Genomic DNA, 144179 nt, shown 5'->3' with positions numbered 1-144179 from the left:
TCAAATTTGTCTCTCACAATCCTCCGTCCATCTGAAATTTCCTGCTCTTTCCGTAAGAGTCGCTGGGGAGGCTATCTGGAGAAGTCCTCTACAAACTTTCAGTAATATCCTGCTAATCCCGAAGCTCCCGATTTACCGGCATTCTTAGGCCTCTTCCAGTTACTTACGCTTCTATCTTGCTGGGATCTACCATAATACCATCCTTTGAGATGATGTGACCCGGGAAGGACACCTGATCTAGCCAAAATTCACATTTCGTGAACTTGGCGTATAGTTGGTTCTGCTGAAGGGTCTGCAATACTAGTTTCAGTGCTCGAGTGTTCTTCCTGAGTTCCTAAGTAGATAAGAATGTCATCGATAAACACAATAACAAACTTATCTAAATACTCCCTGAATACTCTGTTCATGAGATCCATGAATGTAGCTGGAGCATTGGTCACGCCAAAGGGCATGACTACAAACTCGTAGTGTCCGTATCTGGTTCTGAATGCTGTCTTGGGTATATCCCCTTCTTTAACCTTCACCTGATGATAACCTGATCTGAGATCTATCTTAGAGAACACTGCTGCTCCCTTCATTGGTCGAGCAGTCATCGATTCTGGGAAGGGATACTGTTCTTGATCGTGACTTGTTCTGGGCACGTAGTCTATGCATGACGCATGCTTCCATCCTTCTTCTTCACGAACAATACAGGCGCTCCCCATGGTGAGTGACTCGGGCGTATGAAACCCTTGTCAAGCAGCTCCTGTAGTTGCTCTTGAAGTTCCTTGAGTTTTGCTGGAGTCATGCGATAAGGTGCTTTGGAGATAGGATTTGTACTGGGAATGAGCTCTATCTCAAAGTCAATCTCCCTGTCTGGTGCTAAGCCTGGTAACTCTTCAGGGAAGACTGCTGGGTAGTCACGTACGACTCGAACCTCTGCTAGCTGTCGGTTCTTGTCCTGACTGGTGTTGACTACGTGTGCTAGGAATCCTGTACATCCTGAATCCAGTAGCTTCTGTGCTTTCATAGCTGAGAGAAACTTCTTGGCCTTTCTCTTTGGTTCTCCGCTGTATTCAAATTGCACTGCCGCTTCAGGTTGGAAGATGACTTTCTATTTACGGCACTCTATGGTAGCACCGTATCTGATCAGAAAGTCCATTCCAAAGATAACGTCATAGTCGGTCATCTCTAGCACTATCAGATCACAAAAGAGCTCTCTGTCTGCTATAATGACCGGCACTGCTCTGAGCCAGTGCGTGGATGCCATGATCTCTCCTGAAGGTAGTGCCATCAAAAACTGACCACTGAGTACCTCTGAGGGTATTTCTAATTTTTCGGAGAACATCCTGGCTATATATGAATGGGTTGCCCCAGTATCAAATAGAACAGTAGCACTATACTGTAAAATGCTAATTTGACCTGTGACAACTGTCGAGGCATTGGCTACGTCCTCTCTGGTGAGTGAGTAGATCCTCGCATTCGCCATAGCTGGAGGGGCTTCTAATCTGCCCTGGCTGATAAGTGGACCTTCTAGAGCGGCCTGCATCTGATATAACTGAGCTGGCTGGCCTGCATACTGAATCTGCTGTGGCTGAGGAAGACCGGTCTTGTTCGGGCACTGCTTGGCCATGTGCCCTTCTTGTCCACATTCAAAGCATCCTCGTGTGCCCTTGCGACAAACCCCTGGGTGGAATTTCCCACAAGTATCACACTTTGGATAACTGGGTCGCTTGCTAGATGGTCCTCCTTTTGGGTCACTCCCTGATTTGCGCTTGCTGTTGGAGTTCCCTTTCCAGTTAGAGCTGTGGCCTTGCTGTTTTTGAGTGTGAGAGTTTCCTTGGCCTTTGGACTCTGAGGAGACTTGCTTCTGCTGCTTTATGCTGTTCTGGTAATGCTCTGTGGTCAAGGCACTGCTCACTAACTCCTCTGTGGTTTGTGGCCTATGTATGCCACCAACCACGTTCACTGCTACCTCTGGCCTCAGTATCTTGAGCATCAACCGGATTCGTTCCTTCTCTGTGCTGACGAGCTCTGGGCATAGACGAGCCGACCTGTTGAATTCACGGCTTCCTCAACTGAAAGGTTGCCCTGACGAAACTCAGTGAACTCGTCGTAGTGGCGGTTTGTAACCCGTATGTGAAAGAACTCGAAGAATTCTTTCTCGAAGTCAGCCCATGACATCTGGTTAACTGGGCGCTTCGTTCTGATTCTTTCCCACCACATGTGTGCGTCTCCTGTCAGGCAGAAGGAGGCACACTTCACCTTCTCGTGTTCTGGCCAGTCCAGAAGCTCCATCGTGCTCTCCAGTGTTTTGAACCAGGCTTGTGCATCCCATGGTTCACTAGTGCCTGAGAAGTTCTCTGGCTTGACTCGCTGCCACTGGATCAGATAGGCTTCCTTTCTTGGCTCAGCTGCTGGGACTGCTGGTGCTGGTACTGGTGCTGGCGTTGGCACTGTAGGCTGGGCTGGTGTAACCTCTAAGACTTCTGGAGTCGTCAGGTTCGGTTCCGGGGTGACTGTGGGGGTACTCTGCTGATTAGCCTTTAAGGTGGCTATTTCCTGTGGCTGTTTAGCTAGCTGCTGCTGTAACTGAGCCACTAATGCTGTAAGGTCGGGAGGAGGCACTGAACTACCTGCCTCTTGCTGGGGCTCAGTAGCTAGTGCCCTTCTAGCTGGGCGTCCTCGTGCCATTTCTAAAGACATGGAGGAGAGGACATGCATAACTATTACAATCATAATTGTATAACTATCGTTATCATGTTATATACTATCACATACTATCATGCAGCAATTTATCTATAAACATGAACTATAACAAGGAAACAGAAAGCATAAATAAAGTAGAGGTATTCTTACTTGGAAGCTATAGGTTCAATGCTGATGTGTGTGTAGGAAGTATGGAACACTGCTCTGATACCACTCTGTAACGACCCGCCTCCTACTAGCTAGGCTGCGAAGCCGATCGCTACATTATGCTGTGCTGGACTATTAATGCGGAATGAAAACTGGCTAATTTAAAATTTTACTGAACTAAATGCTGTAAAGTTTAACTTAGTGTTCTGGGTGTACCTAGGAGTTGTACACATGCTAGGGGAGGTGTTTACAACTGATAATAAACTTCGGATCGATCCACAGACCGATCTACTGATACTGGCACGGTAGGAAACTCCGGATCGTTCAACCGACCGATCCATAAACTACACTGCAATCCTGTACGCTGCTGGATCGGTCTGCCGACCGATCCAGCTGGTCCCTGATCGGTCAATGAGACCGATCAGTGGCTTACTGATCGGTCTGCTGACCGATCAGTGAGCCATTTTTTTTTTCGCGACCCAGCTCCTGATCGATCCACGGATCGATCAGGGAACGAACAGAAAGCTTCTGTTCGCAGAAACCAGGTCCCTGATCGGTCTACCGACCGATCAGAGACTCCCTGATCGGTCTGCTGACCGATCAGGGGTTTCTGATTTCGTATCAGGCCCCTGATATCAGCACTGATGCGTGCCAAAGTCATTACACAACACTATAAAAGCTAAGAGAAATATTCTACTAGGTAATGGCTAACATACTAAACATGATTAAGGCATAGAATACTAATTCATGGCATGTAAACATATGGAAACCAAAACTAACAAGGTTTTAAACTGTTCTCTTGCTAACTAACAGAAACATAAGATAACGCTTGCTATAAGTACTAATGCATACTGAACACGTTCTAATGCATAATAAAATAAAACTAGATCCCTAGGATCTTTATTCCAGTTCCTTCCACACACATCTTGATCTGCATTGACCTCCAGCCTCCACTGCTAGTCCATTTTCCTTTTACCTGTATCTGCAGTATAAGGAAAATAGTATCTGTAAGCTAAAAAGCTTAGTAAGAAACCATCTACCTCACTAAAACATGCATACGATGCAAATATGATTTTAGATCATGCTGTTTGAAAGGATATGCTAAGTATACTGAATAAACTAAACATGGCATGGCATATAAGCGTACAATCATGGCATATCTAAAGCTGAACATGATATCAATCACCTGGTATCAATGAAGAACTAAGCTGATACTAAGAACTGAGCTAAGCTAATACTGAGCTACTGCTAGGACTGTACTGAATTCACGAACTAATTTGTGAAAGGTTGAAAACCATATACATATAGTAAGTGAAAATACTAAACATGCTGCTGATGGGCCCTGGCAACTGTACTTGCTGTGCGTGCATCCTTAACTAGACCCGGGATTGCAAGTTCTGAATCTAGTAGGGTTTACTAGGTTAGCTAAACCTAGGGACGACTATGGGAGCCCAACCCAATGGATATCTAATCCAGTACAGTGCCACTGAAAAGTAAAATACTGAAATAGCTAATACTATTTTGCTGAATATAGGTTATCTGAACCTAGAACTAGGTTGTCTAAACCTAGAGGCGACTGTGGGATCCCACCCATTTGGACATCTAGTCTCATAAAAGCTGAAATAAAAACTGACCATGCTAATTAACATGTTCTATGGCATTTAACTAAATGCCCACTATATCATAAGGTTGTGCTAGGCATTTTGTCGAGCATTTGGTGCTCTCTAACTCTCCTCTCGATCAGGGAGACCACCTCTAGGCACCCAGCAGCGTCTAAACCCCTATCTACAGAGGATACACGTGCTCGGCCCATCTAGAGATGCTCACTAATCCCTAAATCTGTGAGAAGAGTTAAAATACACACTATATGCTGACAAAACGCAATAAAACTAATCTAATGCATAAAAGAAAACACGCGAGAGCTACTTATACTGCAGGTGAGGGGTTTCTTACCTTGTGTGCTAGATTTCTTACAAATCTAATCGCTAGAAATTCCGGTGGAGACGACTTCTCGACAATTCGCTCGCGTCCACGTGCTCTACTCGCGGAGGGGAATGTCCTTGGGCTGAAATCGTCGTCGGAAAGTGACCTTGGGACCCTAGGGATGGAACCCTAGTTCTTCCCTTGTTGTGGAGCCGAGAGAAGGAGAGGGGAGAGGCGGCGGTGGTGTTGGGTCTCGGTGGAAAGATTTTGCCGAAACAAAAAAAATAAAACCCAAACTTAACATTCACTTAATTAATTCCTATTTCTATTAAAGAATTAATTTAGCTAAAACAATTATAAATATAATTGTTTCTCTTTCCTTTCAGCACACCCCTGCTAGGGCCTCCTGGCTAGCCGGATTCACTTAAGTCCTGGTTCGGTCCAAGGTCGCGGGTTCGATCCCCCGCGTACGCTATTTACGCGTCTAATTGTTTTTGCTACTTCCGCTACTCGGAAAATTCCGTAAAAATATTCTAAAATTACAGAAAAATAATAAAATATTTCCAAAAATAATTTGAGAATTTTTGGATGTTACACTTATACAAGGAAAGATTTAAAATTTTAAACTCTCTTTTAAATCATGTTATCCACATAAGAAAAATTTTAAAAAATAAAAATCCTTTTATTTTAATTTGGGCCGGCCACACCAAGCTTGAACCCAAGCTAGGGCCGACCACCTTGAAGCACCCATGAACCAAACTTTGGCCGGCCCTAGCTTGGTCTCCAAGCTAGCTTGGCCGGCCCCTATGGGATGGGTAAGAAGGTGGGTATAGTACTCTATAATTAAGAGGCTACGATAGGGACCGAGAGGAGGAATTGGTTTTGGTCTCCCGATAAAATTAAGCATCCCGTGTTCGCCCCGAACACACAACTTAATTTTATCAATAATAATTCATTCCACTAGTGAACTATTATTGAACTACCGCACCAATCCCAAATTACATTTTGGGCTCCTTCTTATTATGAATGTGTTAGTCTCCCTGTGTTTAAGATGTCGAATGCCCACTAATTAAGTGAGTTACTGACAACTCATTTAATTAATATCTTAGTCCAAGAGTAGTACCACTCAACCTCATCGTCATGTCGGACTAAGTCCACCTGCAGGGTTTAACATGACAATCCTTATGAGCTCCTCTTGGGGACATTCTCAACCTAGATTACTAGGACACAGTTTCCTTCTATAATCAACAACACACACTATAAGTGATATCATTTCCCAACTTATCGGGCTTATTGATTTATCGAACTAAATCTCACCCATTGATAAATTAAAGAAATAAATATCAAATATATGCGCTTGTTATTATATTAGGATTAAGATCACACACTTCCATAATAACTGAGGTCTTTGTTCCTTTATAAAGTCAGTATAAAAGAAACGACCTCTAATGGTCCTACTCAATACACTCTAAGTGTACTAGTGTAATTATATAGTTAAGATAAACTAATATCTAATTACACTACAACCTTCCAATGGTTTGTTCCTTTCCATCTTGGTCGTGTTTATAATTTATAAGGTACTGATAACATGATCCTCTGTGTGTGACACCACACACCATGTTATCTACAATATAAATTAATTGAACAACTACATTTATCATAAATGTAGACATTTGACCAATGTGATTCTTATTTCTAGATAAATGTTTATACCAAAAGCTAGGCTTTTAGTATACATCCTAACAGTTAGGATGTATACTAAAAGCCTAGCTTTTTGTATGAACATTTATTTTGAAATGGGAATCATATTGGTCAAATGTCTGTATTTAGTAAAATACAGTTGTCCATTTAATTTATATTGTAGATAACATGGTGTGTGGTGTCACACAGAAGATCATGTTATCAATTCTTTATAAATTATAAATAGTAGCTCACAACCAAGATGGATTGGGACAAACCATTGGAATGCTTGTAGTGTAATTTGGTACTAGTTTATCTTGACTATAAAATTACACTAGTACACTATGTGTGTATTGAGTAGGACCATTTGAGGTTGTTCCTTTTATACTGACTACATAAAAGAACATAACCTCTGTTATTATGGATGTGCGTACTTTTAATCCCGATATAATAACAAGCACATATACTTAGTATTTATTTCTTTAATTTATCAATGGGTGAGATTTATTCGTTAAATCAATAGGCCCGATAAGTTGGGAAATAATATTATTTATATGGTGTGTTGTTGATTATAGAAGGAAACTGTGTCCTAGTTATCTAGGTTGATGATGTCCCCTTGAGGAGCTCATAAGGATTGTCATGTAAACCCTACAGGTGGACTTAGTCTGACATGATAATGAAGTTGAGTAGTACTACTCTTGGAACTAGATATTAATTAAGTGAGTTGTTAGTAACTCATTTAATTAATGGACATTCGATATCTTAAACACAGGGAGACTAATACACTCATGATAAGAAGGAATCCATAATGTAATATGGGATTGGTGTGGTAGTTCAATAATAACTCTTTAGTGGTATGGGTTATTATTGATGAACTTGAGTTGGGTGTTCGGGTCGAACACAGGAAGCTCAAGTCCATCAGGAGGCCAAAACTAATTCCTCCTCTAGGTCCCTGTTGTAGCTTCTTATTAAAAGCTTTTTTATCCACCCAAAGCCCAACTTCTTACCCAAGCTAGGGGACGACCACATCCCTGCTTGGTGTCCAAGCAAGGGGCCGGCCAAGCCCATCTTGGTGTCCAAGATGTGGTCGGCCAAGGCTTGCTTGGTGACCAAGCAAGGGGCCGACCACCAAAGTATTAAAAAGAGATATTTTAATTTTTGTTAAAATCTTTCCTTTTATAGCAATCTACAAAGGTTAAAAGAGAGATTTTATTTTTAAAATCTTTCCTTTTTTGAAGCCATCCACATGGTTTTAAAAGAGAGTTTTAAAATTTAAAATCTTCCCTTTTTGTTGCCATCTATATTAGTTTAAAAAGAGAGATTTTAATTTTGATAAAACTTTTCTTTTTTGTAATCATGATTTAAAAGAGAAGTTTAATTTTAAACTTTCCTTTTGTAGCCATCACAATAGGAAATTTAAAAGAGAGAGATTTATTTATTATTAAAACTTCCTTTTTTGCAATGATTGGAATTAAAAGAAAATTTTAATTATGTTTAAAACTTTCCTTTTTTGCACTCCCATGATGCAACAAATGGAAATTAATAACATATCTTCTAATTCTAATAAGAGAAAGCAACCTTCGGAAATGAACCAAACATATCTTTGGCATCTAAGACTAGGTCATATTAACTTAAGTAGGATTTAAAGGTTAATAGCTGATGGACCTTTGGGTTCATTGGTGGTAGAAAATTTTTCAACCTGCGAATCTTTCTTGGAAGGAAAAATGACCAAGAGACCTTTTAAGGCCAAGGGGTATAGAGCCAAAGATGTGTTGGAATTGGTTCATTCTGATTTGTGTGGACCTATAACTATCCAAGCAAGAGGCGATTTCGAATATTTTGTCTCTTTTATAGACGACTATTCGAGATACGGGTACATTTACTTGATGCGCCACAAGTCTGAGTGCTTTGATAAGTTTAAAGAGTAAAAGGCTGATGTGGAGAAATGTCATGGTAAAAGTATCAAGACACTACGGTCTGATCGTGGTGGCGAGTACCTCTTAGGAGAGTTTAGGAGTTACTTATCAGAGGCCGGGATTCAATCTCAATTGTCTGCACCTGGTACACCCCAACAGAATGGTGTGGCAGAACGAAGGAATATGACTCTTATGGAAATGGTTAGATCAATGATGAGTTATTCAGAATTACCAAATTCGTTTTGGGGATATGCTTTGGAAACGGTACATTCTGAACTTAGTACCTTCTAAGTCAGTACCCTCTACTCTCACAGAATTGTGGAATGAGCATAAACCTAGTTTGAAGCATATTCGAATTTGGGATAGTCCAACACATGTGCTGAAGGGAGACACTGATAAGTTGGAATCACGTATAGAAGTTCACTTGTTTGTGGGTTATCCTAAAGGAACGAAAGGTGATTTATTTTATAGTCCTAAAGATCAGAAGGTCATTATTAGCACCAATGCCCAATTTTTAGAAGAGGACTATGTAATGAACCACAAGCCCATGAGTAAAATTGTTCTTGAAGAAATAAGAGAAGACACGTCTACTTTAGTACCAACGGTACAAGATGAGATACCACGAGAAACTGCAACACGTGTCACAAATGATGCACAATTACAAGCAGTGTCATGTCGTAGTGGGAGGGTTGTTCGGAAACCTGATAGATTCATGTTTTTGGGAGAGTCTTCGAACTTGATCCCTGGTAAACATGAACCTGATCCCTGCACATATGATGAAGCACTCCAAGATAAAGATACAGCATCTTGTCAAAGTGCAATGAACTCTGAAATAGAATCTATGTATTCTAATCAGGTATGGGAGCTTGTAGAACCACCAAATGGTGTAAAAGCCATTGGGTGTAAATGGATCTACAAAAGAAAAAGAGGGACAGACAGGAAGGTGGATACCTTCAAAGCAAGGCTTGTTGCAAAAGGGTATCCTCAGAAAGAGGGAATTGATTATGAGGAAACCTTTTCATCGGTAGCCATGCTTAAGTCTATCTAGATTCTTTTATCTATTGCCGCTCATATGGATTATGAGATTTGGTGAATGGATGTCAAGACATATTTCCTTAATGGAAGTCTTGAAGAAAATATCCATATGAAACAACCAGAGGGATTCATTGCGAAGGGCAAAGAGCATCTTGTATATAAGCTTAATCGATCTATTTATGGACTGAAGCAAGCTTCAAGATCTTGGAACATCTAGTTTAATGAAGTGATCCAGTCTTATGGATTCATTCAGTGTCCGGATGAGTCATGTGTATACAAGAAGAGTGACGGAAACGTGGTGGTATTTCTTGTACTATACGTAGATGATATTTTACTTATTGGCAACAATATCAAAATGTCGTCAGACATAAGGATATGGTTGTCCAAATAGTTTGATATGAAGGAATTGGGAGAATGTGGACATATTCTTAGGATCAAAGTAATAAGAGATCGTAAGAAAAGAATGTTGTGCTTATCCCAAGCTTCATACATCGATACTATTCTAGCTCATTTTAGCATGCAAAACTCCAAGAAAGGTTTTCTACCTTTTCGGCATGAAGTACCTTTATCTAAAGAGATGTGTTCTAAAACATCAAAGGAGATAGAGGACATGAAGGCAGTTCCTTATGCTTTGGCTGTAGGAAGCCTAATGTATGCAATGCTATGTACGAGACCGGATATCTGTTTTGCCGTGGACATGGTTAGCAGATATCAAAGTAATCCAGGACAGGGACATTGGACTACCGTAAAGCATATATTAAAGTACCTGAGAAGGACTAGAGATTATATGCTGGTTTACCAGGTAGATGATTTGCTCCCTGTGGGTTACACAGATTCAGACTTCCAATCAGATAGGGACAATAGTAAGTCAACCTCAGAGTACGTGTTTACTTTGGGAGGTGGAGCCATAACATGGAGTATTAAGTATAAATGTGTTTCAGACTCCGTCATGGAAGTTGAGTATGTGGCAGCCTTTGAGGTAGCCAAAGAAGCTATATGACTCAGAAACTTTTTGATGGACTTAGATGTGATTCCTGGTTTGCCCAAAATTATCACAATTTATTGTGATAATAGTGGTGCAGTAGTAAACTCGAAGGAACCACGAGCCTATAAGGCAAGTAAACACATTGAGCGTAAGTACCACCTGATAAAAGACATCGTAAAGCGAGGATAAGTTATTGTCGCCAAAATTGCATCAGAAGATAACCTGGCAGATCCTTTCACTAAGCCCCTTCAGGCGAGAGCTTTTGATGGGCATGCTGAGGGGATGAGAATAAGATGTATGACATCATATATGGCAGCATAGTCTTTTAGTATAAGTGGGAGATTGTTAGGATGCATACTAAAAACCTAACTTTTTGTATGAACATTTATTTTGAAAATGAGAATCACATTGGTCAAATGTCTGCATTTAGTAAAATATAGTTATCCATTCAATTTATATTATAGATAACATGGTGTGTGGGGTCACACAGAAGATCATGTTATCAGTTCCTTATAAATTATAAATAGTAGCTCACAACCAAGATGGATTGGGACAAACCATTAGAATGGTTGTAGTATAATTTGGTACTAGTTTATCTTGACTATAAAATTACACTAGTACACTATGTGTGTATTGAGCAGGACCATTTGAGATTGTTCCTTTTATACTGATTACATAAAAGAACATAACCTCTGTTATTATGGATGCGCATACCCTTAATCCCGATATAATAACAAGCACATATACTTAATATTTATTTCTTTAATTTATCAATGGGTGAGATTTATTCGTTAAATCAATAGGCCTGATAAGTTGGGAAATAATATTATTTATATGATGTGTTGTTGATTATAGAAGGAAACTGTGTCCTAGTTATTTAAGTTGATGATGTCCCCTTGAGGAGCTCATAAGGATTGTCATGTAAATCCTGCAGGTGGACTTAGTCCGACATGACAATGAAGTTGAGTGATACTACTCTTGGAGCTAGATATTAATTAAGTGAGTTGTTAGTAACTCATTTAATTAATGGACATTCAATATCTTAAACACAGGGGGACTAATGCACTCATGATAAGGAACCCATACTGTAATATCGGATTGGTGCGGTAGTTCAATAATAACTCTTTAGTGGTATGAGTTATTGTTGATGAACTTGAGTTGAGTGTTCGGGTTGAACACAGGAAACTCAAGTCCATCAGGAGGCCAAATCTAATTCCTCCTCTAGGTCCCTATTGTAACCTCTTATTAAAATCTTTTTATCCACCTAAAGCCCAGCTTCTTACCCAAGCTAGGGGCCGACCACATCCCTGCTTGGTACCCAAGCAAGGGGCTGGCCAAGCCCATATTGGTGTCCAAGATATGGCCGGCCAAGCCCATCTTGGTGTCTAAGATGTGGTCGGCCAAGGCTTGCTTGGTGACCAAGCAAGGGGCCGACCACTAAAGTAATAAAAAGAGAGATGTTAATTTTTGTTAAAATCTTTCCTTTTATAGTAATCTACAAAGGATTAAAAGAGAGATTTTATTTTTAAAATCTTTCCTTTTTTGAAGCCATCCATATGGTTTTAAAAGAGAGTTTTAAATTTTAAAATCTTTCCTTTTTTGTTGTCATCTATATTGGTTTAAAAAGAGAGATTTTAATTTTGATAAAACATTCCTTTTTTATAACCATGATTTAAAAGAGAAGTTTAATTTTAAACTTTTCTTTTGTAGCCATCACAATAGGAAATTTAAAAGAGAGAGATTTTAATTATTATTAAAATTTCCTTTTTTGCCATGATTGGAATTAAAAGGAAGTTTTAATTATGTTTAAAACTTTCCTTTTTTGCATTCACCAAGGATTATAAAAGAGAGGTAGATCGTGCCTTATGGAACAACAACACAACCTAAAGTTCCCTCTTCTCTTTTCCTTGGTGGTCGGCCCTTCTCTTTCTCTTCTCCCTTTATTTTCTTCTCTTGAGGCCGGCATCACATCAAGCTTCATCTTCTTGTGGCCGGTTTTCTTGGAGGGGAAGAAGAAGAGAAGGAAGTTTCCTATTTTGGCATTCCTTGGGTGGCTGAAACTTGTAGGCAAAGAAAAAAGGCTCAGGTGGATTTCATCTTGGTAGATCGTCGCCCACACGATATCTAAGAGGAGGAGAGGAATACAACAGAAGATCAAGAGGCCTTTAAGATACAAAGAAAGGTATAACTAATTATTTGTTTCCGCTGAATAATTAGTTTGTGTTCTTTGTATGGATCCTGAAATACCAACACAAGAGGCTATCGATTTTGTGTTTCGATTTTGTGTTTTGATTTTGTGTTTCTATTGTGGTCTCTATAGTTAAACCTAAGGTTATTGTAAGAAGTTTAAATATTCAATTTCTTTGAAAGGCTTTGTCTAGGAAGTGGTGGATGATCCCATACCCAAGAAGGCCGAGTGCCTCGCCATGTTTAACCTGGAAGTCAATCTTTAAAATAGATATTTAATCAACTTCTGTAATATAGTTTAACTTCTGAAGAACACATGGGTTGAACTTGGAGTAAAAATGTTAAGTTTCGTTTCCAATCCAAGTTTAACTTCTGAAGAACAACTTGGATTAATAATGTTAAGTTTCATTTGCAATCCAAGTTTAACTTCTATAGAGCACATGGGCTGCTAGGAAAAGTTTCGTTCTTGTACAAATTTTTGTACAAGGGAAACAGAACAGAAATCAGAGTAGCACCCAACAACGGCAACCGGTTGTATTTAATTATTATAATAATGCACACAAAACAACCTCGACATGCCTGAGGGTTCAAATCACACACAAACACAAAAGTCATAATAGTTAGACTTAGGACGGCTGCAACCACAGAGTTAATCTTTCTTGCACATCCTTCTATTATCCGACCTAAACTTATGTATGAGCAGTGCATAATTTAATCGAAAACCAATCACACAGAACCAGAAAACTTGCTCTGATACCACTTGAAGGCGCTGGAATTCCATTCTATTTAAATTTCCCTGTACAAAAATTGTACAAGTATAGAACTTTTCCTAGCAACTCGCATGTTCGATCAAACATGTGTTTGATCAATCAAACAAGTTCTTGGCGGATCAAAGCACACCTTGATCAAAGTACAAGATCACTGGCCTCTTGTGTTGGTATTCAAAATCAATACGAAGAAAACTAAACTAATTACGCAGCGGAATTAAGAACTAGTTGTACCTTTCTTCGTAGCTAAAGAGCTCTTGATCTTCTGCCGTATTCCTCTCCTCTTCTTAGATGTCATGTGAGCGATGATCTACCAAGAAAAAATCATCCTCCTTCTCTTCTCGATTTCTAAACCGTTGGCTACAAAAGGAGGCTCTAGGATGGGGCACCTTCTTCTCTTCTTCCTCTTCTCCACTTCTTCCTCTTCTTCTCACTACAAGAAAAACGATCATAGACAGCGGTTTTCCACCGCTGTCTATTATAAAATCGACCGATGTCTATGAAGGCGCTGTAAAAGGTCTGCCATTTTAGACATCGGGTTATAACCGGTGTAGTATCACTTAACGACACCGATTTTTGAATTGGTTATGAATCGGTGTAGTATCACTTAATGACACTGTTTCAGTAACGGTGTAAAACCGATGTAATATATGTTAATAACACCAATTTTGGCAGCGATTTATGACCAATGTAACATTAACAACACCAATTCCATCAATGGTGTAAAACTGATGTAATATCAGTTAATGACACCAGTTTTGGCAGCGGTGGAAAACCGATGTAATATCTGTATTGTTTAATGACACCGATTCGATTTCTGAAATAGTGAAAAACTGATTTTATACAACATTTTAATAGTACAAAATTTAGTTAATATTATTATACATCGATGTATCTAAACACACCAAGTCAATATCCATGTAACCAACACATAAATATTATTCTTAAAACATAAAATGATAATAAATATTGTACACATCAAGTCCGTATCCACAAATTGCACAAATATTATTCTTACAACATCAAAAGGTAATAGATATTGTACACATCAAGTCAGTATCCATAAAATACACAAATATTCTTTTTCCAACATCAAAAGGTAATAGATATTGTACACATCAAGGTAGTATCCGCAATTTACATTCCATGCAAATGCATGGATCATCCAAAGTTTTCAAAAATCAAATACCTTTCCTACTCAAATGTAATCTAGCATGCATTCAACCCACTCGAACCACACTTCATCAATCTCAACTCTGGAGTACTTGAGATTTGTAAACTGTAAAAACACATAAATAATATATTAGTAAACCAAGATAAAAAATCATAGTTGAAAAAGCAGTAAGAGCACCAGGTAACAAGATGACTAATTAGAATGCTTAAAAAGAGAAACGTTCATCAATTATCTCAACCACATCATATAGTGATAGATCTATCATTCTTGGGAACTTAATATAATCCAAACCAGAAATTATTGCAACGAAGTTTTCTCATAGTTGCAATTTAATTAATCAGTACTTATCTACGACTTACAGTATGTACAAGTAGAAACATACAAACAAAACAAATTTCATCGAGTCTGAATATCTAAAACACTATAAAAAAAAGTTATTTGTTGAAATATATGCAATTTATAACCTTAGTATTAAACACCAGTTCTTCACAAGTTGAATACTGAACTGTAAGCCTTTTTTCACTAGAATTATTGTTGATATGGATATTCTTACAAGATTTATAGTTTTGGTCATCAGCTAGAGGGGCTATATGTATTGTTCGAGTATAAACTTAGTTGTATTCCAAGATAATTAACTATGATGCCTAAACCACATTAGTTGATGACAAATCACCGACAGAGGCTAAATCACCTTGATTAAAAATTTAAAAGAATCAAACTACATAAATAGCAATTTTAATCTTTCAAATTCAATTCATTAGTAGTCAACCTAAATGACATAACTGTTTATCACTAAGAGTACATGGAAAGTAAATAAATTCACTTTTAGTTTGTAAATATTAAATTCACTTTTATCACTAAGAGTACATGGAAAGTAAATAAATTCCTCAGCAGTAATAAAGATGAGTAACATCAATTCATTTATATGATTTCCAATGATACAATAACATCAAAACAAGTTTTTATTTCAAGGGGAAAATAGCTAAAATGCAAACTAGTCAACACGAATTTCAAACTTTATCCTCTTCAAGCTAGGCTTATGAAATCATTTCTAAGAACAAACTCGACAAATTCAAGACTGTTCTTTCAACCAGACATAAACTTTGTAGAACTAGAGGAAATCAAATGAAAGATCATATCATAAACCCCAAGCGCAACAACTGGAGCAACGAATATCTAAAAGGGATCTATCTACAGATAATTAGGCTCCCAACGAAAAATACTGAATTTTGGAGAGGGAGGAAGATCCATCTGCCAACCGATTAGCCATTGAAAGGGAGAGTCCGGTCGAACAAAGAAATAGCAGGATTTCCAATCCTTATTAGAAGAAGACATTTTTTCAAAAAAATACTACCTTCGGTCAGACTTGGAAAATAAAAATCTCTTGTTACTACTTTTTTAGGATAATAAAAATAATGGAAGATGTGAGGAGACAAGGGGACTTGGAACAACTTGAACATAATAATGACCTCACATAGTAATCAAATCTAGTTTGGGATCACCTATTGAAGGGGGATATGTCAAGGACTGAAAAATAATGTCACCTATGAATTGATCCCTAAAAAATGTGACATAACCTGAAAGGGGGGAGATGGGGACGGTCGAGGGTGTTGGGAATAATGATATTAAAGTTCGTTGAAATGTTGTAGATTAGCTTCATCTGATCCACCTCCCCGTCATTAATATATGAGAGCATGACGGTGTACCATAGGGAGGGGATGTGTAGTGGAATTCTAAGGGCCATGGAATCGAAACAAGGAGAGAGAGAGAATCACTAAGAACTTATGGGAGAAAGCGAGAAGGAAACGAAGAACGAGGGCGAAGCAAATAATTGTTGACGAAAGATAGCGAGAGAAATTGAAGAACATGAACGCGTGGACATTTACTCTGAGCCGCCATGACTTATAAACTCTTAAGGTGTGTTTGGTTCAATTTATATTATATAACATTAGTTATGTGATTACCAGGTAATCACATAACTAAGGTTATGAGAAATAAAACATAACCTGTTTAATTCAACCTAGGTAATGTCATAAAAACTTGTTTGTTTGAAGGTTTTAATAAATAACCTAGTAATTTTACTATATTATCCTCACAAAACTAACCATATTTATATTTTTTTACTTTTACTTTTTCACATTTTTTTACATTTTTTTAATTTTTTTTTCCTTTTTTATAATTTTTTTTATTTTTTATTACTTTTTTTACATTTTCCTTTTTTTCTTTTTATGCTTTTTTACATTTTATTTATTTTATTTATGTTTTTTAAAAAATTTTATGTCTGTTTTTTTAAAGATTTTTTTTATATATTTTTCACGTTTTCCTTTTTCTTTTTCCTTTTTCTTTTTCACATTTTTCTATTATCGGAGAATATTTTTGGTAAAAAAAATTCATTAACCTCGAAATCAAGAAAAACCTCAGTTTTTCGAGGTTTTTTTATTCTGGATTGCATGCCCCTTTTGCTGACGTGTCAGGCATGAAACACTACTCGAGAATCATCGATTATCTAAACCAAACAAGATTTTCTTTGATAACCTTGGATGGATAACTAAAATTATCAAGGATAACCCTCAATCAAATGCACCCTTAGAGTTTTCTAAACTCTTCATGTGATTGCGTGGACAAAAAGTGGACTTCGCCACCATTCGATGAAAGAGACAGCAGAATTCAAACATCTCGTTAGCAAACCTATGATTTCGAGTGACATGGGTAAGCCACGTGGCAACACTAGAGGAATTGACATTTATGATGGATGAGACAGATGAATCATGATCATGATACACCCTCACACATATTGTCGCACCTTACCGTGCATTTATGGCGCCTGCAAAGCATGTCATTTCCTATTATCTAAGCATTTATAGGGTATATAATCCCATTTTTCGAGGAAGATAATGGCAAAAGCAGCTTGATGGTAAGGCATTGGATTTCCAATTTACTCTCATTAATAAGAATCTGAGAGGCATAATTCACTCGGCAATGTTGCTCGATAATTTCATGAAAATGGTAAAAGTCAAAGCAAATGAGAAAATATCTATTGGCAGTCTAGTCATACACCAAGAATATGCTAACCTGCCCTACAATTCAAAACGAATGCACAAGGGTAAAGGACAAAGGTGAAATGCCAATCGGCTCCAATTAACAAAAATCCTATCAATCTCATGAACAAATTTTGAGTTTACAATTGGGTGCAATTCAAATTTACGATAGATTTGGTCTAGTCAGTTGGACTCGTACCTCCTTCGACTAGATTTAAAGAGGAGGTTTATGATATGATGAATAAGGAAAGGGTCGGCCTGTTGGAAAAGGGATCAATAAGCTTGTGCAGGTGGCGGTCAAAGTCCACAATGGGACAAAAAGCCGAACAACTAGCCTATTGATGTGCGTAGATTATATATACTTATTTAGCATATTTTGATGCACATTCATATATTTTACGCATACTTTGTCTATGTACCTTCATACTCTTAGTCTTAGTTTCAGCATAATTACTCTTCTTTGTTTGGAGATCTGCTCTTGTGTATTTTCTACTTACAGGAGTCGAATGTGGAGAGGAAATAATGCTCGTGGTTAATCCTGTCAACAAAGGAAGGAGGACAACACTGGTCGTGTGAGCCACATGGCCATGCCAAAGGATCAAGGAGGAAAATGACCTAGGCCATGTGTTGCAGATAGGCCATGTAGCTTCACCAGAGGAGGAGGATGACATGGTCGTGTGGGTCCACACTGCCATGCTATCCCAGCAGCTTTTCTAGCACATGACCGTGTAGATCTACACGGTCGTGCAGTGACTCCAGAGTACAAGCAAGCTAAGGCCGTGTGTGCCACACAGCCATGCAAGATTTCCAGAAGCCAAGAATGGCCTGGCCGTGTGAGCCACACAACCGTGTATGCCATCCAGAGTTACAGTAGCACACGACCGTGTAGATCTACATGGCCATATCACTTTGGCCGAGAGAGGACTTGTGAGGCTGTGTGAGAGCCACATGGTCGTGGCATGGGCCGTGTGGTGCCCGTGCCCTGCTCTATATAAGGAGGTTTCTTCCCCTTTCAAAGGGAGGAGGCTCTACGTTTTGGGGAGAATCAACTTGGGGTTATTCTTCATCCTCTTCAGCTTTGTTCCAACGATCCTAAGCCATCTTCCCCTCCGCATCGACTCCAGAAGATAAGGATTGGTTCCGAAGATCACTCATCGTCTCTAGATAAGCATTTCTATTCTCTCTTCTCGTTAAGGATTGGAATGTTTGTAATCTATTTATCTTCAGATCTCTATCTTTATATTATGGAGTAGATTCATTGTTCTAGGATTAATGGAGTAATTGTAATGTGATTTGATGTATGAATCTCATGGATATGCTAATTTCCTATTTAGATGATGTTGATGTATTTTGTATCTATTTGATCTTATGTGGATGTTTGTGTTTGGATCTCATTACCATATTTGATTGAATGTTTGTGAGGCTTTTAGATCTCGTTGAGAGGTACCCTAGATCGTATGACCGAGGGGCATTTGTGACATACTATCCCGCTAACGGATGTCTCGAGGATCACCGTGAGAGGTGAAGCTAGTCTCTATAAGGAGGTGGGATAGTTGAATGCATTTAGTTCCTACACTTTTATGTGAATTGAATGGTGTTGTGTTTCTATGTCGTATGACCGAGGGGCGTTGGTGACATGCTTCCCCGCTAACGAACTTCATAGGGATCATAACCATTTAACCGCTAGAAGTGTAGATCGAAGTCCCTTGCCAGTTTTCTTCTGCAGGAGAAAACCAGCAAATTCCTACAAATGCATGTCAATTGAGGATATGAATTGGAGAACCATGCTACATCAATGAATATCACAACGAAACCGAATTCCTAGAACACTCACCAAACCATATACTTCATTTACTTTCCTAGTTTCATTTCTAGTTGCTACTTAGTTCATTCCTTGCCTTATTGATTATTTAGCTAATTCTACGTGAGACATCTCTTGTGCATATAACCAATCCCTGTGGGATCAATATCTTTTTATTACTGACGATGAAACCGTGCACTTGCAGTTGCGTAACAAGTTTTTGGCGCAATTGCCGGGAACTGTATCTATAATATTAGAGATAATCATTTGAGTTAGATTAAACTTTTCTTTTCGTTTCTATTACATAGTTGTAACTAGTCTTGGAAATTTAGTTTTCACAATCATATCTTTTATTTTTGATTACTTATTCTGCAATTTGTCTTGTTGCAATTCAAATTCTGCATTTCATATTTTTAGAATTTCAATATAGTTGTTCTTTGCCTTTCAAGTAAAGAGAAAATTTTATGATTTGTGATCTTGTTCTTTGTATGCGGAGATCTAACCTTGTAAGAGATTTGTTGCCTTTTGATCCTGATATTGATAAAACTCTTCATAAAAGAAAAACCTCCCAAAAACTTCTAGAGGAACAAGAACACTCAAATATGGAAAACAAACCACTGAAAGATTATGCAGCACTATATGCAAGAGGACTTCGTTCTAGCATCACAAGGCCAGCTGTTGAAGCCAATAATTTTGAAATCAAGCCTGCGATAATCACTACAATACAACATAATCAGTTTCAAGACGGACCACACGAAGATCCTAATCAAGCTCTTAAAGTTTTCTATGAAATCTGTGGTACAATGAAAATGAATGACGTTCTAGCAGAAGCAGTGCGATTATTATTATTTGGGTTTGTTTTGAGAGACAGAGTTAAAGAGTGGCTAAATTATTTGCCTACAAATAGTATATCTACTTGGGAATAATGTGAGCAACAATTTCTAGACAAATTCTATCCTCTAAGAAAAACTGCTAATATGCGAAATTTAATAGCAAGCTTCAGACAGTCAGACTTTGAATCATTATTTGAAGCATGAGATAGATACAACAATATGCTCAGACAATGCCCATATCATGGATTGGTAAAATGGCTAGTTCTACATATGTTTTATAATGGCATCAACTATCATATAAAGGTATCTCTAGATTCTGCAACTAGAGGGGCACTTATGAACAAAAGCCTAAATGAAGTCGAGAGTATTATTGAAAGTATAGCATAAAACCATCATCAATGGGCAACAGAAAGAAGTGGAGGCTATTTTTATCCAAACCCAGTTAAAGCATCAGGAAAATTTGATATAGATGCAATTACTTTGATGTCTTCAAAACTAGATGATCTTACTAAAAAGTTGAAAAATATGGGAACAAATTCTAGCACGGTCAACGCCATAGTGTGTGTTTGTGAAACATGTGGAAGCACAGATCATGCTCAAGACTCATGCCCATTGGGAACCATCCCTGCATATATCAATCAACTTGAGCAGTGTGATGCAATCATGAGTTACAATCAGAAACAGAACAATTCATACTCCAACACATACAACCCTAGTTGGAAAAATCATTCAAACTTCTCTTATCGTAATAATCAAGATCAAGGACCATCCACGGGGGCTAGATCGAGCTATCAGCCTGGGCAACAACACTTTCAACAACAACAACCTTCTCAATGTTATCAATTTTCTAAATTGGAGAAAATGCTTGAAGAAATAATTTATGGTCAAAATGAATTGAAGTAAGAAATCGAGTTGTTAAATCAGAGAGTGGATAATTCAGAGAAACACCAGAAAATGCAAGATAGCCAAATCACCCAGATAGCTTCTTCATCTTCAAGAGCATCAGGACAATTTCCTGGAAAACCTGATGTAGATCCAATGGAACACTACAACAGAGTTGAGCTTAGGAGCGAACAGATCTTGGGGGATCCTCAAATGACTACTCCAAAAGGGATGAAAATTCAAGAAGAGCTCTCTCCTCCAACACTTGAACCAGTTCAGATTCAAGATGATGAGGAGAATACCAAGAAGATTGAAGAGACTCTTCCACGCTACCCTCAAAGCCAAGTATCCCTTTTCCTCAAAGATTAGTCATGTTGAAGAAGGATAAAGAATTTGGTAGATTTCTTGATAAGGTTAAAGATATTTGTGTTGAGGTCCCTCTATTAGATGTCATTCAACAAATGCCGAAGTTTGTCAAATTTCTGAAGGATATTATGTCCAACAAAAGACAAAAAGGAGAGATCGAGATCGTAGCTCTTACTGAAGAATGTAGCACTTTATTTGAGAAGAACACTTCCCCGAAGCTCCAAGACCAAGGAAGCTTTTATATTCCTTGAACTATAGGATCAGAATTTATAGAAAAAACTTTTTGTGATTTGGGGGTAAGTGTTAACCTCATTCCATACTCAATTTGTAATAAGCTAGGTCTCAAAAACTTTAAACTTACTACTATGACATTGCAATTAGCTAATCATACTTGCAGGTACCCTATAGGTATTGCTGAAGATGTGCCAGTAGAAGTAGGTGGGAGCATTATTCCCACATATTTTATCATACTTGACATGAAAGAAGACCCGAAGATTCCAATAATACTGAGAAGACCTTTTCTTGCAATAGCTGGAGCTATAATCAACGTGAAAAACCATAAACTTTCATTGGTAATCGGTAAGGAAAGGTTAAAATATGATCTATCTAATTCTTCTAACCATGCCTCTTCTTTCTTAGTGAGCATTTGCAGCGGGGCAGATGCTTACGAATTGGAGGATTGGAATTTCCATCCTCATGGGAGGCCGCAGGATGAGGAACATGATCTGGCAATCGTTGGGAGATGGCCTCAAATAAAAACTGAGAAGTACATCTACCCTCCGAGGGAAAGAAAGAGGGAAGAAGAAGCACACTCAACCCTAGGGAAATTCGTGTCCCCTGGGCTATGGACGTGAAAACGGAAGTGGGGTCGAGCTAATGACCTTAAACAAACTCTTCTTGGGAGGCAACCCAAGGGTTCCTTTAGTTAATTTCAATTTTAGCATTCTTTTTCATTAGTTAATGTTTTTGAATTGTTGTTATTTTGTTTCCAGGTTGTACATTTCTTCCATGAGCTGACCATGATTATTTCATGGTCATGGAGGCATTAAAGAAGTCAGAAGGAAGGAAATTCAACAATCCTGTACCAAACAGAGCTCGGCCTTGTACCATACACGACCGTGTGACATACACGGTCGTGTGACACTTACAGAGGTGGAGGAGCACAAGGCCGTATGACTCAACACTGGCCGTGTGAACTCACCTAAGAAAAAGAAAGATAAGGTCGTGTGAAAATTCCAAAGGAGGAGAAGGAGGCTGTGTGACACACAACGACCGTGTGAGCCCAGCTAAGGAGGAGATGACACTGCCCATGACATTTGTCATGGTCTTGTGAATCTAATAGAAAGGAGGACTACTTGGGCCATGTAGATCTACACGGCCGTGTGGAACATCTCTACCTGGTCGTGTCTATAAGACATTGTCGTTCCAAGGCCGTGTCGGCCACACCCCCAAGCCAAATTTTCTCTCCAACCCTTTCTCATCCTCAACCTTCCTTCTTAACCTCTTAGATCTAGATCTCTCAATCATTCATCCCCATAAACCACACCCAGATCTAGATCTAAACAACAATTCTCCTCTCATACCCTCAAGATCTACAACTTCCTTCTTTATGATCCTATTTTTCAAGATCTATTCTCTCAAGATCTCACTTCTCCAATTAAACAACACTTTTCCCTCTTAGAACTTGACATCATGTCCAACCTTTTGAAGAAGCTTCAAAAAGGAAGTGGTGATTCAAGTCGAGAAAAGGATCCATCAAAGGAAAAGGTCAAAGAGAAAGTCATAAAGGGGAAAGGCAAATAAAGGGCACGCAATGAAGGTAACGATAATGAATTCAATATCATTTTTAGAAATGAGGATCATAAAGCTAGATTTGATATTCTTATCACAAGGAAGGCTCTGTGTACACGATACATAGACTCAACTATTTTGAACATTTTAGGAATTAGAGATGATGTAGATTGGATGATTAGTTCTCTAGATTAGGACGATATTATGTACACACATCTTCCTACATACCCCCAAATTATACTTGAATTCTTGAGCTCATTAGATGTCCACTATTCAAATGAAGATGATTACATTGGCAAAATTACTTTTAGATTAATGAATCAAGAAATTCAGTGGGCATTTAGTGATTTCAACAGTTGTTTTAGTTTGTCTACTGGTGGCTCTCACAAGTTTGACCCTAGATTTAATTGGAATAGTTTTTGGAATTCAATCACTGGATTGGATCAACCTTACGAGCCTTATAGAGCTAAAGATTCTCATATGCAAAACCCCATCTTTAGATACTTACACCGAGTTATGAGTAAAAACTATTTTTGGTAGAGGGGAAAGCGATAGAGTCATTAGGAAAGTGAAACTTTATGCTCTATGGGTTATGTTACATAAGGTTGACTTTAATTTCGGTTCCCATTTTTTGCAAAACCTAGTGAGAGTCAGGAAAGAATCCTCGAGATTGATTATCTTTAGTGGATTGATTACCAAAATATCTATAAATCTGGGTTGTGATCTGGAGGAGTTAGAAGTCATTCATGGCAATGACATGATCGATATCGATGCATGTCTTACCATGAAGTTAATTTTCTGAGATGAGAATGATTTTGCCTTTCCTAAGAAGGATGGGTTTCCTTTACCCCTTCCTTATCCCGATCGGACATCTGTTCACAACCCCGCTAATTGGGTAATCATTGATTTAGATCCTGAGAATGTCCCTTCCTTGTGCGGAGACACCGAGCCTCACCTTGAGCCCTCGTCATCTGGACACCTGCAGCAGTCTGGACATCCAGAACCTGCTAGGCACTCTTTTACCTATGGTACGGGTCACTCTAGATTTGATTTTTCAAATTTCAGTGCCTCTCTAGACTCGCTTCACGAGAAGCAAGAGGCCCAACGAGTAATGTTGGAGGTCCACTTCACCTTGTCTGATGACCAGTATAGAGAGGTGCAAGATCATTTTTAGTTCAAGAGAAACTTTCAGGGTTAGGTGGCTAAATTTGTCCAAGATTATGACATAGATCAAGCTAGAATGAGAGAGTTCATAGAGGGCATGACCGTTATGCGTCAACAAGTTGACACCCTCTATGAATATCATAGGATCCTAAGCGAGACTCCTGGTTTTCCTAGTTTTCTTGCTGGACGACCGCGTAGACCTCCATTTCCCCACCCTCCTCCACCACCACGATATTGATTTCATCGGGACGATGAAAAGTTGAAGTCTGGGGGATGCTTTGTTGGGACTTTCGAACCACAAAAACCACTTTTTGCAATGCGGAAACCTTGAAACTTTGCCACGGATCCGTGTGAAGATAAATAAAATTCATGTACATGTTTGTTTATCCTAGATCTACCTTAGATCTACATGATAAGAGTGTTACCCTTGTCGTGATGCCCTTCGCTTATCCCGCTCGTCTAAATGGTTGCCGAATCCCGTAGAGTGTCAAGTGTACACTCCTCTATACGTATCCACACGGACAAAAGGTGGAGAAAACCACTTAGAGTGTGCTAGCACCCTTGAATGGCTCGGCAATGGAGGAGAGGGAGAAGGAAGAAGAGAGGAGGAAGAAGAAGATGTTGGGGCAATTTCCCTAGGTCAAATTTGACCAGTTTGACTAAGCTTGAGTTGAGTCAAGCTTGAGTCAGGATTTGAGTTTTGATGTTTGACAATATAAGGAGCTTAACAATATATGAAGATTGCTGGAGCAATCATCCGAGTACGGAGATGGTCAAGGGATTGACCAGGTTGATGAGATGACAAGTCAAGTGGGTCAGTGTTGACCGGAGACTTGACCAGGTAAAGTCCTAACTGGAGTTTAGGCATCTGGGAAAGTCCTAAATGAAGGTTAGGCAAGAGAGAAGTCAAGTAGGTCAAGGTTGACAGGAGACTTGACTGGGAAAGTCCTAATATAGCTAGGCAAAGGTGAAAGTCCTGATAAGTGAGATCAGGCAAATGGAAAGTCCTAGTATAGCTAGACAAAGGTGAAAGTCCTGATAAGTAAGATCAGGCAATTGGAAAGTCCTAGTATAGCTAGGCAAAGGTGAAAGTCCTGATAAGTGAGATCAGGCAATTGGAAAGTCCTAGTATAGCTAGGCAAAGGAGAAAGTCCTGGTGAGGAGCCAGGCAATTGGAAAGTCCAAGTGTGATCTTGGCAACGGTGGTAAGTCCAAGCATATGGTCTTGGCAAGGTAAGTCCTAGTGTGATTTGGCAAGGAGAACTCGATAACTAGGATGGGGCTGAAGGAAGCTCCTGAAGGCAAGGCGTGAAGGATGGGTAGATATATGAGGGACGTAAGGCTGATGGAGGAGGCTAGAAGGCTAGTTCAAGGTTGATCGAGTGTGGTGTATAATCCGACAACTAGAATGAGGCCGAAGGAAGCTCCTGAAGGTAAGTCGTGAAGGATGGGAGATATCCGAGGGACGTAAGGCTGATGGAGGAGGCTAGAAGGCTAGTTCGAGGTCGGTCGGATGTGGCCAAATGCTAGGCATGGAGACCTAACAGGTCACGGTTGACCGGGAGTTGGGTTGGAGTCTTTGGACTTGATTTTGAGTCAAGTCCAGGTTGTTCAATCGATCGGGCGATCAATTGAACCAGACTCCAATCGATCGGTCGATCGATTGGAGTGTGCTGCGAGTTGGGATGGCTCCAATCGATCGGTCGATCGATTGGGAGCATCACTCGCGAGCACAGAAGGCATCCTAATCGATCGGGCGATCGATTGGGAGCCCCAATCGATCGGTGGATCGATTGGGACTTGGAGTTCTCGCGCGAGGAGTCGCAAGAACAGCTGGATCGATCGGCCGATCGATCTAGCCATTTCCAGAGAGCACAGCATGGGTCTGAATGGATCGACTGATTGATTCGGATGGTCCCAATCGATCGGTCGATCGATTGGGAATTCGAGCGTTGTGCAGGTTGCAGGCGATGAACGGCTAGGATTGTGCAGAGCTGACGTGACAATCGATTGGAGCTGTTTTGGATCGATTGGAGGCACTGTATATAGTCGTTGCAGAGCGTTTTCTCCCCAGATCTCTTGCGATCTTTTGCGCCGTTCTTCAGTGATTCACAGCGAGCTTCTCTGATCTACTCACGCCAGTTCTTGAAGGCACTTGGGGAGTTTCTCCAAGGTTCAAGAGGCAACGACAAGCAAAAGTAAGCAAGAAGAGGAGTGTGTTGCATTGTATTTTTGTTTCCTCTTGTTGTATTTGTGTTGTGTTGTGTTGTGTGTGAGTGTTGTACGAGGTTTCTCCGCCTCCGGCTGCGACCGAGAAGGAGGTTTTCATAGTGGAGTGAGCGTGTCGTGTGGATCCTTGGATTAGTCACCTCATCTTGAGGTGGATACCAAGTAAACCCTAGGTGTTAGCATTGGTTATTTTGTCTTTGTATTCCGCTGCATATCATCAAGACGCAACCGACGAAGATGCGATGAGACGCTATTCACCCCCCCTCTAGCGGGCACAAAGGTCCCAACAATTGGTATCAGAGCGAGGTCGCTCTTCTACGGACTAACCTCCAAGAGAGCAAGAAGCTAGAGGAAGAAGATGGACTTGGGAGGTCCACTTGGATGGGATATCCGGATTCCACCTCTGTACGACAAAGAAGTATTTAGTTTTTGGAGGAATCGGTTGGAGACTTGGTTCCAAATGGATTGGAACCAATGGGTGGTCTTGGAAGTCCCATTTGAAGCTCCAACGAACAAGAAGGGTAAACGCCTTCGACCTCGACATTGGACCGAGGAACAAAAGGAGCTAGTGGAGGCGGATAAGGAGGTAAAGAAAATATTACTTAATTTATTACCTTCTAATATTATTTTGAGTGTAGGTGAATACACTAGTGCAAGTGATCTTTGGAAAAAGATCATTGCCTATTATGAAGACTCTACACATGTCCAAAGAGTGGAAGAGACCAAGGAGAAGGGCTCATTGGTCCAAGAAGAGAAGGACCAATCCGATGTTGACACGAGATCAACATTCGAAGAAGAGGAGGAAGAGAAAATCCAATCCGATGCTGACGAGAGGTCAACATTCGAGGAGGAAAAGGAAGAGAAGGAAGAGGTGGAAGAGGAGAGATCTTCTACATCCTCAAGAGAGGAAGAGATGGAAGCATCCATATCCTCGAGGGAAGAAGAAGATGATGCAACCTCCATAATTCAATTTACTTCAAATGGAGAATCAAGCATCAACCCTACAAGAAAAGGTATAAAGATGTCAATTATTAAAGATAAAAATCATATCATTTGTTTTGAGTGTAGGGAGCATGGGCACTACAAGAGTAAGTGTCCCAAATTGGCCAAGAAGAAGGGCCAAGTAGTACCCAAGGGCAAGGAGAAGCCCAAGGAGATTGGTCCCACGAAACGCAAGAGCAAGGAGCACATTGCGTGCTTCTCATGCAATCAAAATGGGCATTACCGGAGTCAATGCCCTAAAGGGAAGAAGCCAATCAAAGTTAAAGGGGGAGCTTCTAAAAGCAAACCCAAGGTAACCTTTAATAGTGCAATTCCTTTTAGTCACGATGAAATGCATGATAGAAATAACACTCATCATTTTAATGCAAATTATCATGAAAATAGAAAGCATGATAGCTTTAAGAGAAAATACATTCCTCCTCATACTAGAACTACCACACCTAAGTTTAGGAAGGTAGATAGTAACTTAGGCAATAACTCTAAGGACTTTAGATATATGCCTAAAAATAGAAATGCTCATAGGGGTCAAGAAAAATCCAAATCTATGGATTTAATGACGGAGAACCAAGTCTTGAGGTCAAGACTTAATAACTTAGAAAGGACCCTAGAAAGAATGGAAAATATTCTTAAGGGTCAAAATGAGCAAACTCTAGGGAGAACTAGGCAAGAGCCATCCAATGGCTATAGAGGTTTGGGATACAAACCTAAAGTCAAGAAGGATGTGACTTCCTTTCATAGAGTTCCATACAGCTATGGGACCAACCCTAGGTTTAGAGGTCAAGTCAAAGATACTAGGGAAGGAAGCCCTAAAGGTTCTTTTGGCAAGATCAATGTGACCAAGACTTTTAAGAAGACTAACAAAGTCACAAAGAAGGTCACAAGGGAGGCCATCCCTAAAGTTGATCTAGTAAAGGTGACTAAGGCTCCAAAAAGGCCAAACAAAGTCACAAAGAAGGTTACAAGGGAAGTTATTCGTAGGAGTGACCTAGTAGAAGTGACCAAGGCTTCTAAGAAGCCTAGAAAGGTCCTTAGGAAGGTATCTAGGGAAGTCATCCCTAGTGAGTACCTAGAGGATCTAAGAAGCACCAATAGGTTTTGGGTTCCTAAGAGCATATTCTCTACACCCTAGATGAGTTTAGAGAGTGTCAACTTCAATTGGAAGGGTGGTTAACCCAACCTTGATAAAACTTGACACTTGAGAGCATTTTCAAGGTTATTATTAACCTTTGAAAATGAAAAGGATTATAGTGTTACTTCTTGAAAGAGTAAAATGTGTCACAATTTGAGGAGTTGAATCTAATTTAAATTGACACACTTGAGAGAAGCAAAAAATGCCAAATTGGGAATTTGACATTTTCTTATGGAATTAAGGGAAATGTAAACCTTAATCCAAATTGTTACCCTTGGAAAGAGTTACATGTGACAAAACCTAAGAAAATTGGATTTAGTTTAAATTGGCGCAGATGCAAAAAGAAATACCAAGTTGGGAATTTGGTATTCTATTGAGAGGTTAAGGGAAAATTTAAACTTTAATCAAAATATTTACTCTTTGGAAGAGTAAAATGTGTCAAACTTTGAGGTTTTGAACTTAAGTTAAATTGACACATTTAGAAAAGGATAAGAAATGTCAATTTGGGGTTTTGGCATTTTCTTAGAAGGTTAAAGGCAAATCTAAGCCGTAATTTGATTTTATTTACTCTTGGAAAGAGTAAAATGTGACATACTTTGAGGAATTTATTTAATTTAAAATGACACAAATTTAGAAAGGGAAAAAGGAATGTCATAATTGGATTTGACACTTTCTTGATGAAATTGGGCAATCTAGGATTTAATTTTAAGGTATAGCTAAGAATTAAGGATACTTAGATAGATTATCTAGATATACTTTGTTTATGCTAAAATGTCATGATTGTTTGCCCATCATATGTCATGACATCATATTTATTTTTGCATTCATGATTATTATGAAAAATATAAAAATACCATGTCATGCCATACATACATCATGTAGCTATAGCATGCTTTTTTTTTGAAAATTGCTTATTTTGATGTATGCCATTGATCATCATGCATTATGTTAATTTCTTTGTAATTAAGGACAAAAGACATTTATTAAGAATGGTAAATATCCCAACAAGTGGGATTATACCAAATGACATCCTAGGTGGATGATCATAAGTCTCTTAATGCCTAGATAGATATGCATGATCCCTTAGTTTAGTGCAAAATCAAATATACATCTCACAAAGAATCATAAGGTGACTTGTATGTGTTTTAGTACACATTAGATACAAGTGAGATGTTAGGATGGTGAACAAAACTCAAGATGTTAATTTAGTGCATCTTGTTGAGTTTTAGGTTCATCAAAACACATAGTTATGTGTCTTCCAATCATTGGGAAAGCTAATGTACAAGTCATGTGCATTGAGCCCAAAGAACATGGTTGGATATTGGTTTTGAAAATCTTTTAAAATGCTTTTGGAAAATCTTGGTGAAGACTATCTTTTGATAGTAATCATCATTGAATAGTTGAGCACAAACTTGAAAGAAAACACTAGAATTTTTACAAGTTTCAAAGTTTGTATCAATATTTGAAAATAGGAATTATTTTCATAGAAAACTATTTTTCCTTGATAGTATATACTCAAAGTAGTGTTTACATGAATTTTCATAATTTTTAGATTTTTGTAGAATTTTTGGGGAGTTTCTGAAGTTCGCTGAAATTGAATTTCAGGAAATCAGAAACCCAATCGATCAGCCGATCGATTGGATCAGATTCAATTGATCAGCCGATCGATTGGGAAGCCAATTCCCGCGAACAAAAGGGTAGTGAATCGATCAGCCGATCGATTGACCCAGTATGCATCGATCAGTCGATCGATTCAGAGGGAATTTCTACGAGCAGTAGCTTGCGGAATCCATCAATGGATCGATTGAAGTGATTCCAATCGATTAAGTCCCAACTTCAATCGATTGGGAAGTCTGATTTTGGCTGGAAAAGCCTGATTTTAGCACTTTAAGTCACTTCGAGTCCCGTTAACCATTCTAAACCCCTTGGAATACATTTGTATACATTTAGGGGGAGTTTTCATGTGAAAATAAGTATGAATTGGTTAAGAAATACCAAAGTGAAGTTTAGGATAAGGTTTGGTTTTAATTCTGAATTTTGGAACCTTAAAACTTCAAGTTTTGGTTTTCAAGGGTCATTAACCATTCCTAACCCTTTGGAATACATTTGTATACACTTAGGGGGAGCTTTCATGATGAAAACAGACATGGTTTGGTTAATGTCGACTTAGGTGAAGTTTAGGTTGAGCTTAGTTTCATTATTGAATTTTGAACCTCAAAACTTTGAGTTTTGATTTTCCTAATTATTTAGGAACCCCAAGTCATTGTTGGTGCAATGATAGAAGTTTGACCATGTTTTTTTTAGGGGGAGTTACTCTTTGAAAACATAAAAATATTTTAAAAGACCTTGGAAGGTGGGTTAAACCTTCATGATGAATTAATACTCAGGGTCGAGTATTGGAGAGCAATGGAAGGTTGGTTATCTTCATTGCTAGGATGTTAAATGCTCTTGGATGAGCATTTTGGAATAGATGTTTGCTCAAGGGGGAGCATTGGGTTCAATGAGGGGATCAGACCTTCATTGTTAAGTGAAAAATGCTCTTGGATGAGCATTAAAAAGAAGATTACTGCTCAAGGGGGAGCATTGCATACAATGAATGGGAGTTTCATTGGGAAGTTGATGCATGCTCTAGGATGAGCATGGTAAAGTGAAGTACAGCTCAAGGGGGAGCTTTGGAGACAATGGAGGCTATGTGATCTTCATTGTGGGGTTGTTAACAACATGTGATGTTGTAAACAATGAAGAGTTAACTCTTATGGAGAAGAGTTTATTTTTCAGTTTTTGATGTATGACAAAGGGGGAGAATGGAAGGTTAAGTTAGGCCTTCATCCCAAGAAGGGGGAGTTTGCCCTCTAGGAAAGGGAGAGAATGAAGGAAACCTTCATTCATGCTTTGTCATGAAGAGGTTAAGGCTATGAGATTTAGCCTTGTGATTATAAAGAAGTTAAGGCTATGAGATTTAGCCTTGGTAAAGGGAAGAGGTTAAGGCTATGAGATTTAGCCTTGGTATAAGGAAGAGATTAAGGCTATGGGATTTAGCCTTGGTATAAGGAAAAGGTTAAGGCTATGGGATTTAGCCTTGGTATAAGGAAAAGGTTAAGGCTATGGGATTTAGCCTAACTTAGCGGAATTGTCAAACATCAAAAAGGGGGAGATTGCTGGGGCAATTTCCCTAGGTCAAGTTTGACCAGTTTGACTAATCTTGAGTTGAGTCAAGCTTGAGTCGGGATTTGAGTTTTGATGTTTGACAATATAAGGAGCTTGACAATATATGAAGATTGCTGGAGCAATCGTCCGAGTGTGGAGATGGTCAAGGGATTGACCAGGTTGATGAGAAGACAAGTCAAGTGGGTCAGTGTTGACCGGAGACTTGACCGGGTAAAATCCTAACTGGAGTTTAGGCATCTGGGAAAGTCCTAACTGGAGGTTAGGCAAGAGAGAAGTCAAGTAGGTCAAGGTTGACAGGAGACTTGACTGGGAAAGTCCTAGTATAGCTAGGCAAAGGTGAAAGTCCTGATAAGTGAGAATAGGCAATTGGAAAGTCCTAGTATAGCTAGGCAAAGGTGAAAGTCCTGATAAGTGAGATCAGGCAATTGGAAAGTCCTAGTATAGCTAGGCAAAGGAGAAAGTCCTGGTGAGGAGCCAGGCAATTGGAAAGTCCAAGTGTGATCTTGGTAAAGGTGGTAAGTCCAAGCATATGGTCTTGGCAAGGTAAGTCCTAGTGTGACTTGGCAAGGAGAACTCGATAACTAGGATGAGGCTGAAGGAAGCTCCTGAAGGCAAGGCATGAAGGATGGGTATATATCTGAGGGACGCAAGGCTGATGGAGGAGGCTAGAAGGCTAGTTCGAGATTGATCGAGTGTGGTGTATAATCCGACAACTAGGATGAGGCCGAAGGAAGCTCCTGAAGGTAAGGCGTGAAGGATGGGAGATATCCGAGGGACGTAAGGCTGATGGAGGAGGCTAGAAGGCTAGTTCGAGGTTGGTCGGATGTGGCCAAATGCTAGGCATGGAGACCCACAAGGTCACGGTTGACCGGGAGTTGGGTTGGAGTCTTTAGACTTGATTTTGAGTCAAGTCCAGGCTGTTCAATTGATCGGGCGATCGATTGAACCAGACTCCAATCGATCGGTCGATCGATTGGAGTGTGCTGCGAGTTAGGAGCATCACTCGGGACCACAGAAGGCATCCCAATAGATCAGGCGATTGATTGGGAGTCCCAATCGATCGGTGGATCGATTGGGACTTGGAGTTCTTGCGCAAGGAGTCGCAAGAACAGCTGGATCGATCGGCCGATCGATCCAGCCATTTCCAGAGAGCACAGCATAGGCCTGAATCGATCGGCCGATCGATATAGATGGTCCCAATCGATCGGTCGATCGATTGGGAATTCGACCGTTGTGCAGGTTGCAGGCGATGGACGGCTGGGATTGTGCAAAGCTGACATGGCAATCGATTGGAACTGTTTTGGATCGATTGGAGGCACTGTATATAGCCGTTGCAGAGCGTTTTCTCCCCAGATCTCTTGCGATCTTTTGTGTCGTTCTTCAGCGATTCACAGCGAGCTTCTCCGATCTACTCACGCCAGTTCTTGAAGGCACTTGGGCAGTTTCTCAAAGGTTCAAGAGGCAACGACAAACACAAGTAAGCAAAAAGAGGAGTGTGTTGCGTTGTATTTTTGTTTCCTCTTTTTGTGTTGTGTTGTGTGTGAGTGTTGTACGAGGCTTCTCCGCCTCCGGCTGCGACCGAGAAGGAGGTTTTCATAGTGGAGTGAGTGTGTCGTGTGGATCCTTGGATTAGTCACCTCATCTTGAGGTGGATACCAAGTAAACCCTAGGTGTTAGCATTGGTTGTTTTGTCTTTGTATGCCGCTACATATCATCAAGAAGCAACCGACGAACACGCGACTAGAATTGAATGAGCACACACCTTGCTTCAATTCACCATAAAGTGGTCGGCCAATTCATTGTGTGTTATATACCTCCATGTAATACAAAGAGTCATGACTCTTGGTCTTCTTTATGAGGTGGCACACAATGATGTAGTCATGATGATGTGGAACACCATCATTGGCCGGCCCATGCCAAGTGATAATGAGGTGGCATTTGGTCAAGTCAAACTTGACTCTTCATCTTCCCTCTCAAGTCAAGTCAAACTTGACCTTTTTATCTCCCATGGTTGATCAAATCTAACCATTGATTCAAGTCAATTTAATTTAATGAATCACTATTCATTGGTTTAAATTGACTCAATGAATCATAATCTAAATTAGACTCATTCTACACATGAATCAAATTGAGTCCAACTCAATTAGTCTAATTTAGATTACTCTTAATCCAATTTGGTTCATCACATGAACCTAATCCTCTTGGTCCATCATATGAACCTAATCTCCATCTAATTGCCCTTTGTGTGTAACCCTATAGGTTCTTGTAACGTTGGCAATGCTCCTAAACTCATTTAGAAACATAAGTAATGAGCGGTATCTAGCAACACATCATTACTACCCAAGTTACAAGAATGTTGAGATTCAATATCACCTTTGTGACTACTAATTGTGACTCTCACAATATATGATAATGTCCTTCTATCATTGACATCTAAATTGATCAACTGAGGCATAGACCGTGTCATCCTCTAATCAATTTATGTCTTGAACTCCAAGTAGACTCACTCTAATCAAATGAGCTCAACATCTCATATTGACTCATTTGGGCATGGCCATGCACTTAATGGTCTCACTCTATCAAGAATCATGATGTCACTCCCGTCATATAGGAGGGATAGATCCCATTTATATCACTCACATCCATCCGCATAATTTGTTACATACCCAGTAGTCGCCTTTATAGTCTACCCATTTACGGGTGACGTTTAACGAAGCCAAAATATGCAACTCCTTATGTAGGGAACCATGGTGACTTCAGGTCTAAGGACTAATAGTCATACTAATAGTCATATGAGAAAGTATATGTCACTCATATAACGATCCATGATATTTTCTCATGGCGGGTCATTCAGTATACATTCTCTAATGCATACCCATATGTCTACTTGATATCTCATATCCATGACTTGTGAGATCAAGTCATCGAGTTGACCTACATGCTAGTCTCATCGCATTAACATTGTCCCTGAATGTTAATACTTGACTAGGAATGATTAAGAGTAGTGTTCTCTATATCATCTCACTATCAATTCAACCAATCGATTGATATTATAAGAACCTTCTACTCAAGAACGTTATTATACTTAGTTATTTGGCACCAATACAAGTAAGTATAATAACCATAAAGAAATACCTTTATAAATATATAGAAATATGATACATCGAGTCCATATAACAATCATCACATGATTGGCTCTAGGGCTCTCACTAACAATCTTCCACTAGCACTAGTGCCAATCAGTGTAGGGTCTAATACCCAATGACCTAGTGTGACCATCATGCTTTCTCTATGCCAAAGCCATGGTCAAGGGATCAGCGATGTTAGCCTCTGTGGGTACTCTGCAAATTTTCACATCTCCTCTATCGATGATCTCTCGAATGAGATGGAAGCGTCATAGTATGTGTTTGGTCCGCTGGTGTGAGCGAGGTTCCTTAGCTTGTGCAATTGCTCCATTGTTGTCACAATAGAGCTCTATAGGATCTGCTATGCTAGGAACCACCCTAAGCTCAATAATGAACTTGCGGATCCAAAATGCCTCCTTTGCTGCTTCTGATGCAGCAATATACTCGGTCTCTGTTGTAGAATCAGTAACTGTGTCCTGCTTCGTACTCTTCCAGCTCACAGCACTACCATTCAAACAAAACACGAACCCAGACTACGATCGATAATCATCCTGGTCAGTTTGGAAGCTGGCATCACTGTAACCCTTTACAGCTAGCTTGCCATCGCCTCCAAATATCAAGAAATATTTCTTAGTCCTTCTCAAGTACTTAAGGATATTCTTGACCGTTATCCAGTGATGCTCACTTGGATCTGACTGGTATATGCTCGTCATGCTCAAAGCATACGAAACATCAGGACGAGTACATAGCATGACGTATATGATAGATCCTATAGCTGAAGCATAAGGGATCTTATCCATGTGGTCTCTCTCCTCTCTAGAAGAGGGACTTTGAGTCTTCGAAAGACTCACACCATGTGACATTGGCAGAAATCTTTTCTTGGAATTCTGCATGGCAAATCGTAGTAATACCGTGTCAATATATGTACTTTGACTTAGGCCAAGCAATCTCTTAGATCTATCTTTATAGATCTTTATGCCTAGAATACAGGCTGCTTCACCTAGGTCCTTCATTGAGAAATAATTTTCCAGCCAAGTCTTTACAGACTACATCAAAGGGATGTCATTTCTAATGAGTAGTATGTCATCCATATACAATACAAGGAAGACAACTGTGTTCCCAACAACCTTCTTGTAGACACAGGGTTCATTTTCATTTTTGATGAAACCAAACTGTCTGATCGCATCATCGAATCGAAGATTCCAGCTCCGAGAAGCTTGCTTTAGTCCATAAATGGACTTATGCAGCTTGCATACTCTGCCAGTATGCAGTGGATCTACAAAACCCTCAGGTTGTGTCATGTACACATCCTCGAGCAAGTTTCCATTCAGAAACGCGATTTTGACATCCATCTGCCAAATCTCATAATCGTGGTATGCTGCAATAGCAAGCATGATCCGAATGGACTTAAACATCGCTACTGGAGAAAAGGTTTCATCATAGTCAATACCATGAATTTGCTTGAAACCTTTAGCTACCAAACGACCCTTATAGGTATGCAAATATCCATCCATGTCAGTCTTTCTCTTAAAGACCCACTTACACCCAATGAGTTTGATGCCTTCAGGTGGATCAACCAAAGTCCATACTTGGTTGGTGTACATGGATTCCATCTCGGATCTTATGGCCTCTAGCCATTTCTCAGAATCTGGTCTCATCACAGCTTCCTGATAGGAGGTAGGCTCATTCTCAACGAGCATAACGTCGTCATGGTCAGGCAAGAGAAATGAGTATCTCTCAGACTGACAACGTACCCTATCAGACCTGCGAAGAGGTAGGTCTACTTAAACTGGTTGTTGTTCCTCAACTCCTTGTGGAACAATCTCATCATCCACAACACTTTGTGGTTCCAGTTCAACTTTCATCAAGGCTTCAATGTTATGGTCTATATCTTGAACCTCTTCAAGATCGAACGTACTCCCAGTAGTTTTTCTAGAAACAAAGTCCTTTCGGATACACCATTCCACTGTGGTGTTCCAGGAGGAGTGAGTTGGGATAGAATCCCACACTCAGCTAGATAGTCACGAAACTCATGGTTAAGGTATTCACCACCTCGATTTGATCGAAGTATTTTAATACTCTTGCCTAACTAGTTTTGTACTTCATTCTTGAATTCTTTGAACTTTTCAAAGGATTGTGACTTATGTGTCATCAGATACACATAACCATATCTACTGAAGTCATCAATAAATGTAATGAAGTACTTATAACCACCTCTGGCAGTGGCATTGAAAGGGCCACATACATCACTATGTATAAGTCCTAACAAGTCAGTTGCTCTTTTGTTGTGTCCATTAAAGGGAGTCTTGGTAATCTTGCCCAGTAGGCATGACTCGCATGTCTCATATGATTCAAAATCAAATGAGTCCAGCAAACCATCTTTATGGAGCTGGGATAAGCGATTCTCATTTATATGACCTAAGCGGCAATGCCAGAGATAGGTTCGGTTCATTTCATTTGACTTGAATCTTTTGGTACTTATGTTATAGATGGGGTTCTCTAAGTCTAGAATGTAGAGTCCGTTCATCAGATGTGCACTACAATAGAACATATCGTTTAAATAAATGGAACAACATTTGTTCTTTATTATAAATGAAAAAAAACTTTCTTGTCTAAACAAGAAACTGAAATGATGTTCTTTGTAAGAGCAAGCACATAACAACATTCATCTAATTCTAGTACAAGCCTAGAGGGCAGAGATAGATAGTAAGTTCCTATAGCAACAGCAGCAACCCATGCTCCATTTCCTTCTCGTAGGTCCACCTCGCCCTTCGTCAATGTCCTGCTATTTCTCAGTGCCTGTATATTAGTACAAATGTGAGAAGCACATCCGGTATCTAATACCCATGATGAAGAAATAGAGAGATTGACTTCTATAACATATATACCTGAAGTAGAAACCTCATTTCTCTTCTTCTTAAGATCTTCCAGGTATACTTTGCAGTTCCCCTTCCAGTGCCCGGTCTGACCATAGTGGAAGCAGGTAGCATGCTTGGCAACCCCTCCTTTAGGTTTCATTACCTTGCCTTTGCCCTTGGCTTGGGACTTTCCCTTACCTTTAGGCTTTCCCTTGCCTTTATGTTTTTGCACCATCAAAATGGAGTTGGGCTTTACCTTCTTAAGGTTGAGCTCAGCAGTTCTCAACATGCTTAGCAGCTCAGACAATGACTTATCAATTTCGTTCATGTTGTAATTCATGACAAATTGACTGTAGCTCTCTGGCAAGGATTGCAAGATTAAGTTAGTGGTCAGTTCTTGGCCAAGTGGGAATCCCAACTTCTGTAGGTTCTCTATGTACCTAATCATCTTGAGTACATATGGACCTAAGGGAGTCCCATCTTGCATCTTGCACTACAACAGTGCCTTAGAGATCTCGAATCTCTCGTTCCTTGCTTGTCCTTGATATAGTTGAAGAAGATGTTCAACCATATCATAAGCAGTCATCAACTCGTGTTGCTTCTGAAGCTCAGAGTTCATGGTTGCGAGCATGAGGCATGACACATCTAATGCATCATCTTGGTGCTTCTTATAAGCATCTCAGTCAGCTCGCGTGGCAGTGGCAGGAGGTGTCTCAGGAATGGGCTGCTCCAAGATGTACAGTTTTCTTTCTTGTGTGAGAATGATTCTCAGATTCCTGTACCAGTCCAGGAAATTAGCTCCATTGAGCTTGTCCTTGTCAAGGATAGAACGTAGGGAGAAAGTGTTCGTGTTTGTCGACATGGCAATCTACAACATAAATAAAGCAGAGAGTAAATATCATATTCCATTTATCATTTAATTAGGCCTTTAACTAAATGATGCTCCCACTGAATTATAGAACTTTTGTAGAATCAAGTCATGGATGTGGTCAAACCACACTACTAGATTCATACCAATGGGCTATAATTCACGCGGGACAAGATCCACATCATACTACGCCTTGAGTTAGCTTTGGCTAAATCACCCAAGACTTAGTATGATCGGTAGATAACTAATTATCAATTACATCTCTATACAACTCTTGTTTATAGGATCAAGATCCTCATTTATATTAAAACTTGAGTTAGCTTTGGCTAAATCGTCCAAGATTTAGTATAAATGTGATTTTTATCCTATCTTCCAACCGTTGGAAAAATGCCTATAGTTATACCCGATCAAATTGAGTTAACTAGTTATACTCAATCTAATTGAGTTTGTACTCACCCAAGCTTTGATAGGCGGGACCAAGATTGTCCCTCCGCACCCTACCAAGATAATATGCGTCTACTTTGGCAGATTCAACAACAACAAATGATTGAGGTAGTGATGGGTATCAAAACTTGGTAGGCATTTTGAGTTGTCTTGATTAAGATCTAATCTAATCATGAATGTGCATCATATACGCATTAAGGCATTAATTACCCTACATTAGCATGCATCACATAAACACAAGCAATCATATATAAAATTGTGATGAGGTCATGACCCTACTACGATCTTCTCAAGCCAATGAAAAGATCGGACAGTCAACCTAGGGTCAACGACTTCTTCAAGCGCCTCCCTTTGACCGCCATGTGTTGAAATCACCCTCCTCGTAACTCCTTCTTGAGTAGACCTTCCATCGCTTCATTTTGTACAAATATGAAACTCGAGTTACATTCGAGTCTAAAATCTATTTAGAACAGGAACATAAGAAAAGAGGCACGACGCGCAGGTCACATATCATATACAGTACGCATAACACAAAAATGGCGCGCAGGCTATATTATGAATTACAACACAATTTTATCCAATCAAATTTGGGGGTTTTGGGCCATGACCATCACAATATCATACATAATTCTAAATAATGTATTTTACATAAATTTTTATACTTTTACTACTATTTTTATCAATTTTATGAGTCACAACTTCCCGGCGGTCCCGATTAGCGATTTCCGGGCGCGATCGCGGGACAATGCCCCTTGCGGGGTTAGGGGCAGCGCCCCTACTCACGAAATGAATATCACGAGTGTATCATCTTGATCTAATAGCGCCTTAAGCCGCTGTCCCAAAATAATTTGGGCGAGATCTTGCCGTTTCGAAAGATTTTTCTCGGTAGTTGAAGCCTACAAGTGTCCAAGCACTTGCTACTTCACCTCTACAAGAAAATTACTCACAAAATCCATAAAAATAGTAAACTTACAGAAACTTACAGATCTGAAACATTTAAAAAAAAACAAATACAAAACATGTACACGCTTTGCACGTGGCTCTGATGCCACTGTTGGGACTTTCGAGCCGCAAAAACCGGTTTTTGCATTGCGGAAACCTCGAAGTCTTGCCACGGATCCGTGCGAAGATAAATAAAATTCATGTAAATGTTTGTTTATCCTAGATCTACCTTAGATCTACATGATAAGAGTGTTACCCTTGTCGCGATGTCCTTCGCTTATCCGGCTAGTCCAAACGGTTGCTGGATCCCATAGAGTGTCAAGTGTACACTCCTTTATACGTATCCACACGGACAAAAGGTGGAGGAAAACCACTTAGAGTGTGCTAGCACCCTTGAATGGTTCGACAATGGAGGAGAGGGAGAAGGAAGAAGAGAGGAGGAAGAAGAAGAATTGAATGAGCACACACCTTGCTTCAATTCACCATAAAATGGTCGGCCACTTCATTGTGTGTTATATACCTCCATGTAATACCAAGAGTCATGACTCTTGGTCTTCCTCATGAGGTGGCACACAATGATGTAGCCATGATGATATGAAACACCATCATTGGCCGGCCCATGCCAAGTCACAAATGAGGTGGCATTTAGTCAAGTCAAACTTGACTCTTCATCTTCTCTCTCAAGTCAAGTCAAAATTGACCTTTTTATCTCCCATGGTTGATCAAATCTAGCCATTGATTCAAGTCAATTTAATTTAATGAATCTCTATTCATTGGTTTAAATTGACTCAATGAATCATAATCTAAATTAGACTCATTCTACACATGAATCAAATTGAGTCCAACTTAATTAGTCTAATTTGGATTACTCTTAATCCAATTTGGTTCATCACATGAACCTAATCCTCTTGGTCCATCATATGAACCTAATTTCCATCTAATTGCCCTTTGTGTGTGACCCTATAGGTTCTTGTAACGTTGGCAATGCTCCTACACTCATTTAAAAACATAAGTAATGAGCGGTATCTAGCAACACATCATTACTACCCAAGTTACAAGAATGTTGAGATCCAATATCACCTTTGTGACTACTAATTGTGACTCTCACAATATATGATAATGTCCTTCTATCCTTGACATCTAAATTGATCAACAGATGCATAGACCGTGTCATCCTCTAATCAATTTATGTCTTGAACTCCAAGTAGACTCACTCTAATCAAATGAGCTCAATATCTCATATTGACTCATTTTGGCATGGTCATGCACTTAGTGGTCTCACTCTATCAAGAATCATGATATCACTCCCGTCATATAGGAGGGATAAATCCCATTTATATCACTCATATCCCTCCGCATAATTTGTTACATACCCAGTAGTCGCCTTTATAGTCCACCCATTTACGGGTGACGTTTGACGAAACCAAAATATGCAACTCCTTATGTAGGGAACCATGGTGACTTCAGGTCTAAGGACTGATAGTCATACTAATAGTCATACTAATAGTCATATGAGAAAGTATATGACACTCATATAACAATCCATGATACTTTTTCATGACGGGTCATTCAGTATACATTCTCCAATGCATACCCATGTGTCAACTTGATATCTCATATCCATGACTTGTGAGATCAAGTCATCCAGTTGACCTACATGCTAGTCTTATCGCATTAACATTGTCCCTGAATGTTAATATTTGACTAGGAATGATTAAGAGTAGTGTTCTCTATACCATCTCACTATCAATTCAACCAATCGATTGATATTATAAGAACCTTCTACTCAAGGACGTTATTATACTTAGTTATTTGACACTAATACAAGTAAGTATAATAACTATAAAGAAATACCTTTATAAATATATAGAAATATGATACATCGAGTCCATACAACAATCATCACATGATTGGCTCTAGGGCTCTCACTAACATGTTTGCAACCTGAAATTTCTGCATTTTTTTTTTACATTTCTGTAATTTTTTACATTTTTAAATTTTCTTTTATATTTTCAGTTGTTCTGCATTTTGTTTTGCTTTACTTGTATTCTGTTTTTGCTTATGTCTTGTATTTTTTCCTTGCTTTGTTTGTTAGATTTGGTTTTGACTGTCACGTGATTGTCTTTTGAAACATGTGGCATATTGAGAATATCATTCCTCACTTCTGCTGACTTGTCTACAAGTAAAATTGTTTGCACGTTTATATCTTGATTCATGATGTTTTGAATATAATGCTAGTATGTTTAGTGTACCGCTTTTCTCTATCTTAAGTAGCATGATATGTGCTAAGTATTGTACGGAAACAAATTCGAGTTTTGGCTTAACCTTAAGGATTCTATTATTACTTTACTTAAGCTTGAATAGTTGATATCATTGGAATAGTCATGATTCATCTTATTTGTTTAGTACTTAGTTCCCATGGTGATTTCTCAAACTACATCTTGATTACTGGATGATGCTCGAGTCATGTAAGCTCATTTGGAAAATTCAAAATATCCCAACATTTGCACTTATATGCATTTGTGTTCAAGTGTTACATCTTACAATCACTAAATAAAAAAAATGATAAATAAGGGATATAAAAGACGGTTGTCGTGAATGGAAACAAACAAGTTACCCCTTTGAGACCGAGTTAGGTTACTGGGGAAATGACTACTATGTTTCTCTTGATATCGAGCACGCCTTTGAGACCTTGGGTTGATTGAGAAATATGAACCAAGTGTATGGCAGGTAAGTGTCTATCACCAGGAACATTAGGAATTCGATTGGATGACGACTTGACTAGGACAAAGATTGAAACTTGAAAAGTTTGGGCCACTTATTGTACTGTGCACAAGAAACTTATGCTTAGGCCATACTTGAGTTATTTCCACGATTATTCTTATAAATGAAACTTGTTGATAGAATTAGGAAAGTGCACTAGGGATTATGATGCATTATAGAACACATGAGTTTAGATTGTAACATTTTGTTTGAGGACAAACAAAGGTTTAAGTCTGGGGGTGTGATATGCGTAGATTACATACACTTATTTAGCATGTTTTGACGCACATTCATATATTTTACGCATGCTTTGTCTATGCACCTTCATACTCTTAGTCTTACTTTTAGCATAATTACTCTTCTTTGTTCGAAGATCTGCTCTTGTGTATTTTCTGCTTACAAGAGTCGTATACAGAGAGGAAATGATGCTCGTGGTCAAGCTTGTCAACAAAGGAAGGAGGACAACACTGGTCGTGTGAGTCACACGGCCATGCCAAAGGAGCAAGGAGGAAAATGACTTAGGCCATGTGGTGTAGACAGACTGTGTAGCTTCATCAGAGGAGGAGGATGGCATGGTCGTGTGGATCCACACGATCGTGCCATCCCAACATCTTTTCCAGCACACGGCCATGTAGATCTATATGACCGTGCAGTGACTCCGCAGTACAAGAAAGCTCAGGCCGTGTGTGCCACACGGCCGTACAAAGTTTCCATAAGACAAGAATGACCGGGTCGTGTGATCCACACGGCCGTGTAAGCCATCTTGAGTTGCAGCAGCACACGGCCGTGTAGATCTACACAGCCGTGTCACTTTTGCCGAGAGCAGGACTTGTGAGGCAGTGTGAGAGCCACACGGCCATGGCACGGGTCGTGTGGTGTCTGTGCCCTGCTCTATATAAGGAGGTTTCTTCACCTTTCAAAGGGAGGAGGCTCTCCCTTTTGGAAAGAATCAACTTAGGGCTATTCTTTATCCTCTCCATCTTTGTTCTACCGATCCTAAGCCATCTTCCCCTCCGCATCGACTCCAGAAGATAAGGATTGGTTCCGAAGATCACTCATCGTCTCTAGATAAGCATTTCTATTCTCTCTTCTCGCTGGGGATTGGAATGTTTGTAGTCTCTTTATCTTTGGATCTATATCTTTGTGTTATGGAGTAAATTCATTGTTCTAAGATTAAGGGAGTAATTGTGATGTGATTTGATGTACGAATCTCATGGATATGCCAATTTCCTATTTAGATGATGTTAATGTGTTTTGTATCTATTTGATCTTGTGTGGATGTTTGTATTTGGATCTCATTACCATATTTGATTGAATGTTTGTGAGGCTTTTAGATCCCGTAGAGGGATACCCTAGATCGTATGACCGAGGGGTGTTTGTGACAGGTTGCCCTGCTAACGCACGTTTAGGAGATTACCTTGAGAGATGAAGCTAGTCTCTACAAGGAGGTGAGATAGTTGAATGCATTTAGTTCCTGCACTTTTATGTGAATTGAGTGGTGTTGTGTTTCTATGTCGTATGACCGAGGGGCGTTGGTGACAGGCTGCTCCGCTAACGGATTTCATAGGGATCATACCCATTTAACCACTAGAAGTATAGATCAAAGTCCCTTGCCAGTTTTCTTTTGTAGGAGAAAATCGACAACTTCCTACAAATGCATGTCAATTGAGGATATAAATTGGAGAATCATGCTACATCAATGAATATCACAATGAAATCGAATTCCTAGAATACTCACCAAATCATATACTTCATTTACTTTCTTAGTTTCATTTCTAGTTGCTACTTAGTTCATTCCTTGCCTTGTTGATTGTTTAGCTAATTCTATGTGAGACATCTCTTATGCTTATAATCAGTCCATGTAGGATCGATATCTTTTTATTACTGATGATGAAACCGTGCACTTGCGGTTGCGTAACACCTATAGGGCCTACATTCCCAATCGACTCTGCCGATCAGATAGGTTCCATGTGGACCCCCACTCCGGCTTGGACCGAACTTACTAGGGACCTACCTCCCTTATTCCAGATTGACTCTGTCGATCGGACATGTTCCATGTGGACCCAACTCCCGGCTCGGACCGAACTTATTAGGGACCCAGTTCCCTCATCCCTGATAAGCCCTACTGATCAGATAGGTTCCATGTGGACCCCATTCCCAGCTTGGACCAGACTTACTAGGGACCCAATTTCCTCATTCCTGATTGGCCTTGTTAATCGAATAGGTTCTTTATGGACTCTACTGCTGACATGAACCAGATTCACTAGGGACTCAACTCCCTCACTCGGGATCGACCTTTCCGGTCGGACAGATTCCCTGTGGGCCCCATCCCTGACTTTGACTTGATTTTCTTATTTCTCTATCCCACTCCCCCGGTTGGTCAGCCCGGTTAGAGGGGCCCTAGAAGATTCAATGATGGTTTGATGGGCCGCCACAACTCTGGTTCCTTTGAGATGATTGCTATGACCCATTTAGGTCGAGCTACGTGAGAAGCCCACCTAGCTAGTAGCCAAGAGGTCTCATGGCCCAAGAGCTCAATTATGGCCATTACTACAATGCATGAGTTTGTTAGAGGATCATACCTATGTACGAATACTTACACCACTTACATGCCAATGTGATTGATGGATGTAGCATAAGCATGATGATGCATCAGGTTGACTGATTGCAGGATAATGTTTCATCAAGGAAGAAATTGTGAGGGATATTATAAAAGAGAGTCCAAGAAGTACGCATACATTTGCATATTTATGCATCTTCTTTTTCTACTTACTATTGTATACTTTGCGTCACCATCAGTTTTTGGCTTGACCGTCAGAGTTGCTGTGTCAAGTACCACTCTGGCCTACTTACTGTCGATTTTTCTCTTTTTTTTTTAAGGTTTTTTGGAGCCAGTCCATCTGAATGCTACATCATCGATAGTCCATCCTCATTGCTTTAAGATGAGATCGGATCCAATGGTATGACAAAGTAACAAAGGGTTTGAAAAATAAATAAACTCTAGATATCCTAATCTTTACCTAAGAAATCAGATACGACATTACAAACGAGTAGATGGGTTGCATGATCTTGTGCTAGAAATGCCTATAACCCACGTGTCTTCACTTACATTTAAGTACATTTGAAGAGACAATACATCCTCACGAGTATGATGAGATCGAAAAATCATCTTACTTGCACACTCATGGTCAGACTTATCTGCATTGATCAAACGCATAAAATCACATTAATAAATGTAACTGTATTGATCCAACATTAAAATATCATAATAATTGCTCTTCATTATAGAGGAATCAACAATTTTTTGCTTATAACTTTGCACTAAAGCTTAACTTTGCCTTTGATTCTCTAACGGGAGAAGGCGTGACACCCTAGATTGTTTAGATAAAGGAGTTATTGTGGCAAACGGGAGGAACATGCCGGTCCTACTAGTGTTTAGCACTTTACAATTATATGTTTCATGTAGTTAGTTAGTAAAACGTAGTGACATTGTATAGACAGTTACGGTATCTAATTTTAATTTGTTGATTAAAGTATGCTGCTTGATGTTTCATGTAAACTGTTGGTTTCAATTGTCAAAGACCTCTTTGAAAAACTGCCTAAACTATTTCTAGATGAACCCAAATCCTTGTAGAGGGACAATTAATAAAGCTTGACACAAACTTTATTGAGCCCATGTATGTCTAAATGGGTAACAGAACATTATTTATGTCAATTCAAACATTTTGTGTCGACCTAGTCAATTATAGGTCATCTTATTTATCTCTTAAGTTGACCTATCCTTAGTAGAAGGTTTTGATGCCATGTTCTCTCATCTTAAGTTTACCTATGCGTTTCCTTCGGTCTACCTAAACTGATGAGTGTGTTGGATCCAGAATTGCATGTCCATGCCGGCTTACCTCTTTGCTTACTCCGACTTAACCAGAGCAATTTTCTCCCTTAACTTCTACTATGAAATTTATTATAGCGGGGTTGCATTTGCATTGGCCACGGACAATCTCTAAAAAAGAATGCATTCATATTGATAGACAAAATGTACAGAGCATAATAAACACCCTAATGGAGATGTCTTTAGTACTGCAAGAACGCAATTCTCTTCACAATTTTTTCATCAATCACAACAGTAATGTATCTGTCACAGAAAAAATAATTGCAGTGGATAGCAAAATAGAACGCACATTCTTAAGAACAAGATTTCAATAAGTATAATTCCAGAAATCTTACTTTTATTCGTGGTGCAATCTTTATAACATTATGAAAAACACATAAAGCCAAAGCAAAAAGATGAAGACCCAGTTTTCTGTGACAATCACATAAATGGGAATCTAACAGGAACCAATTTCAGACATAATATAACCATCATACATAAATATCTTATCTGAGATTGGTATATACCAAAAAGCATGGTCATGAAATCGACAAACCATTGAGAAACATATATTCAGCCAACAGAAATGTAGAAGGGTGAAAGAATGAAAAAAACAAAAATAAGTCGAGCTACAGGATGAAAGAAGACTGTCCACCTCTTTAGATACTCTTTATACTTGCAGAAATGTGCTTGCTGAGGACCATAAAGACAAATGAGGAAGGATTCTATTAGTCTATCGCACAAGCTAGCTACCACTGATTTGGGAAAGCTTGTCTGTAGTTCAAATCTTCCCCCTGCATCACCTGCCTAATTGCAGAATCGGTTACTCGGGTATTCAAGAGCCTTTGATTTATTCTATCTTTAGGTGTAACTTTCTTCTTCAACATTGATGACAATGTGGGTTTCTTTTTCTTTGGTTCATTTTGGTTTTCTTGTAAGGCTTCTCTATATTCTCCAGAAGCTCCTGAGTATGATGTGGAAGCAATTGCTGCTTCTCTCAAGACCATGTCATTATGCTGACGAACTTTTGCATATTTTGCCCTCTTCAACAGCTTGTCATTTCTCTCTCTTTCCCTGGCATTCTTGACTGCTTGTTTTGCCAATTGCTCAACTGATACGTTGCTCAGCTTGAGAGATTCTTCTACACACATGCCATCACTTTCTCCATTTGTAGTGATGGAAGAATTTTTTTCAGGTTTCCCTTTGTTAGATAGACTTTCACCTAAAGGATTTCCATTAGAATCACGTGGAATAATAGGTCCATGGAACGGGCATATTCTCAAGTCCCTTCTTTGACAAAGCCCGCCTTTTCTTAAAGGAGCAAGGCATGGCTGGATTTCTATCTGCTCTTCTTCATAGACAGTACGATAAACGCTCAGCTCTGCAATCTTCTCAGCAGGAATAATGGCATCAAAATCCACTCTACCCCAATGGCTCTCTAGTTCAAGCCCCCTCTGGTTTGCCAAAACATCTCTTCTTGAGCCCCAATTATCCAAGAATGGACCCCAAGTCAACACTGGTGCTTCAGCCAAAAGTCTTGACCTTGGAGATGATGAACCAGAACTAGCAAATAAGTTATTTTCACCTAATGGCTTTGCATTCTTGTCTTTTCCCATAGTTGGAGCATCCACAGGACTCTGAACTAAGCTTTTGTACCTGCTCGAGTTCTCCAATGTGCAATCTTCTATTTTACCCTCTTCCCAAAAGTCTTCCTCTTCCTCATTGGAAGGGTCATTCAGAACACACCCTAATTGAACACATCTATTTCTAACAGAATGGATATGCTTTTGGATGTCAATCAATTCCTTCAATGCAGTTTCCCTGAATCTGTTGTCACTGAGCTCCACTCTGATAAGTACTGATATCCACTCTCGTATCGATGTCAAATGTTTCAAGACTAGAAGTTTGAACAACTCTCTTAGCGCATCAAAGATGGCTTTGTTATCACTATTCTCTTGAACCTTTTGACCCTCCTTCAGTGATTCTAAACGAATTTTCCTTAGTGCAAGTGATTGAAATTCTTCCAACTCTTCTTCCTCAATAAACTTGTGTGGATAAAATTCTTCTTTTTCATTAAAAATTTCTAAACACTCTTCAGCTTCATCAATTGTTGATTGGATCTCACTCTTGATAGAAGGGAAGTTTTCCTTTAGATGCTCAAACTTATTGAGTAAAATCTGCTGTGTTCTTATTTCTCTTTCTCTTCTCTCTTGTTGCAAATGAGCTGCATTTTCTATCCGATTGGGGAATTGGTATCTGAGAGTGTTCTTTAGATAATCAAAACCTAATCTCAGTTGTCTGTAGTAAATTCCAAAGGACGCATTCCATTTTTCTAGTAGCTCTATGCTCATTTTACGCAAATTAGTTGCAATGGACAAAGGAGGAGGAAGAGGCATATTTCTCCTGAAACCAACACTTAAGATCAAGAACTGGTCGAAGTGAATCACTAGAAGGGATCTAAAAAGCTTTGAACGCATGAAGAGTTCATCAATGATAAGAACAGCCAGGTACCGCACCTGTAAACCAGCACTTGATTCAATAATTACAGGACAGGATTGATTATATCCAATGTAAAATGTAAGGCAACTTTTTATAGAAAAGTTGTGGATTTCACAATTGGAAGGAAAAGATAAGACAAATTAAATTAGTTTGAAATATGTTGCAGATCAATATACGTGCTTTGTTTCTGAAATCAAGAGAGGGCAAGTTCAAGAACTCTTTACAAGATTCTCTTACTTATAGAGGAAAGTTTGTTTAACGTAAAGGAAATATCAATCTAATTCGTTTACTTCAAGAACACAGTAGGACGCCTTTCCCTTCCGTGTCCTTCAAAGAAAAGAAAAAGAAGTTAATTTGTGTAAAAATCATAAGTTTCAATAATCAGCTAGCCTGATAAATTTTCAGCAGGTCAAGAAAAGAATATCCCACCCATCTAAAGGCCAATCAAAACCCTAATTATGCCCAAGACCTAGAACAGAAAGGCCGAACTGGAGTTTTGGGAGTCAATTGTCGTACAATCGAGTTGAAATACCCCATAATTAATTCCATTGAAGGGTTTATCGATCGAGGACCTGTGAGTGGGATTTTCGCATCTGGAACATGAGAAATTGGACGGCGGCGCGGACCTCGTCATCGGAATAGCGGATGGTTAAACTGATGGCTCTGAGGAGGCGAGGATCGACCTCATGCGCCGTCGAGTTGGTGGCCTTCTCGATAAGCCTCAGCACCGCTGGCGCCGTTTCTTCCCCCATCTTCTGCTCTTCCGCTCGCCTCCTTGAGGGGGTCAATATCATTTTTATGCCCGGACTCAGTCGCCGTCCGGGTCGTGGCCTACGACTCAGTCTGGTTGTCAGGTACAGGCCTGGTACAATCGGGCGTAGGCATAATTTGTTTGAAAAAGTAAAATACAATATATATTTTTTAAAAACAAAACAGAAAATAAAAATATTTTTAAAAAAATAAAAATATGTATATACTGTATTTTTAAAGATTTTTATTTTCAAAAATCATTTATTTAATTTTAAATCTATCTTTTCACGCTAATTATAGATGAATTTATTAAACTCACTATATATATTTTTATAAATAATATTATTTTGTTCCACGAGATAAATAAAATAATAAATATTAAGCTCAAATTTGGATGAGACATCCAAATTAAAAAGAAAGTTTTAATTTAGTATAGTAAGAGAGTTTAAATTTGGTAGTATAGGAAGTAATAAGGTAATTATTATGATAAAAATTGATAATGTTGATAGAGGCTTACATCTCTAGTTCATTTATTAGAAGTAAATTGTGACCATAAGGTAAGGATTTGAATTTCGGTAAAGTCAAGAAAACAAAGTCCTCTTTCGCACTGGCTAACTACAGCTTCCTGATTTACCTTCTCATATATGGTCGTAGGGGCGACCGTGTGGGGCTGTTAGGGTGGCGGATTCCACCTTTTGCTACCATTTATCGGAAGTAAATTGCCCCCGGGGCAAGGTTGAGTTGGCTAGAGTGGAGTAGAGTTGCTACCATAGGGCAAGGGTTCGAATCTCGACAAAGTTGAGGAAAAAAATTCTTCCTTCTCACTGGCCAACTACAACTTCCTGATTTACTTCCTCACAAATAGTCGTGGGGCCGCTGGGGTGACGGATTCCACCTTTTTGCTACCATTTATTGGAAGTAAATTACCCTAGGCTATGATGCAATGGAAGGATATTCAGGTGTCATTTAGGCACTTATAGTTCGATTTTCAATTACGACACATTTGTAGGGATTTTTTTTCTCCAAATGGGAAGCGCAATTAAGGGAAGTCAGGCTTCTAAATCGCTCGCCACGAGCACTTCCCGATTTATCCTAGTGGTCGATGAGAAACTTCTATAAGGTCGGGCCGGTCGTCATAGATTTGACGTTATCTAACCTGGTTAATTTTTTTATACTGGAAGTAAATTTAACTAAGTATTGGAAGTAAATTTAAGTAAGAGTCTCACATATCTAGGTTCGTTTTTCCAAGAAGATGATGATGTTGATGTTGGATTGTAAGAGATTGAGAGAGGAGGGATGAATCTCGACGCTCTTAAAACTTTTCTTTTCTTTCATTAAAACTCGAGTGTGTAGTGGAATAAAGTAAATAGAAAGATAAGAGACAGGTTTATTTTTACTTAGTTCGGGGTCTTCGACGACTCCTACTCCAAGGTCCGTGATCGTCGATTGCTTTCATTAGATAATCTACTAAATGATCAAATGATATTACAATGAGTACAATATGCAAGTGAAATAAAGTATATTGACAACAAATGAATACAAGATGAAGTGTAGGTTGTCGGAAGCCTCTCGATGTTGTAGTAATTGCAGCTTGCAAGAGCAATGAATGAGCGTAGCAAAAAAAAATCAGAAGGCAGAAGTTTATATAGCTTAGAGCTCGAGGGTTTCTTTTATAGGTCTCGTTTCGTCAACTGATAAAGGGTTCTGTCTACTGAACCTATCCGTCGATTGATCCTTCTATCTATCAACGGATCCTTTATTCCTTCCTTGTTTACAATAATCCAATCCATTCAATCATGAAAATCACGTTGTTTCAATGAAGGATCAAGATCTTTTCGTCGACTTACTTAGAACTGATATGTCTAATCTCTGAGATCATATTGTTCCATCGACTAATGAGATTTTATCCGTTGACTGAATAACTTTTTCCTTTTGTACTCTGATTTGAATGTCACTGTTTTAATATTTCATCGATTTGTCAACTGAACACATTTGTTCCAACGACGGAACCTCATTTTCTACAAACCAGTGTTAGTAATATAAACAATAATTACCCTACAAAATATAGTTAGAACATAAACATACATAGCAAGATTAATGCAAATATAGTATGCATGAATGAGACTGTAATAACTGTCTTGATCTCAACTTAGAAACCTCCTTTAGTCTTTTTAGTTGGATCAATACCTAAGGTTTATCCTTACCGGAACACGACCTCACCACACTCCCTCCTAAGAGCCTACCTCACTTACCTGCCAAACATCTAACCCTCCAAAACTATACTTAGGTTCACCAAAATCTGCTGGTCTGGTAGATCGCACGTGGTCGACCGGAACCATTCGGTCACACATACTTGTAGTTCACTAGCTTCTCTAAGGCTTCTCTAGCAAGGCATCATTACTACCCAAGTGACGAGAATATCAAAATTTGACTTAACCTGTCTGTGTCTATTATCTTGTATGACTCAGTCTCTCTATCCTTGATATCTAGATTGATCAATGAGACATAGACCATGTCATCCTCTTATCAATCATTGTATTTCTTGATCCCTAAGTAAACACACTCAATCAAATAAGCTCAATATCTTATATTGACTAATTTGAACATGACCATGCATTTTGTGTCCTACTTAATTAAGGGGTCTATAGATATAGCTTCCATCATATGAAAGGGGTAGATCACATCTACATCACTCACATCTCTCTGCGTAACTTATTGCATATCCAGTGATCGACTTTATAGTCCGTCTTGTTATAGGTGGTGGTTAATGATACCAAAGTATACAACTCCTTATGTAGGGAACTGTAGTGACTTTAGGGCTAAGGAATATTCATACTAATAATCACTATGAGAATGTTTATGACACTCATATAACAATCCATGAAATATCTCATGGCCAGTCAATTCAATACATATTCTCTAATATATACTCATGTGTCAACGTGATATCTCAAAACAAATCAGAAATGATTTGTTACGGATGCAACAAGAAGGGGCATTTCAAAAATGAATGCCCAAGCCGAAAGGAAGAAAGGCCCAAGTCGACAAGAAAGAAGAAAGCCCTCCCAGCGACATGGGATGAGACATCCTCTGATGAATCTGATACAGAAAAATTAAAGTACTCCGGCCATCTTATATTTATGGCAAGAAATGAAGACTCCGAATCCGAGGAAGATTACGAGTCTGAAACCGACACTGAATCCGAGTTCGATGTCGAGTCCGAGAGAAGCCACGAATCTGAATCCGTCTCCGAAGGTCCAAATATGGTAACGATTTATTCAAAGTCAAATTTGCTTAAAGTAGTTAAATGTTTATTTAAAAAATTATCAAAATTTGAAAAACAAAATAACTTGCTACTTAAGGAAATAGACCACCTTAAGAAGCAAGTTAACTTGAGTGACTAGATTGACCAAGTTCAAGTCGAAACTTCAACTCAAGTTGCAAAACTTGAGGAAGAAAATTATAACTTAAAAGGTCAAGTCGAGCGACTCAAGAAAATGTTGGAAAAGTTTAAATTGGGATCCAAGCGTCTAAACATGGTACTTAAATCGCAACGAGCTGTGTACAACAAATCAAGACTTGGCTATAAACCAAATAAAACAAACAAACCATATTTGTCCCTAATTAGTCAAAATATCAAAAGTCAAGTCCAAGCATGGGTTCCAATAAAACATTTAAACAAACCAACTAAATCAAATCTCTATTTGATCCCTAAGAGTCATATTCACTACTTAGATAGACCATATCTAAGCTATGACTCAGGGGGAGCAAGTAGAAAAATGGTTCAACCAACTTGATCAATCTACCTTCCATGATTAGGAGTAGGTTTAGTTTACTTAGCTTAGAATGGTTTGTTAAAAAGGTTTACCCAACCCTATAATATAGCATCGGAATGGATTGGGATGATAGTACGTCAAGGAAGCTTTGTCGAAGGCATGTTTAAGCTGAATCTTGTGTATTCTACTTGGTGCACTAGACTTAGTGGATCTGACCGAAGCTACCCCAGTCAAACATGGACTAATTAGACCAAAACCTAGTATTAAGTTCTTTGGGCAGGACTATTTTGGAAAGTATTCAGCAAGTGGTCTGTCGTTGATACACAAGAAGGTCATATGCCTTGCCACTGAGCTGAAAACTTATCCTTAGGAAGCATGCTTGATTAACCCAAAGCTAAGTTTGAATCTAACATGGGTTCAATAACCTTTTTCAAATTCAAATTTAAAAAATAAAAATAAAAATTAAATTTAAAATACAAATTTAAAATTAAAATAATAATAAAATTTAATATTTAAAAAAATATTAATATAAAAAAGGGGTAAATAAAAATTTAAAATTTAAAATTTAAAACTTAATTAAAATTATTAAGATTACTCAAAAATTTAATTACAAATTATTTTAAAATTTAATTAAAATTATTTAAAAACTTAATCATTTTAAAATTTAATTAAAACTTATTTAAAAAACTTAAATTATTTAATAACTTAATTTAACAAAAAAAACTTAATTAAAAATTATTATAAAATTTAATTAAAACTTATTTAAAAACAAAATTATTTTAAAACTTATTTTAAAAAAAAATTATTTTACAACTTAATTAAAACTTATTTAAAAAAAACTTAACTATTTTAAACTTAATTAAAATTATTTTAAAACTTAATTATTTTAAACTTAATTAAAATAATTATTATTTTTAAAACTTAGTTAAAATTATTTTAAAACTTAATTATTTTAAAATTAATTAAAATTATCTAAAAACTTAATCATTTTAAAACTTAATTAAAACTTATTTAAAAAACTTAATTATTTTAAACTTATTTTAAAAAAAAAACTTAATTATTTAAACTTATTTAAAAAAAAAACTTAATTATTTTAACAACTTAATTAAAAATAATTTTAAAAAATTATTAAATTTTTTTAGTTCTGTCGACCTAACGACCTGTTCGATTGACCGAATAAATAATACTTGGTAAATTGACCACGTTTAATGTTTCGATCGATCGAACCCATTTATCGATCGACCGAACAGTAAATTATCGTTGTATTATTCAATTATTTGGTCGACTGAACCTCGGTTTTGTCGACCAAAAACCTAATTTGAATCTCAACGAGAGTAAATTTAACTATCGACCGAACCATGGATCGGTCGCCCGGACGCCGACTAACAAGTCTTAAAGGACGTCGAATTAAAGGTATTGGTCGACCGAACCCCTTATCGGCTGATAGATCCAGCTCTATTTATACGATGCTCGGGCAGAACCCAAGCCTCATCCCACTCTTCTCTTCTTTGCCTTCTTCTTAGATTTCGACGCTTTCCTCGCCAGCCATAGACATCGCTCAACATTTTCAACCCGATAGCATTGTCTTTTGTCGGCATACTTACAATCCCATTCTTTGTTCTAAATTTTATCACAACTTGTGTGAACTTGACCCCATCACTATAAGACTAGAGTTGCAACCCGAGAAATGCTATTTGATCTTGATATGTTTCTCAGGTTTTTATGAATCCGACTTTCAGTTAATCGTATCTTTTTTAGTGCTTCCCTTCCCGACACATTACCTGCTCCTTTTGCCCATCTAACTCTAGATCTTATGTATGTCGATTTTTTTGAGGGGGCACGTCCTAAGAAGATGTCTACTATACCACTAAGTCCAAATGATAATGCCCTTTATAAGATGGTTGTATCATGTATTCATCCATTATCATCTAGGGATCAGGGGATTCTGCATCCTGTTCATCTTTTTTTGATGTACGCACTACGACACCATCTTGACTTTAACTTAGGGTACTGGATCTTCTGATCTATTATCTACTATTCGGGGTACAACACCTCGAATAAAGTCCACATAATCCAGTGCCATGTCCTCACCGCGTACATTGCTTCTTTAGGGGTAGGAGTTCACCATGGTGAACTAATTGAGTTGTCTGACTTTGATCTTGTCAGGATTAGACAGTAGTCTTTGGATAAGATTAAGACTAGTGTCGAGGGTCTTGTGTATAAATGGACCCATCCATATTACGTTCCACCGGATGCCGAGGAAGTTGCTGCTGAAGATGATCTGATTCCAGTGGAAGTACCTCTTCCACCAATTATCGATCCAGGATATTGCTAATGCCTTATTTTGATATGGCTCAGAGCATTTCCCATGCACCTCCCCCACCGACTAGTGATTTCTTTAGTCGCCTTCGAGATGGCATTTTTAGTCGATTTGACTCCTTAGAAACTAAGATGAATGATCAGTACAACTCTCTCCAAGGACAAATTGTAGACTTTCGTCAGGAGATGACAGACCGTACCGATGCATTAGAGAGGGAGCAGCGGAGGATGTTTGATTATTTTCGAGTTGATGATGTGGATGAGGGATGAGTGACCTCTGAAACTATTATTTGTGACTTGTACTTATGGGATACTTTGCATTATGACTATGTAGTCTTTAGGGTACTAATCTTTCTTCAGTTGTTTTTTATTGTTCTTTACATGTCGTTTATAGAATAGGTTTCTTAACTAGTTTTTGAAAATATTACTTAAGTAGTTTTTCAAATTATTTTTGCAAAAAATCCCCCTTTCAAATTTTTATTTTCAAAACCTATTTCAAATTTTTTATCTTTCTGGAATAATCTAGGTCTTTCCCGTAGAATTGCATATAGTTTTAGGAGACAACATCTCACAAACACAATAGGATCCCTTGCTTGTACAACCTAGATTGGATGGGATGCTTAGGACTTAGCCTAAGATTTCAAATGCTTAAGTCAATGCATCGCTATAAATCTGGGCTTTAAACAATATACATTGATCAGTTTGAGTTTACTAGCTAGTAACAACCTAGTTAGTTCTAAATGCTCAAATTGACCAATCCGAATCAATAGCTACTATCTTGTGCTAGTTTAGCTTAGTACAAAGGTTGGACATTTCATTATAAGGACATTTTTTTTAGTTGTTAAAATCATGGTTGGACTTTTAGGATATTATCAATTTTAGGGGAGCTTCACACTTAACTCTCAAACCCCTTTCTTTTCTTTTATCAAAATATTTTGAAAATTATTTAGTTTTAAATTTTTTAATAATTTTATCTATAGTTTTCAAATTTTTAAAGCTTTTATACTATACTATCAACTTTCAATATTTCTCCCTAAATATTTTTTATTTACCTTACACTTTTTAATGATCTAAATCATAATTTTAACCTTGCTAAAATTTTTCAAATTTTACACCTTCCTAAACCTACATATTTTTTTTAATCATTTCTCTAGAGGTTTACTTTAAGAATTTTTTTTTTTACCTTTACTTAATATTTTCACATACTCAAATTGTTCCTCATTTTGAAAACTTTACTTTGCTAAAATTTCAAATGTATTTTAAAGTTTTGCCTTTAAAATTTTTTGAATCTAGTGCTCGTTTCCCCTATTTTTGATGTGTGTCAAAGGGGGAGAGATAGTGAATTCAGGGGGAGAGTTAAAGTTCTTGCTTATTTTATTTTTGCATATTTGAACTTAACTTTGAACCTTAGTTGTCAAACATCAAAAAAGGAGAGATTGAATCAAACCTAAGTTTTGATGTTGTCAAAGGTTTAAGTTAAGTCTTGTTGTGATCTAACAAGTTGATTAAGTGTGCAGGCTATTTACTCAACCAAGAAAAACCTAGTTAGAGGCAAGGCAGGAAAAGTCTTAGCAGATCATGGAACCCAGGTGTAAAGACCAAGTGGGTCGAGAGGACCCGATACTTGGCAGTGAGATCGAGAGGTCTGGAGGATCGAAGATTGAAAGAAAGTCCTGGCGATCCGATCAAGGCTAAATGAAAAGTTCAAACAGATCTGGAGGATCAAAGTTTGGCAGGTAGGTTGAGGTAAACAACTGGAGGAGTGACAGTGAGGTCGTGTTCCTAAAGGGAACAACCTAAGGTCGCTGATCCAACTGAAGAAACCGGGAAGGTTTCTAAGTTGAGATCAAGATAGTTAAACTATCTATTTTTACTCATGCATTAGATGTATTATTACTGTGCTAACATTTGTTTTACAGGATTATTGTCTAACATTATTTTGCAGGTTCGGCCTGATCGATCGACCAAATCGGAGGATCGGTCGATCGAACAAGGCCAACTCAGAGAAGATACAAGTTTAGACCAAAACAAAGTCCGATCAAAGATTGATCGGTCGACCAAATCATATGATCGGTCGACCAAACCCTGATGACTCAACAAAGTTCAGATCGATCAAAAATAGAGAAGGAAACAACGTTGATCGGTCGACCGAATGGGTAGATCGGTCGACTAAACAAATCATCTCATCAATGCGGCATTAAGTGCACATCTGAGCAAATCTTGACGAACAGGGAAGCATACTGTTCGGTCGACCGAAAAGAATGATCAGTCGACCGAACCCTTAATGATCAATTAATGTCGAAGATCGAATTAGCATCAGATCTCAGCGAAGATGGAAGGGAGCTGGTTCGGTCGACCAAACCCAGGGATCGGTCGACAGAACGTCGACGGTTCTTATAAAAGAGAGCTCAAGGTCCAAGGCTGAGTAACGGTTTTTGGTTCGAAATTCAAATCTGTACAAGCTTCTGCTGATGGTGCTACTGCTCTACAACTCGCAAGCTGCTCCATTCAGAAGTGCCGACCAAGCTTCATCTTTTATTATTGTTGGTACATTTATTTAAACTTGCATTGTACTTAAACTCTTACAAGATAGTAGGGTGTTACTATCTTGCATATTGTACGCACTGCTTCTTTCCGAGGTTTTCGGAAAGAAGGGTTTTAGTGGATTGCCCATCGGTGCGGTCAAGGATCGCAGACCTTGGAGTAGGAGTCGACCTAGGTTTCGAACCAAGTAATAGAACTGAGTATTTTACTTTTCGTTGCATATTCTGATTATTTTTAAAATACGATAAGAAAAGTTTTAAGCGCGATATTCACCCCCCCTCTATCACACTATTCCGATCCAACAGAACTAGATCAGGTTCACCTCGGCTATAAAAAGTCTTCAACTAGCAACTTCAAAATACATTTCAGAACAACCTTCGCTCTTGCGCTCTACTCTAGAACGATTCAACAACGCTCAAACGCTACTCCGATAATCAATCACCAACTGATAATTCTCTTATTGTCGGTAAACTTTATTTTTTATTTCAATACTTGTTCTTATCATTTCTGTACCCCATTTGTAATGATTTATCAAAACTATAGTGATACCCAACAAAAGCGATTAATGATCATGGACCTTGGAGTAGGAATCGTCACAAGCTCCGAACCAAGTAAAACTTGGATTTGTTAGCATTGTTTCTTCTTGTTTTTATTCCACTGCTTTTGTCTCTTGATTGATTTTAAACAAACGTGAAAGTCACGAGTATTATTCACCAATTTGTATTAGAGTGGGGCCGCTCTAAATCGGTACAACTACCATTCAAGCATTCTTTTCATTATTTTTCGCCCATTTTTGGTAAAAATAAATTCTTACACCTTTTTCCATTTTAAATTTGTACCATAAGTCAAAATTAATCTAATAACCTCTCCTAACAATTTGTTAATTCATTAAATTTTTTCTCAAAATTGGTGCAATACCACTCGAGCTGATTTTTCATCCTATTCTCCTACTGCACTACTAATCCAAGACTAAGTTTTGGAACAAGTTTCATTATTTTTATCTTTGCAAGATCTTAAATAAATGGCCCATCAAGAAGGCTACAGTACCACACGCCTGCCCCTTTTCTCCAGCGAGTATTTTGACTACTAGAAGGGTTGAATGGAGTACTATCTGAAGACCGAGATAAAAATATGGATCATCATCCAAATAGGTTTCTCCCTACCAGTCAACGACACCGGAGCACTTATATCATGCGAAAACTAGGACACACACTTAATGAAAAAGATCAAGGTTGATGTTAAGGCGACTCGAGCCCTATAATGTGGACTGACCAAAGATGAGCTTAATCGAGTTGGACCATTCAACAACGCAAAGGATCTCTAGCAAAAGTTGATCAAACTTCATGAAGGAACCTTTGATGCTAAGGTATGTAAGAAATATTTGTTGTTAAATAAATTATATAATATCAAAATACAGAACAAAGAATCATCAAGTCAACTACACACCTAGATCAAAGATCTGCTCAACGAACTCCACTCAATTGGGCATAAAATGGAGAATTGTGATATTATAAGGTATACACTACAATCCTTTGCTAGGAATACCTTATGGACATCTATGGGAGATGCCTACAAGGTTTCCAAGGATCTTTCAATTATTAGATTAGATGATTTATTTTTTGATTTTGAGTTACATTAACAGACTAATGCATGCTTGGCCGAGAAAGGTATTACTTTGGTTGTAGGTATAAGCAGGACTAAGAAATCAAAACTCAAATTCCGACTCGAACCCAAATTCAAATTAGAATTAGAAGACAACAAGGAGATCACCTTTGAACTAGTCAGTCGAGTTCAAAAATTGCTACAGAAGCAAAGGACAAGGAAGGCCCTAAAAGCAATGTGGTCTGAGTCGTCAGAAGACTCTAAAGAAGAAGAAGAACAAGCTCAAGCAAACTTCCTTGCTCTATAGGTACAAGCTTACGCTGTCGAAACTGAGTTCGAGTCCTAATCTGAAATTGAAACTGAATCAGAAACTGAGTCTGAAGGAAGCCACGAATCCGTATCCGTTTCCAAAGGGCCAAACAATACTGTAAGTTCTCTGGTTGCTGGTACTAAAATAGATGAATTATAAAATTTAATTTCATACTTATTAAGAAAATTGGCTAAATCCAATATCCAGATCAAGTTACTTCAAGAGGAGGAAACAACTCTTAAGAAAGTGACTAACCCAAGTCCCTTGACCGAGCCTATTCAAACTAGAACTTCAACTCAAGTATAACAACTTGAGGAAGAAAATTCCAGCTTGAAAAGTCAAGTCAAGAAACTAAAGGATACATTGAAACGATTCACTTTGGGTTCTAAGAATCTTAATCTGATTCTTGGAAAATAAAGAGTCATATACAATCGAACTAGAATCGGATACAAGGCTAGACATCGATTCAAATCTTACTTATCTTTAGTGAATCGATCAAATAAAAAGGTAGTACAAGCATGGATCCCCAAGTCTAACTTGATTAATCAAGTTGGACTTAATAAATATTGGATCCCCAAGAATCAAATTCATTACCTTAATTATTTTGAAATTCAAACCTAAAATTTCAAACTTAGACTTAAATATTTTAAAAATTCAAGCTTAAATATTTTAAAATTAAAACTTAATTATTTTAAAATTTAAACTTAAATTTTAAAATTCAGACTTAAATACTTTAAAATTTAAATTTAATTACTTTAAAATTCAAACTTATTTGGAAATTAAAACTTAAATTTTCAAATTCAGACTTAAATATTTTAAAATTCAAACTTAATTACTTTGAAATTTAAACTTAATTATTTTGAAATTCAAACTTAAAATTTTAAATTCAAACTTAAATATTTTAAAATTTGAACTTAAATTTTCAAATTCAGGCTTAAATATTTTAAAATTCAAACTTAATTATTTTAAAATTCAAACTTAATTATTTTAAAATTTAAACATAAATATTTTAAAATTCAAACATAATTATTTTAAAATTCAAACTTAGTTATTTTGAAATTCAAACTTAAATATTTTAAAATTTAAACTTAAATATTTTAAAATTTAAATATAATTAGTTTTAAATTCAAACTTAAATTTTCAAATTTAAACTTAAATATTTTTCAAATTCAGAGATAATATTCTTAAACTTAAAATCAACTTCAAAATTAAGAGTAACTTCATCTCTCACAAACTCAGAAGCCTAACATATTTGATAACATAGAATGAGTGAGATGAAAATTTAAAAAAAAAAAGATAATTTTTTATTTTTAAACTTATGTTTATCATGCTTGGAATTTAGGATCTTAGTCATTATTCAAGACATTAATCAAGGTATTAATTAAATGATTTAATCTCATTGTCCTCTATAAATTACTTAAATTTTTTAAGAAGGTGAGAAATAGGGAGTTAATTTTTTTGTAAAATTTTAAATATTTTCAAAAATTAAGTTTTTGTAAAGTTATATTTCGAAAGAAAGTTTATAAGTTAAGCTCTTTCAAAATCAATTACTTCTTTAAATTCTAAAATAAATTCTTTTTTTTTTGCTATGTATTTAACTAAGTTTTTTAAAAGAAAATTCTTTTCAAAGTTAAGTATTTAGCTAATTATTTTCAAAAATATCTTTTAAAAGCTAAGAAAGAAATCCTTTTCAAATCTAAGTATTTAGCTATTTTTTTTAAAAAAAACTATTTTAAAGCTGAAAAGGAAGTTAAGTGCTACTTTTAGGAGGAACTTAAAGGGAAAAGGTTAAAATGTTAACCTTTCAAATTTAAAATTTCTTGAAAGTTAACAACTTTTCTCTCTACTTAGAAGTTTTTTTATATATGTCAAAGGGGGAGAAATGTATTAAAAATAAAGTAACAAAGTTTTATTTTTGAGAAAAAAGTAATACTTAAGGGGGAGTTAGTAACATTTTATTTTTCCTTGAAAAATGTTACTTAAAATTTTACTTGCTATTTGTTCTACATGCCTTACTATTTTGTACATTTTTACTTAATTTTGAACTATATTGTCATATATCTAAACGGGGGAGAGTGTTGGCGCTAAAAGCACCAGCTAATCAAACTTGTGTTTTGATATTGGCAAAAGTTCAAAGTTAAGTTGTGTTGTTGTTCTAATAAGTTGAACTAAGTATGTAGGAAAGACCTAAGTGATCTTAGGCAAAGGAAAGTCCTAGTTACGGCTGGCAGGTGGAAAGTCCTAGCTATGGTTAGACAACAAAGTCCTAGTCCGAGAGACTGGGCAAAATTTTGGATGGTCGAGGACTTTCGGCGAAATCCTAAGGTCGAGGATGCTAATTGAAAATCATGGGGGTCACGGACACCGGGTAGATGTTGGAATGTATACTAAAAGCCTAGCTTTTGTATAAATATTTATTAAAAATAAGAATCACATTGGTCAAATGTCTACATTTATGCTAAGTGTAGTTGTTCATTAAATTTATATTGTAGATAACATGGTGTGAGGAGACACACAGAAGATCATGTTATCAGATTCTTATAAATTATAAATAGTAGCTCACAACCAAGATAGAATGAGACAAACCATTGGAGTGGTTGTAGTGTAATTTGGTAATAGTTTATCTTGACTATAATATTACACTAGTACACTATGAGTATATTGAGCAGGACCATTTGAGGTAGTTTATTTTTATACTGACTATATAAAAGAATAAAACTTCTGTTATTATAGAAGTGCATACTCTTAATCATGATATAATAACAAGCACGTATATTCAATATTTATTTATTTAATTTATCAAAGTGTGTGATTTAGTTCGTTAAATCAATAGGCCCGATAAGTTGGGAAATAATATTATTTATATGGTGTGTTATTGATTATAGAAGGAAACTATATCCTAGTTATCTAGGTTGATGATGCCCCCTTGAGGAGCTCATAAGGATTGTCATGCAAACCCTGCAGGTGAACTTAGTCCAACATAATAATAAAATTGAGTGGTACTACTCTTGGAACTAGATATTAATTAAGTGAGTTGTCAGTAACTCATTTAATTAATGGACATTCGATATCTTAAACACAAGGAGATTAATGCACTCATAATAAGAAGGCGCCCATAATGTAATTTGGGATTGGTGCGGTAGTTCAATAATAACTCTTTAGTGGTATGAGTTATTATTGATGAACTTGAGTTGGGTATTCGGGGCAAACACAGGAAGCTCAAGCTCATCGGGAGACCAAAACTAATTTCTTCTCTTGGCCTCTGTTGTAGCCTCTATAAATCCTTGTATCCACAAAGTCCACTTCTTACCCAAGTAATGGGCCAGCCACATCCTTGCTTGGTGCAAGGGGTCCGGCCAAGCATGAGCTTGGAAGCTAAGAGGTGGTCAGCCAAAGCTTGGTGCCTAAGCTAAGGGTCGGCCACATGAAGAATAAAAGGAAAAGGAAGTTTTGTTTTGAAACAAAATTTTGTTAAAATCTTTCCTTATTTGTTGTTATCTACAATGGTTAAAAGAGAGATTTTATTTTGTTAAAATCTTTCCTTTTTTGTAGTTATCTACAATGGATAAAAGAAAGATTACAATTTCCTTTTATAGCCATCCACATGGTTTTAAAAGAGAGATTTTAATTTTTTGATAAAACTTTCCTTTCTTGTAATCATGATTTAAAAAGGAGAAGTTTTAATTAATCTTTACTTTTTTTTGTAGTTGTCTACATGTTTTAAAAGGGAGAGATTAATTTTAAAAATTTTCTTTATGGCCATGAACAATAGAAAATTTAAAACAGAGAGATTTTAATTGTTATTAAAGTTTTCTTTTTTAAAGGGAGGCCACAAATAAGGAAGTTTTAATTATGTTTAAAACTTTCCTTTTTTGCCTTGATCAAGGATTATAAAAGAAAGGTAGAGGGTGCCTCAAGAGAAGGAATTCCAAGCTTCTCATCTTAGCATTGTGTGGCCGGCCCTTTCTCCTTGTTCTCTCTTATGCCGACGGAACACACAATCTAGGGCATCTCCTCTTCTTCTAATCCTTGGTGGCCGGTTTTTCCTTTCTCCCTTTCCTTTTCCTAAGGCCGGCGGCACCATCTCTTCTTCTCTTCCTTTCTTCTTTCTAAGGCCGGCTTCCATCTATTCTTGGTGGCCGAAAATTGAAAGAAAAAGGAGAAGCTATTGGTGGCCGAAACGTGGAAGAAGAAGAGAAGGAGTTTCCTATTTTGGCATTCCTTTGTGGCTCGAGAGTCTTGGAGGAGAAGAAGTGGTTCGAGTGGATTCCATCTTGGTAGATCGTCGCCCACACGACGTCCAATAGGAGGAGAGGAATACAACATAAGATCAAAAGGTCTTTACGCTACAATGAAAGGTATAACTAGTTATTTGTTTCCGCATCATAACTAGTTCATATTCTTTGTATAGATCTTGAAAAACCAAATACAAGAGGCTATCGATTTTATATTATTGTTTTTGTTATCGATTTTGTGATTCGATTTCATGTTTCGATATTATGTTTCTATTGAGGTCTCTATAGTTAAACCTAGTTTACTGTAAGAAGTTAAATATCCGATTTCTTTCTGAGGCTTTGTCTAGGAAGTGGTGGATGATCCCATACCCAAGAAGGCCTAGTGCCTCGTCATGTTTAATCTGGAAGCTGATCTTTGAAATAGATATTTGATAACTTCTGTAATATGGTTTAACTTAGGAAGATCACATCGGTTGAACTTAGAGTAAGAATGTTAAGTTTCGTTCCCAATCCAAGTTTAACTTCTAAAGGGAAATTTGGATTAATAATGTTAAGCATCGTTTGCAAGCCAAATTTAACTTTAGTAGAGCACATGGGTAGCTAGGAAAGTTCTATTCTTGTACAAATTTTTGTACAGGGGAACTAGGACAGTATTCCGAGTAGCAACCAATAATTGGTATCAGATCTAAGTTTTAGCCTCTGTGTGTTTGGTTTTTAGTTTAATTATGCACATGTCATACATAATTTAAGCATGATAATAGTAGGATGTGCAAATAGATTAATTATATGGTTGCAAGCATCCTAGATCCAACTATTATGACCATGTTGTGTTTGTGTGTGATTGGACCATCGGACATGTCGAGGGCATTTTATGTGTGTACATGATTGTAATATTAAATACAGTAGGAGCAGTATTAGTTATTAAGATTTTACATTTTGTTGGATCTAGACTATATGTACATTCCTTCGTGGAATATAGGATCGATAAATGTAAAATTTATTTTTTTTATTGTGGATCGTATCCTTGCGAGGCGTGGGACTTTATGAGGACCAGATGCGCAGCGGAAAAAGAAGCAAGATAGATGCGACGACTAGACCCGATGGCGGTGGCTAAAGATGGCAACAACTAGGGTTGATGGCACACGGAGGGCAGCTATGGATAAAGGCCATAATAGTTGGAAAAATTATTTTTCTTATTTATTGCCTTTTATGTTGTGTGTGCTTGTGTGCATGTTAAAATTCCTCGTTCTAAATAACTAAGTGGGAGAGGAATTTAATTAAATTCCACGGTCTCCATTACTGGTTTGTAAGTGATGCATTTAACCTTGCGCGTTGGCTCTGAGTGCCTTCCTCCACATTGGATGAGTTTGTTTGCGGATCACTAGATCAAACTTCCTTAATGGATGATTATAGGAAATTATTTAGGATGTGTGTGATCTTCTCCAACTGAAAGGGCACAATCCTATATAGTGGGCTTAGTATCAAGTAATGGTATACACTTAAGCACATTTAATAGTGTCCTTCCCATCGGAGTGACTGCTATTATTTGTGTGACTGAAGAAAAACCAACTATTAATTTGTCATAAAGCTAGATGAAACCCCCTCTTACAAATGTTTGAATTTGTATACGTCCATACTATCGTGGCATACAAAATTCACAGTGTTTGAGGTAATAAAGTTAGGTTGACAAGATAATTAATGGGTAAGACCCTCCTCTTACAAATGTTTGAATTTGTATACGTCCACACTATTGTGGCATATAAAATTCACGGTTTTTGAGGTGTTGGTGAATTTAAATGATATTATTTTGAGGAATCAATATTATTTTAAATTCTAAAGTTTTGACCGAATATTTGATCAAAGACAGACCAACTATTAATTTTATTTGTCATAAAGTTAGGTCGGCAAGATAATAAAATTGATGGATAAAATCTCTTCTTACAAGTGTTAGAATTTGTATACGTCAACACTAACGTGGCATACAAAATTCACGGGGATTTTATGGTGTTGGTCTTGACCAAATATTTTGTGATTCTTAGGTTTTCAAATGGTTTTCAATTCTCTAGCTATTATACTAGAGAATAGACTTAGTAGTCCCAATTATAATGATTGGAAACAAAACATGGACACTAAGGTGGTCTGCCCTCTCAGAAATGAGAACAATGAAGGTGTATCTTATTCATTAGTTGTTGAAACATGTTTAGTGGTGTTATCTACAGGTACCTGGTGTGTAGATACGGGAGCCACTGATCATGTCTGCAATTCATTGCAAGGGTTCCAGGAAACCCGACGACTACATGAAGGAGAAATCACTATTTACATGGGCAATGCTACGAAAGTGGTGGCTGTTGCAGTGGGAGATGTTTATCCTTTGATAGGAATAAAAAACATTAATTTTGAGAAATTACCTTTATGTACCAAGTTTTAGAAAGAATTTGATTTTAGTTTTTAAACTATGGATATTCTGTTTCTTTTGATGACAAAGTTGTTATCAATAAGAATAGTGAAGTTATCTGTTCTAGTACGTTGGTTGACAATTTATATACTCTAAATCCAATAACTCTCATGATGCAACAAAAGAAAATTAATAACACAACTTCTAATTCTAATAAGAGAAAGCAACCTTCGGAAATGAACTAAACATATCTTTGACATCTAAGGGTAGGTCATGTTAACTTGAGTAGGAGTCAAACGTTAATAGCCAATGAACTTTTGGGTTCATTGGTGGTGAAAAAACTTTCCAACCTGCGAGTTTTGCTTAGAAGGGAAAATGACCAAGAGACCTTTTAGGCTGGGGTATAAAGCCAAAGATGTATTGGAATTGGTTTATTCTGATTTGAGTTGACCTATGACTATCCAGGCAAGAGGTGGTTTCAAATATTTTGTCTCTTTTATAGATGACTATTCGAAATACGGGTACATTTACTTGATGCACCGTAAGTCTGAGTGCTTTGATGAGTTCAAAGAGTACAAGACTAATGTGGAGAAACGTCATGGTAAAAGTATCAAGACACTACGGTTTGATCGTGATGGAAAATACCTCTTAGGATAGTTTAGGAGTTACTTATCAGAGGACGGAATTCAATCCCAACTGTCTGCACCTGGTACACCCCAACAGAATGGTGTGGCAAAATGAAGGAATAAGACTCTTATGGAAATGGTTAGATCAATGATGAGTTATTCAGAATTACCAAATTTGTTTTGGGGATATGCTCTGGAAACAGCAATGCACATTCTGAATATGGTACCTTCTAAGTCAGTACCCTCTACTCCCATAGAATTATGGAATGAGCGTAAGCCTAGTCTGAAGCATATTCGGATTTGAGGTAGTCCAACACTTGTGCCGAAGGGAGACACTTATAAGTTGGAATCACGTACAGAAGTTCGCTTGTTTGTCGGTTATCCTAAAGGAACGAAAGGTGATTTATTTTATAGTCCTAAAAATCAAAAGGTCATTGTTAGCACTAATGCCTGATTTTTAGAAGAGGACTATGTAATGAACCACAAGCCCATGAGTAAAATTGTTCTTAAGGAAATTAGAGAAGACACGTCTAAACTAGTACCAACTGTACAAGATGAGATACCACAAGAAACTACAACACATGTCACAAATGATGCACAATTACAGACAGTTCCTTGTCGTAGTGGGAGGGTTGTTAGGCAACCTGATAGATTCATGTTTTGGGAGAGTCTTCGGACTTGATCCCTGGTGAACATGAACTTGATCCCCGGACATATGACGAAACACTCCAAGATAAAGATGCAGCATCTTGGCAAAGAGCAATGAATACAGAAATAGAATCTATGTATTCTAATAAAGTCTAGGAGCTTGTAGAACCACCAAATGGTGTAAAAGCCATTGGGCGTAAATAGGTCTATAATAGAAAAAGAGGGACAGACGGGAAGGTGGAAACTTTCAAAGCAAGGCTTGTTGGAAAAAGGGAATCCATTATGAGGAAACCTTTTCACCGATAGTCATGCTTAAGTCTATCCAGATTCTTTTATCTATTGCTGCTCATATGGATTATGAGATTTGACAAATGGATATCAAGACAGCTTTCCTTAATGAAAGTCTTGAAGAAAATATCCATATGAAGCAACCAGAATGATTCATTGCAAAGGGCAAAGAGCATCTTGTGTGTAAGATCAATTGGTCTATTTATGGACTAAAGCAAGCTTCAAAATCTTGGAACATCCGATTTAATGAAATCTTATGGATTTATTCAGTGTCCAGATGAGTCTAGTGTATACAAGAAGTGTGACAAAAATGTAGTGGTATTTCTTGTACTATACATAGATGACATTTTGATAGTTAGCAATAATATCAAAGTACTATCAGAAGTAAGGGTATGGTTGTCCAAGCAATTCGATATGAAGGACTTGGAAGGATGTGAACATATTCTTGGGATCAAAGTAATAAGGGACCGCAAGAAAAGAATATTGTGCTTATCCCAAGCTTCATATATCGATACTATCGTAGCTCGTTTTAGCATGCAAAACTCCAAGAAAGGTTTTCTACCTTTTAGGCATGGAGTACCCTTATCTAAAGAGATGTCTCCTAAGACATTAAAAGAGATAGAAGAAATGAAGGCAGTTCCTTATGCTTCAGCTATAGGAAGCCTAATGTATGCAATGTTATGTATGAGATCGGATATCTGTTTTATCATGGGCATGGATAGCAGATATCAAAGTAACCCAGGATCGGGACATTGGATTGTCGTAAGGCAGATAATTTGCTCCTTGTGGGTTACACGGATTGGGACTGATAGGAATAATAGTAAGTCAACCTCGGGGTTTTGTGTTTACTTTAGGAGGTGGAGCCATAACAATGGAGGGGTGTTAAGTATAGATGTTTTTTCGGACTCCACCATAGAAGCTTAAGTATGTGGCAGCCTCTGAGGCAGCCATAGAAGCTGAATGACTCAGTAACTTCATGATGAACTTAGATGTGATTCCTGGTTTGTCCAAAATTATTTGGTGCAGTAGTAAACTCGAAGGAACCACAAGCCCATAAGGCAAGTAAACGCATAGAGCGCAAGTACTACCCAATACGAGACATCGTATAATGAGGAGAAGTTGTTGTCGCCTAGATTATATCAGGAGATAACCTGGATCCTTTCACTAAGACCCTTAAGGCAAGAGCTTTTGATGGACATGTTGAGGGGTTGGAAATCAGATGTATAACAGGGTATATGGCAGTATAGTCTTTTAGTATAAGTGGGAGATTGTTGGAATGCATACTAAAAGTCTAGCTTTTTGTATAAATATTTATTTAGAAATAAGAATCATATTGGTCAAATGTCTACATTTATGCTAAGTGTAGTTGTCCATTTAATTTATATTGTAGATAACATGGTGTGAGGAGACACACAGAAGATGATGTTATCAGATCCTTATAAATTATAAATAGTAGCTCACAACCAAGATGGAATGAGACAAACCATTGGAGTGGTTGTAGTGTAATTTGGTAATAGTTTATCTTGACTATAATATTACACTAGTACACTATGAGTATATTGAGCAGGACCATTTGAGGTAGTTTATTTTTATACCGACTATATAAAAGAATAAAACTTCTGTTATTATGGAAGTGCATACTCTTAATCATGATATAATAACAAGCACATATATTTAATATTTATTTCTTTAATTTATCAAAGTGTGTGATTTAGTTCGTTAAATTAATAGGCCCGATATGTTAATAGGCCCGATATGTTGGGAAATAATATTATTTATATGGTGTGTTATTGATTATAGAAGGAAACTATGTCCTAGTTATCTAGGTTGATGATGCCCCCTTGAGGAGCTCATAAGGATTGTCATACAAACCCTGCAGGTGGACTTAGTCCAACATGACAATAAAATTGAGTGGTACTATTCTTGGAGCTAGATATTAATTAAGTGAGTTGTCAGTAACTCATTTAATTAATGGACATTTGATATCTTAAACACAAGGAGATTAATGCACTCATAATAAGGAGTCCATAATGTAATTTGGGATTGGTACGGTAGTTTAATAATAACTCTTTAGTGGTATGAGTTATTATTGATGAACTTGAGTTGGGTGTTCTGGGCGAACACAGGAAGCTCAAGCTCATCGGGAGACCAAAACTAATTTCTTCTCTCGGCCCCTGTTGTAGCCTCTATAAATCCTTGTATCCACAAAGTCCACTTCTTACCCCAAGTAATGGGCCGGCCACATCCTTGCTTGGTGCAAGGGGTCCGGCCAAGCATGAGCTTGGAAGCCATAGCCTCTTATTTATAAAGTGTTATCCTCACCCATACCCACCTTCTTACCTACCTTAAGGTGGCCGACCAAGCCTAGCTTGGAGCCCAAGCTAGGGCCGGCCAAACCAAGGTGAGATGGGTTAAAGAGGTGGTCGGCCCTAGCTTGAACCCAAGCTTGGTGTGGCTGGCCACAATAAATTAAAAGGATTTTATTTTTTAAAATCTTTCTTATGTGGAAGTCATGGTTTTAAAAGAGAGTTTAAAATTTAAATCTGTCCTTTTATAGCTTTCTACAAAAGATTAAGAGAAAGGTTTGATATCTTTCCTTATTTGTAGTTAAAAGAAAGATTTTAATTTTTGATAAAACTTTCTTTTTTTGTAACCATCCTCATGATTTTAAAAGAGAGTTTTAAAATTATAATCTTTCCTTTTATAGTTTTCTACAAAAGATTAAAAGAAAGATTTGATATCTTTCCTTATTTGTAGTTAAAAGGAAGATTTTAATTTTAGAGAAAACTTTCCTTTTTGTAAATCATCCACATGTTTTAATAGAGAGATTTTAATTTATAAAAGTTTCCTTTTATAACCAACCATGAAGGGAATTTTTTAAAGAGAAATTTTTATTTTAAAAATTTTCAGAAACAAATTAGGAAGATTTAATTTTGTGTTTAAAACTTTCCTTGTTTGGAGGAGAATGAGGTGGCCGGCCATTAAAGGATTAAAAGGGAAATTTTTATTAAATTTTCTTTTCATTGGCAAAGAGAATAAGTTTTTATTAAAACTTTCCTTATTTGCCAAGACCAAGGAATATAAAAGAGAGCGTAGAGGTGCCTCACCTCATAAGAACATACATCTAGTATTCCTCTCTTCTTTTCCTTGTGGTGGCCGACCCTTCTCTTCCTCCTCTTCCCCTATTCTTCTTCTTAAGTGGCCGGTGGCATAATCTTCTTGGAGAAATCTTGGTGGCCGGATTTTGCTTGGAGAAGAAGGAGAGATAAGAGGCTTTGCTTCTTAGTATCCCTTGGAGCTTGGTTGGTGGCCGAAGTTCTTTATCTCGAGGAGTTTGTTGATTGGCCGAAACTTGCTTGAAGAAGAAGAAATCTTGGGTGGATTCTCGTCTCGGTAGATCGTCGCCCACACGACGTCCGAGATAAGAAGAGGAATACGGCAGAAGATCGTGAGATCTATAAGCTACATAAGGTATAACTAGTTAATAGTTTCCGTATCATAACTAGTTCATCCTTTTGTTTAGATCTTGAAATACCAAACACAAGAGGCTAGTAATTCTAGGTTTCGGATTTGTGATTCGAATTTGTGTTTCTTTTATTTTTCGATCTTGTGATTCGATTATTCTTAATGGTTAAACCTAGGGTTACTATAAGGAGATTAAATATTGAATTTCTTTGAAAGGCTTTGTCGAGGCAGTGGTGGATGATCTCATACCCAAGAAGGCCTAGTGTCTCGCCATGTTTGACCTGGGAGCTGATCTCTGAAATAAATATTTAATCGAATTTGTAACATGGGTGGATTTGGATCAATAATGTTAAGCATCGTTTGCGATCCAAGTCTAAACCTCTAAGAACATATAAGTTGAATTTGGAATCAATAATGTTAAGTTTCGTTTGTGATTCCAAATTTAATTTCTAAAGAACATAATAGGTTGTTAGGAAAGGTTCTGGACTTGTACAAAATTTTTGTACAGAGGAACCGGTATGATATTCCGAGTAGCAACCAACAATGTTAAGCATCGTTTGTAATCCAAATTTAACTTTAGTAGAGCACATGGGTAGCTAGGAAAGTTCTATGCTTGTATAAATTTTTATACAGGGGAACTAGGACGGTATTCCAAGTAGCAACCAACAGTGGAAGACTAGACGGATCGAATGCTGAGTAAAAGTCAAGACGGTCTGGAGGACCAATCTAGTAAAAGGTAAACTCTCCTGAGAGGAGTAGGTGAGGGCGTGTTCCCTGAAGAGGGAATAGTAAGTGTCAGTCTGACCTAGAGTTTCAGCGAACCTCAAAGTCAAGACCAAACAGTCCATAGGCTATTAAAATTATTTTTATATATTGTTTGTCTATTATTCTAACTTTGTTTTATATGAAGACTAACACTTTATAGGTTAGCTTTTTTCCTTGTTCGATCGACCGAACGTTGAGATCAGTTGACTGAACCCCATAGACTAGGTCAACTCACAATGAAGTTTCGACCAAAGGATCGGTCGACTGAACCTAGGGTTCAGTCGACCGAATAGTGGATAGACTGCAGGCTGATTAGACCAGGTTGATTGGACCAGATAAGTTGAGGAGCGTTGAAGGTTCGGTAGACCGAACGACTAGATCTGTCGACCGAATGAAGACTTTATCCAAAGTGGCAGCATTTGGATGGGAAGTGATGTGTATAGATTATATATACTTTTATGCATATTTTGACGCACATCTACTTATATTTCATGAGTATAATCTATGATTATTGTACTCTATTTCATCGAAATATTATATTTCCACTTCTTTGTCAGAGATCTGCTCTTGGTATGTGTTTTTTATTGACAGGACGCTATTTGGAGTGAAAACAATGTTGATAGACAATTTAGAGAACAAACGAAGACAAAGGGGCTTGGCCATGTGAAATCCACACTGTCATGCCACTTACCAGAGGAGGAGATGACTCAGCACTGTGGATTCCACACAGCCGTGCAATGAAGCAGAGAAAAAGATATCCCTAGCCATGTGGATTCACATGATCGTGTGGGTTTCCAGAGGCAAAGTAGACTCTGGCCATGTGGATCAACACGGTCGTGTAGATTTTCCAGAGCTGAAGCCGACCTTAGTAGTGTGAATCCACACGGTTGTGTCACCGGACCAAACTATGGCCATGTGAATCCACATGACCATGCCACCGGACTAGACTGCGGTTGTGTGGTTTCACATGACCATGCCATTGAACCAGATTATGACCGTGTGGTTTCACACGACCGTGGCACAGACCGTACCAGGCCTGTGCCCAGCACTATATAAAGAGTTTTTCTCCCTTTTTCACTTATCTGGGGATCTTGGATCCATCATGGATCTTGGATCTCCCCCTTGGGGGAGCCCTAGGCTTCATCCTCGCCAATCTTCACCAATCCATCCACCTCTAGAATAAGAGAATGCCTCCAAGGATGCCATGCTTCAAGGATATGAATTCTCTTCTCTCTCAATCCATGTTTTAAGTTGTAGATGCTATATTTATCATCTCTTAGTTGTATCTCCCTTGTAATAGAGTAAATTTCTAGATCTAGGATGTAGGAAGAAATTATGATATGATATGATATATGAACTTGTATTTGGACATTTTTCTATGTAATGATGTGCTTACTACTTGTTCTGTGTGTTATGCCTTTTCATGAAATATATGAATAGTGTAAATATGTAGACGTGGGAGGTTTGTCTCTATGTTAAGGTTGTTACTAGATTGGATAATCGGGGGATCCTTAGTGACAGAGGATACCCATTCAACTAGACATATTATGCCCTTAGTGACAGAGGGCATCAATACTTATCCACTTTCTAGAGTCAAAAGATTTTAATATAGGGACTAATTCTTGTTAGGACATTCTAATTGGAGTGGATACTTCACTACTACTTTTAGGAGATTGGATAATCGGGGGATCCTTAGTGACAGAGGATACCCATTCAACTAGACATATTATGCCCTTAGTGACAGAGGGCATCAATACTTATCCACTTTCTAGAGTCAAAAGATTTTAATATAGGGACTAATTCTTGTTAGGACATTCTAATTGGAGTGGATACTTCACTACTACTTTTAGGAAGTGACTGTATAATCTAAGAACGTATGATCGGGGGGTCCTAGTGACAGGGATTCTCTCTTAACCAGACTTCCTAGGTTACCTCTCTACTTAATGACGTTAGAACTTGGATAGACTCTCCGGTGCAACCTACACGGGGGTTGTACTGGGCTTTAGTTAGAATCTCTACACGAGTGTAAGTATGAAGTTAGGTAGATGAACTTAACTAGCATCGTTACAAAATCGAAATCCTAGCATCTATCATCCATCTTCTTCCAAGATCATCTCTTATTCCTTCTCTCTCTCCTTCTCTTTAATCTTTCTCTTACTCTCTCTCTCTCTCTCTCTTCCAACCAACCTTACGTTTGTATAGGAATTCGTTGTGCAAAATCAACTAGTGTTTAATCAACATTCTCTATGGGATCGATATCTATTACTGATGACGTAGCCGTGCACTTATGACTTCATAACAGGAAGCTGGGCAAATTCAAAAGATTTGATCAATTGAACTGTTGGATCGGTCAACCGATGAACGTCGAGTTAAACAGTGATCCCGAGATCAGTGGAACTAGATTAGGTTCACTCGGTTATAAAAAGGGTTCGACTAGCAACTTCAAAATACATCATTTCAGAACAACATTCACTCTTGCGCGTTGCTCCAGAACGATTCAACAATGCCCAAACGCTACTCTGACAATCGATCACCAACTACTAATTCTCTTATTGTCGGTAAACTTTGTTTTTATTGCAATACTTGTTTTTGTCATTTCTGTACCCCATATATAAAGAATTTTCAAAACTATAATAATTGTCTAACGAAAGTGATCAACGACCGCGGACCTTGGAGTAGAAGTCGTTAGAGGCTCCGAATCAAGTAAAATTTAGATTTATTAGCATTGTTTCTTCCTGTTTTTATTCCACTGTATTTGTCTCTCAATAAATTTTAAACAAATGTGAAAGTATAAACGCTATTCACCCCTTTCTCTAGTGCAACGATCCTACACATTCCCCAATTAGTTACTACTCAAAAGAAAGAACAAGTTGACCAATGGCTTACTAATTGGAAGACATGTCCAATGACCAAGATGATGCACACTTTATGCTACCTAAAGGACAAGACTCAAGGCGATGTTATTATTGCTCTACACACATGGGATGGACGATCAACCAAAGTTCCTTACAACCCACCTAGAGTTAAGTTTTCTTCGAGGAGGGAGAAATAGCAAATTATAAATTATTTTTTTATTATTTTAAATTGTAGTGAATACTTGATAATTATCCTGCTTTTAGGTGTCAAATATTTAATTTCTTTTAATTGATAGATATATCTTCTAATTCGATTTGATTTTTATGTAATTTTTGTTACTTTTCAAATTTTTGTAGGATTTTATATTTTCAAGTCTCAATCAATTTATTTCTTAGTGGTCAAGTTCTTTAAAACAAGTGAGTATTTCTTGCACTGCTTGATTGATTTTATTTTTAAAGTTTAGTTGAGTCGGAGCATTTAAAAAGACTCCGGTTCTCATTTTGTTATTTATCTTTTCATTAATAATATTATCTATTCAAGAAATTTATTGTAGTGGGAAGTCTGATGCTCAGTTTCCCTAAAGCCTGATACCGTGGTCTGTTACTCTTCTTTTTTTGTCAAATTCAACCGAGCAGTCCTGCAATTGCTCAACCAAAACACAATTTTCAGTGCAGATTACATTATCGTTAGCAAATATTTACAACTGCAAGTATCGAGCAGCAAATCTTTGCAACTGCAAGTACCGTGCACGGTAGCCAAAATAATCAAACACCGCTGTGATCGAGTCTACACACCATGATTCAGCAATTTGGCTGATCCATTGGTACAGCAACTAGAAGTGATAACTCAGCAATTCATCTTCTCGGAGTTTTTTTTCTCCTAGACCATTTGCAATAGTCTTATGCAGCCACTAGAGTTTGCGGCGAGAACCATATTTGATGTTCTTCTCCAGCAGATGCTTGAGACAAAATGTGTGCTGTCACCGCCAATCTCATGGCCAGTTATAGGATCAAAGTTCCCAAACTTGTAGGAGGTTATGGGCATAGGAAATTTTTTATGATAAGCATACACCTAAAATAACAAATTAAGTTACAAGATCATTAGAAAAATCATTCAAGTCAAAATACGGCTTGAAATACGTAAGTGACTTCGACATTTGCTAAAAAAGTATTGCATAAGGGACTTTTGGATGAATTTGCAACGGAGACGGAAAAAAGATCTATGTGGGTGATGTTCTAGTTCATCTTTAGCAGTAATAAAAGTTTAAGGTGTAGATACAAATTGTGTAAATATAGATACATTGCAGACTTAAGGATAGCAAAATGGAAGAATGTGGATACTCACTTCATTAGTTTCAGAACCGCATAAGATGTATCCATCGCACACAGACAGGCCTACAAAATTCTGCATTTGAAAAGAGCCACACATCACAACCAAATTATTACACGAAAGGGAATCTGGAGAGCTAAATTAGTTATGTTGAGAAACAGAAAAGTAATAGAAAATTTAATTAATATTTGGTTAACCGAAACTTGTAAAGAAAATTTCCAACCTTCTCATTACTATGGCCAGTCATGGTCAATGTGCAGGCATTTGTGGATAATCCTGCTGCAACGGTCTTCTTGAGATCCCAAAGCTTTAAGGTGTTATCAGTAGATGCAGACACAATTGTATTGGAATTCACAAATTTTATGTAGCTCACAGTCCTTCTATGCCCAGCTAAAGTACACCAGGGAATCCTGGTATTACGAATGTCATAACAGTAAATTCCATAATCAGCAGATCCAAAGGCCAGTAGATTAGATGAATATGGCGAGAATTGTACACAGCACACATTTGCGACACTCTTGATTGTTTTGATGCATTCCTTCTGCAAGCAAAGAATATATTTACTTTAATTTTCTCTTCAAAGAATAGAGAAATTGTTAAGATTCTGATTGTAGACTTCAGTTTAGCAAGAGCATTGAGCTGAAGCATTATATATGGTTGTAAAGATGAATATAATAAAAGTGTAGTTGATGTCTAGCACCCTTATGGAGTTATAGAATAAAAGAATCTTCAAGAGTAAATACTCAATTTCAATTCACACTAAAAGCTATAGCTAGTTATTCTGGATGATTTAGCCCAATGAAAATTCACAATCCAAATAAGGTAATGCAAAAGATACAGATATATGAATATGATAAGAGAGCTCGCACTTCATGTATGCTCCAAAGTTTCACAGAGCAATCATCACTTCCACTTGCCAACTTAGTTGGAGCTTCCGAAGAGAAGTCAACACACCAGGCTCTTTTTTCGTGGTCAGTGTACTGATGAAATCCTTGACCAGTGCTAGCATCCCATAACTGCATAAGAAGAATTGAGTTATCTTGCAGAATTTTACTAGAGCAAATGATACATACCCTAATGAGAATAGTCATGTTATGGAAATTTTCCAATGGATGCACTTGAGTTTCAAATTAGCGCACCATGTTTAGTTTGCCCAAATTGAGCCAGCCTACCCGAAATATGACATTTACAACTGTTTTTCTTCCACCTGACCGAGTCATCCAATGGACCAGTCTAGCATCCCTCCCAAACCAGTAAAAAAAAAAAATAAAATAAAATCCTGGAAGAGTGTTACTTGCAGCAAGGGATCAGAAAAACCATCAGAGAGAGCTTTGGCTTGAAGAAGGGTTTTTCTGATCATTTTTTACTAGGAACATCTTTTAGGGAGATGCAGTTTATGGGGTGTTTTTCATTTCAATTAATCATCTTGGGCACCAGTTTAATAGGTGGCTCAGGCAGGCTGGAAGAAACAGGGTAAATCTGGTATTTAAGTTACGTTGGGGCATAATAATGGGAAAAAACTATGGTGTGTTGGGAAATACTGAAACCTACAATATGATTTTGAATAGAAATTGTAGCTTAACTATGCAACTTCCAAGAAGAATATCCTTCAATTGCAGAATATTGGAAATGAATCCACGATCTACAAAGTTCTTCGAGGGTAAAGATCATCTCTATAATTAGATCAGCTACATGGATCTTTAAGATTTATTTAAGTTAAAAATGATAATTAGCATGGCCAGATATGACATGAAGGAATGAGTTTGAGGATACAAATAAATTACCTTAAACTTAATGTTTGATACAACAAACATCTACTGGAACAAATTGATATGAGAAAATGTTAGGAAAGATAGTGGAACCCAGAATGTCAGCATAATCATTTAGCTCAAAGAACGAAATATATGAACCTATAACTTAGTAGCTACATGGGAAAGAAGGAAATGTTCAAGCTGAAAGAAGAGTACATGAGGACCAATGGATTCGAGCTGAAAGAAGAGTAATGAGGTCCTGGACCAATGGATGCAACTTAATCCTTACAAGGATCCTTAGAGAATGTTTCTAACTCAAATCCTTGATTTTGATTAAAAAGTTACAAAGGAGAAAATTGACCATGGAAATTCTCCATCAATATATCTTGTTAGTGCAATCATGCCTTTAGTGATCAAGTTTGACCAACTGATTTTAGGCTATGTTTGGTAGGGTGTAATCTGTCTTGTAATGTAATCAGGATTACATTACAAGGCTGATTAATTTGTTTGTTTTAACTTTAAACCTGCAATGTAATGTAATCTCGATTACAAAAGGTAGCGAAGTTTTGCAATCTGGATTACAAAGTAAATACTATGTAATCCGATTACATTACGAGGTCACTGTTTAATCAAAATTTGAATGCCGAATATACCCCTAGTTAGTCGACCGCTCGTTGGCCATCGACTGCCCGCCGGTCGTCGCCCGCGCACTGACCGCCGCCGCCGGCCGCTGGTCGCCTGTGGCCGCCGTCGGCCGCCGGTCGATCACTTGTCGCCGACCGCCGATCGTCGATCGGCCGTCATCGGTCATCAGACGCAAGCTCTGACAAAGATGCAGCGGTCGTCGGTAGAAGTTGTAGGATATTTTTGTCATTTTATAATAATATGAATTACATTCTTTATAAAAAATAATGGATACAAAACAAAAGAATGTAATCACCCTTGTAATCAAAGATTAAATACATTATATTACCAAACATAGTAATGTAATCAAGATTACATTACATTACATTATATTACAAATTTGATTACATTACAAGCTAGATTACATTACACCCAACCAAACGTAGCCTTAATGTGCTTGACAAATAATTTAAGTTAGATTAATGTTGTTGTTATTAATGAGGTTTGTCAGTGCAAGTGTAGCAATCTTGACAAGTGAGTTGGAGAAGTCAAGTAAGTCGAGATTGACTGAATATTTGACAGATATAGAAATGCATCAGGTTCTAATAAATAATGATGCAGGGTTAGCATACGACTGCCTAAGCCTGAGCGCCCAACGACTACCAAAGCACGAGTGGGTTACGGATGCCAAACGGCTCCCTGAGCCCAAGCTGGTTGTGAGTGCCGAATGGATGCTCCAAACTCCCGAGCAATAAATAGCAGCTCGAGTTCAAGTGGGTTGCGAGCTCCGAACGACTGTCGAGCCTAAGTGGGTTGCGAGCACCGAATGACTACTCGAGCACCAAACTTTCAAACGCCCGAGAGTCAAGTACCACCTACCAAATCTCGAGCATCCAATGGCCGAGTGCCCAAGCGCCAAACTCCTGAGCATCCGAGTGTCGATTATCGCCTATTGAATGGTGAATGGATTGCATTCACAAACACCATAGTGCCCAATCACTAAGCATGGATCGACTAATCATTGAACGTTGATCGCCCTAACACCCCAAATCCCAAGGGCCAAGCACCCTAAGCCCGAATGGATTGCGCTCCCCGGATACGTGAGGGTCTATATACCATGACGATTACAACAACGCCAGTTGCAAAGGGGTGCACCCTTTGGTGAAGATGAAAGTGGTACGCCCTTTGCGAAGATGCAATATAGCTTTTTACTGCTTTTTCCCTTATATAAGGTAATGATACTAGCGTCACAAAGGTACGTTATTCTACACTGTTTTGCCTATCTGTTATTCTATTCTCTATCTTTAAGGCTTGACTTGAGCGTCAGAGGAGTCTCATCGAGGTTCGCCTTGGCCACCCTTCTAACATTCTTCTTATGAGCACAAGACATCAACAATCTAGAGGCCATCCCAATCCCAGTCCGACAGCCAACCTTTTCCTCACTATCGTCTTGTCATTCTGCAAGTGTCGCTAATCTATCCGAGCTCTCCACCCATCATCAACCCATCTTGTTCCTAGCCGGATCATTTTGGCGACGTCTATGGGAAATCTGAGCTAAGATGTAGAGATGGGAAACACTTGAAAACGTCATGGAGAGAGAGGATCTTCTTCTGAAGAAAAGGCTCGGGCCATGTTCTGGGAGCCGGGTGTTCCTTCCTTGATGTTAGAAAGCATGAGTCAACTAGTAATAGCTACAGTAGAGGAAGTCCTTCGAAGATGATTTCTCTTGAATCCCCTTACTCTGAAGGAACCAGGAGGAATATTAGCTCCTCAAGAAGAGCAATCTCGAGAGTCGACTGCTCGTGAACAGCCTCAAGAGAATCCCATATGAGCTCAAGAAAATGGTTGGGAAGAAAAGAAGGAAATGTCATCTTGTCAGGATACTCCCCTCTCGAAGGGAATCCTAGCAGAGGAGTTGTTGAGTCATTTCCAACCTCTGTAGATTAGAGAATATATAGGATCCTTAGATTGAAAGGATCATCTATGTCAATTTGAGAACACCTCCCTCCTACACCAATATTGTGAGGGAGTGAAGTGTTGAGTTTTTCTAACTACTCTAGTAGGATCGACGCAATGATGGTTTAACCAACTAAAGATGAGTTCCATTCACTCTTTCAAAGAGTTCAACACATTGTTTTACATCACTTCTTGAGTACCAAGTGCTATCATACGACCCCCTTAGCCTTTTCTCTTTAAAACAGCGGAGTTGGGAGACTTTGTAAGAATACATTCAACGTTTCAATCATGTTGCCTTAGAGGTGCCTACTGCCATCATAGAAATTCTCACCAGTGCCTTTTCCTAAGAATTGTTGAAAGGTGATTTCTTCCATTCATTAGTAAAATATCCCTCTATCGACTATGATGATCTCTTGGGGTGAGTGGAGAAGTACATTAATGTCGAGGAGGCATAACAAGAGAGAAGAAATGACCCGGACGCATCTGCTCTGCCTATTAACCAAGCCACGAGGAAGGTCCCTCATCCAACACCGCGCAATGAACTGCCCGGGCCATTCCTCAACTATGCCCCAATAAAAGTGACTAGGGAAAATGCTATCCAGAGGAGAATTAGATACTAAGGATACCTAAGGGCTATCCATGAGGGACTTCAAACTTGATGCCCCGATTAATTTGCATTTCCCATCTCTTTCTGGGACATGAAGGGGAGACAACTTGGTTGTCCATGAAATGCTTTCCACCTCCAATCTTATCACACTTGAGGAAGATCTTGGTTTAAATCAACTCTCCCCCCTTCTCTGAAGAGGTCAGCGCAAGTTACTTCTCCCAACTCAACATAGTCGCGGATTGAATCTCTCCCCCTTCTTAGAAGAGGTCGATGCAGATTACCTCTCCCGACTCAACATAGTCGCGGATTGAGTCTCTCCTCCTTCTCGAAGGGGTTGACGTGAATTACCTCTTCTGAATCAACACAGTCGTGGATTGAGCCTCCCTCCTCGAAAGGGACATGGGTTACCTCTCTCGACTTAACAAAGTCATGGATTAAGCCTCTCCCCCACTTCTCAAAAGGAGTCGACGTAGATTACCTCTCCTAACTAAATGTAATCACAAACTGAGTCTCTCCTCCCTTCTCAGAAGGGGTCGATGCGGCTTACCTCTTCCAACTCAACATAGTCATGGATTGAAGCTCTCCCCCCCCCCTTTCTTGGAAGGGATCAACGCAGATTATTTCTCCCGACTCAACATAGTCATGGATTGAGCCTCTCTTCCCCTTCTTGAAATAGGTCAACATGGATTACCTCTCCCGGCTAAACAAAATCATGGATGGAGCCTCTCCCCCTTTTCTCATAAGGGATCAACATGGATTACCTCTCCCCCCTTCTTGAAAGGGATTGACTCGGCTGTCTCTCCTGACTCACTGGGCTCTAGGGCGGCATATTCTCATAAAGTTCGATCATATTATAATTAATGTCTTTTGCCCTCTAGTTCTTCTAGTGGCCTACTTCTCTAAGGACCATTACTGCATCCTACTATCCTCAACACTCTAATTGAGTCTCGCGCGCTACAATTCCTCGAATTGACATGAAGGAGAGGACTCATGATATTGTTGACATCTAGCCCATGCCAAGGCACCTACATAGTCCAGCCACGCTGTCACCCTAAGCCTGAGCTGCGAATGGTTGCTTGAGCCTGAGTGGGTTGCGAGCATCAAATGACTACTCGAGTGCACAAGCACCAAACTCCCATGAACGGATGCCTAAGCCCAAGTGGGTTGCAAGCTTTGAACAACTACCCGAGTGCTAAGTGCTTGAGTAACCGAGCGCCCGATTGGTCGAGTGCTTGTGTAAGCGAGCGCCCGAGTGCCAAACTCCCGAGCGCCGAGTATTGTCTGTCGACTACTGAGTGCTGAGTACTGATAACCTATGATTTAACGTATTATTTTGTGTTCCTACTTGGCATTTTTAATCCGCTCGAGTGCTTAATTCCGTGTTTATATAATATTTCATGAGTAAGGGTTTATTTTAAGTTTTAATCCAAATCCTTTCTAATTAATAGCATTTTTACTAATATATGAGTGTACCTTGTTTTGCAGGGGCTCAAAAGAGAAATCAACCAGAGCTCAAAGCACATTATAGTAGGGAACACGACCTGGTCGTGCCCCATCTTGAAGCTCAATTCGGAGAACACCTCAGTAGCTAAACATGGTCTGGTCATGCTTTTTGGCACGGCTATGTCACGACTCTTATAAAGGGAAAAGATTGAGATCTAGGGAAAAGGGAGTCATCTTCTTCCTCCTCCACCTCCATCTCACCCCGGTTGGGAAGGTTTTCGCAAGAGAACGCACACTTGGCGAAGAGAAGAGGGTGTGGAGGTCTTCCACCTTCTTAGCTTCCATAAGTCCATCTCCAACCAAGGTTTAGGCATGGAGGTCTTCTACATCTACTTGTCCGCATCAAGCCCTTGTCCTAGTTGGGAGAGGTGCTCCCATCTTTATTGCTGGAATCCACCACTGACAAGCCCTTGTCCTAGTTAGGAGAGGCGCTTCCATTTCCATTAGTGAGCTACAAGATTCTAGGCTCGTTCTGCATCAACCATTCATCCGGTCGGAGGGAGAGCTCCACTTTCTTTAGTGCTTAACTTAGCTTAGTTTTTATACTTGCAATGTGTTTGGTTTAATTCCTCTTACACTTTTACATTACTTTCAATTCAGTTAATGCATGTCAATTCATTTAATTCGTGCAATAATTATTTTGTTGAAAGTTTTAAATTCTTGTTCTTCATTTCGACGCAAGTAGGTTAGGTTAGACTAGGAATGTTTTACTTTATGTTTCATTTAATTCCTTGCAATCGTAGTTTAACTAGATTAGATTATAAAAAATGTCTTTCATTTATTAGTCTTAGCACTCAATTCCAACACAAACCACCATTTGCAGCATCAAAAACCAAATCCCAATACAATAACATTTCGTCCAAAGATTATCACTCGTCGCTACATTCCTTGAGAGAGATAATGGGTTATTCCCTATACTATACTAGTGTAGAGCGGTTTGGTAATTATGTTTGATATTGTAGTATGACATACGATGTGATCCAGAACCACGGTACTGCCGACTATTGAGTGTCGAGTACAACCTCCTGACCATCGAGTGTTGAGTACTGCATGTCAACTATCGAATGCCAAGTGGATTGCATTCTCGAACACTAGAGCATGGATCGCTAGATCACAAGCGCTGATCACCTAAGCACCATGATTCTCGAGCGTCGAGCACCCCGAGTCTTAATAGATTGTGTTCCCCAGATACATGAGGGTCTCTGTACCGCGACAATTACAATGACACCAGTTGCAACGGGATGAGTCCTTTGGTGAAGATGAAGAGGTACGCTTTTTGGGAAGAGGCATTATAGTTTGTTACCACTCTTTTCCCCCATATAAGGTAATGATACCATCTTTACAAAGGTACGTTATTCTACACTATTTTGTTTATTTGTTATTCTCTTCCCTATCTCTATGGTCAGACTGGCTGAGGTTTGCCTTAGTCCTCTAACCTTCTTCTTGTGAGCACAAAACATCAATAATCTAAAGGTCGTCCCAATCCCAATCTGTTAGTCAACCTTTTCCTCACCGTCGACCTTTCATTCCGCAAGTGCTGCTGATTTGTCTGAGCTCTCCGCCCATAATCAACCCATCCTGATCCCAACCGGACCAAATAAGGAAGTTCAATAGGAGTTGATCATGAAGAAGTTCAATAGGGGTTGACAAAAGAGAAGCCACAGTAGGTAAAGGTTGATCGGGTGGTACTTAACAAACCAAAGAAGTCTCAAAGACTAGATTCCTAGAAAATGAAAGATGATCCCGTGAGTTGTGAGAGATTACAAAAAAATATGTAATTTTGAATTTTGGCAGTCTTTTACTTAGGCATTTCCTCGATAAAAAAAGTAGGATGTTTATTGTAATTGATGTTGACGAGAAAATTTAGTTGACCAAAGGTTTAGTCATTTGAATAGTTGAGTCGACTAAAGACATTTTGCTCACAAATTGTACCTCTTTGTTTCAACTTAAGTTGATTGAATTTGACTATAGTTGAGTTGACTAAGTAATTGACTACTGAAAAATAGCTTGCTCTTGGTTTTTTGTTGACTATGTAGTCAACTAAAATACTGTAAGAATTTAAAAATTAAATTGTTCAAGTGGATCTTATCCACTTCAGTTGACTAAGATTTGAGTGATATATTTTTTAGTCAACTAGAATCGTGATCACCCAAATGATAAGCTTGCGACCTAATCTAGTTGAGTTGGTTGTTAAGTGTTGAGTCGATTGAGATGGATTTGAGTCGACTGAAGAAAATAGTTGACAAACAAGGCTTCTGTGATCAAAGTTTCAATCGACAAGTAATAATTTGAGTAGACTATAATTAAATAGAATAGATGGTTGAAACTTATGCAAGTTCATTTTGAAGACTATAAAAAGAAGAGCAAAGGGAGCTTGTTCAAGAATAAGAAAGCTACTACTACCTGCTGCTCTCAAATTGTCTTTACTTTAGTTTATAATTTTTATTTTGTTTGGACTTGAGGCCTTTACCTTTAAGCTTTATTTTCTTTAGACAAACTTTTCTTTGCTTTAGTGTTTTTATCTTATAGTAAAAGCTTTTGTCTGAGGTTTTTCTGCCTATAGTGAGTAGAAATTATAGTAGTTCTTTGAGGGGTGACTCACCTTTCGAGTCCATAGGCTGTGAAGAAGGAACTTAGGATTCTGAACGACACTAAAACAAAATCAAATTAGCATTGCTAACTTTATTAATGTCTATCCTACTTCCTCTATCACATATGTTTGCGCTGGAAGGACTCACCGCCTACCGAACCATTAACTTAAGAAGAAAATGCTCTATATTTGGTATCAAAGCCCGACCACTCTTGAAGGACTAATTGCCAATAGAGACTACTTAAAACTTATATATGCAATAGGGATTCAACACCACACAATCCCGTTTTTCGACGAGGTAAAATTTTCTTATTGGAAAAGTCATATGGATAATAGAGTTCAAGAATTGGATCATCACCAAGAAAGGATCCAAGGCTCTCATCAATAAATTTGGAGATCCCATTGACTTCAACAAATAGAGTGACAAAATAGAAAAGGAAGAATAAGAAAATGTGAAAGCTACAATCACACTTCAATATGGACTCTTATTGGAATAATTGAACTAACTTGATACTTTTAAAAGCACAAAAGAGCTATGAGAGAAGTTAATCAAACTTCATGAAGGGTCACATGGGTCAAAATTCCTTGATTTAAAATGCATGATTTTGAAATTAATTAACATGAAAAAGATACTAAACTTGAAATCACAAGTAGATGAATTAAAAATGATCCTAGAAAAATTCACACAAGAGTTAGAATATATTGATTTAATAATAAATAGTCATTAAGTAAATTTTAGCAATGTTGGACCAGGATACGAGTAAAAGAAAAAGGAAAAGGGATACTATTCTATTATTTTTAGTGGTCGGGATTAAAGAAATATGCAGAAAATGAATAGCAAGAAAATACTTAGTTGATAAAGTTGGATCCAACTTGTATTGGATCCATCTTGTAGCTTGTCACTCTATGGAGACCAATATTAAGTATTTCCTACAGATGCTCTGCAAAACGGAAGCAACAATATAAACTAAAGGAGAAAACACATGAAATATTCACCTGAACGACTCCATCATAATCTGTTGAAGCTAAATAGTTCCTGATGTATCTGTTCCAACAAAGGCAGCTGAGTTTAGATTTACTTGACATCTCTAGCACTGGGTAGTTAATGTCGAGAGTATAATTTTGAAATGCATCAAACTCGAATACTTTGATTTTCTTTGATGCTCCAGCAGCAGCAAAATATTCTTCATTTTTGTCAAAGCTCAAGGAGCAGATCACATTTGCAGAGTTGAGGATATCTGGATTTCTTAAACTACCACGAACTACAAATTTTTTGTAGCAAGCATACTTGCATAAGCCTTCAAAGAACAATCCTCGTTGATTGGAGGAGTCATCCTTCATATAAGAAAGTTTTGTGTTATTTCCAAATGTATACAACTCATTTGGGGCCTTGAGAATGTTTATGTCTTGACGTAGTGCCAAGCCAATATCAATTTCTGAAGATTTGGATCTCATGGAAAAGTATGCACTTTCAATACTTTCAAAGTTATTCATTAATGTCCTTGCATCTGTATTAACAACCGAAAATTCAGATCCCAAATCCTGAGGTAGTGGTTCTTTGCAAGCATAGAAATCTGACATACCAGTAGAATTTTCCTGCAAGAATATATCTCTGGACGTATGTTCATTTGAGAAGTGTCTCTTTTTTGTATCTCTAATGTCTTCTTCTATGGAACCAAGGTTTTCCATCAACTTGTCTATCTGCAACTCTTTGTGTTTTCTTAATGTAGATAGAAAGTGCAACAACAAATCTGCTTCTGAATGTTCATAATCAATAGTTGAAGATAATTGTTCTGCAGCTGACAATTCTCTATCTTTACAAAATACATTACAGTTCAGAATATCCCTGTCATCCACACAAAACAAAAAGCTCTTAACTGTAACAAAAAAGTTGATAATATTTTAAATTTTAAATTTTGTTGGCACAAGTTTCTTAAGTAGGAATTAACGACTCAAGCAAAAAGATTTTTAGGACTTCCTCTATCCTGCCCAAACTTGTGATTAAAATGCTTGAGTAAAATTTGGAGAATGTATAAATGTGCGATAACATTCACCCAACAAAATTTTTTAAGACATCAAGCTAGTTCTTCATGCATGTTACTCCGAAGATTCTTCGTGTATAATGAATCAAACAATTATGGGAAAAAAACCTTTTGTGCCACAAAAATACCAATAGATGGACCATTTAAAAGAGGCAAAGTCATCAGTATGGGAAGATGATTTTGTATAAGAATTTGCTGTATTTTGAGAATTTCAGTAATTAGCAGGCCTGAACCTATGTGCATTGAACAGTTCAAGCATTTTAAACTCTCCACTTATAATTCCAAGACAATATGTTCTGGAGCAAATTTCCCATATTATTCTGCCAAATTCTAGAATAGTTGTTAGGACTTGAAATTTGTGTGTTATTGGTTCCTGTCATTTCAAATGAATATAGAATCAGCAGAGTGACTTTTTGTATTGTGTAATATTAAAGTTTCCAAAAAATAATTCATGTTAATTAGTTGTAATCCAAAGATATAAAATATAATTTGTCATGCAACTGCTTTACTTTATTTATATACATTGAACTAATGAAGAATGAGAGAGTTGAAATTTTCCTTTAAAACAAGAAACAATAGGGATTTTATTGTCAACGTGCTAGTTCCTTGGACATTTTCTATCATAAGGCTCACAGACCATCCAAAAATCTTTGCAGGCCACTTAGCTAGGGACAAGACTACTGAGATTAGTCAGCTCTCTATTGTCCATGGTCAAGCTCGATTAAACACAGTCCTATTATGTTTTGTCTTGTTCAATGTTTCTAGTCATAAAAGTCTCCTATATCATTACCAAAATTAATAAATAAAACAAAGGAGGGCAATCTCCTGAAAATGGACAATGTAATCCAAATAAAAAGACTACACTTAATTTAACAACATTCAGGAATGTGCAACTAAATATAAAAAAAAATATTAAATGCAAGATTACCTTGTTTTTGGCCGTGAAGAAGGATCTGGATGGAGCATCCATAGGCATATTCCAGATTCCTTAGGTTGTTTTGATAGAAAATTTGGAGGAAGAATCCGATGGCGTAGATTTAACATTGCCGCAAAATGGACTTCGCGAGATTCAAAATGACAAAAGAGCTAGAAAATTATTGCATTGGTTAGCACCTTAAGGAGATGAGCAAAAAGTTAAATCTTAGTGGGAGGCTGAGATTGATCTACTGTTCACTTGTCATACTTTGGATAGATTTGACTATTGAGAAATTTAGTGTTGAAAAGCAATTTAAACATGTTACAGGAGAAGAGGACCACGCCCTGAATGCAAAAATATTTGGATAAAAACTCATGTATGCTCTCTACTACAAAAATTCTGCAAGAATATGCCAAAAATTGATAGTTAAAAGTTAGTTAAGATGTAAAGGTTTACTGCAGTTGACATCATGCATGATCTTAGTATGCTCGACATGTTATCTACAACCATAGAAACACTATTCTGATCCACTCTACATTCACTGAATCTAGTAAGTCATTTGACCCATGATTGACAAATAAAGAATACCATGTTTGATTTTCTAGAAAGAATTCTTACCTCAAACAGAAGAACCCCAAGACTATAGACGTTGGATGAAGAAGAGTATAAACCCTCATTTAGTTCTTCAGGACTAACATACCACCTCTCCTCCAACTTCAGAACTTCAGAGATTGTATTCTGGCCACCAGAAGAGAGCCCGAGGATTACAAGAGAGGTTTGGAGCATGCGTGAAACATTTACTAGAAGTCTGTCACAAATTTCGCAGCAACTTTCAACATTAGACGATTGTTTGTCAAAATCTTTGCTTAGTTCTTCTTTCAGGACACCAGAATGTCTTGAAAAAACTAATTTCTTAGTTGAAGCTTCAGCAGCATTTCTTTTTCCTAATATGCTCCTTCTCCTCTTCCAAGTGTTTTCCAAACAATCCCCATCCAACTCTGTTTTGGCAAATAATGATTCCCGTTGACCTTTGTCAATAAGAGGACCAACGTATTTAACTTGTTTTGTAGGAAAAATAATAAAATGAGATGGCCGTAAATGCTTTAGAATGAATCCTTGAGAATGCAAATTACTGACTAGATCCACAATCAGCTTAAAGATGTGTAGTTTTTCAACTTCAGTTAGTTTGTTTTTAGGTTTAAGAAAACTTCTTATGCTGATTCCTTTTGTAGGAATCCCAGATAACTTGTTGTTGATTGTAGCTGATGGAGATGCACTATCAGCTTTAAAATGAGTAAATTGTCCACTTTTATATGCGCACTTGTGAAATTTGTTATCATCGTGGCAGCTGAGTTCAATATCCTTTCGTTTCAAGGCATTCATGACTGAGAAGAGTTGTGATCCAGTGTCATCCAAGCCATTAGCTTGTGAAGGACTAGTACAGTGCATATCTGCATTGCCTGAAGCAATATATTTCTCATTTTGAGTTGAACAATCACATAATTGTGAAAGATTTTGATCAAACTGACTGCTTAAGTAAAGCTTCTGGGTGTTTGTTTGGGGCAGGAACGGAATACCAGTGTCGATTTCGTTCGATGAATCTTCATGTAGCAAATATTTTGGCCTCAAAACAAGCTTCCCTGTACCCTCTTCCAGGCCCTTCCTCAGTTGCAAATCCTTGTCACTGTCTGTCTGATCATCGGCAGACAGGTACGGCCTCTTGAAATTTCTCAGGGTCAATTCTGTGATAGGATCTTTTGAAGGTTTTGTATATAATGCTTCATGCTCAAAATGTGGTTTGGAACCAAAGTATGCACTCTGACCAACAAACAGTTCTGAGTTGAGCTCAGTATAGCATACAGAAGAAATGTGCTCAATAGTTGCTGGAGCAGAAACTTCCATAACATTGTAACTTTGAGTTTGCTCCTCTAGATGTTCCATCTCTTTGAACTTTAGGTGATCGACTTCTAAGCCACCCACAGCATCATTAATATCCGTTATGGCCTCCATTATTCACAATGTATTACTCTGAATCAAAAGACTTGAGCCAACAGGCTCTCTAAAGGTGCCAAAGCCTCATCCAAAGCAAGAAGCAATTTTCCTCTCCCAAGAGAAAATTAACACACAGCTACGTGTCCATGGACCTAAAAGAGAACATAACAAGATCATAAAATGTTCACACCATTTTCATATACATTCATCGCAGGCAGACCAAAGAATACAAGAAATCACAGGTCGAGAGACAAGCTATATATAGTGAATCATGTACGTACTATTTCCCAATCTAAAGAATGAATGAAAATTGCAAGTATAATTAGAAAAGAGAGACGAAGGTTATAAAGTTGTCCTTGTGAATCAAAACCGAGGGAGACATTATTGCACAATCAAGGAAAGCAAGGTTACCAAGTGAATCATATATATATGAAACTATATATAAGATGTCCAAACGATGTGTATCGTCACAGCGTAAGAAAATCCACTCGATTCACATGAATAATGCAGATCATTGGATCCATAGGTCGTGCAAGTCGTAGAGATGGCGCAGAACCTAGAGATTGGATAAATCTTAAAATTGTTCCCAGTAAAATGGAGAAAGAAACAGGGAAACCTAAGCCTTCAGAAACTTAAGAAAGAAGCAAAATCCAACCCTTTTCTTGGAATAGTAAAAATGCTGCAAGCTGGCTGGCAAATCTGCATCAACAACTACTAATGAACAGCCGCAACACAGATATATTTGTCCAGAAGAGCAGAAGTAGAGATAAAAATGCATTTAACAAAAAAAGAAAAAAAAAACATTGAACATTCCAAAGGAGGAAATAAGGATCATTGAAGAGCTTACCTTGAAGGGAAACTCCGAGGCCCTCGAGGCTTTCGACTCTATACGAGTACCAAATACTGATTAGTTATTCCATAGCAGCATCTCAAGATTTTTCTATCGACAGTAGCTACCTCGCCCGGTGTCAACACTAATTCATTAGTGTATTAAAGACTATATATTCTGATGGACATATGCACTAGAAAATATTAAAAAAGAAGAATACTTTCATGGACAGCCAGAGGTTTGAGGAACGAGAGGGTAGAAGATATTATTGGAATAGCAGTAAGAAGAAGATGGACGTTACGTGGACAAGCTTGTGACCAATGCTTGCGCGCATTGTTTAATGCCAGAAGAGCTTTATATATTAAAATAAGATGGGTGAGGTTTTTGTGGGGTCAGCTTAGGCGGCCGCAGCCTCCACGGGAGGAGTTGGCTGAAGGATGACCGGGAGATGCGCTTATGTGTACAGGAACGCAATCTTCGAATTGATCCCCTCCACCTCCACCTCCACCTGGGAATTGGATGGCGAAGAAATAAATGATCTGCCTTTACCTTTGTTAAATCATTTCGTCATAATTTTTTATTTTTTATTTGGAAATTTATTAAGTTGAGTGCCTAACTTTTAACATAATTCAGATTGAGCTCTCAAAATACACCTTGGTTCAAATTGCCTAGTATTAGGATGGATCCCCTTGATGAATCAGGAAGCTAGAAGTGAAATAATGTTTGACCATAAAGATAAACTGTAAATATTTTTGCAAGCTCAAATAAACAAATAAGTTAACTCCGGAAAAATATAAATAAGAAAAGTATGTGCTAATTACACAACATGATTTACATAATCCGAAACTTCAACTTTTAATCCATGCATTATGGACTCATAAAGTAAGTCACCTATCAAATTCTACTATCTTTTCTCCTTTCCGGAGGCAGAAAAATCAATTACAAAACTCTGCTTACAAATAAGAGCAAAACAAATCAAAGTTTTATAAATCAAATAATAATTAGACTAAAAATGAAACAATGAGAGCGATGAGAGATTCTCCGCTTTTTCTTAATGCCCTATTAAATTGGAAGAGCAGAAGTAAAATTGAAGAAATTTTTTCATTTAGGAAAGTTTTGTTGGTGTAATCGTACCCTTATAATCAGGAAAGATCATGATTTGATGGTTCAAGTATCATCTTGGATCTAAAATATGTATGAAGTCGTGCATGCACTTGATGCTGATAGACATGGAGACTTAACGTGGCCAATGTGTTGGTGGCTCGATGGCTTAAGGTCCATGAAGATCAGAGAAGGATGATATTGACATTCAAGGGATCATGAACAAGGGTATCAATGCGATGATAAACCAAGAAGGCTAGGATAGACTCCATGAGAGATGAGAGTGTGAGAGAACTTGTATCCATGGGGGAAGGATAGAACTCATATGTAGGATAGATTGAGACTTAAAGACGGTTCTAATCAAAGTATCTTTTGACTAATATAATAGCTAATTTTAGACCATAATAATTGATTGCTAAGTCAACTTAGGATCAAATAGAAAAATATCTTGTTTTGTTAATTCCAGCAGTTGATTGCCCCAATCAACTGCTAGACATCAGTTGACGACTTGTAATACACACCAGTCAACTAGTGATCCCAATTGTAAGAGACAAACTTACCATTAAAAAGTTAACTGATGTTATTGTGGTTAACCTCAATCAATTGATGTGGTACTCATCCAAGTCAGCAACCGACTAACCAAATTCTAGGAGTCAATTGATTAGGGGAAAGGTTGTATTGAAGGTTGGATTAAATCTGGAGCTAAAAGCTATTTATATGGCAACATTACAACTTGGAGAAGACACAGTACTACTCTAAACATTTTTGTACTTGTGTTTAAGAATAGAGCTTTGTTGTTTTCCTTTGTACTCTCTTCCTCTTATATAATTAATTCTCATCCATTGTACAAGGAGTGCTTGTAAGAAGATTCTCTAACTTTGATTTAGTATCAAGAAGGTGAAAACTAGTGGCATTTGCAAGGGATGATGCACCTAGACAAAAACAAGTCAGGAGTAGGGACTAGGAGTTTGGAAGCATGTTAAATCTCACTAAGTTTGGGTTTGCCTCTTATCTTTTTGTTTGGTTTATATTTTTTGTGAAATATTTTTTCTTGTAGATCAAAACACGCAATCGAACAACAACGGTTATTCATCCTCCCCCTCTAGCCAACATTTAAGTTCTTAAAAATGATATCATAGTGATATTATTCTTTTGTAGACTAATTACCAAAAACACAATAAAAAGATGGTCAACTTGAGCATCCATCTACCTAAATTTGAATGTAAATTTTCCATAAAATTGATTTTAATATGATGCTAACGATGAAAAAAGGTTTTGAAATACCTAGGAATACCAATGGAATAGAATTGAAAGAAAATAAAAGGACAAAGAAACAAAGGAAGAATATATGGCAAATAGCAAGATAGATCATCATCTCTTGAGTGTGCTTCCAATACCTAGATTAATAGGGTTGGAACATATGAGTCTAGAAAGGATCTATGGGTTAAGATTAATAGAGATTCATGAAAGAATTGTTGGAGTGAGTTAGGAAAGAAGATTACTGAGTTGGCAACATTCAATTCTTACTGTAATTAGTTAGGAATATAATCTCTAAATTATGGTAGGGTAGACAGTATTAATTAGCATTTAATTTTCATTTAATTTTTTACTATAATTCATATTATGTTGTATCATTATATAATGTATGTTTTCTCGGTGAATAAAGTAAAACTTCTATCTAAAGGTTTGACATGGTATCAAAGCCAGGTTCAACCTTTACCATGGCTGTCGAAATTCCTTCAACCGACCTAACCACTCAATCCAATCAACTCGGCAGCCAGATTACCTTCGGATCTGCAATAGCTATAGCTTCGATAGGTGTAAAGCTGGATGGCTCCAACTATGCTTTATGGTCCTAGGTGGTTGAAATGTATATCTCAGGCAAAGATAAACTGGGATATATCAATGGAGATTTCCCTCAGCCAGCCTTGCCCGATCCGACCTTTCGACGATGGCGTACTGAGAATGCTGTTGTCAAAGGTTGGTTAATCAACTCTATGGATGCTTCCCTTATTGGGAATTTTATTCGCTTCCCAACCACAAAATCGGTATGGGACGCCTTGACCACGACATACTTTGACGACATCGACACCTCTCAAGTGTATGATCTTCACCGTCGGGTGACACGACTTAAACAAGCTGGTGGTTCTCTAGAGAAGTTTTATTCAAATTTTCAAGGACTTTGACGAGAAATTGATTTTCGACGACCAAATCCGATGGAATGTCCCGGTGATATTCAGCGGTATAATTCCTTGGTTCAAGAAGACCGCATTTACCAATTTCTGGATGGTCTTGATGACCACCTTGATAATATTCGTAGTGATATTCTACAACTTCAGTAGTTTCCCACACTAGAACAGGCTTTTACCCATGTTCGTCGAGAGGCTACTTGACGATCAGTAATGACCAACCACCCTGCGGATGATCTACATGGAGCAGGCTTAGCAACCCGAGGTTCTCGGTCAGGTCCTCGGGTTCCACCTCACGTTGGTTCTCAGTCGAGTTCTGGTAGGAGAACATGCCCTACCACCAAGGCCCTTCCTTGCTCGCATTGTGGTAGTATTAAGCACTCCCGTGACACTTGTTTTAAACTTCATGGATACCCCGACTGGTGGCACGACCTCCAGGCCCGCAAGAGGAAAGATAGTAGTGGGCAGAGCTCTTGGTCAAGCCAAGCATGCGGACTTAGCAAGGCATCCCTCATTGACGGGCGGGATATTGGAAAGGAGGACAGTTTGTTTGGTCCAATGGTTAGACCAGGCCGAGTTGCAGTGGCAGGAGCAGCTACCCAAACAACAGGGTAAAACGTTGATCTAGGCTAGACCAGTGGACAAGATGGCCCAAGCCGGATAGTCGAGCAACGACTGTCCATCCTTCCACCTGATGGTCTACCTACTTCTTTAGGCAATACTCTTCTTGGCTCGACCCAAGGGATAGTATATCATTCCTGGATACTTGATTCTGGTGCGACGGATCACATGACTTTTGATGTGACAAATTTTACTCAACACACTCCTCCCAAGTGAACCACAATTGTCAATGCTAATGGGGACACATCTTTGGTAACTGGGGTTGGGACTGTGCAATTGTTCCCTACCCTATCCTTATCTAATACCCTATTAGTGTCTTCCTTGTCCCACAAGTTACTATCTATTGGCCAACTTACTAAAGATTTGCATTGTATTGTACTTATTTATCCCACGTTTTGTGTCATTCAGGATATTCTCACAAAGGAGATCATTGGGTGTGGTACTAAGAGGGGGGACTTTATTACATGGATGACTTCATCAACGGTAGTGCTCACCACACATCTAGTGATTATCAAGCACAACATGTTCTTCTGTGGCATCGCCGACTGGGCCACCCTTCTTTCAATTATTTGTAGCATGTGTTTCCAGCGTTATTTTTAGGTTTATCTTCTATGAATTTTAAATGCGAAACTTGTTTATTAGCAAAAACCCACATAATCTCGTATCCATTACGACATAATAAATGTGGCATTCCGTTTGCATTAGTCCATTCTGATGTTTGGGGTCCTGCTCCAAATCCCACGTCGTCTGGTTACCGATGGTTTGTGACATTTATTGATGATTGTACTCGCATGACTTGGATTTATCTACTGCCCCATAAACCATTAATGGGTAAGACCCTCCTCTTACAAATGTTGAATTTGTATACGTCCACATTAATGTGGCATGCAAAATTCATGGTGTTTTGAGGTGTTGGTAAATTTAAATAGTATTGTTTGAGAAATCAATATTATTCTAAATCTAAAGTCTTGACCAAAGTTTGTTTTGTGATTCTTAGGATGACTTTCAACCCACTGGCCATTATACTGAAAGAGAACAAACTTACTGGTCCCAATTACATAGATTGGAAAAGAAACCTGGACATTGTCCTAACTGCTGAAGGCTATAAGTTTGTACTGTTAGTGGTCTGCCCTAATGTGCCTAATAGTGATTCTAGTGAAGAGGAGATTGAAGCTCAAAGAAATGGGTAAAAGCAGATGAGATGGCGCGGTGTTACATTTTGGCTTCAATGTCAAATGTGCTGCAACATCAACATTAAGATTTACCAACTGCTTATGACATGATGAACAATCTCAAAGAACTCTTCGGACACCAGAGTCGGCCTGCTAGGCATGAGGCAATGAGAAAATTAATGACAACCACCATGTTAGAGGGGACATCCGTAAGGGATCATATCCTCAAGATGATGGCTTATCTGAATGAAATACAGATCCTTGGAGCTGAAATTGATGGGGAAACCCAGGTCGATATTATTCTCCAAACGCTACCCAGAAGTTTTGAGCAGGTCCGACTAAACTATAACATGAACAAAAGGGAGTATACGTTGGCGGAACTTCTAACAGAACTTTAGGCAGCAGAAGAAATATTTCGTCATAGTTCTCAGATTCACTTTGCTGAAAATGTTTCCTCTTCTAAGTCGAAAGGCAAGAAGAAGAAGAAATAAACTGACTCGGCAAAGAAGGTGAATAGATCTCTAGGTACTGGACCTAAAGCTGGAATGAAGAAGCCAAAGGGCAAGTGCTTTATCTGCAAGCAGACTGGACATTAGAAGGCAGACTGTCCTCGTAGGAAAGAGAACAATAAAGATATATCTCATTCTCTAATAGTTGAAACATGTTTAGCGGTGTTATCTAATAGCACCTGGTGTGTAGATACGGGAGCCACTGATCATGTCTGCAACTCTTTGCAGGGGTTCCAGGAAACCCGATGACTATTTGAAGGAGAAATAACATTCTACATAGGCAATGCTACTAAGGTGGCGTCTGTTGCAGTGGGAGACGTCTACTTATCTTTTGATAGGAATAGAAGTTTGATTTTAAGAAATTGTTTTTATGTACCCAGTTTCAGAAAGAATTTAATTTCAATTTCTAAACTATATTTGGATAGATATTCTGTTTTTTTTTAATAACAATGTGGTTATAAAGAGAAATAGGGTTATTATCTGTTCTGGTGCATTGGTTGATAATTTATATACTTTAAATCCAATTTCTCCCACAAAACAATAAATGGAAATTAATAACACATCTTCTAATTCCAATAAGAGAAAGGAACCTTCGGAGATGAACCAAACATATCTTTAACATCTAAGGTTTGGTCATATTAACTTAAGTAAGATTCAAATGCTTATAGCCGATGGACTCTTGGGTTCATTAGTGTTGGAAAATTTTCCAACATGTGAATCCTGCTTGGAAGGAAAAATGACCAAGAGACCTTTTAAGGCCAAGGGGTATAGAGCCAAAGATGTGTTAGAACTAGTTCATTCTGATTTGTGTGGTCCTATGTCTATCCAGGCAAGAGGTGGTTATGAATATTTTGTCTCTTTCATAGACGATTATTCAAGATACAGATACATTTACTTGATACGCCGCAAGTCTGAATGCTTTGATAAGTTCAAAGAATATAAGGCTGATGTGAAGAAACGTCTTGGTAAAAGTATCAAGATACTATGGTCTGACCGTGATGGCGAATACCTCTTTGGAGAGTTTAGGAATTACTTATCAGAAGCCGGGATCCAATCCCAATTGTCTGCACATGGTACACCCCAACAGAATGGTGTGGCAGAAAGAAGGAATATGACTCTTATGGAAATGGTTAGATCGATGATGAGTTATTCAGAATTACCAAATTTGTTTTGGGAATATACTTTGGAAATAGCAGTGTACATTCTGAATATGGTACCTTCTAAAACAGTTCCTTTTACTCCCATGGAATTATGGAATGGGCGTAAGCCTAGTCTTAGTCATATCCGGATATGGGGTAGTCCAGCATATGTGCTGAAGGGAGATACTGACAAGTTGGAATCACATACAGAAGTTTGTCTGTTTGTGGGATATCCTAAGTGAACGAAAGGTGGTTTGTTTTATAATCCTAAAAAATAGAAGATCATTGTTAGCACCAATGCTCGATTTTTAGAAGAAGATTATGTAATGAACCATAAGCCCATGAGTGAAATTGTTTTAAAAGGAATTAGAGAGGACACGTCTACTTTAATACCACCAGTACAAGATGAAGTACCACAAGAAACTGCAACACGTGTTACAAATTGTTGGGTTTTTCGGGCCGCGAAAACCACGTTTTCGCGTTGCGGAAACCCCAAAAGCCCCAGCCACCGGATCCGTGCAAAGAAAAATAAAATAAAATACAAGTACGAGTTTACAAACTCTAGATCTACACTAGATAAGAGTATTACCCGCGATGTGATGCCCTTCGCTATCCCGCTAGTCCAACGGCTTGCCGGATCTCAAGATTGTCAACGTAGACAATCCTCTACACGTATCCACACGAACACACTAGGTGGAGAAGGACCAAACAAAGGTGTGCTAGCACCTAGGGTGTTCGGCCAAGATAGGAGAGGGAGAGCAAGAAGAGAGAGCTCAAGGAGGAAGAAGAGTTGATTAGCCTTGAATGAAAAAAATGAAATCTATTCATTTTTGTGTGTGGCCAGCCACAATTGTAACTCCATTACAATTAATGTGGCCGGCCACATTAAATGGAATGGAGGTTTGTAACCTCCATGATGTGGCACACACTTAAGTAACCATGATGATGTGGAGCATCATCATTGGTCCACATCTTGCCAACTCACTAATGAGGTGGCAAAAGTCAAGTCAAACTTGACTCTTCCTCTTCCTCTCAAGTCAAGTCAAACTTGACTTGATCTCTCTCATGGTTGATCTAATCCAACTATTTAATTCAAGCTAATTTAATATAATGAATCTAATTCATTTAATTAAATTGATTCAATGAGTCATAATCTAAATTAGACTCATTGAAAACATGAATCAACTTGAGTCCAACTCAATTAGCCCAATTAGGATTACTCTTAATCCAATTTGATTCATCACATGAATCTAATCCTCTTGGTTCATCATATGAACCTACTCTCCATCTATTTGTCCTTAGTGTGTGACCCTATAGGTTCTTGTAACGTTGGCAATGCCCCTAAACCCATTTAGGAGCATAAGTAATGAGCGGTATCTAGCAACACATCATTACTACCCAAGTTACAAGAATGTTGAGATCCAACATCACCTTGTGACTACTAATTGTGACTCCTCACAATATATGACAAGTGTCCTTCTATCCTAGACATCTAGATTGATCAATGTGAGGCATAGACCATGTCATCCTCTGACCAATCTAAATCTTGAACTCCAAGTAGACTCACTAAATCAAATGAGCTCAATATCTCATATTGACTCATTTGGGCATGGCCATGCACTTCGTGGTCTCACTCTATCAAGAATATCGATGTCTCTCCCGTCATATAGGAGGGATAGATCTCATCTACATCACTCACATCCCTCTGCATAATTCGTTACATACCCAGTAATCGCCTTTACAATCCACCCAATTACGGGTGACGTTTGACGAAACCAAAGTACATAATTCCTTATGTAGGGAACCATGGTGACTTCAGGTCTAAGGACTAGTAGTCATACTAATAGCCACATGAGAAAGTATATGACATTCATATAACAATCCATGATACTTTCTCATAGCGGGTCATTCAGTATACATTCTCCAATGCATACCCATGTGTCAACTTGATATCTCTATATCCATGACTTGTGAGATCAAGTCATCAAGTTGACCTACATGCTAGTCTTATTGCATTAACATTGTCCCTGAATGTTAATACTCGACTAGGAATGATTAAGAGTAGTGTTCCCTATATCATCTCACTATCGGTTCAACTAACCGATTGATATAGGTGAGAACCTTCTACTCAAGGACGCTATTATACTTAGTTCATTTGGCACAAATACAAGTAAGTATAATAACCAAAACAAATGCCTTTATTTATATAAGAATATGATACAATAAGTCCATAATACAATTATCAAATGATTGGCTCTAGGGCTCTAACTAACAATCTCCCACTAGCACTAGTGTCAATTAGTGTAGGCTCTAAGCCCCAATGACCTAGTGTGACCATCATGCTTCCTCTGTGCCAAAGCCTTGGTCAAGGGATCTGCGATGTTAGCCTCCGTAGGTACTCTGCATATCTTCACATCTCCTCTCTCGATAATCTCTCGAATGAGATGGAAGCGCCGTAGTATGTGTTTAGTCCGCTGGTGTGAGCAAGGTTCCTTCGCCTGTGCTATAGCTCCATTGTTGTCATAATAGAGCTCAATAGGGTCATCGATACTGGGAACCACCCCAAGTTCAGTGATGAACTTGCGGATCCAAATTGCCTCCTTTGCTGCCTCTGATGCAGTAATGTACTCGGCCTCTGTCGTAGAATCAGCTACTGTGTCCTGCTTCGAACTCTTCCAGCTCACGGCACCACCATTAATGCAAAATACGAACCCTGAATGCGATCGATAATCATCCTGGTCGGTCTGGAACCTAGCATCACTATAACCCTTTACAGCTAGCTCATCATTACCTCCATATATCAAGAAATATTCTTTAGTCCTTCTTAAGTACTTAAGAATATTCTTGACCGCTATCCAGTGAGTGACTTTTACCTGGATCTGACTGGTATCTGCTCGTCATGCTCAAAGCATACGAGACATCAGGTCGAGTACATAGCATAGCGTACATGATAGATCCTATGGCTGAGGCATAAGGGATCTGATCCATGCGGTCTCTCTCCTCTCTAGAAGAGGGATCTTGAGTCTTCGAAAGACTCACGCCATGTGACATCGACAGAAATCCCTTCTTGGAGTTCTTCATGGCAAACCGAAGGAGTACCTTGTCAATATATGTACTCTGACTTAGGCCAAGAAATCTCTTAGATCTATCTCTATAGATCTGTATCCCTAAAATGCGGGATGCCTCACCTAAGTCCTTCATTGAGAAGCAACTCCCTAGCCAGGTCTTGACAGACTGAAGCATAGGGATGTCCTTCCCAATGAGTAGTATGTCATCCACATACAATATGAGGAAAACAACTATATCCCCTACAACCTTCTTGTAGACACAAGGCTCATCTTCGTTCTTGATGAAACCAAACTATTTGATTGCATCATCGAATCGAAGATTCCAGCTCCGAGAAGCTTGCTTTAGTCCATAAATGGACCTATGCAGCTTGCATACTCTGCTAGTATGCTGTGGATCTACAAAATCCTCAGGTTGTGTCATGTACACATCCTCGAGCAGGTTTCCATTCAGAAATGCGGTTTTGACATCCATCTGCTATATCTCATAGTCATGGTATGCTGCAATAGCAAGCATGATCCGAATGGACTTAAACATCGCTATTGGAGAAAAGGTTTCATCATAGTCAATACCATGAATCTGTTTGAAACCTTTAGCTACCAAGCGACCCTTATAGATAAGTCCATCCATGTCAGTCTTTCTCTTAAAGACCCACTTACACCCAATGGGTTTTACCCCTTCAGGTGGATCAACCAAAGTCCATACTTGGTTGGTGTACATGGATTCCATTTCGGATCTCATGGTCTCTAGCCATTTCTCGGAATCTGGTCTCATCACAGCTTCTTGATAGGTGGTAGGCTCATCCTCTATGAGCACAACGTCATCATGGTCAGACAAGAGAAATGAGTATCTCTCAGGCTGACAACGTACCCTATCAGACCTGCAAAGAGGTATGTCTACTTGAACTGGTTATTGTTCCTCAACTCCTTGTGGAACAACATCATCCACAATACTTTGTGGTTCCAGTTCAACTTCCATCGAGGCTTCAGTGCTATTGTTCGTATCTTGAACTTCTTCAAGGTCGAACGTGCTCCCACTGGTCTTTCTAGAAACAAAGTCCCTTTCTAGAAAAACCCCAGTCTTTGCCACAACTACCTTGTGCTGACTGGGAATGTAGAAGTAATATCCCTTAGTTTCCTTGGGATATCCAATAAAATAGCACTTGTCGGATTTGGGTCCTAACTTGTCTGAGACTTGACGTCGAACGTAAGCCTCACAACCCCAAATCCTCATGAAAGACACATGGACATCTCTCTCAGTCCATATCCTATATGGTGTCTTTATCACGGCCTTGGATGGAACTCGGTTGAGTATAAAAGCTGCCGTGTCTAGAGCATAGCCCCAAAGGTATGCCGGAAGATCTGTGTGACTCATCATAGATCGTACCATATCTAATAGGGTACGATTCCTCCTTTCGGATACACCATTCCACTGTGGTGTTCCAAGAGGAGTGAGTTGGGATAGAATCCCACACTCAGCTAGGTAGTCACGAAACTCATGGCTAAGGTATTCTCCACCTCGATATGATCGAAGTATCTTAATACTCTTGCCAAGCTGGTTCTGTACTTCATTCTTGAATTCTTTGAACTTTTCAAAGGATTCTGACTTATATGTCATCAAGTACACATAACCATATCTACTGAAGTCATCAGTAAATGTGATGAAGTACCTATAACCGCCTCTAGTAGCGACATTGAAAGGGTCACATACATCACTATGTATGAGTCCTAACAAATCAGTCGCTCTTTCGCTGTGCCCACTAAAGGGAGTCTTGGTCATCTTGCCTAGTAGGCATGACTCGCACGTCTCATAAGATTCAAAATCAAATGAGTCCAGCAAACCATTCTTATGGAGCTGGGATAAGCGCTTGTCATTTAAATGACCTAAGCGATAGTGCCAGAGATAGGTTTGGTTCAGGTCATTTGACTTGAACCTCTTGGTATTTATGTTATAGATAGGGCTTTCAAGATCTAGAATGTAGAGTCCGTTCATCAGAGGTGCACTACAATAGAACATATCTTTTAAATAAACAGAACAACATTTGTCCTTTATAATAAAAGAGAAACCTTTCTTGGCCAAACAAGAAACTGAAATTATGTTCTTAGTTAATGCAGGCACATAACAACAATCATCCAACTCTAATACAAGCTCAGAAGGCAGAGATAGAAAATAAGTCCCTACAGCAACAGCAGCAACCCGTGCTCCATTGCCTACGCGTAGGTCCACCTCGCCCTCCGCCAATGCCCTGTTATTTCTCGGTATCTAATACCCATGATGAAAAAATAGATAGATTGACTTCTATAACATATATACCTGAAGTGGAAGTCTCACTTCGCTTCTTCTTAAGATCTTCCAGGTACACCTTGCAGTTCCTCTTCCAGTGCCCGGTCTGACCGCAGTGGAAGCAGGTAGCATCCTTGGCGACTCCTCCTTTAGGCTTCAGTGCCTTGCCTTTGCCCTTGGCTTGGGACTTTCCTTTGCCTTTGGGCTTGCCCTTGCCCTTGTGTTTCTGAACCATTAGAACAGAGTGGGGCTTTTCCTTCTTAAGGTTCAGCTCAGTAGTTCTTAACATGATAAGCAGCTCGGGTAGTGGCTTGTCAATTTCGTTCATATTGTAGTTTAGAACGAACTGACTATAGCTATCTGGCAAGGATTGCAAGATCAGGTCAGTGGCCAGCTCTTGGCCAAGCGGGAATCCCAACCTCTGTAGGTTTTCTATGTACCCAATCATTTTGAGTACATATGGGCCTACGGGAGCCCCATCTGACATCTTGCACTGAAACAGTGCCCTTGAGATCTCAAATCTCTCATGCCTTGCTTGTCCTTGATACAGTTGACGAAGATGTTCAACCATATCGTAAGCGCCCATTAACTCGTGTTGCTTCTGAAGCTCAGAGTTCATGGTCGCGAGCATTATACAGGACACATATAATGCGTCATCTTGATGCTTCTTGTAAACATCTTTGTCTGCTCGCGTGGCATTGGCAGGAGGAGCCTCCGAAATGGGCTGCTCCAGAACGTACAGTTTACGTTCATGGGTGAGAACTATTCTCAGGTTCCTGTACCAGTCCAGGAAATTTGCTCCGTTGAGCTTGTCCTTCTCAAGGACAGAACGCAGAGAGAAGGTGTTCGTATTCGACGTCATGGTTTATCTACAACAAAAAAATGCAAAAAATAAATATCATATTCTTTAAATCATTTAATTAGGCCTTTAACTAAATGATGCTCCCACTGAATTCTATAATTCATGTGGGACAAGATCCACATCATACTAACCCTTGAGTTAGCTTTGGCTAATACGCCCAAGACTTAGTATGATCAGTAGGTAACGATTTACCAATTACATCTCTATGCAACTCTTGTTTATAGGATCATTATCCGCAATTATATTAAAACTTGAGTTAGCTTTGGCTAATACGCTCAAGAATTAATATAAATGTGATTTATGTCCTATCTTTCCAACCATTGGAAGAATGCCTATAGTTGTACTCGATCCAACTGAGTTAACTAGGAATACTCAATCAAATTGAGTTTGTATTCGCTCATGCGTTGATAAGCGGGACCAAGATTGTCCCTCCGTACCCTACCAAGATAATATGTGTTGCTCTGCTTTGGCAGATTCAACAACACATGTGATCGAGGTAGTGATAGGTATCACGGCACGGTAGGCATTAGAGTTGACGTGATTTAGATCTAATCTAAACGATGATGCGTATCATATACTCGATAGATCTAATCTAATCGAAGGGTGCATCATGTGCACGACTTAGATCTAATCTAATCGTTAGACACTAATTAATTACTTAATCATGCATCACATATACACAAGCAATTAATTAAATTAATTTGTAATTAGTCATGGCCCTACTACGATCTTCTCAAGCCAATGAGAAGATCGGATGGTCAACCTAGGGTCAACAGCTTCTCAAGCTCCTCCCTTTGACCACCTGGTGTTGCTCGCGCCCTCCTCGTAACTCCGTCTCGAGTGGACCTTTGACGACTAGCTCCACAGACCACCGGAGGTCCTTTCAGCGTGCTTTGTCCTCACTCGCACGCACCCTGGAAAACTTCCCAGGAGGTCACCCATCCTCAGATTTCTCCAAGCCAAGCACGCTTAACTTTGGAGTTCTTTGAGTTTGGGCTTCCGAAAAGGAAGGTGCACCTTGGTGATATGGATAGTACCATCTAACCTTTTAAGCCATACTTAACCAGAATCTCAGAACCGGGGTATTACAATCACCCCCACTTAAAGACACAACGCCCTCGTTGTGTAACCAAGAATCACACCACAAACAAATCCCAGAATCTCCCTCACTAGGTGGTGCCCTGGGTGCTCCTGCCACAGGCGCACTCACGGTCGCAAGGTTGCTCTGATACCATCTGTAACGCCTCGGCCCTAGGCGGGCCCCACCCGAACCGAACCGGGAACGTTACCTAAATTGCTCATTGGGTTGACGACTAGCTCCACAGACCACCGGAGGTCATTTCAGCGTGCTTTGTCCTCACTCGCACGCATCCTGGAAAACTTCCCAGGAGGTCACCCATCCTCAAATTTCTCCAAGCCAAGCACGCTTAACTTTGGAGTTCTTTGAGTATGGGCTTCCGAAAAGGAAGGTGCACCTTGGTGATATGGATAGTACCATCTAACCTTTTAAGCCATACTTAACCAGAATCTCAAAACCGGGGTATTACACCTTCCACCGCTCCAATTTTGTACATTACAATTTTGAAACTCGAGTTACATTCGAGTCTAAACTAATTTACAACAAGAATATAAAATAGAGAAAGGCACGACGCGCAGGTCGCGAATAAAAATACAACACGCACATCACATCACGGCACGCAGGCCGTATTATGAATTACAACACATTTATTCCAATCCAATTGGGTCTTTTGGGCCATGACTATCACAAATTATACATAATTCTAAATTATGTATTTTTCTATAATTTTCTGCAATTTTAATACCAATTTTTACGAGTAAAAATTCTCGGCGGTCCCGTTTAGCGATTTTCGGGCGCAATCGCGGAACGAATCCCCTTGCGGGGCCAGGGGCAGCGCCCCTACCCGCGATCTAACCATCGCGAGGGTTCCTTAGCGATCCTACAACGCCTTAGCCCGCTGTCCCAAAAATTTTTGGGACGAAACCAAGCCGTTTTGGAAAAATCTTTCCGGTAGCCGAAGCCTACAAGTGTCGAAACACTTGTGCTTCGCTTCTACTAGAAAATTACTCATAAAAACCATAAAAAACCTAAATTTACAGAAAATCACAGAAGCTATATTTTTCATACAAATCAAAAATAAACTTGTACAAGTCTTTGCACGTGGCTCTGATACCACTGTTGAATTTTTCGGGCCGCGAAAACCTCGTTTTCGCGTTGCGGAAACCCCGAAAGCCCCAGCCACCAGATCCGTGCAAAGAAAAAATAAAATAAAATATGAGTATGAGTTTACAAACTCTAGATCTATACTAGATAAGAGTATTACCCTCGATGCGATGCCCTTCGCTATCCCGCTAGTCCAACGGCTTGCCGCATCTCAAGATTGTCAACGTAGACAATCCTCTACACGTATCCACACGAACACACTAGGTGGAGAAGGACCAAACAAAGGTGTGCTAGCACCTAGGGTGTTCGGCCAAGATAGGAGAGGGAGAGCAAGAAGAGAGAGCTCAAGGAGGAAGAAGAGTTGATTAGCTTTGAATGAAAAAAATGAAATCTATTCATTTTTGTGTGTGGCCGACCACAATTGTAACTCCATTACAATTAATGTGGTCGGCCACATTAAATGGAATGGAGGTTTGTAACCTCCATGATGTGGCACACACTTAAGTAACCATGATGATGTGGAGCATCATCATTGGTCCACATCTTGCCAACTCACTAATGAGGTGGCAAAAGTCAAGTCAAACTCGACTCTTCCTCTTCCTCTCAAGTCAAGTCAAACTTAACTTAATCTCTCTCATGGTTGATCTAATCCAACTATTTAATTCAAGCCAATTTAATATAATGAATCTAATTCATTTAATTAAATTGATTCAATGAGTCATAATCTAAATTAGACTCATTGAAAACATGAATCAACTCGAGTCCAACTCAATTAGCCCAATTAGGATTACCCTTAATCTAATTTGATTCATCACATGAATCTAATCCTCTTGGTTCATCATATGAACCTACTCTCCATCTAATTATCCTTAGTGTGTAACCCTATAGGTTCTTGTAACGTTGGCAATGCCCCTAAACCCATTTAGGAGCATAAGTAATGAGCGGTATCTAGCAACACATCATTACTACCCAAGTTACAAGAATGTTGAGATCCAACATCACCTTGTGACTACTAATTGTGACTCCTCACAATATATGACAAGTGTCCTTCTATCCTAGACATCTAGATTGATCAATGTGAGGCATAGACCATGTCATACTCTGACCAATCTAAATCTTGAACTCCAAGTAGACTCACTAAATCAAATGAGCTCAATATCTCATATTGACTCATTTGGGCATGGCCATGCACTTCGTGGTCTCACTCTATCAAGAATATCGATGTCTCTCCCGTCATATAGGAGGGATAGATCTCATCTACATCACTCACATCCCTCTGCATAATTCGTTACATACCCAGTAATCGCCTTTACAATCCACCCAGTTACGGGTGACGTTTGACGAAACCAAAGTACATAACTCCTTATGTAGGAAGCCATGGTGACTTCAGGTCTAAGGACTAGTAGTCATACTAATAGCCACATGAGAAAGTATATGACACTCATATAACGATCCATGATACTTTCTCATAGCGGGTCATTTTGTATACATTCTCCAATGCATACCCATGTGTCAACTTGATATCTCTATCTCCATGACTTGTGAGATCAAGTCATCAAGTTGACCTACATGCTAGTCTTATTGCATTAACATTGTCCCTGAATGTTAATACTCGACTAGGAATGATTAAGAGTAGTGTTCCCTATATCATCTCACTATCAGTTCAACTAACCGATTGATATAGGTGGGAACCTTCTACTCAAGGACGCTATTATACTTAGTTCATTTGGCACAAATACAAGTAAGTATAATAACCAAAACAAATGCCTTTATTTATATAAGAATATGATACAATAAGTCCATAATACAATCATTAAATGATTGGCTCTAGGGCTCTAACTAACACAAATGATGCACAGTTACAAACAGTGTCTCATCGTAGTGGGAGGGTTGTGAGGCCACCTGAGAGATTCATATTTTTGGGAGAGTCTTCGGACTTGATCCCGGGTAAACATGAACTTGATCCCCGGACATATGACGAAGCACTCTAAGATAAAGATGCAGTATATTGGCAAAAGACGATGAATTCTGAAATAGAATCTATGTATTCTAATAAGGTCTGGGATCTTATAGAACTACCAATTGGTGTAAAAGCCGTTGGGTTCAAGTGGATCTACAAAAGGAAAAGAGGGACAGATGGAAAAGTAGAAACCTTCAAAGCAAGGCTTGTTGTGAAAGGGTACACTCAGAAAGAGGGAATCGATTATGAGGAAACTTTTTCACCGATAGCCATGTTTAAGTCTATCCGGATACTCTTATCTATTGTCGCTCATATGGATTATGAGATTTGGCAAATGGATATCAAGATAGCTTTCCTTAACGGAAGTCTTGAAGAAAACATCCATATGAAGCAACCAGAGGGGTTCATTGAAAAAGGCAAAGAGCATCTAGTGTGCAAGCTCAATTGGTCCATTTATGGACTGAAGCAAGCTTCAAGATCTTGGAACATCCGGTTTAATGAAGTAATCCAGTCATATGGGTTTATTCAACGTTCGGATAAGTCTTGTGTATACAAGAAGTGTAACGGAAATGTGGTGGTATTTCTTGTACTATATGTAGATGACATTTTGTTAATTGACAACAATGTCAAAGTGTTATTGGACGTAAGGGTATGGTTATCCAAATAATTTGATATGAAGGACTTAGGAGAATGTGTACACATTCTTGGGATCAAAGTCATAAGGGATTGCAAGAAAAGAATATTGTGTCTATCTCAAGTTTCATATATAGATACAATCCTTGCTCGTTTTAGCATGCAAAACTCCAAAAAAGGTTTTTTACCTTTTCGGCATAGAGTAACTTTATCTAAAGAGATGTCTCCGAAGATATCAAAGGAGATAGAGGATATGAAGACAGTTCCTTATGCTTCGGCTGTGGGAAGCTTAATGTATGTAATGTTATGTACGAGACCAGATATCTGTTTTACCGTAGGCATGGTTAGCAGATATCAAAGTAACCTTGGACAAGGACATTGGACTGCTATAAAGCATATATTGAAGTACCTGAGAAGGACTAGAGATTATATGCTAGTTTACCAAGCAGACGATTTACTCCCTGTGGGTTACACGGATTTAGACTTCCAATCAGATAGGGACAATAATAAGTCTACATCAGGCTATGTCTTTACTTTAGGAGGTGGAGCTATTGCATGGAGGTGTTAAGCAGAAATCGTTTCAGACTCAACCATGGAAGCTAAGTATGTGGCAGCCTCTGAGGTAGCCAAAGAAGCTGTATGGCTTAGGAACTTCCTAATGAACTTAGATGTGATTCCTGGTTTGCCCAAAATCATCACAATTTATTGTGATAATAACGATGCAATTGCAAACTCGAAAGAACCACGAGCCCATAAGGCGAGTAAACATATAGAGCGCAAGTACCACCTGATACGAGACATCGTCAAGCGAGGAGAAGTTGTTGTCGCCAAGATTACATCAGCAGATAACTTGGTAGATCCTTTCACTAAGACCCTTCCGGCGAAAGCTGCTTTTGATTGGCATGTGGAGGGGATGGGAATCAGATGTATGGCAGCAGATATGACAGCTTAGTCTTTTAGTATAAGTGGTAGATTGTTAAAGTGTATACAAAAAGCCTAGCTTTTGTAAACATTTATTTTGAAATAAAGAATCACATTGGTAAAAAATGTCTACATTTATATGCTAAGTGTAGTTGTTCAATTAATTTATATTGTAGATAACATGGTGTGTGGTGTCAAACACAGAATATCATGTTATCAGTTCCTTATAAATTATAAACAGTAGCTCACGACTGAGATGGAAAGAAACAAACCATCAGAACAGTCGTAGTGTAATTATGTATTAGTTTATCTTGACTATATAATTACACTAGTACACTCTGAGTGTATTGAGCAGGATCATTTAAGGTAAGTTCTTTTTATGCTGACTTAATAAAAGAATAAGACCTTAGTTGTTATGGAAGTGTGTGCTCTTAATCTTAATATAATAACAAGCACATATATTTAATATTCAGTTCTTTAACTTAACAAAGGGTGAGATTTAGCTCGATAAATCAAAAGGCCCGATAAGTTGGGAAATAATATTACTTATAGTGTGTGTTGTTGATTATAGAAGGAAACTGTGTCCTAGAAATCTAGGTTGATAAATGTCCCCAAGAGGAGCTCATAAGGATTGTCATGTTAAACCTTGCAGGTGGACTTAGTCCAACATGACAATAAGGTTAAGTGGTACTACTCTTGGACTAAGATATTAATTAAAGAGAGTTGTCAGTAACTCATTTAATTAATGGACATTCGACATCTTAGACACAGGGAGACTAACACACTCATAATAAGAAGGAGCCCAAAATGTAATTTGGAATTGGTGCGGTAGTTCAATAATGATTCTTTAGTGGTATGAATTATTATTGATGAAATTAAGTTGGGTGTTCGGGGCGAACACGGGAAGCTTAATTTCGTCGGGAGACCAAAACCAATTCCTCCTCTCGGTCACTATCGTAGCCTCTTGTATATAGATAATTATACCCACCGCATACCCACCTTTCTACCCACCTTGAGGTGGTCGGCCAAGCTAGCTTGGAGCCCAAGCTAGGGCCGGCCAAAGCTAAGGGTGGAGCCAATTTAAGGTGGCCGACCAAAGCTTGGATCCCAAGCTTAGGTGGTCGGCCACTAGAAAAATAAAAGGAATTTTATTTAAAATCTTTTCTTATGTGGATATCATGGTTTTAAAAGAGAGTTTAAAATTTAAATCTTTCCTTCTACAAAAGATTAAGTGAAAGATTTGATATCTTTCCATATTTGTAATTAAAAGGAAGATTTTATTTTTTTGATAAAACTTTCCTTTTTTGTAACCATGTTCATGATTTAAAAAGAGAGTTTTAAAATTAAATATTTCCTTTTATAAGTTTCTACAAAAGATTAAGAAAAGATTTGATATATTTCCTTATTTGTAAATTGAAAGGAAGATTTTAATCTTAGAGAAAACTTTCCTTTTTGGAAATCATCCACATGTTTTAATAGAGAGATTTTAATTTATAAAATTTCCTTTTATAACCAACCATGAAGGGAAAAATTATTAGAGAAATTTTTATTAAAATTTTGGAAGCAAATTAGGAAGTTTTAATTTTTATGTTATTCAAACTTTCCTTGCTTGAAGCTATGAGGTGGCCGACCACTTAATATAAGAAAAGGAAATTGTTTTAATCAATTAAAATTTTCTTTTCGTGGCAAAGAAAATAAGAAAGTTTTTATTTAAATTTTCCTAATTTGCCAAGACCAAGGATTATAAAAGAGAGGGAGGGGGTGCCTTCATGAGACACAACTTTATTCTATTTTCCTCTCCTCTCTTCGTTGGTGGTGGTCGGCCATAAGTTCCTTGCTCTTCTCCTTTTCTCTTCCTCCTTGGTGGTTGGCGACATCAACACAAGAGGAGTCCTTGGTGGCCGGTTCTAGCTAGAAGAAGAAGGATAGAAAGGAGGCTTTGCTCTTGCATCCCTTAGAGCTTGAAGGTTGGTGGCCGAATCTTGCAAGAAGGAAGGTGTTGGTGGTTCTCATCTTGGTAGATCGTTGCCCACACAATGTCCGAGATAAGAAGAGGAATACGGTAGAAGATCAAGAGGTTATTGCTTACAAAGAAAGGTATAACGAGTAATTATTTTCTGCATCATACTAGTTTTTCTTTGTATGAATTCCAAATATAAGAGGCTAGTGATTCTAGATTTTCGGATTAGATATTCAAAGTTGTGTTTCTTTTGTTTTGTTTTTTCGAATTTGTGATTCGATTGTTCCTTTTGATTAAACCTAGAGTTATATAAGGAAATTAAATATTAGGTTTTTTTAAAAGGCTTTGTCTAGGCGGTGGTGGATGATCCCATACCCAAGAAGGCCTAGTGCCTCGCCATGCAGTCCTGGAAGCCAATTATAGAAATTAATATTTAATTGAATTTATAACATAGGTGGATTTGGATCACAATGTTAAGCATCGTTTGCGATCCAAGTCTAAACCATTAAGAACAGATAAGTTAAATTTGGAATCAATAATGTTAAGTTTCGTTTGCGATTCCGAATTTAATTTCTAAAGAACACAATAGGTTGTTAGGAAAGATTCAGGACTTGTACAAATTTTTTATACAATGGAACCGGTATGATCTTCCTAGGACCAACCAACAGTGCCATCTGTTGTGTTTTTTTGGGATATGGTACTCACCAGAAGAGGTATCGATGTTATGATCCATTGACTCGCCGTACATATGTTACTCTGGATGTTACCTTCATGGAATCTAAATTATTTACTCCCCCACTACTTCCCTTCAGGGGGAGATGGTATCAGAAGGGACTACGCGGCTCTCGTATGACCAACTAAATGAAGCAAGCATTCCACTTTCTGACTTAAGAGAAACAACAAAAGAAACAACAAATTATTCGGAAGATTGCCCAGGAGGAACCACTCCCTATCCGGGTGACACAGTAAAGCTGCCGGACGAATCTCACTCTGGCCCGAGCAATACCATGGAAGTACCTCTCGAGACCCCTCCCTCGCCAGTATCCACCAGCCTATCTCCTGAGAATATCATTGAGGTACATCCTTATGCTAGTGATAAAACTACTATTGTTGGCTATGAATTACCTTTTAGGCACAATAGGGGTAAACCTCCAAACCGGTACTCTCCTGAAGGAAATACCAGGTAGTCTAAATATCCTATTGCAAATTATGTATCTACGCTAAGATTATCCGACTCTCTAAAACACTTTGTATCTGAACTATCTTAAAATCAAGTTCCTACAAGTGTAGAAGAGGCATTGGGAAATCCTAGGTGGACTTAAGAAATGGAAGAAGAGATGACAGCGTTGCTTAAAAACAAGACATGTACGCTAGTATCACTACCAGAGAATAAAAATATAGTGGGATGCAAATGGGTATTTTCAATCAAATATAACGCCAATGGATCGATTGAGAGATACAAAGCAAGGTTGGTAGCGAAAGGCTATACACAGACATATGGTTTAGACTATCAAGAAACTTTCTCACCAGTAGCAAAATTAAATATTGTCAGGGTACTGTTGTCTCTTGCAACAAATCTTGATTGGCCTTTACATCAGTTTGATGTAAAGAATGCTTTTCTCCATGGTGACCTAGAAGAAGAAATATACATGGAAGTGCCTCCAGGTTATCAGGTAGATACTCAAATTAAAGTGGTATATAAGTTGCAAAGAACGCTATATGGGCTGAAGCAATCTCCTAGAGCATGGTTTGGTCGTCTAACTACTACCATGAAAAGATATGGGTTCAAGCAAAGCCACTCAGACCACACATTATTCTTAAAACATCATCAAGGTAAGATAAATGCTCTAATAGTATATGTGGATGATATGATCATTACAGGAGATGACTCAGAAGGAATGGCTAATTTAGAAAGAAGGTTTGCCACTGAATTTGAAATGAAGAATCTCGGAGGATTGAAGTATTTCTTGGGCATTGAAGTTGCTCGCTCGAAGCAGGGTATATTTCTTTTTCAAAGAAAATATGTTCTTGACTTATTGGCAGAAGTTGGACTACTAGATTGTAAACTTGTGGACACCCCAATAATCCAAAATCATAGGCTTGGAGAATAAACAGATCAGGTTCTAATAGACAAGGGCAGGTATCAAAAATTGGTGGGGAAATTAATTTATCTCTCCCATACTCTGCCTGATATTACATATGCAGTAAGTGTGGTGAGTCAGTTCATGCACAACCCAAGTAAAGATCACATGAGAGCGGTGATTCGTATTCTCCAATATCTAAAGTCATTTCCAGGAAAGGGACTTATGTTTACAAAGAACAACCATTTGTTGATTGAGGGGTATACAGATGCTGATTGGGTTGGAACAAGTTCGGATAGGAAGTCCACCTCTGGGTATTTTACATTTATCGGTAGTCACCTAGAAAAGTAAGAAGCAGAATGTGGTGGCTCTATCTAGCGCTGAAGCGGAATTCCGAGGTATGGCAAAAGGGGTGTGTGAACTCCTCTGGCTAAGGAATCTATTAACTGAAATAGGCTTTGCGCCTAATCATGAAATTGATCTATTTTATGATAATAAAGCAGCTATTGCTATTGCTCATAATCTAGTTCAACATGATCGGACGAAGCATGTAGAAGTTGATTGACACTTTATTAAAGAAAATATGGAGGCAAAGATAATTCGGTTTCCTTTTGTCAAATTTGAAGATCAACTAGCAGATATACTTACAAAAGTAGTATGTAGCAGAAATTTTCATGACTCACTCGACAAGTTGGGATTGCGAGACATCTACCTACCAACTTGATGGGGAGTGTTGGAAAGAGTTAGGAAAGATAATCACTGAGTTGACAACATTCAATTCTTATTGTAATTAGTTAGGAATATAATCTCTAAATTATGGTAGGGTAAACAGTATTAATTAGCATTTAATTTTCATTTAATTTTTTACTATAATTCATATTATGTTGTATCATTATATAATGTATGTTTTCTCGGTGAATAAAGTAAGACGTATACCTAAAGGTTTGACAAGAATAACATAGACCAAGCTAGCAACAAGAGAAATCTTTAGGGATAAAATTGCATTTCTCAAATTGGAGAAAGATAAAGTTGTAAGTTTACATGCAAGACTAGGGGTGTAAACAAATCGAATCGAGCCGAATATGCAGAAAAATTTAAGGCACGAATTCAGCTCAAAATAGGTATATTTGAGTTCGAGCTCGATTCGAAGCTCGAAAAATTCAAAATGTTTGGTTCGAGTTTGGTTCGAATTAGGGCTCGGGTTCGAGTTTAACTTGAAATATTCGAACATGTTCGCGAACTATTAGAATATTGCTCGAAAATAAGTTCGAAAGGCTCGAAATTTATTTATTTAATATATATTTAACTTATATTAATAAATATTAAGGCTCGCGAGCAGCTCGAACAATATAATTTGGGCTCGAGTTTGACTCGAAAAAAAGTTTGAACATGTTCGAGTTTGGTTCGAATTCGATAAATTTGAATACGAATCGAATATTTTTCGAACCGGCTCGAAAAGCTCGCGAGTCGGCTCGATTCATTTGCAGCCCTATGCAAGACTAAAGAACTAATTGGTGGTTTGGTAAGAGCATCCACATCAGCTACTCTATCCAAAGATTTTATCTCATATTTTGGCTAGGGTAGCTAAAAAACCTTTGCATCAGCTACTCTATCCATTCCCTAAATTTAGATTTGATAAATAGTGATTCTCTAAATTTAGGAAATGAAACCTCTATCCTAAAACTAGAATAATATTTCTTTTTAATATCTCTCCTTCTACTCATTCTTTTTAATCTCTCTCCTTCCACTTATTTCATGAATATAATAATAAAAAAATAGAGAAAAGAGAAAAAAATAATAAAAAAATTAAGGATGTTGAAAATTTTAGGATAGTTGATGTAGTGTGTAGTGAAAAGTGATTATCTAAATTTAATAAAATAAGTTATTTACCTTAAATTTTAGATATAGTGATAAAGAAATTGATATGGATACTCTAAGCATTGGTGAAACTATAATAAATATGGTGTTTGGGATAGTGCCCTTAAAGCATTATAATCATACTATGTTTTTATAATTAATAAAAGCGATAATTATTTTGAATGAAATTTCTTGTCTTGAATATCATTGCAAAATCCCTACTTGTTTGGATGTAACCATGATCAGTCTTAGTATATATATGAGTTATATACAAGAGAATTAAAGTCATGGATAATAAACTTAAATTAAATCCATGATGAAATTAGTTAAAAGTATGAGATCTTTAATTAAAGTATCACTATATTATGAATGTGACCGTCTTATTTGGACTATATATTGAGACATCTAGATGATGACATATATATAGATAATGAGAATATATATGACTGGGATCGATTAATTAAATATTTCATAATAAATTTCATTATTTCTATGAAATTTAAAATTAAATTATAAAGATGGTCATATATGGACAAATTTTAATCCCGAAGTGAATATAAACTTTGGTTCATTTCAATGTAATTCTTAATTTGCTTGTTTAAAAGTTTGCAATTGTACACACTTAATACTTGCATTTTAGATTTGCATTTGAAATGAATGGTTGGGAATATCAATTCACAAACATATAATCCATTCCTCCCCGCAGGAAGTAGAAAGATAATTCTGTCATTTATTAATTCTAGAACTAAGTAATGGGCCCAACTAATTTATAATTGGATTATAAATTGAACCATTCATTAGTGAATTAATGATAAATGAGAAGTAAACAGAAAATTCCTTATTTCAATTATGAATTGTCTGAGCATTATGTAATGATCAAATCAATGGACTACTCATAGAGTAAAATATTCTATAATAGAGAAGAGTACAATTTCATATTTTTAGTGGACTGATAATGGAATAGATAAATTGGATTAATTAATTAGAGAGTTTAATTATTTATCCAATTCATGGTCCTATACACCTTTCAAATCAAAGAAGCTTAAAATCTACTAAGTAAGATTAAAAAAAGTAACCAAATTATACTTTTAAGTCAAAAGATAAATTTTAAGCTTAAAATCTACTAGGATTAAAAAACGGAGCAGATCCACCATTACCTGTTGCTGCTCATCTAGACACTGATGTTGCCCTTCAAAATGCTAGAATCTACGAGTGACAGTCTCGTTGAGGAAAATCACTCGATCCTCCTGTGGAATGGAAGGTGGTGGTGGTGGTATGTCAAAGTGAAAATCAAGCATCTCCTCATCCTCTTGAGGTTGAGGTGGCCACCTCCTATGTTTCCAAATTAAACGTCTATCTCCTCATTCCATTTTAGCTAATGAAAATTGCTTAAAGGCATATTTTATTAAAATCATATAGGGGTTTAACATTGCTACTGACAACGTCAATCCCTAAAGATACACAAAGTAAAGTGATAATATGACAATATGGCATGATAACTCTATGACTAGTAGTAGTGCATGAATGATAAATGATGGAATGAAAAATATATAGGCTATAATGTTAACATCTAATCTACAATGTAATGCATAAAATATAAAAGAATGGAAAGACCTAATAACTACTAAATTCCTAGTGTTAATAGGTAATATGCATACTATCAAAACTCTATATAAAATATAATCTTTAGCTTGAAGTAGGGTTCGAGCAGAAACTGGCGACGATAGAAAACCGTTCACCACCAAAGAAGTGGGTATAATAGATCAGGTCTAAGGTAGTATATGAGTAGGATTCAAGGAAAGATAGGGTCGGAAGCGGGAAACAACAAAACATAGAGGTCGAGGGACTCAGCTTGAAGTGGTCACTAAGTTGTTAGATTTCATCTCTATTATGTGAGTTTAATTATAATTTGTATATACTAATGTGAACTGAATCTGTTTAAGTCATCTAACTTAAAGTTATTGGGTTTTCGGATTATTGGGTGTTGATCTCATATGCATAGAACCCATTACTCATATCCATTATCATCTATGGGCTGATAATGGATATGCACTATATAATGGGTTGGTCCTCGGAGGATTAAAGTAGATAATTTTAGCTATTGGAAGAATAGAATGGAGTGCTACCTCAAGTCTGACATTGATCTCTAGTTCACCATACTGAAAGGATACACACCACCAATGGTAGATGGGAAGCCCATAAAGCCAATGTTAGGGTCGATTTATAGCTAGAGGTGTGTGTGTGTGTGGTGGGGGCGGTGAATAGCTCGTTGCGCTTCGGTTGCTTGCTTTGATGATGTTGTTGCAGCGGAAAACACTCGAGCAACTCTCACAACGCTAACACAAGGGATTTACTTAGTATCCACCTCAAGAAGAGGTGACTAATCCAAGGATCCGACCCTCACTCACTCATCCATTATGAAATAACTCCTTCTCGGTAACTATCGAAGGCGGAGAAGCCTAGTACAACCTCTCAATACAACAAGAAGAAAATAAAAGCAAAATACAAATAATCTCTTACAGGATTTACAACATGAAACCTTAGATTTGCTTCTTCTTCTTGTGTGGAATGCCTCTTGACCTTGGAAGTGAAGGAACACTTTGCTCCAAGAAGCTTCAAGAACTAGCGTGAACCTATGAGAAATGATTGCAAGAAGTGGAGAGGAAGAAGTATCGAATCACTGCGAGGAAGAAGGCTTTCTGTGTGCTTTCCTTCACAACGGTTATATCTCAATCGATTGACCAATCGATTGGGGGGAGGCTTGAATTGATGGCTGATCAATTCAGAAAACCTCTGTGCTCACTAGAAATTGACTGAATCAATCAACCGATCGATTCAAGCTTTCTTGTGATCGCGCTAGAAAACTAACCCCGAATCGATCGACTGATCGATTGCCGGTGCCCAATCGATCGGCTGATCGATTGGGGAGGCTTCTGTGCATGCAATATAAGCTCCCAATCGATCGACCGATCGATTGGGTTGCTGTTTATCGCACCACTCTCCCAATCGATCGACTGATCGATTGGGATCCGGTTCAATTGATCGGTTGATCGATTGACCACCCTTAACTTGCTTAACTCAAGCTCAAGGGCCCCCAATTCCAACATCCGGTCAACAGTGACCTATTGGAACTCTTTATGCCTAACATTCAATTAACCTTGACCTGTCGGGACTTCTTCACCAAGTGTCCGGTCAATTTTTTGACCACTTGGACTTTTCTCCTCGTGCTAAGTGTCTGGTCAAACTTGACCCACTTGGACTTACCATTCTATGCCAAGTGTCCGGTCCTCCATGACCCACTTGGACTTCCTTCCACCAGATGCACGGCCACCCTTAACCCATCTGGATTCCCTTATGCCTGGCTTCACTCACTAGGACTTTCACATTGCCTGACTTCACTCAACGGGACTTTCACCTATCTAGCTTCACTCACTAGGTCTTTCACCTAGCTTCACTCACCAGGACTTTCAATCTGCTTGGCTTCACTCACCAGAACTTTCACCTAGCTTTACTCACTAAGATTTTCCATCTGCCTATCTTCACTCACCAGGTCTTTTACCTGGCTTTACTCACCAGGACTTGCCTTTTCCTAACCTCGAGTTAGGACTTTTCCCAGTCAAGTATCCAGTTAACTTTAACCTACTTGACTCTTCTTCACATCAAACTGATCAAACCTTAACCAGAGGGGAATTGCACCAACAATCTCCCCAATCAAACAATTACACCTGCGATCTTCACATATTGTCAAACATCAAAACCTAGACATCAAGACTTAAACTTGAGCTAACTCAAGCTTAGTCAACTTGGTCAATCTTGACCCATGGATATTGCACCAACAGCCAGAAGACTGGACTCCTCTAATGATCAAGAAGGCTCAAATGAACTACAAAGTCATAAACACCATCCAGTGCGACCTAACTATGGAGGAACTAAATAGAGTCGGACTCTACAAGAATGCGAAAGAGCTTGGAATCTTCTAGTAAAATTGCATGAAGGAACGGACGACTCCAAGGTAACAAAGAGAGATCTCCTTCTGAATAATTTATTTAATAACAAAATGCTTCCTGGAGAAACATTCATCCAACTACATGCACAACTCATAGACATTCTCAACGACCTCTACCTAATTAGAAATCACCTAGAAAACTATGACACAATAAGGTATGCCTTGAACGTTGATCCTATCTGAAGGTGATGAGATGGCATGCTGGCTCTGACAGGCGATGGTTCAACGAACAAGAAGCTTCCCAAGATCTAAAGAGAACTCCAACCTTCCCTCACAAAGGTTGATGTTGGAACTCCAACCTTCTTGGAGAGGATTCATGGGGATATTTGTGGACTTGTACACCCATCATGTGGACTATTTTGATATTTCATGGTACTGGTTAATGCTTCAACTAGATGGTCATATGTCAGTTTGCATCAATCTTGAAATATAGTCATTGCTAAAGTACTTGAGCAAATTATTAAACTATGAGCTCAATTCCATGATTACTCAATCAAAGCAATTTGTGTTGATAATGCTATTGAATTTAAGTCACAAGCATTTGATGACTATTGTATGCCAATCAAAATTTTAATTGAGTATTCAGTTGTCCATGTTCATACAAAGAATGGCCTAACAAAATCATTTATTAAATAGTTGAAATTAATTGCTAAACCACTATTGATGAAAACAAAACTTCCATCTTCTGCTTAGGGGTCATGCCATAATACACACTGTATTATTGATTTGTGTAAAATCAAATGATTATCACCAATACTCACTGTTACAATTTGCCTATGGTCGAGAACCTGATGTTTATCACCTTCGAGTATTTTGTTGTATAATATAGGTCCCTATTCCACCTACACAACGAACCAAAATGGGTCCACAATGTAGACTTGAGATTTATGTGGGATATGATTCACCATCCATTATTAAATATTTGGATCCTTTAACAGGTGACTTATTTACTACAAGATTTGTAGATGACCACTTTTATCAAATGAATTTTCCAATGTTGGGGGAGCAAAATTTTATCCTGAAGAACACTGAAAAATTTATTGGAATGAAAAAATATTATTTCATTTTGATCTCTGATAACTAACACTTTGATGTATTATTTTATGTCCCTAATTGATAATTTTGTTATTCTCTCGTGTGTTTAAATCACTTTTTAATTCATAATTGCAAGTAGGATATATTTTGAATGGTATTACAGTTTCCCTACCTTTATAACCTTATTTTCATAATTTTTTATTGATTTGAAGGGAGACATGAATAGCCATGGGACTTGAGTTGAGCCAAAACCACATGGAGTCAAGTTAGGCGCTCGACCATCTTCTTCAGCCACACACCTCTATTTTTCTTTCACTCGGATGACCATCTCCTTCTTTGGGCTAGAAGAGGAGGATCTGACCACCCTTCCTCACAACAGTAGCCACCCCTTCCCTCCGGCGTTCATCCTTGCTCATCCCCAGACATCCATTAAGTTCTTGCCTTCAGGTTAGAAGGGGCAAACTCCTTCCATCAGCATCATCCTTCCATTTCTTATCATTCATACCTCATGGATAGCATCTCTTCATGTGTTTGGTTTTCTTGGGTTGTCAGTTGTCAATTTTCCAGATTGCACTAGTTTATCTTGAATGAGTTGTTTAATCGTTATGCGTTCTTCGCTTATTAGCTACAACCACTTGTTAGTTACAAGTTAATTCTGCACTTTCATCTATTAATTGGTTGCTATGTGTCTTGTTGAATTTTACGTTCATTATACTTGTTAGTTGAAAAGTCTTCATGCAACATATTCTAGTTTAATTGTTCATTCTCTGTGATCATATATCATGCAATAGGCTTTGTTTTAATATCAATGTTTGTTTAAGTGTCTTTGATTTCCTTTCAACCCCCCAATTCATTATAAAAAAACCTAGAGACGACTTCCATCTTAGCATCCTTGAGAGACGATCCAGGTTACTCCTATACTATGTTAGTATAGTCAAGAATTCAGTAATGATTTGATACCGTATTATGATATTATAGTTGTAGTGGTACCAACCCCCACAACAATCAATATGAACAAGAAGCAGAAAGAATCATTCACTTGCAAAAATTTGCAAACCAATTGCATGATGATTTTGTCAATACAAAAAAAATGTGATAAAGTCATATACAAGTAGAGAATACCCCAATAAAAATCAATGTCCCTGTAGGACCATCAATTACTATATCTGCAAATGTATCTAGAATACGCCAGAAGTATGGTTGACTAATTGGCTCGAAAGACGTTATACCTCGAAAAAGAAAATTCCAAGAAAAGGAAAAAAAATCAAAAGCTTTGAAAGAAGTAATTCAGATGATACAGTAAGAAAAATCAATGAATCATATGTGGATAATGTTGTTCTTGAAGAATTACAATTAAATGAAAATAATAAGATTTTAATAAATTATTTGATATCTTATAAAATATGAGATTGAAAGAATACAACCATTGATGATATTTTTGATCTCAATATAACCGTTAACATCGTGTAAAGTGATGAAGATCTCGAACCACAATCTGTCAAATATTGTAAAGAAAGAAATGATTGGCCAAAATGGAAGGTAGTACAGACTAAACTGGATTCTCTAGAGAAACATAAGGTCTTTGGGTTGTAGTTCAAACACCTAAAGTTGTAATCCTAGTAGGATATAAAGGAGTATTTTGTCCGAAAAAAAAAGAATAAAAAGGGAGAAATTGTGAGATACAAAGTCAAGCTTGTAGCACAAGGTTTCTCATAGAGACCTGAAATCGATTATAAGGAAACATATTCACCTGTGATGGATACCACTACTCTCTGATTATTGATTAGTTTGGCTATATCAGAAAAAACTAAACATACGACTTACGGATATGGTCACTACATATCTATATGGTTCACTTGATAGTGATATATACATGAAAATCTATTAAGGATTCAAACCACTAAAAGCAAATGATGTAATCCCTAAGACCATATTCTCAATAAAGTTGTAAAAATCATTATATGGATTAAATCAATCAAGGCGCATGTGGTACAATCACCTAAGTGAATACTTATTACAAGAAGGTTATACAAATAATCTTATTTGTCAATGCTTTTTTATAACAAAAAAAATGATTAACCAGGCTGGGTAACGTCAAGTCTGGGTTGACCGACCTGACCCCATGAAAATTTTTCACCGGCCACCAAGATAAATTAGAGTATTTTTATAAAAAAAAAATACAAAAGAAGGTTTTGCAATCGTCGTAATTTATATCGATAATCTAAATCTTATAGGAACTCTTGAAAAATTCAACAAGACTGTCAATTATTTAAAAAGTAAATTTCAGGTGAAAGACTTAGGAAAGATAAAATTTTATCTTAAATTGTAAATTAAACATTTACCAGAAGGAATATTTGTTCATAAGTCTTCGTACATAAAAAAAAAGATACTATAATTCTTTTATATGGATAAAACACATCCATTGCCTTCACTAATGATTATTTGATCACTTGATACTAAAAAAGATCCTTTTCATCCACTCGAAGATGGAGAAAACATCATTGGTCTAGATGTACCCTATCTTAGTGCAATTGATACAAAATAATATCTTGTCAATTTCACTCACCTAGATATTGTTGAAGCAATCTAGATGCCCTAGGTTTTGATGTTTGGGCAAAGGTTTAAGTTAGGTTTATTGTTGTATTTGATATGCATTGTGAGTGTGCAGGATATAGGTACAACAAGGAAAGTCCAAGGGTGAGTCTTGGCGGTGTAAGTCCAAGCATGTAGTCTTGGCAACGTAAGTCCAAGTGTGATCTTGGCAAAAGAGAAAAGTCCAAGGATGAGTCTTGGCGGTGTAAGTCCAAGCATGTAGTCTTGGCAACGTAAGTCCAAGTGTGACTTGGCAATGGATGAAGTCCCGGAGGCGCGACCTCTTGGCAAAGGAAGACCCGACAACAATGACAAGGCCGATGGAAGCTCCAGAAGGCAAGACGTGAAGGATGGGGAGGCATCCGAGGGACGCAAGGCTGATGGAGGAGGCTAGAAGGCTAGGTCTAGGTTGGTCGGGCGAGAACGAGTGCTGAGTGAATGTACTCGAGGTAAAATCGTAAAATTAGGGGTTACTGTAGCAGCACTGTAGCGTACTGTAGCAGTACTGTAGCGTTACTGTAGGAGCACTATAGCAGTCGACTGATGACTGTAGCAGTCGACTAGTGCACTGTAGAGAGCTGTTGGGATGACACCAGTCGACTGGTGCAAGGACCAGTCAACTGGTAACGGGCAAATCAGCTTACTGATTTGTTCCAAGCTCTATAAGAAGGAGCTTGGGATGGCCGGCCAAGGTGACGAAATTAGACTTGGTTAAAGCCTAATTAGTAGTCACCAAAGTGCTTAAGGATCTCTTGTGTCCAAGTGTTCTTGGTTGAAGTTGTGGTGAGGTTTCTCCACCCACAAGGAGCGGTTTGAGCTAGCCGGAGTTTCCGGGGACTAATCCACCGACGGATTGAGGGATCGTCCACCTTACAGACAGCCGTGGAGTAGGAGCATCATCTCCGAACCACGTTACATCGACGTGCATTGGTTTGCTTGTTCTTTTCTTTATCTTTAGCTTTTGTATTCGTAATTTGTATTGTATTATTCCGCTTGCGCACTAACGAATACGTAGGAAACCATCGATTTGAGGTGAGACGCTATTCACCCCCCCTTCTAGCGGGCACATCGTGTGAGACCGATGCGGCCGGCTAGAAGGGGGGGTTGAATAGCCCTGAGTAAAACACAACCCTTTCTCGGACAATTAAGCTAACACTTGAAAAAATTATGGATTAATCAGAAAGTAAAGCATAAAAACGAGGCACCGGTTTTGACTTGGTTACAACCGGGGAGGTTGTTAATCCAAGGAAGATTGTTGCACTAAAAACTCCTTCAGGTGGAGAAGCCTCGTTTACAGCAGTGTAGGCACAAAAAGAAAGAAGCTAATCAAAGCAATGGAAGCACACAAGTGTTGTTACAATTTCTGAACTGATGTAAAGCTTCTGGACCAAGGTCAGATTATAGCCTTGGTCGGGCGCTGAAAGGTTCCGGCGCCTGGGGATAAATTTATCCCCAACGTTCGATCGAGATAATTCTCGATCCGGTCAAAATTACTTTTCAGGCGCCGGAAGGGTTCTGGGTGCCCGGACCTCAAAGTCAACACAGTTGACTTTTCATTCCGGACTTCTGTCGTTCAGCCCGCTTGGTCCGGTTCTTCCGCTCCGGATCCGCTCGCTTGGGTGATCTCGGCCCCGAAAAGGGCTCACCCGAACCCAACTTCGGCCTTCTCGAGCGCTTCCCTCGGCTTCTCGTCCCTTGGAATTGCTGTTTCCTTCTCGTCCGCCTGTGTACTCATCCGTAGCTCTTCGTCCCTCGGATGCACCTAGCCCATCGGCTCTCTCCCGAGCCATCCTTCTCACTTGCTGCTCTTCTCGAACCACCGCTTCCTTCTCGTCCGGTACTCTTCCGCAGTCACTGTCCCTCGGACGCACAGCGTGCCGTCCTTCTCGCTAGCTGCGTCTTCCACTCGAGTACCTGTGTTCCTAATCTCCTGCATACTTAGACACAAGGTTAAATACACAGGACCTAACTTAACTTGTTGATCACACCAAAACAACCTTGGGGTTCCAACAATCTCCCCCTTTTTGGTGTGATCAACCCAAGTTAAGCTAGGGTTAAAATAGACATAAAATTGAATTAAGTAAATTAACTTAAATTACAATTTAAGTGCAAAAAGATAGAAAAAATTAAATTCTATCTACCTCCCCCTAGACTTATACTTTCCCTTCTCCCCCTTTGATCACAAAAAAAATGGGGTTCCAAGAACAATAATCTAAGGGTTAAAGACTTAGAAAAAATATTTCTAAAAAAAATCTAAGTTTTTAAGAAATTTAGAAAATTTTTCTAAGTAATTAAAACTGAGATTTCTAGTTTCAAGAAAAAAAGTTCTTATCTTAGGAAAAAATAATTTTTGAGAATATTTCTAAGTATAAAAATAAAAAAAAAATTCTAAGTAGGTAAATTGAAATAAAATGTTTTGAATAACCTTTTTCAAGCACTAATTAATTCTTGTATTAATGCTTCATTAGTAAGTTAATTAAACATTTATTTCAATATTTCGGCTTCCAGGTCGTGGCGAGGCACTAGGCCTTCTTGGTTATTGGAGCAACAACCACTTCCTTAGACAAAGTCTCATAAAGAAATTCTTTATTTAATTTTCTCACTTAAAGCGCTAATTTTACTTTTAAAATTAATTTAAGCATGATTTAGGAACCCAATATAGGTTCCAACCTACTGGATTAACTAAAAAGTTTTTAGGGACATATTTTCTAGAGATATTTTTAATTTGTCCCTGGTGATATCTATAATACCAATTCAAATTATTGAACCTTCTAAAATTTGTTTTAGATGAACAAGCAGAGTTTTTCAAATTTTCTACTTGAAAAATTAAATTTTGAATTTCTAATTTTAATTTTTCATTTTCTAAATTTGATTTATCTAGCATTTCTAACGGACAAGATGTAGCTAATATTGCTTTTAAATCTTTATTTTCATTTTCTAATTTGCAGCAATCTTTTGTTAAAATTTTAATGAATTTAAACATTTTATTAGGAGGAAGAGATCGTACCTCACTTACCTTGTCGATCTCGTTGTCGGTTTCTCCCCCTGAACTGCTGCTCTCTTCGGACGTGGCTCCCCCTTCATTGATGCTTTCGATGCTCATTTCGGAAGAGCTTGATTCGCAGTCGTCTTGATGACTCGCCATTAACGCGAGCCCGGAGAACTCCTTGACTTCTGATTCCGACGACGTATCGTCCCACGTCGCTTTTAGGGCCTTGCGACTTTGGATATGCTTCTTACCCTTGTCCTTCCCGTTGTTCTTCAGTTTAGGGCAATTGTCCTTGACGTGCCCTTCTTCATCGCAATGGTAGCAGCGGATGGTTCTTTTCTTTCTTCCCTGCGGATGGTTAGATTTCCTAGATTTACAAATATTTTTAAATCGGCTTACCATCATTACCATTTCCTCGTCGTCGAGAGAAGATTCCGACTCGGGTTCGTCTCTCGAAGCTTTAAGGGCGACATTATTCTTGGGCTCCTTCAACCTGCACATCTTGACTCACGACTTCAAAAGTTGAAAAGAATTCGTCTAATGAAATTTTTCTAGATTTTGAAATGTAAAGGCATCTACTAGTGATGCCCATTTTGAGTTTCTAGGAAAGGAATTTAGGGCATACCTTAGCGAATCTCGGTTACTTACCTCTTCTCCGAGATTCGTAAGTCTGGTGATGAGTTCCTGAATCCTCGAGTGTAGATGTGCAATTGTTTCACCTTCTTTAAATCGGAGGTTTGTAAGCTGGTTACGAAGTAAATCCCGTCTTGCAAGTTTGGCTTCGGATGTTCCTTCGTGTAACTCAAGGAATTTATCCCAAAGCTCCTTTGTCGAGTTGTAGGTACCGACTCGATTGACTTCTTGTGTTGGAAGTACACTTAGCAGATGAAATTCTGCTTTCTTGTTTGCCATGTGGTCAGCCTGCTCCTTCTTTGACCATTGATTTCTTGCTTTGCCCTCTGGTGCTGCATAGCCAAATTCCATTGTTAGTAATAAATCATAATCTGTTTCAAGAAATACCTCCATTCGCTTTTTCCAGCTAGCGAAGTCCCCTTCGAATTTTGGTGCGTGGATGTTGGATCCGGCCATCTTGTTGCTTCGTTCGGCGGTTAGTCCTCCTGAAGCGCCTAGACCGATGCGGCCGGCTAGAAGGGGGGGTTGAATAGCCCTGAGTAAAACACAACCCTTTCTCGGACAATTAAGCTAACACTTGAAAAAAAAATTAATCAGAAAGTAAAGCATAAAAACGAGGCACCGGTTTTGACTTGGTTACAACCGGGGAGGTTGTTAATCCAAGGAAGATTGTTGCACTAAAAACTCCTTCAGGCGGAGAAGCCTCGTTTACAGCAGTGTAGGCACAAAAAGAAAGAAGCTAATCAAAGCAATGGAAGCACACAAGTGTTGTTACAATTTCTGAACTGATGAAAAGCTTCTGGACCAAGGCTATATTTATAGCCTTGGTCGGGGCGCCTGGAAAGGTTCCGGGCGCCCTGGGGGGATAAATTTTATCCCCCAACGTTCAGATCGAGATAATTCTCGATCTGGTCAACATTACTGTTCCGGGCGCCCGGAAGGGTTCCGGGCGCCCCGGATGGGTCCGGGCGCCCCGGTCAGTTCCGGGCGCCCCGGACTCCGAAAGTCAACATAGTTGACTTTTTCATCCGGGACCGCTTCTCTGGTTCAGTCCCGCTTCGGTCCGGTTCTTCCGCTCCGGATCCGCTCGTTTGGGTGATCTCTGCCTTCCGGAAAAGGGCTCACCCGAACCCAACTTCCGGTCTTCTCGTCCCTCGGAATTGCCGCGTGTTTCCTTCTCGTCCGCCAGCGTACTCATCCGCAGTCTTCGTCCCTCGGTCGTCGACCTTCTCGCTAGCTGCATCTCTTGCTCCCCGAGCAATCTTCTGCTCCGGCTTTCGTCCCTCGGAACCACCGCGCGCTTCCTTCTCGTCCGCCGGTGTACTCTTCCGCAGCGCCTCGTCCCTCGGACGCACAGCGTGCTGTCCTTCTCGCTAGCTGCGTCTTCCACTCGAGTACCTGTGTTCCTAAGCTCCTGCACACTTAGACACAAGGTTAAATACACATGACCTAACTTAACTTGTTGATCACACCAAAACAACCTTGGGGTTCCAACACATCGGTCCCAACAGATATTTCATTTTCTAGTAACTTTCTAACAAGATATAGCTCTTCTCCAACCTAAAGACATTGGAATGGTGCAAGCACATATTTTGTTACCTTTGTGGTACAATTAAGATAGGGTTATTTTATTCGATAAAAATAAATTCTATTGGTGCAATTGTCCTTAAATCAAGCTTGACCAGTTTGACTAAGCTCGAGTTTACTCAAGCTTGAGTTTTGATATTTGACAATATATGAGAGAGAAGTCAAGTAAGTCAAGGGAGAATCAGATATTTGATTAGGAAAGTTCTAACTGGAGGTTAAGAAATGAAAAATCCTAATTGGAAGTTAGACAATGAGAATTCCTAACTAGAGGTTAGGCAATGAAAAAGACCTAGTTGAGAACTAGGCAATCGAAGTCCTAGCGGGGCTAGGCAGTGAACACCTAGTTGGGAACTAGGCAATGAAAGTCCTAGCAGAGCTAGATAGTGAAGACTTAGTTGGGAAATAGGAAACAGAAGTCTAAAAAAAAGTTGGTAAGGGAAAGTCCAAGTGGGTTAAAGGAGGACTATTCGGACACTTAGTACGAGATGGAAAGTCCAAGTGGTCGGACACTTAGTGAATATGCCCTGGCAACTCAAGGTTGACCAGGTGCTAGGCAATAAGAAATTCCATCGAGTTACGGTTGACTCTAGGGTTGGATAAAGGAATCCTAAACTTGATTGACTTAAGGATTGGGCAATTGATTAAGTCAAATGTAATTGGTTAGAGTAATCGATTGAGGCCCATTTCAAAGAGCACAGTAGGGTTTAGAATAGATTGATCAATCAATTACCCTAAGGCTAATTGATTGGATAGCATTGATTAGTTAATAGAAATCCTTGTAATCGATTGGGATAATTGATTAAGGTTAGGCCAATAGATTAGGTTAATCAATTGGTAGTGGCTTTTCGTGAAGAACACAGAAGGTGATAGAATCGATTAGGGCAATCAGTTCAGCAAGAGTTAATCGATTAGGGAAATTGATTATGTAGCGTTTTTACAAGAATATAAAGCTTCTAAATTAATTAGAGCAATCAATTAGAAGCTATTGAATCGATTGGTATACCTCATCAATCGATTAGATGGGCGAAAAGAGTCGTTCTGCGAGTTTTGAATGGTCATCTGATGTGGCAATCCCTAATAAATTAGGAGGCATCAAAGTAGCCCTAGAAAAGGATTTTCATGGAAATTTGAAGTAACATTCATTCATGCTAGTTCTTGGGGATTCTATGGTAAAGTGTTGATGTATTCCCGAGTCAACAAGATGCATTTTTGAGATAAGAGATCAAACAAGCAAGGTTTTCATTATATTGTGTATTTACTTCTTTGTTTTTATTTCGAGCTTGTACGAGGGTTCTCCGCCTCTGAAAAGTTTCCAAGAATGAGGGATTTCATAGTGGACGAGATCGTAAGAACCGGACCCTTGGATTAGTCTCCTCAAAGAGGTGGAGACCAAGTAAAACAAATGTGTTAGTATTACTTCAAGTTTTCCACTGCAAATCAAGTTCAAAGAAGCTATTAACCCCCCCTCCCCCCCTCTAGCTCTCTATATATCCTAACAAGTAGTATTAGAGTGAGGTTGCTCTTTATCGAACTAACCGTCAGAAGAAGCATGAGTTAGAGTCATGTCCTGACCGGATGTCATATGAGATGACCTTAAACAAAGTTCAGAGAAGGTCTAGAGCAGGGCAAGACTGGTTGGATGCTTGTGGGAGACCCGAAGTAGGTCAAGAGTGACTAGATACTTACAGAGAGGTCTAAAGTAAGTCAAGAGTAAATGGATACTTGAGGAGAGACCCAAATCATGAGAGTAGTGGTGACCTTTCATTTTAGGGGAGGATTGTTGAAAATATAATTAAAGTCTCACATTAAAAATTCATGAAAAAAGATCATGGGTTTAAAAGATAAATATATCACCATTAGTATGAGGTCATTTGGGTAGAGTCTAAAAATAAATCCATGAGAGCTTAGACTCAAAGTGAATAATATCATACCATTATGAAGATATGTAAATTCTTTTAAACTCATAATCTTTTTCCATAAATTTCTAATATGGGACTTTGATTATATTCCCAAAAAAAAAATCATCTTTTGTAGGATATGCAGATGCAGTTTATCTTTCAGATCCATATAAAGTTAGATCCTAAATAGGTTATGTGTTTATACAAGGACGCACTACTATATCATGGAAGTCGGTAAAATAAACTTTAACAGTAACATCGTCAAATCACTTTGAAATTATTATAATGCATGAATCAAGCCGAGAATGTATATGATTGAGATTCATGATACTACATAGTCAAGAATCATGTGGACTAACAACAACTAAAAATAGTCTGATGACTATATTCGAAGATAATGCTGTTTTGCATTGCACAACTAAAGGGAGGTTATATTAAAGGGGGTAGAATAAAGAATATTTCACCAAAATTCTTCTATACATGTAAACTTTAGAAGAAAGGTGATTTTGATGTCCAGTAAATTCATTCTAATGATAATGTAGTTGATTTATTCATAAAAGCATTGACGACGTCAACATTCAAGAAATTGATGCACAATATAAGGATGCATCAATTAAAATATCTTCATGATTGAAATCAAGGGGAGTATCTACTGTTGTACACTTTTTCCATTGTTTAAGCTTTTCCACTGAGTTTTACGAATAAGGTTTTAATGAGATAGCATTGGATTCTCTATCAATCATCTAAAGAGGATTATTATAATAGATGATTGATTTGATTTGATTATTGATTGATGAATCATTATATTTTTTTCATTTTTATATCACTCCACCTATCATATAAATAAGGGTGTTTAATAAAAATATAAGATAAGATAATTCTTTCTTCAATTCTCTCTTCGTCTATTATTAAATTATAATATTTTTTTCGTTTTTAAAGTTAAATAACTTATTTCCTTAAAAAAAATGAAATCAAACTATTATAGTAATTCAGGAATACCCCGTGCGATTTAGAAGGGAGGTAATTCACAGTGGATTTCGTCCAGTACATTGAGCCTTTGCATAGGGGTTAGGTGACCTACGATATATTTCGTATATACTGGGAAGTGATACATGCCCTATTACAGCAACACCATATATATATATATATATATATATATATATATATATATATATATATATATATATATATATATATATATATATATATATATATATATATATATATATATATATATATATATATATATAAGCGACGCTTTGTGCGCGACCGTGAGTGAAATCCGACATGAACTATCTGACACGACCAAAATTTAATTTTTTTAATCTCTCTCTCATCTACATGCAACAATTTTTCTCTGTTTATTTTTAAATTAAAATGAAATTTTATCTTCTCTCTCCTCTTATTACATGCAAAAAAATTATTGTAGTAGTGATGATACAACGTTGTAGCAGCTACTATGCAGTAGCTGTTAAAACTTGCACTAGTTACTATACAGTAGTTGCTATAATTTATAGCAGTTACAATGCAGTAACTGCTACAACTTATAGCAGTTAGTATACAATAGCTGCTACAACGGTGCAGTAGTTGCTTTAACGGTGCAGTAGTTGCTACAACAGTGTATAAATTGTTATGACGGTGCAGTCGCTGCTGCTACAACGGTGCAGTAGCTGCTGCTACAACGGTGCAGTAGATGCTGCTACAACGATGCAGTAGCTACTACAACAGTGCAGTAGTTGCTACAACGGTACAGAAGCTGCTACGACGGTGCAGTAACTGCTGCTACAACGGTGCAGTAGCTACTACAATGGTGCAGTAGCTACTACAACGGTACAGTAGCTTCTACAACGGTGCAGAAGCTGCTACAACGGTATAGAAGTTGCTACAACAGTGCAGTAGTACAATGGTGCAGAAGCTGCTACAACAGTGTAGTAACTGCTACAACGGTGTAGAAGCTGTTACAACGGTGTAGTAATACAACGGTGCAGAAGCTACTACAACGATGCAGAAACTGCTACAACGATATAGTAACTGCTATAATAGTACAGTATCTACTACAATAGTACAATTTTGGTCTACCATCAAAAGGTAGGTAGTTTAATATATTTTGAAATTAAAGACACGTTTGATTTTTTCATATTTTTAAGATTTTTTTTTAATTTCCTTAAAATAATTTTGAATAAATATTATTTGATAATAGTATTGACAAAGGTATTTTTAAGAAAAACAAGAGGGGGAAATGAAAATATAACTTCTGGTCACACACAACGCACGACAACGCCTTTTGGAAATTTGTAAAGCGGACGTTGCCTAATCTAAGTGTATTTATAACATTAACCTATTATAATATCTATCATTTTATTCAAAAAAAATATGAGGTTTACTATCACATACTCATTATAATAATACTTCTTTCACCCATATTTCTTTTAATATTAACACTCATTATTTATATCTCACAGTCCACTCAATCATCTTAAAATTAATACATGTTAAATAAATATAATTTAAAATATTAAAATTATTATTTTTAATAATAATCTTACTTTTTTAAAAAATAATTTTTACCTCTTTTATTCAATTTTTAATTTTTAATTTTATAATTTTTTAATAAATAAAATTAAAAAAAAAATAAAAAAAAATAAACTGTGGGGTGAGCCAAGGCTAGACCACCCTATCCCACTTGAACATGCTCAATCTCTCTTGAACGTGTTCAAGTGAAGGGATGTTAGAGCATCTGCAATGCAGATGTTAAAGGGTGTTATAAAAATCTCTTGCTATTAAAAACATTGGGAAGGGGGTGTTATAACACCCTTTACTTGAACGCATTCAAGCAAACGGGGCTAGCCCACCTCATGCGTATATTTTTTTTTAAGTTTTTAAATTTTATTTACTAAAAAATTAAATAAAACGATTAATTTTTTAACGGCTAATTCAATTTCATAATTATACGGTAATTTAAAATAAATTTCGTTTTTACATCTTTATAATTTTAGCCGCTCAGTTGTAATTTTATTTTTTCAACTTTATAATTTTAGGTGTAGTTAAAATTTTATTTTCCTAACTTTATAATTTTAGCCCCTTAATTGTAATTTCATTTTCTCAATTTTGTAATTTCATTTTCTCACAAACATCTATTTTATTTAATAAATATATTAAAAATAATATTATTTTTGAAAAACAATAAAATTATATTTTTAAAAGTAAGATTATTATTAAAAATAATAATAATAATTTAAATATTTTAAAACATATTTAAAATATATTTATTTAATATGATATAATTTTAAGATAATTAAGTGGATAAATAATGAGTGTTAATATTAAAAGAAATATGGATAAAAGATGATGTTGTGATAATAAATATGTGATAATGAATCTCATATTTTTTTGGATGAGATGATAAATGTTATAACGATATTATGAATACCCTTATAATACCCTTTCATAACCTTTTTAACATAAAAAAAAGATGTTATAACACCTCTTTAACAGAGCATTATGGATGCTCTAACACGATGCCAGTTCCTTGTCATCGAGTCACCGGCTGCCTATTCTCAGCAAACCGCAGCTCGGTTAAAGACAAGACACGAGACGAGGCGATTAATTGCCAGAAAAAAGAGCCAATACCAAATCTCAATTTGGATTTCCCGCTTATGCTGTTCTGAAACGGAATCAACGCGGCAACTGCAACTACTCTCGCTTTTACATGAATTACAATGACTAGTAACCAGCCCCTTCTCATATGCCGAATCATTATCGAAAGAATGAGAGATTGTTTCAGCCCCAGTGCGTTGGGTTTCGTCGCCGTCGTTGCTCCTAATTGTTACCCAAATGTTATCCCACGTCCAGTCAGGAATGCTACTGCAGATCAGCTGATCGATCCTCTCAGACGGTTTATCGGTGGCGGGGCATTCGTCGGCTTCCTCATCGCCGTCCGGCACAGACTCCCAGAACGCCTGGTTCAGAGTGCTCTTTGGGGATACCTCCAATTTGGCTATCGATGAGGAGGAATTCACGAACACGTGCTGGAGAAGTTGCTCTGCCGTCCACCGCTCTCTGGGGTCCCTCGCCAAACACTTGGTCAGGAAGTCTTTCCCCTCGCAAGAGAGCCAGTTCGGTATCTCCGGCACTTCCTGCGAGAACGCAATCCGGTGAACAGCCGCGAGGGGGTCGACGACATCGGGCCAAGGGGCGTGGCCGGTGGCCATCTCTATGACGGTGCAGCCTAACGCCCACACATCGGCCGGCGGCCCTTGCCCTTGGCCGCGGGCCACTTCAGGGGCCATGAACACGGGCGTGCCTCGCAACCTGCAGTATGGCTCGTCGTCACTGTTGCGTTTGCCAATCGGAATGGCGGAGCCCAAGTCGGCGAGCAGGGCGTGGCCCTCGGAGGTAATTAGGACGTTTCTCCCCTTGACGTCGCAATGAAGGATGCCCCTGGAGTGCAGGTGAGCCAGGCCTCTGAGGATGTCGCATGTGATTGACCTAATGGCCAAGTCATTCAGGCGACCTCCTTTCTTGGCGACATAGTCGGATAGTGATCCCTCTGCTGCGTACTCCAAGAAGAGGTTGTAGTAGAGACTGCTAGAGGGTGAATCCCAGCTGATATCGAATCCAAGACAAGCGACTAAATAAGGAGAATCGAGGGATGAGAGTAGGCTCTGCTCCCTCTGCAGCGACGCTGAGTGAGCGGCCAACGCCGACTTGACGGAGAAAACTTGCCCTGTGGAAAGATGGGTAGCGATGTAGACGGCCGAGGAGGAGCCACGACCGATAAGCTTTCCCCGGCGCCACCCACTAATTCCCATTTTACAATAGAAGAAAAGGTTGTTATCTTGTCGATTAAAGCAAGGGGCTAGGCGGACGGACGGATATATAAACGCGAAGAAGAAGCATTGAGAGTTATGATTTTGGCAGCGGGCACACTGGCCAAATGCCGAACACCTTGCGGGCCTTGGCAGCTGTAGAAAACATTAAATTATTAATAAAGATTATTGCCCAAAAACACTTTGGCAGGATGTGGGCAGAGGAGGATCCACGTTTGGATTGATGACGTAAAGGTTTCTCTTGTCCAATTCACTACTCAGTGGAGGGATTGGGTGGACGTGGGCGGCCATGGTCCAACGAAGCAAGCAGGATTGGGCGTATAATTAGGCATCCGCCAACCTCAACAACCAAGGAGGCGGAGGAGGCATCATCCCCAATTACTCAAGCAAAATGTCGACGGAATTAATTTATGTGCACGGTTGGATTGGATTGGATTTTACTTTGTTGATCCACCGTGACTCTTCCACGTGCTTGTGACCTATTATTATATTTTTATTACCAGACACAGACACGGTGGGAAAAGGAGGAGGTAGAGAGAATAAGAGGGAGGAGGGTTCGTTGGTTGGTTGGTTAGTTGATCTGTGCCATCCAAAAAGGCAGCTGGCACTTACATGTTGATACTTGAACTAACAGACTTAAGTGATGCGTGACCTGCCAATCTATTAATGACTTGGTGAACAATAATCGATGTTTTTTTTATATGTTTACCAGTTCAAGTCTGATTTTATTTTTATTTTATATTTGAGAAGAAACATGTCTAGTTATATTTTTTTTTAAAAAAAATTGAAGATGATTGATTACGGTCACGCTTCCTTGGATGATAAAAAAAATTGGAGCAGAAGAGAAGCAGAATCCAAATGGCAACTCAAAAGGCACAAACGACGTGGAAGAGCCAATCAATGTGGCTTGGAAGCCAAACAATGATACACATCTTGAGTTGCCAGTGAAATCGCCAAGAGGCCATCTTCGTGGGTGATACGCCAATGGCTTTGCGCGGCATGCGTCGGTGGCGGATATGGCGGACCTACCTTTTGGTTGGTAGAGGGGCGGACCACGTCGGTTGAAAAGATGCTAATGCTGTGTGGACACAAGAGGCACGTTTTTTAGGCGTGTGGCTCTGGGGAGATGGGACATCCAAATCAAACTGCCGGTTTGTTTTGGCACCCTTTAGTTTCTGCTTTTCTCTCCCACAAGCAAAGGAATAGTACGTTTCCGAGTACACTGGGCCTATTACCATAAACCATCCATGCTAAATTAATTTTTATATTATCTAAATTATTTAAAAAGATAAATGGAGTTTAAAATTAACTAAACTATTAAAATGATTATTAAATTTGACTTGATTTTTTTAACTTAAATTTAGTTTGACCTTTACTTAAATTTAAACTTAGTTTAGTTTAACTTGGATCTTTTTCTTGTAGAGGTTAGTTCAAGTTTGTTTAACTATTTAAATCTTTTAATTTTTAATCTTATTTGATTCATTAGTGATCTTGATATTATAAATTTATTTATCTATTTTGAAATATTTTTATTTATTTATAAATTTGATAAGAATTTTATTAATGAACATTATTCATAAATTTTATTCTCGAATAAGAATATCATTCGTGAATAAGATTTGAACTTGTAAATAATTCATAATACTTTCTTTATAAATATTAATGAATTGAACATAAATATTTACGATTATTCTTTTAATTTAATAAGTTGTTCATGAATTGAACAAATGAATCAAGATCTCTTTCTTATATACTAGACCCATTCTACAGGGACCAACTACAAAAAAAAAATCCATAACCTGTTAACTATCAATTAATGTTAACAAATCAGGTTATTGGATTTACACATGTAATCCACATCTAATAGTCTAAACACCCCTTAATACTATTGGCATTGGGTGTACAATATGTAACCTAGGGTTTTGATATATGACTAAGATTATAGGTTAGCTGTGATCTAACCAGTTGTGTCAAGTTTACTCGTGCAGGATACTTGATAGATGTTAAAGTCTTAGTTGTGAACTAGGTAGTGACTAAGTCCTAGTGGATCTTGGCATCTAAGTTCTGATTGGGAATCAAGCATGAGTTAAGTCTTGGTTGGAGACCAAGGAACAAAATTCCTAGTTGAAGGCTAAGTGAATCAAGTCTAAGTAATTAAAGCTTGATATAAAAAAATTTCTAGCTGGAAGATAGGTGAATCAAGTCCAAGTGATTAAGGCTTGACAGATAATTCCTAGCTGGAGGCTAGGTGACTCAAGTCCAAGTGATTAAGATTTGACAAATAAAATTTCTAGTTAGATGCTGGGTGAATCAAGTCCAAGTGTATAGAATCAGTTAGAAAGTGATTGCTTGGTAAAAAGTCCAAGTGTGTGGAATCATCTAGGAGCTGATGTTTGACAAAATGTCTAAGTGTGTGGAATCAGTTGGAAGTTGATTGTTTGGCAAAATTGAACTAGACGGGTCAAATCTAGTAAGTGTGAGTTGTAGGTATCTTATGCATAAAATAATACATAATGCAGCAGAAAAATGACCCCTCCAGAAATCCTTACGAATACCTCATTCTACATTTTAATACTCGGTCACATAGAATTGTTACCTTTGTTGTGTGAATCGGTACCTTCTATTGGTACCCCAAGGTAGTTTTGATGTGATCAAACGAGTTAGATTAGATCCTATTGTGTTTAACCCTGTGTCTGAGTGTGCAGGAACTTAGGAGCACAGGATGTCGAACAAAAGACGCAGCTAGCGAGAAGGACGACACGGGAGAGAGCGGACGGGCTCGGTATGTCTGAGGGACGAGGTGCTGTGGAAGAGTACACCGGCGGACGAGAAGAGAGCGTGTGGTGTTTCAAAGGGACGAGAAGTCGGAGTGGAAGATTGCTCGAGGAGCAAAAGATGCAGTTATCCGAGGGGTGAAAAGCTGTGGAACAGTATACTAGCATATGAGAAGAAAGCAAGTAGTGATTCGGAGGGACGAGAAGTCGAAGTGAAACTTTGCTCGAGAAGGTCGGAAGTTGGGTTCGGGTGAGCCCTATTCCGGATGGCTAAAATCACCCAAGCGAATGGAGCCTGAGCGGAAGACGTGGACCGAGGCGAGCAAAATCGAAGGAGGCCCGGATCAAAAGTCAGTAAAAGGCTGACTTCTAATGCCCGAGGCGCCTAGACCAGTCTGAGCGCTCGAATCAGTCTGGGGTGCTCGGACTAGTCTAGGACGCTCAGACCAGTCCGGGATGCCCGGATCAGTCCGGGGTGCCCGGATTAGTCTAGGGCTCCCGGATCAGTCAGGGTGCCCAGACCAATCCGCGACGCCCAGACCAGTTCACGACGGCCGGAGTATGTTGGAGCACCCAAACCAGTTCGGGGTGCCCAAAGCAGGTCGAGGCGTCTGGACCAGTCCAGGGTGCCCGAAACCCGATTTTTATCTAGATCGACATGACTTTTAACCGTTACGTCAAGATAGATTTCTATCCCATTCCAGGTACTTGGAACACTTCAAGGTGCCCCGAGCAGGGCTATATAAATAGCCCTTCTCTCAAAAGCTAAATATGAAAAATAAACTGTGAAACAACACTTGTACGCTTTTAGTTTTTTGTTTATCTCTCTGATTCTGTGTTGCCATTGTTGTAAAGAGGCTTCTTCGCCTGAACGAGAAATTAGTGCGCTTTACTTTCTTGGATTAACAACCTCCCCTGTTGTAACCAAATAAATTCTTAGTGCCTCTATCTTTTAGTTTCTTTATTATACTTATGCAAGTGTTATATCTATAAAGCTGTAAATCCGAGAAAGATCTTTTTTTTTTTTTATGCAGGGGTTATTCACCCCCCTCTAGCTGACCACCAAGAGACCCAACAAGTGGTATCAGAGCCAAGACGCTTCAGGAGGACTAACCGTCGAACGAAGTACACGAGATGGCCGGACCGAGAATCTACCCACTAGTATTTGAGGGGGAGTTTGCTTTTTGGAAATGTCGGATGGAGATATATTTTAAAACCAATTTTAATATTTCACTAACAATTAAATATGATTTTGATATGCCCAAAAGCAAAGAAGGAAAAGAAATTGAGAAGCATCGATAGACTGAAAAGCAACGCAACGACTTCATGGCTAACAGTAAGGTTGAGTTCCACCTTCTAAGCATTCTGTCTGCCCAGGATGTCGACAAAATCAACAATTATAAGAATGCAAAAGAACTTTAGGAAAATTCTTAAAGCTCTACGAAGAACCAAAATTAGCTGAATCCAACTCCCCGATGAACTTTGAGTCATTACCAGAAGCAGAAAATGAGGAAATTGTCGAAACTACTCTCATAGCCGAGTACCTACTTGAAGATAAAGAAAGTTCTTCAGAAATGAGCATTGAGAGAATCAATGAAGGGGGAGCAATGTTGGAAGAAAGCAACTCTACAGGGGGAGCATCAGAAGTCAACAAGGTAAGTCAGATATGATCTCTACCTCTTGACCAATTGTTTAATTTGATAAAAATATTGTCAAAAGATTCTTGTAAATAAAAATAAAAATAAAAAATAAATAATAGAGAATAATGAGTTAAAAGGAACTCTAGCAACAACTTGTCGATTAAAGGATTTTGACAAACTAAAAACAAAAAATGAAATGTTAAAAGAACATACACAAACTTTAAAAATTTCTGCATGTTCAAAATTCTTTGCTTCGAGTTCTATAAATTATTATAGACTAAAATAAAATTTTAAATATCATAATGGGTAAATTATAAAATTGTCAAAACCCTAAAAATTTTCTTATTAATCCGGTAGAAAGGAATCTATTTTGGATTTCAAGATCATCCATGTATTTTTGTAATTGATTTTTTAAAAAAAACTACAAAATTCTTTTTGAGTTTAATTATTATTCGAAATTAATTTGATCCCAATTTTTTTAGAAAGAGAAATTCAATATTCATCTATAGAAAAAATCTCAATATTTGAATTTTGTTATTCAAAATTTTCAAGAGTTATCCCTACTAACTAAGAAAACTTTTCTGAAATTTTTTTGAGTTATTTATCTAAATACAATTTTTTTAAAAAAAATAAATTAAAAATCTTGAAAATATATTTTCTTTTTTCAAAATGCATGCTCTATACATTTTTAAGAAAATATTTCAAGATTTCTAAAATTATTTTAAGCCTTTCAATTTCAATTTTTTACCCTTAGACTTGTGTTTAAGATTCACCAAATTTTTTAAGTCATTTTAACCTTATAAATTTAGAATTTTGTTTGTTAAATGACTTAAAATTCTTGACAAGTTACCCTTAGACTTTTGAAGTACCCCACCTTTTTATGTGATCAAAGGGGGAGAAGGAAAGATTAAGTCTAGGGGGAGGTAGTTTAAACTTTTTTCAATTTTTGCACTTTAATTGTAAATTTATTGCTTTTACTTTATGCTAGTTTACCCTAACTTAACTTGGGTTGCTCACGTCAAAAAGGGAGAGATTGTTGGTACCCCAAGGTAGTTTTGATGTGATCAAATAAGTTAGGTTAGGTCATGTTGTGTTTAACCTTATGTCTAATTGTGCAAGAACTTAGGATCACAGAACGTTGAGCAAAAGACGCAGCTAGCGAGAAGGATAGCAAGGGAGAGAACCGACAGGCTCGGTGCGTCTGAGGGACGAGGTGCTGCGGAAGAGTACACTGGCGGATGAGAAGGGAGTGTGCAGTATTTCCGAGGGATGAGAAACAGGAACGAAGGATTGCTCGAGGAGCAAAAGATGCAGCTGTCTGAGGGACGAAAAGCTATGGAAGAGTATGCTGGTGGACAAGAAGGAAGCAAGCAGCAATTCTGAGGGAAGAGAAGCCAGAGCGGAAGTTTGCTCAAGAAGGCCGCAAGTTGGGTTCGGGTGAGCCCTATTTCGGATGGTCAAAATCACTCAAGCGAGCGGAGCCGGAGCGAAAGACCCAGACCGAGACGAGCAGAACTAAAGAAGGCGGCCCAGACCAAAAGTCATCAAAAGGCTGATTTTTGATGCCCGGGTCTCCCGGACCAGTCCGGGGCGCCCGGACTAGGTTGAGGCGCCCAAAACCCGATTTTTATCCAGATCAATGTGGCTTTTGACCATTGCAACGGAGATAAATTTCTTTCCCATTCCAGGCACTTGGAATGCTTCTAGGAACCCCGACTAGGGCTATATAAACAGTCCTGCTCTCAGAATCTAACTATGAAAAAGAAACTGTGAAACAACATTTGTACACTTTTAGTTTTCTGTTTATCTCTCTAATTATGTGTTGTCATTGTTGTAAAGAGGTTTCTCCGCTTGAAGGAGAAATTAGTGCGTTTTACTTTCTTGGATTAACAACCTCCTCGGTTGTAATTAAGTAAATTCTCGGTGTCTCTGTCTTTTAGTTTCTTTATTATACTTATACAAGTGTTAAATTTATAAAGATGTAAATCTGAGAAAGGTATTTTTGTTTTGTTTTTCTGCGGGGGCTATCCCCCCCTCTAGCCGGCTGCCAAGGGTCCCAACACTCCCTGCAGCAACTTTGATTTGGATGCAAATTTTAGTGCGATCAGAACATTCGTGCCTCTATGGTATACACACGAACATATTTTCCGTTCGTTGCATAGACTCAGATTCATAGAAGAACCACCTTCGTGATGCTAGCCACTTGAGAGGTTCGACCAAGGCAAGAAGAAGAGGAGGGACAAGAAGATCAAGAGTCTCATCAACCAAAATGCAATGTCCTAAAAACCCTTTATATTCATCTAATGAATACGGGTTTTTGCCCTTTGGTCTTCCTCTTTAATGCATAGTTAATCTTAATTAATTATCTTTAATGGGTTGGATTATAATATTGGATTAACCATTAATCCAATAAGTCAATCCGTATCCATAACCCAATAAGCATAAACATCTTATAATTGTATCTTAGGGCTAATACTAACATGAGTAACTTCACATTCTATATCATACTCATTAGTATAACAACCTACAAGGAAATATATTTGACAGTTCCAGGTAATTGGATAAAATTCGAGGGCAACTAGTTGGTGATAACTCTCAACAAAGGGATTTCAGAGGGTTCAAGCAACCGTAGTTGGGACGAAGCTACCGGAGCATACGGGAGACCGGAGTAGTTTCTAGGCAACTAGAGACGGGGTTATTAGCAATCTGAACAAGGTGGTTAAGATGAAGTTTGACCCCTACCCAGGTGACCAGAGGGTGTCTGAGCGACCGGAAAGTTTCATTAGTGTTATCTTACGGATAGGAGTTCCAGTAATATCAACACCTCTATAGGCAACCGGGGGAGTTCTATATAAGGAGTTTCGAGGTAAATCTTGAAAATCACTCATCTACATTGAATTCATTCTTATTCTAGTGCTCTAAGTGCTCCTTCGCCTTCTGTGCAGCAACACGCAGTAACACCTGCTTCATTTTTTATCGCCAAAACCTATAGTAACATTTTTATTTTCAGTGTTGCCTTAATCTATTTTATTAGATTCTTTTTATGTAAGGATTTCTCCACCTAGGAGAAATTAAAAATAAGAATCACATTTTATATATATTGTGTGTTTATATTTCTGGTTTAATTGATCAATTTGCATCCTTAAACTGTTAGCTAAATTCATTTGCATTTTTTTTTATTACCTTCGTCTTACTTGATTTAATCATTCTAAGTTTAATTTATTTTTACTGTGCTTACTTTGATTGATTCAACTGCTTTAAATTATAAATTATTAATGTTATTCACTCCCTCTCTAGCATCAATTTTGATCCTACAAATACAAATGTATTATATCACTTAATTGAGCCTTAATCTTAATAGCAATTGTTGAGTGTTATGAATTCAAGTATTAGCCTACAAAATGGAGACTAAATCCTACAATCTTTCACTTAGGTTATACTTAATATTGTATACACCACACAACATCTTAGTTGAGCTCAACATGTCAATGCTTTATGAGTTAAATACCCCTTGAATAATTTGGTCCATTAATTCCATTAGTATAGGGATAAAAATTAAAAGTCAAAGTTGCTCTAATTGTAACAAGGCCATGTTGGTGCAATCGACCTCCATAGTTTTAATAGTTTAGTTTGAACAATATGTTTAAGAGAATTTGTTCAAGGATGACCA

The 144179-nt window shown here is 38.2% G+C and overlaps 3 protein-coding genes and 1 non-coding gene across 7 annotated transcripts; all 4 read right to left on the bottom strand.

Moving 5' to 3' along the window:
• Positions 1 to 20315: 20315 nt before the first annotated feature.
• On the bottom strand, positions 20316 to 20422 carry LOC121978886. Its single transcript, XR_006111217.1, has one exon. It is a non-coding gene; the product is annotated as a small nucleolar RNA R71 (small nucleolar RNA).
• A 26689-nt stretch (positions 20423 to 47111) lies between these two features.
• Positions 47112 to 50127, bottom strand: LOC121975023 (UV-stimulated scaffold protein A homolog). Of its 2 annotated transcripts, none has more exons than XM_042526372.1 (2): positions 49845 to 50127; positions 47112 to 49289 (listed from the first exon to the last, which is right to left on the bottom strand). In XM_042526372.1, exons 1-2 carry the CDS (start codon positions 50064 to 50066, stop codon positions 47523 to 47525), a joined length of 1989 nt encoding a protein of 662 aa, XP_042382306.1. In that variant the 5' UTR covers positions 50067 to 50127; the 3' UTR covers positions 47112 to 47522. The 2 variants fall into 2 exon arrangements, with proteins under 2 accessions (XP_042382306.1, XP_042382307.1); XM_042526373.1 differs by having other exon boundaries at positions 47112 to 49176; positions 49845 to 50116.
• A 26317-nt stretch (positions 50128 to 76444) lies between these two features.
• On the bottom strand, positions 76445 to 92319 carry LOC121975022 (protein SUPPRESSOR OF PHYA-105 1-like). 3 transcript variants are annotated; one of them, XM_042526371.1, is made up of 9 exons: positions 92009 to 92319; positions 89788 to 91313; positions 89182 to 89339; positions 87795 to 88057; positions 87208 to 87719; positions 78050 to 78196; positions 77404 to 77721; positions 77196 to 77255; positions 76445 to 76922 (listed from the first exon to the last, which is right to left on the bottom strand). In XM_042526371.1, exons 2-9 carry the CDS (start codon positions 91177 to 91179, stop codon positions 76731 to 76733), a joined length of 3042 nt encoding a protein of 1013 aa, XP_042382305.1. In that variant the 5' UTR covers positions 91180 to 91313; positions 92009 to 92319; the 3' UTR covers positions 76445 to 76730. The 3 variants fall into 3 exon arrangements, with proteins under 3 accessions (XP_042382305.1, XP_042382303.1, XP_042382304.1); XM_042526369.1 differs by having other exon boundaries at positions 87208 to 88057; XM_042526370.1 differs by lacking the exon at positions 92009 to 92319 and adding an exon at positions 91573 to 91717 and having other exon boundaries at positions 87208 to 88057.
• Positions 92320 to 134701: 42382 nt separating this feature from the next.
• On the bottom strand, positions 134702 to 136392 carry LOC121977527 (mitogen-activated protein kinase kinase kinase 17-like). The gene has a single exon (XM_042530053.1). It carries the CDS (start codon positions 136075 to 136077, stop codon positions 134824 to 134826), a length of 1254 nt encoding a protein of 417 aa, XP_042385987.1. The 5' UTR covers positions 136078 to 136392; the 3' UTR covers positions 134702 to 134823.
• Positions 136393 to 144179: the final 7787 nt, after the last annotated feature.

The sequence above is a fragment of the Zingiber officinale genome, chromosome 4B, assembly GCF_018446385.1.
Source record: "Zingiber officinale cultivar Zhangliang chromosome 4B, Zo_v1.1, whole genome shotgun sequence".
NCBI classification, from domain to species: Eukaryota; Viridiplantae; Streptophyta; class Magnoliopsida; order Zingiberales; family Zingiberaceae; genus Zingiber; species Zingiber officinale.
This window is presented reverse-complemented; position numbering and strand designations above follow the sequence as displayed.

Coding starts and splice junctions, on each gene's coding strand:
- LOC121975023 (XM_042526372.1), bottom strand. CDS start 50,066: ATGATATTGACCCCCTCAAGGAGGCGAGCGGAAGAGCAGAAGATGGGG. Junction 49,290..49,844: donor TGCGAAAATCCCACTCACAG/GTCCTCGATCGA, acceptor GCTGGTTTACAG/GTGCGGTACCTGGCTGTTCT.
- LOC121975022 (XM_042526369.1), bottom strand. CDS start 91,179: ATGGAGGCCATAACGGATATTAATGATGCTGTGGGTGGCTTAGAAGTC. Junction 88,058..89,181: donor TCTTCACGGCCAAAAACAAG/GTAATCTTGCAT, acceptor TGTGGATGACAG/GGATATTCTGAACTGTAATG. Junction 76,923..77,195: donor GCGGTTCTGAAACTAATGAA/GTGAGTATCCAC, acceptor TTGTTATTTTAG/GTGTATGCTTATCATAAAAA.
- LOC121977527 (XM_042530053.1), bottom strand. CDS start 136,077: ATGGGAATTAGTGGGTGGCGCCGGGGAAAGCTTATCGGTCGTGGCTCC.